The sequence below is a fragment of the Bubalus kerabau genome, chromosome 3 (genome assembly GCF_029407905.1).
Source record: "Bubalus kerabau isolate K-KA32 ecotype Philippines breed swamp buffalo chromosome 3, PCC_UOA_SB_1v2, whole genome shotgun sequence".
NCBI lineage: Eukaryota > Metazoa > Chordata > Mammalia > Artiodactyla > Bovidae > Bubalus > Bubalus kerabau.
In genome coordinates this window covers 34,282,706-34,417,416 of record NC_073626.1, presented here as the reverse complement: position 1 = coordinate 34,417,416, position 134,711 = coordinate 34,282,706, and the positions used below count along the sequence as shown (strand labels likewise).

The 134,711-nt window shown below is 53.7% G+C and overlaps 9 protein-coding genes, 1 long non-coding RNA gene, 1 other non-coding gene and 1 pseudogene across 20 annotated transcripts in view; 6 read left to right on the top strand and 6 right to left on the bottom strand.

Annotated features, from left to right (window-relative positions):
• TMEM63B (transmembrane protein 63B) overlaps positions 1 to 19,199 on the top strand; it is a 24,898-nt gene extending 5,699 nt beyond the window's left edge. For 2 of the 4 annotated variants that reach the window (XM_055571297.1, XM_055571299.1), the window contains exons 2-24: positions 793 to 975; positions 1,245 to 1,324; positions 1,610 to 1,648; positions 2,610 to 2,700; positions 4,360 to 4,397; positions 5,338 to 5,480; positions 5,579 to 5,630; positions 6,341 to 6,449; positions 7,024 to 7,094; positions 10,970 to 11,050; positions 11,516 to 11,639; positions 12,226 to 12,359; positions 12,440 to 12,577; positions 12,718 to 12,871; positions 14,130 to 14,236; positions 14,452 to 14,538; positions 14,711 to 14,776; positions 15,945 to 16,107; positions 16,698 to 16,803; positions 17,780 to 17,947; positions 18,172 to 18,287; positions 18,408 to 18,488; positions 18,794 to 19,199. In XM_055571297.1, coding sequence (XP_055427272.1) covers positions 817 to 975; positions 1,245 to 1,324; positions 1,610 to 1,648; positions 2,610 to 2,700; positions 4,360 to 4,397; positions 5,338 to 5,480; positions 5,579 to 5,630; positions 6,341 to 6,449; positions 7,024 to 7,094; positions 10,970 to 11,050; positions 11,516 to 11,639; positions 12,226 to 12,359; positions 12,440 to 12,577; positions 12,718 to 12,871; positions 14,130 to 14,236; positions 14,452 to 14,538; positions 14,711 to 14,776; positions 15,945 to 16,107; positions 16,698 to 16,803; positions 17,780 to 17,947; positions 18,172 to 18,287; positions 18,408 to 18,488; positions 18,794 to 18,979 — 2,493 coding nt within the window. In that variant the 5' untranslated portion in view covers positions 793 to 816 and the 3' untranslated portion in view covers positions 18,980 to 19,199. Of the gene's footprint in view, positions 1 to 652; positions 976 to 1,244; positions 1,325 to 1,609; positions 1,649 to 2,609; positions 2,701 to 4,359; positions 4,398 to 5,337; positions 5,481 to 5,578; positions 5,631 to 6,340; positions 6,450 to 7,023; positions 7,095 to 10,969; positions 11,051 to 11,515; positions 11,640 to 12,225; positions 12,360 to 12,439; positions 12,578 to 12,717; positions 12,872 to 14,129; positions 14,237 to 14,451; positions 14,539 to 14,710; positions 14,777 to 15,944; positions 16,108 to 16,697; positions 16,804 to 17,779; positions 17,948 to 18,171; positions 18,288 to 18,407; positions 18,489 to 18,793 lie in introns of all 4 variants that reach the window. The other 2 variants (XM_055571296.1, XM_055571298.1) reach the window with 1 other exon arrangement.
• A 9,347-nt stretch (positions 19,200 to 28,546) lies between these two features.
• Positions 28,547 to 28,796, bottom strand: LOC129647222 (cysteine-rich protein 1-like; annotated as a pseudogene).
• Positions 28,797 to 28,841: 45 nt separating this feature from the next.
• CAPN11 (calpain 11) lies at positions 28,842 to 41,756 on the top strand. The gene is made up of 22 exons (XM_055574410.1): positions 28,842 to 28,852; positions 28,889 to 29,120; positions 29,484 to 29,553; positions 30,658 to 30,776; positions 31,574 to 31,707; positions 31,909 to 32,077; positions 35,180 to 35,263; positions 35,357 to 35,442; positions 35,625 to 35,699; positions 35,825 to 35,985; positions 36,184 to 36,353; positions 38,108 to 38,119; positions 38,400 to 38,611; positions 38,930 to 38,969; positions 39,072 to 39,140; positions 39,226 to 39,283; positions 39,404 to 39,468; positions 39,755 to 39,823; positions 40,400 to 40,478; positions 40,574 to 40,690; positions 41,133 to 41,191; positions 41,309 to 41,756. Exons 1-22 carry the CDS (start codon positions 28,842 to 28,844, stop codon positions 41,333 to 41,335), a joined length of 2,118 nt encoding a protein of 705 aa, XP_055430385.1. The 3' UTR covers positions 41,336 to 41,756.
• A 5,349-nt stretch (positions 41,757 to 47,105) lies between these two features.
• TRNAG-CCC (transfer RNA glycine (anticodon CCC)) lies at positions 47,106 to 47,178 on the bottom strand. The gene has a single exon. It is a non-coding gene; the product is annotated as a tRNA-Gly (tRNA).
• A 16,361-nt stretch (positions 47,179 to 63,539) lies between these two features.
• MYMX (myomixer, myoblast fusion factor) lies at positions 63,540 to 64,953 on the top strand. The gene is made up of 2 exons (XM_055571316.1): positions 63,540 to 63,734; positions 64,168 to 64,953. Exon 2 carries the CDS (start codon positions 64,226 to 64,228, stop codon positions 64,478 to 64,480), a length of 255 nt encoding a protein of 84 aa, XP_055427291.1. The 5' UTR covers positions 63,540 to 63,734; positions 64,168 to 64,225; the 3' UTR covers positions 64,481 to 64,953.
• Positions 64,954 to 68,815: 3,862 nt separating this feature from the next.
• On the top strand, positions 68,816 to 78,564 carry SLC29A1 (solute carrier family 29 member 1 (Augustine blood group)). Of its 5 annotated transcripts, none has more exons than XM_055571307.1 (14): positions 68,816 to 68,921; positions 71,151 to 71,260; positions 72,488 to 72,570; positions 74,448 to 74,529; positions 74,644 to 74,846; positions 74,952 to 75,091; positions 75,316 to 75,450; positions 75,542 to 75,639; positions 75,778 to 75,856; positions 76,281 to 76,378; positions 76,603 to 76,711; positions 76,963 to 77,048; positions 77,428 to 77,627; positions 77,947 to 78,564. In XM_055571307.1, the coding sequence occupies exons 3-14, from the start codon at positions 72,542 to 72,544 to the stop codon at positions 78,056 to 78,058; spliced, it is 1,371 nt and encodes a 456-aa protein (XP_055427282.1). In that variant the 5' UTR covers positions 68,816 to 68,921; positions 71,151 to 71,260; positions 72,488 to 72,541; the 3' UTR covers positions 78,059 to 78,564. The 5 variants fall into 5 exon arrangements, with proteins under 5 accessions (XP_055427282.1, XP_055427281.1, XP_055427279.1 ...); XM_055571306.1 differs by having other exon boundaries at positions 72,425 to 72,570; XM_055571304.1 differs by lacking the exon at positions 71,151 to 71,260 and having other exon boundaries at positions 68,850 to 68,921.
• A 9,180-nt stretch (positions 78,565 to 87,744) lies between these two features.
• On the bottom strand, positions 87,745 to 89,573 carry LOC129645851 (uncharacterized). The gene is made up of 3 exons (XR_008711523.1): positions 88,671 to 89,573; positions 88,275 to 88,425; positions 87,745 to 87,966 (listed from the first exon to the last, which is right to left on the bottom strand). It is a non-coding gene; the product is annotated as an uncharacterized LOC129645851 (long non-coding RNA).
• Positions 89,574 to 89,595: 22 nt separating this feature from the next.
• HSP90AB1 (heat shock protein 90 alpha family class B member 1) lies at positions 89,596 to 95,740 on the top strand. 2 transcript variants are annotated; one of them, XM_055571302.1, is made up of 12 exons: positions 89,596 to 89,751; positions 91,520 to 91,666; positions 91,979 to 92,185; positions 92,280 to 92,439; positions 92,584 to 92,717; positions 92,835 to 93,143; positions 93,493 to 93,658; positions 93,872 to 94,062; positions 94,160 to 94,307; positions 94,432 to 94,700; positions 94,943 to 95,276; positions 95,370 to 95,740. In XM_055571302.1, the coding sequence occupies exons 2-12, from the start codon at positions 91,520 to 91,522 to the stop codon at positions 95,477 to 95,479; spliced, it is 2,175 nt and encodes a 724-aa protein (XP_055427277.1). In that variant the 5' UTR covers positions 89,596 to 89,751; the 3' UTR covers positions 95,480 to 95,740. The 2 variants fall into 2 exon arrangements, with proteins under 2 accessions (XP_055427277.1, XP_055427276.1); XM_055571301.1 differs by lacking the exon at positions 89,596 to 89,751 and adding an exon at positions 90,018 to 90,167.
• Positions 95,741 to 97,557: 1,817 nt separating this feature from the next.
• Positions 97,558 to 100,935, bottom strand: SLC35B2 (solute carrier family 35 member B2). Of its 2 annotated transcripts, none has more exons than XM_055571308.1 (4): positions 100,825 to 100,935; positions 100,081 to 100,277; positions 99,754 to 99,908; positions 97,558 to 99,072 (listed from the first exon to the last, which is right to left on the bottom strand). In XM_055571308.1, the coding sequence occupies exons 1-4, from the start codon at positions 100,833 to 100,835 to the stop codon at positions 98,134 to 98,136; spliced, it is 1,302 nt and encodes a 433-aa protein (XP_055427283.1). In that variant the 5' UTR covers positions 100,836 to 100,935; the 3' UTR covers positions 97,558 to 98,133. The 2 variants fall into 2 exon arrangements, with proteins under 2 accessions (XP_055427283.1, XP_055427284.1); XM_055571309.1 differs by lacking the exon at positions 100,825 to 100,935 and adding an exon at positions 100,677 to 100,726.
• Positions 100,936 to 101,794: 859 nt separating this feature from the next.
• NFKBIE (NFKB inhibitor epsilon) lies at positions 101,795 to 109,432 on the bottom strand. The gene is made up of 6 exons (XM_055571295.1): positions 108,823 to 109,432; positions 106,366 to 106,468; positions 105,396 to 105,618; positions 103,869 to 103,957; positions 103,520 to 103,759; positions 101,795 to 102,890 (listed from the first exon to the last, which is right to left on the bottom strand). Exons 1-6 carry the CDS (start codon positions 109,188 to 109,190, stop codon positions 102,825 to 102,827), a joined length of 1,089 nt encoding a protein of 362 aa, XP_055427270.1. The 5' UTR covers positions 109,191 to 109,432; the 3' UTR covers positions 101,795 to 102,824.
• Positions 109,433 to 114,079: 4,647 nt separating this feature from the next.
• On the top strand, positions 114,080 to 118,319 carry TMEM151B (transmembrane protein 151B). The gene is made up of 3 exons (XM_055574673.1): positions 114,080 to 114,205; positions 116,328 to 116,768; positions 117,180 to 118,319. Exons 1-3 carry the CDS (start codon positions 114,080 to 114,082, stop codon positions 118,317 to 118,319), a joined length of 1,707 nt encoding a protein of 568 aa, XP_055430648.1.
• A 3,495-nt stretch (positions 118,320 to 121,814) lies between these two features.
• On the bottom strand, positions 121,815 to 128,429 carry TCTE1 (t-complex-associated-testis-expressed 1). Its single transcript, XM_055574672.1, has 4 exons — positions 128,150 to 128,429; positions 126,002 to 126,570; positions 123,549 to 123,998; positions 121,815 to 122,024 (listed from the first exon to the last, which is right to left on the bottom strand). The coding sequence occupies exons 1-4, from the start codon at positions 128,427 to 128,429 to the stop codon at positions 121,815 to 121,817; spliced, it is 1,509 nt and encodes a 502-aa protein (XP_055430647.1).
• Positions 128,430 to 134,711: the final 6,282 nt, after the last annotated feature.

The following is a 134,711-nucleotide window of genomic DNA, read 5'->3' as shown; positions in this document are numbered from 1 at the left end:
GATGAGGAAACCAGAGGAGAGAAAGGTGTAGCTCCTGCCGTGGCCCAGGAAAAAGAATGAGGGTAAACAGGTGTGGCTGGGCTGAGTGAGACAGGTGGCACAAATGCAGAAGTCCTGCTTTTTAACAGACTTCCCACCGACCCCATCCTCAGACCCGTACTCTGAGGACAGATGGCCAACTTTAAAGTTGAACATCTCACTTTGAAGCCAGCTATACTGGGAAGGTGGTCAACTGAGTTGAAAACTGAGCAGATGAAACCATGCCATTGTTCTAACAGGGGTAGGAAGAGACAGTCAGGGTCAGGTAACTGGCTCCTGACCCATCTTCCCCTGGCCTAGAGACCCTTCCACTTAGTCTTGGATCTTCAGACCTAAGACCCCTCCCCATCTTCCCTCAGATTCAGCTCTGCCCCCTGCCTGAGACAGAGATACAGAGACAGAGAGAGCCAGTTTGTGTTTGGAGAGAACGGGTGTATGTGTGTATATGGAGGTGGTGGGAGGTGAATTGCTAGAGACTCAGAGCATCTTCCAGCTTAGAAAAACCGGTCGCCCCAGTCCGGACCCAGGCTGAGTTCCCCAGACCCAGAGCCCAAGAGCCAGGGAAAGTAAGTCTGTGTGACTCAACCCTCCCTTCCTGGGCCCTTATCTCCAGAGGCCAGAGCTTCCACCCACCCAGGCAGCCCGGTGATCTGTCCTCGCTGTGCCCTCCCCACGCCGACCCTGCCGAAGCCCCAAGCAGGCCCGTGAAGGGGGCAAGGGCCAGGCCTGGCTGACCGCTCCGCCCCTGCCCAGGAGGACCATGCGGCAGTAGCAGTCATGCTGCCCTTCCTGCTGGCCACACTGGGCACCATGGCCCTCAACAGCAGCAGCCCCAAGGACTACTGCTACAGCGCCCGCATCCGCAGCACCGTCCTGCAGGGCCTGCCGTTCGGGGGCGTCCCCACCGTGCTGGCTCTGGACTTCATGTGCTTCCTTGTGAGTGCCCACATGCCCCCCGCCACCCTTGGTACCACACCCTGTATCACAGCTGGCCCACACCCACCACTCTAACCACTCCCCCTGACTCCCCACGTGTGACTGCAGGTGGGAATCCCCATCACCCAGCCCAAGTTCAGCCTCGGACCTTCATCCCACCCAGAGTCATCCTTTTCTCAGACAAAAATCCTGCCCCTCTACCCTGCCCTCCTAGCTAGTCCAGGGGGTGAATGGCCTCCCATCCTGCCAACCACCCCCTCCTTCCTCAGGCACTGCTGTTCTTGTTCTCCATCCTCCGGAAGGTGGCCTGGGACTACGGGCGGCTGGCCTTGGTGACAGATGCAGATAGGTAAGGCTCTGGGACCCTCCCCTACCCTTACACACAGGCTGGTGTGCACACTTGCACGCCCACACACACACATGCACATACACCTTGTCCACGCTTCTCAGGGATAGAAGGAGAGTCAGCCCACTCTCATCCTCTTTGGTGGGGGCGGTGGGGGTGGGGGATGAAGAGGGACCGGTCCCAGAGCGGGCATGGGGGCACAGGGACCCACAGCTGGGCCTTGGTCCCCTGCCAGTCCCTGGAGACCCATCCCGGCCCCCGCTAACCCTGTCTGTTCTCTGTCCCCAGGCGCCGGCGGCAGGAGAGAGACCGAGTGGAACAGGAATAGTATGTGGGGCAGCAGCCCCCTCGCCCCCACTAAACCAGCTTTCCTTTTTCTTCTCTTTCATGCTTCTCTTCCTACCACATTGCCGGTGTCTCTTTTCCGTTTTCTCCTCTGCAGGCTCATGTTCGGATTAACGCAGGTGGTGTGCTTCGCAGAGCAGGGGGCTCCCCAGCTTGTCTCTGCCATACTCCCCCATCTCTCCCTCCGGCTCCCGGCCTGGGAGAAGCGGCTGCCTGTGCGCCCTGCGCGTGCGGGCATCTGCCACCCCAGTTGGCTGGGGTGGAGGAGCCATCTTCCTTGGGAACCCACAGGACAGTAACCCTCTTGGTTGCAGAGACAAGATTGGGCGTCTCCAGTGGCTTCTCACCCCCTAACAGCTAGTTCTTCCTATTCCAGGGTTCCCCGCTCACCTGCTCTGGAGGCCTGGAGGGGGGTGGCCAGAGAAGCTCTGAGCGCAGCCCTCTGTGTCTGTCACCGTCTCTGTCTATAGGCCTGGCATTGGAGTTGCAGTAGCTCTGGGGTCAGGGAAGGGGAGGGTGGGGGACACCTCCCAGCCCCCCAGCCCCCGGCCCTTCTGGGGCTCTCTTGGTCCAGCGTGTCCTTCCCCATCACCACGCGCCCCCCACCATTGCCCTGTGCCCAGCGTTGGCTCTGCTCCCCCAGCCCCCACTGGTCAGCTCCAGAACTGCAGGGCCCTGCTGACTTCCTTCAACAGTCATGGGGTGCTGATGAAGACTCACCCTCCCATCCTTCCCCCATCCCTGCATCAGTGCCCCCCAGGGCCCCTGAGGGGAAGGTGCGGGTTCAAGGGAGGCAGGGAGAGGGCAGTCACTCTTGAACGCTTCTGCCTCTGCGCTTTCTGTGCCTTGTCTGGAGCTTTGGAGTGGGACGCCACCCACTCCACCCGGCTCCCCAGGGACTCAGACTCACCCACTCTCTGATCTCTCATCTCCCCACCCCCAGTGTGGCCTCAGCTATGCACGGGGACAGTCACGACCGGTATGAGCGTCTCACGTCTGTCTCCAGCTCCGTCGACTTTGACCAGAGGGACAATGTGAGTGTCCTCCCCCCAGCTTCTCAGCACCCCCTCCTCCGGGGCATGGGTTCAGCAGCCTTGGCTTCAGGTGATATGGGGTCAGGGGTCTACGCAGTGGGGCCTTCTGCCCAGCAAGGGTGATGCTCGTCCGAGAGCCACAAGGTAGCACCCAGACCCAGAACTCCGGGCTCTGTCCTCCATGGCAGCCTCCAAACCAGCACAGGTTGAACATCTGCGGTTTATAAATGTCATTTTCCGCAGTAGAGTTCTGTGCCCCTCTCCAGTAAGCAATCCTAAGGATCCCTTTTTCCTTAGACATTTTTCTGGAAGTAATCATGAGCCTTCCAGGCCTGCTTAGCAAAACATGCAGAATCCATTGTGCTGCTCAGAGGTTGCAGGCTGGTGGCCCCTGGCAATCTGGGGCCAGCTGACCTGCTTGTAGATTGGAGCTGAGGGGCAGGGCCCCTGTAGACAAGGCATGTACCTGGGGAGGCATAGCAGACCCCAGGCCCCTTTAGATCAGACCCAACACTCTGGCATTACCTGTCTGGCCACCTGTCATTCTGCCAGGGTGAGAACTCTCACCCTGGTCAGAACTCTAATCCTCAGGCTGTAGGGTGGCCCTGGTCAGTCCAGCTTAGGCTGGGGGCCTTGGGAGCAGCAGCTCCTGTAGCCCCTGTAGCAGAAGAAGCCTGTCAGCTTCCTGAGTTGGACTCATACTGGTAAGTGACAAAGCAGGGGTGTCACCCCTCCCAGCCAGAGCTGTCCAGATGGTCCCCAGACTTACGGTCCTGTATCTTGGCTGGAGGGCACCTCTCTCCCCCATCCCATGTTATGCCTAGAAATCTCCCAGTAGGAAGTTGGGTCAGGGTCTCTTTGCCCAGCCCTTCCCCACATAGCCCCACCCTGCCCTGAGCGGGGTCTCTGTCTGAAGACAAGCCTGGGGGCTTGAGACCAGGAGATCGCCGCTCACAGTGACCCTGGGCTGGTCCCTCTGGGGTGTTCTTGGGGCTTCCCAGGTGCTGCTGGGGGTAAAGAACCGCCTGCCAATGCAGGATTCACAAATGATTCAGGTTCCATCTCTGGGTCGGGAAGATCCTCTGGAGAAGGAAATGGCAACCCGCTCCAGTATCCTTGCCAGGAAAATTCCATGGACAGAAGAGCCCAATGGGCTACAGTCCATGGGGTCACAGAGAGTCAGACACGACTGAGCACACAGAAGGTAGGTGGCAGGACCTTGGGCAGCATGGCCCACTCCTCTGCTCTTGGCAGCCACGTTGCAGACTCTCCTTGCAGAAGCTGCAGGTCTGAGGTCCCTTCCCCGGACCCCGGACCCCACCCATCCCCACCCTGGCCCACACTATTGCAGGACTTTTTCTCTGGTTCCGCTGCCCTCGGGTGTTTGCGGGGACCTGCACTCTGAGCCCAGGAGTCCCCTGGTGACCCCATGTGGCCTTGGTCCTTCTTCCTCCCTGAGGGCGGGCACCCCCGTCGCCCCTCTCTGGGATGAGCTGGTTTCCCTGGGGGCTGTGGGAGCTGTGACAAGGTGAGCCACAGCCTGGAGGTGGTCATGAAGTTGGGGTCGGGGGGAAGGGAGGCTAGAGGGGGAAGGGAGGCTCAGGGGCGGCGGAGGGTGGTGGGATGGGGGCACCAGCTGACAGTCCTCTGCCCCCCCAGGGTTTCTGTTCCTGGCTGACAGCCATCTTCAGGATAAAGTAAGTGAACGATCTTCAAGCTCTAAAGAAAAAGAGAAACAGCAGACCTGTCGTCTCCCTACCAAGTCCAGAGGCCGGCATCTCTGAGGGCCTTAGCGCTCCTAGCCAAGCCAGCACCCACCTCCCTGCTCCAGGGGCCCAGGCCCCTGCTGTTCCTCTGAGCTGGTCTCACTTGACCCCCAAACAGTCTCCTGTGCCCCCCAACCCCCGCCTGGGGGGCCTGCTCTGCCCTCAGCTCTCCTTGCCCCTGCCGCCCTGTGCAAGCAGGCGCTGGCGCTGCCACCTCAGAGCCATGTGCAGCCAGCGGGTAGGGGCAACAGGCAGGCTGGAGGCAGCCAGCCAGCTGCAGACAGGAGCCAGTATCCAGCAGGCAGAAGTCAGGAGATGGAGCCAGAGTGCGGCAGGCAGGCAGTGAGCCTTGAGAGAGGCAGGAAGCCGGGACAGGTCAGCACCACCACCGTCCTGGCCCGTGGGCCCCAGGGCTCCCCAAGTCTAAGGGGGAGCACCACTGCTTCCCAGATCTCCCTCTGCCCTCCCACCTCTGTCTCCTCCTGCCACCGTCCTCGTCCGCCCTTCTCGGGTTGTCCTCTCACCTCCGTTTCTCCCCATCCCTTGCTGCTCTTCCTCTTTGCAGTCTGTCTTCTTTTTCTTCTCTCTCTCTGTCTCTCTCCCCATATCCCTCTCCTCCTCTCTTTTCTCTTTCCCTCCCCTTCTCCCTGCATCCTTCCCTTTTCTCCCTCCCCTTCCCTCTCACTTCCTCCTCCCTCCCCTCCCAGGACACGGGGGACCCAGAGCCCCACCTCCCCTCTTTCAACCCCATCCTGCTGCCGGATCAGCCAGGGCTAGGGTGGACGTGGGCTGGGGTGGGCCAGGGCAGACGAGCCGTGGCCCCTCTGGCGCGCTGGTCCTCACCACATCTGCCTGTCCCCGGTGCCCGCAGGGATGACGAGATCCGGGATAAATGTGGAGGCGACGCCGTGCACTACCTGTCCTTCCAGCGGCACATCATCGGGCTGCTGGTGGCCGTGGGTGTCCTCTCTGTAGGCATCGTGCTGCCCGTCAACTTTTCAGGGGACCTGCTGGGTCAGTAAGGGCCAGGACCGGTGTGGTGGGAAGAGGAGGGGACAGAAGGGGACATGCCCTGACCCCTCCATCATCCTCTCCCTCATCCTACCCCCCAGAGAACAATGCCTACAGCTTCGGGAGAACCACCATCGCCAATTTGAAATCAGGGTAAGAGTGGGAAGCTGGTCAAGCAACGCCTGGGTCTGTGGGCAGAGTCTGGGCGGGAATGGGGAGCGGAGGAAAAAGGGGGGTATTGGGGGGAGAGGTACTGAGGCCGCAGAGATGATGGTGGGGCCTTGAGGGCTTGGGATAGAGCCAGAAGGAGAGGACCCCATGGAGGGCTGGCTGGTGGTGGCTGGAGGGCAGTGCACCCAGCAGGGAGGGCGTGAAGAGATGACCTCTGGGGACAGTGCAGTTGGAATGGGATAGTCTTGGGGTCAGGATGTGGGGTGTGGGGCCTGCCTTGGGAGGGTATCAGAAGACCCGAGTCTCTAAAGGGGTGCTGTACCAGGGTGGTTGTTTTTAATACTTATTTATTTTTGACTGCACTGGGTGTTCATCGCTGTGTGCGGGCTTTCTCTAGTGGCGAGCAAGGGCTACTCCAGTTGCGCTGCGCTGGCTTCTCTTGTTGCAGAGCGTGGGCTCTAGAATGTGGGCTCAGTAGGTGTGGCGCACGGGCTCAATTGCCCTGCAGCGCCCACAGCCTGTGAAATCTCCCCAGAGCGGGGATCAAACCGTGTCCCCTGCACTGGCAGGCGGATTCTTCACCACTGGACCACCAGGGAAGTCCACCAGGGTTTCATGAACACTGGCAGGTTTGGGGGTGTTTGCGAGTGTTCCCAGCCCTGGTGGCCCCACTCACCCCTCTGTCCCGCCAGGAACAACCTGCTATGGCTGCACACCTCCTTCGCCTTCCTGTACCTGCTGCTCACCGTCTACAGCATGCGCAGGCACACCTCGAAAATGCGCTACAAGGAGGACGACCTGGTAAGTGCAGCGGAGCCAGGCCCGCCCCCCAGCCCACCCTCCAGGGACTCTCCTGCTGAGTCCTAAGGTGTGGTCAGCCCCCAGGTGAGGCCAGCTGGTTTTGAATCCTGGCTCAGGAGCCCCCATCCTGCCGGTTAAGTCACCTCCCCCAGGCTCAGTCCCCTCCTCTGTAGGAGGTGAGAACGGTCCCTTTCCCAAGGTGGGTGGGGGATGAGGTGAGGCCGTGCATGGAAGGCCCTGGGGCAGGAAATGGCTGTGGGAGTGATTGTCCCTCTTCTCCTATATTTATTCCCCAAACCAGCACTGAACACCCACTCCATGCCACCCACCGTGCTGGGGCCTCAGGGTCTGAGGATCTGCAAGTAGCTCCCACTCCGTGCCCCCATAAGCCCTCAGGGGGCAAGAGGCCAGGGGGCTTTCACTCTGCTCACTGTCTGATTTCTATTAGAAACACCACCCCTGGCTTATCCCGAGGTCTGCTCCCACCCACCTGCCCCTCTCTGCTCCCCCGTTCCCCACCCCCTCTCTGAGGGTCAAGCCTCAGGAAGGCAAACTGGCCCCCTTCACTCTCCAGGTGAAGCGGACGCTCTTCATCAACGGAATCTCCAAATATGCAGAGTCAGAGAAGATCAAGAAGCATTTTGAGTGAGTAGCTCCTCCCCCCGTCCCCAACCCCAGGACCTGTGGACCCTTTACCTTCTTTCAGCTCCAAGAGCATCGTCGGAGGCCCCTCTACCTCTGGGGGGGCTCAGGGGCTGTGGTACAGGGTAAGGGGTTATGCTAAGGAAGAATTCTCTGACTCCAAGGTGGTCTAGCAGTTGGGCTGGACTTCAGGTCCCTCAAAGAGCTGGAGAAATACTTGAAAAATGAGTCCCTGGGCCTTTCCTCCTCCTGGCTTGAACCAGGTCATGGTTTGTTGACCCCAGGTCCACGGGCCCTTGAGGATGTGGCCTTCTCAGAATTGTGCGTGGTGTTCTGGACACTGTGTGCACGCGGACTGGCAGGGAGAAGGTTCTCAGTTTTCAGTGCATCCTCAGGGAGCCCAGGAGAGCTGGGCTGCATGTTCTCTGAGGTGCTTTTCAGCCAGAAGTCTATCTTAGTAAAGTGAAGGAAATTCACCTCCAGTGGCCAGAACAGTCTGTATACAGCATCTGTCCATCTGTCCACTCAGCGGTTGTTCTCAGGTGCTGCTGAGGTCGATGTGGTGGCCTGGGGACTACAGAAATGAGTGCAAGACCATTGAGTTCTCAGGGCTACACAGTGAGGAGGCCAGCTTTAGAGGCCATTCCAGGGTCTGCTTAGAGATTGGTCTGGGGACAGTATTAGGAGTTGGCTGGTGGTCTTGACTAGGGCCATTGGTGGTCTGGATCAGGGCTCGGTCTCTGGTGAGGATCAGGATTTAGTGAGGTCGGTTGACCTGGATGAGCAGTCAGTTGTTGTCCTGGATCAGGATGGGATTGGAGTCGGATCCCAGGCCCCTGTGTTACAGAATGACTGGTTTGTGACCAGGGTTTTCAAGTGAATCCCCTTTTTTATTCAACGTGCATTTATTGGTCACCTTCTGTGTGCCAGGCATAAATCAATTAGAAACAGGTCCTGCCCTCCCACAGTTTACAGAACAAAAGCTATAATTAGCTCATCAATCATTGGTCAGTATGAGAGAACAATTTGGGGTCCCATCTGGAGTTCAAGCTATACTCAGCATTAGGGGGCAGGCTGGGTCAAAATTAAGGACAGCGTGTGCTGAGAATTAAGTGACATCTTAATGTTACCATCCAAATGGAGTCAGCTGTTAACTTGTATAGACAAGTCCTTTAGTAACTTGTCTATACAAGTATCTTTTTTTTTAATTGACCCTTTCTTTTATTTATGTATGTATTCAGTTGCACGGGGTCTTAGTTGTGGTACGTGGAATCTAGTTCCCTGACCAGGGATTGAACCCGAGCCCCATGCGTTGGGAGCGCAGAGTCTTAGCCACTGGACCACCAGGAAAGTCCCAATAACAGGTCTCTTTTGAGCATCTTGTGTCACACTGGAGCAGGAACCTGGGGGTATGGCAGGAAGCCTGCCTGCATCTGCTTATATTCTAATAGAGAGAACCAGATGGCAAAGAAATGACCTTGGCAGGCGTGGGTGGTTGCTTAGAAGAAAACCAGAGCAGGGAGAGGGGTGGAGGGCGGGGTCATGGAGGGAGAGGGGCGGAGGGCGGGGTCATGGAGGGAGAGGAGCAGAGGGCGGGGTCATGGAGGGAGAGGAGCAGAGGGCGGGGTCATGGAGGGAGAGGGGCAGAGGGCGGGGTCATGGAGGGAGAGGGGCAGAGGGCGGGGTCATGGAGGGAGAGGGGCAGAGGGCGGGGTCATGGAGGATTGCTGTTTCCGATGGGGTGGGCACCCGGGGCTCTGACAGGGTGGCCTTAGAGCAGAGCCCTCTGTGCACTGAGGGAATGAACCCTGTGAGTCGAGCATCCATGGATCCAGCACACGTTTGTCGTAAACCTACTATGTGCTTTGTCCCAGGAGGACAAAGAAGAGCCAGACTTGAGTCATGTCCATGAGGAACTCACAGTCCAAGATGTCTGTTTCAGGGGTCAGTCTGTGGTATTCTTTAGGAAACAGCCCGATTGGCCAAAACCATCCCAATATTGTAAAGTTAATTATCCTCCCATTAAAATAAATAAATTTATTTTAAAAAATAAAGTAAAACTAACAGTCAGGGGGACTCCCTGGTGGTCCAGAGGTTAAGAATCTGCCTTCCAGTTCAGGGGACGGAGGTTCAGTCCCTCACTGGGGATTTAAGATTGGACACGCTATGCAGCAACTAAGCCCATGCACCGTAATTGGAGCGCCCTCACACTACACTGCAACAAAGACTCGATGCAGCCAAATAAATAAATTAAATAAAAATAATGTAAAAATAAAAAATGAAAATAATGTAAAAAAATTAGCAATCAGCCTATAAGCAGGGGGTTTGGGGAGACTGCAGTCCTCGCTGGAGTTTTTAGCATCATGGTGAGCATTATTTCATTGACTCATCCATTCAGCACAGCACAGTGACTGTTTATTGAGCACCTACTATGTGAAGGCTGTTGACCCAGCACCTGGGTATATAGTGCTGAGCAGGAGGCAGCCCTCATCCTTGTGGAGGCCCTGCTAGTTGTCAGTATCCGCCAGGGTCTGGGTTCCAGGCCTGGGGTCTATCTGGATTGGAGGACTAACCCAGAAGAATCAGGGGATAACCTGTGTGCAAAATCAGGGAACCTGCGTGGTAGGGATTAGGGAATTAGAGATTAGCTCGGTGAAAATGAGGACTTAGCCTGCCACAGGGCTGACAGCCCTTCCAAAGATGGACCTAAAATGGTTTGAGCAACAGCAGTATCAGGGGGCTTCCCAGGTGGCGCAGCGGTAAAGAATCTGCCTGCCAGTGCAGGAGATGTAAGAGACTTGGCTTCGATCCTTGGGTGGGGAAGATTCCCCTGGAGAAGGGAATGGCAGCTCACTCCAGTATTCTTGCTGGGAAATCCCATGGACAGAGCAGCTTGACACGCTGTAGTCCATGGGGTCACAATGTGTCGGACACAATTGAGCATGCACCCACTATTCTAATCCTATATCCAGTGCCAGGGGAAGAGTCCAGAGCCTCCTAGGAAGCGCCTTTCAAGGACACCATCCCAGATTTAAGTTCCCAAATTCTCATGGGTTTGTGAGATCCATCTTCTTATTTTAGAATCGTGTCTCCACATCTTTAACACTAGGTATTTCCTTCTTTAAATATTAAACAAACCAAAAAAAGGCAGGACCTCTATCTAGATTAGGGATTAGGATCAGGGAACAGTGTGTGATCAGGATGAAAACAGAAGTGTTCCTCCACGCAAGCTGTAAGCCTCCCTCAAGCCCTACTGGGTACCAGCTACTGAGAGTCTGGTCAGTCTCAAGTCAAGGTGGAGTCAACCTGTGCTCATGGTTAGAGGGTCAGTCTTAGGTCTGGGTTATGCGTCAGTTGGGTCAGGATAAAGGAGCAGTCTCTGGTCAGTGTTAAGAGGTCAATCTCAGGTCAGGTTTCAGGATCAACCTCTGGTCATTTTTGCACCAGAGACCATTCTGTAGCCCAGGGCTGTGGGTTGGTTAGGATCAGCTGATGGTCAAGGCTAAGGGTTGAACTGTCACCAGGTCTCCTGGGAACAGGGTTAAGAGGACAACCAAGACTAAAGGCAGTTTCTCTCCGCGTAAAGTCCCCAGCCCCAGACAAGCATCACACCACAGCTGTGGTGTCCCCAGCACCCTGGGAGTACGCACTCTCATCTGGGTCCGTGCCCAGGCTTACCTGTGCACACTCCCCCCATGTGGATGAACAGGAGGAGCAATTTCAAAATTTTATTCTTGGGAGCTGTCATCTTTGCAGACTCAGAAAGAGGGGGTTTGAATTGGGGCTGTGTGTCTTGAAGGTGATGGGGTCATGGAGGAAAGTTGGGGACAAGCAGGGGGCAGGGTCCCTGCCGAGGGTGATGGTGGACTATGTTTCAGGGAGGCCTACCCCAACTGCACGGTTCTGGAAGCCCGCCCATGTTACAACGTGGCTCGTCTGATGTTCCTCGATGCAGAGAGGTAGTGGGGCTGGGGGTGGGAGGGCAACATTGGAGGGCCCCCTGCCCACTGTGGGGGGCATCTTGGCTGCCACTCAGGAGTCTGGCTCCCCTTCCAGCTGTTTCCCAGGGCGTCTGATTTTAATTTACCCCTGGAGCGCTTGTCAGTTCAGCTCTAGAAAGAGCAAGTCCTGGAGATTAGAGGAAGGGGTTCCACTGTCCCCCCCCCCCCAACTCCATTTGAGGATGTACCCTTCCTCTGCTATAGTGTGAGAAATTTAGGCTATGGGAAGAACTTCTGGCCCTCAGGGGATGATGGGGAGACCCTGGGCTGGGGACATATCTGAACCATCACCCTAAGCAAACCCAAGAGCACAGTGGCTCTTGTCCTTGGGGAGTGGACTGCATGACCCCCGAGCTGGGCCACCTACCCATCCTCCAGCAGACCGAGCTGGGTGGTGGGTGACCGGGCGCCTGGGTCCCACAGAAAGAAGGCCGAGCGGGGAAAACTCTACTTCACAAACCTCCAGAGCAAGGACAATGTCCCCACCATGATCAACCCCAAGCCCTGTGGTCATCTGTGCTGCTGCGTGGTGCGCGGCTGCGAGCAGGTATGAGGCGTCCTGGGCTCGGCTCAGGCCTCAGGGCCCCCCGGCCAGGGTGGGTAGGAGGTCCTGGGGAGGCAGGTCACAGCGGAGACGGATGCATCTCCCAGTTAGGCCCGTTCCACAACCTCAGGAACACCCAAACACACAAGCAGGCCTTGCACATAAATACCCCAAGGTCGAGAGGTCCCAGAGGAAGCAGAGCTGGGGTGAGGACCACCAGCAGGGGCAGCCCCTCCCATCTGTTCCTACATCCTGGACACCCTAGTCCCGCTGTTGGGTCTGTTCCCTATACCTACAGCAACCAAGTTTTCAAAACCCAAATCAGAAGAGGTCAACCAAGAGGCCAACTTGCTGAATTTACTAGCTCTGTGGCTTTCGGCAAGTTTCTGGACCGCTCCGTGCCTCAGTTTCCTCATCTGTAATACACGGCTGCTTGTACCCACCTCTCAGGGTGCTTGTGAGGAGAAGCGAGTGAAGGAAGAGCTTAAGGCCGTGCCCAGGCTGCAGTCAGCTCTGGGCGGGGCCTCTGGGTGAAGGGAGGGGACTGGTGGCTTGACCAAGGCCCCACCTCACCCGTCCATCCTGGCAGGTGGAGGCCATCGAGTACTACACGAAGCTGGAGCAGAAGCTGAAGGAGGACTACAAGCGGGAGAAGGAGAAAGTGAACGAGAAGCCCCTCGGCATGGCCTTCGTCACCTTCCACAACGAGACCATCACGGCCATGTGAGCCCTGCCCACCCGCCCCAGCCCCGAGGGGCCGGCTGGGGCTCTGGGTCCCCGGTAACCGTGCCCCCCTCCCCCAGCATCCTGAAGGACTTCAACGTGTGTAAGTGCCAGGGCTGCACCTGCCGCGGGGAGCCCCGCTCCTCGTCCTGCAGCGAGTCCCTACACATCTCCAACTGGACCGTGTCCTACGCCCCCGACCCCCAGAACATCTACTGGTGAGCAGAGGGGGATGGTGCTGGGGTGGTTCCGTGGGGCCAGTAGGGGCCGCAGTGGGGCTGGGAGGAGACGGAGGTCCTAGGTGTCTCTGGGGTCCGGTCAGGTGTCCAGCCCCAGGGTGACGCCTCTGCCCTCCCAGGGAGCACCTCTCCATCCGCGGCTTCATCTGGTGGCTCCGCTGCCTGGTCATCAATGTCGTCCTCTTCATCCTGCTCTTCTTCCTCACCACCCCGGCCATCATCATCACCACCATGGACAAGTTCAACGTCACCAAGCCTGTGGAGTACCTCAACGTAAGGCCCACACCCCAGCCCTCCACACTGTGCGCCAAGACACAGACCCCAGGCCCCCGATCCCCCCAGCCAAGGGCCTGTGAGGGGCGTGGAACCAGTCTTCCTCCTGCCCAGTCGAGCTCTAGTCCTGCTTTTCCAGCCCAGCCCCGCTAAGAAGGTCCCACATGACCGTGGGCTGCAGACCCCTCTGTACTCTGTCCTCAGGCTTCCTGCCACCTTTCGCCAGGAGAGGCCTCCCTCGGTTCACACTCACCTAGAGAGGCTCCCCAGGAAGAGAGAGCCTGGGTCCATCCCTAATTAATCATGTGACCTCAAACCAAGTCCTTCTCCGCTCAATCTCTCCAACCAAAGCGTGAAGGGCCAGACCAGATGCTTGGCCTCCAAACTTGGATTCTGATGCCTTTTATCCAAAGAAATCTTACATGAAACTCAGTGTGGAAAAGCAAGGTCGCTCAGATGGCAGTGGTGGTGGTAGGGGGAGCTTCTGCTACTCGGTCCTCACTCCCCTTCCAAGCCTCCTGGGAACCTCAAAGTTCACGAGAAGGCACTTTGAAAATCACTGGGTGATAAGAGCATAATAGATAAGACCCAGGCTGCCTGGGTTCAAATCCACCCCCCACCCGTACTTCTTACTGTCTCATTTATTGAATCTCATTTTGCCTCCGTTTACTCATTTTTAAAATGGGGTAATACCATTATTGTAAGAATTAATACATGAAAAATACATGATCAAAAAAAAGACCATCATCAGTGCTTGGCACATAGTAGGTGTTCAGAAATGCTAACTACGAACACAGTTCACGCCGGGATTGTACAGATGGCCCTGCCCCAGAGGTTCTGGGCTTATTTATTCATCTGGCTGCGTCGGGTCTTAGCTGTGGCACGCTGGAGCTTCACTGCGTCACGCAGGGTCTTTCGTTGCAGCGCGCAGATTCTCGAGTTGTGGTGCACAAGACTCGGTAGTTGCGGGATGTGGACTCTCTAGTTGTGGCCCTTGCTCTCCAGAGCATGCAGGCTTTTAGTTCCTCTGAGGCATGTGGGATCTTAGTTGGCCAGTCAGGGATTGAACTTGGTACCCCTGCACTGCAAGGCATGGTGGGACTTCCCTGGTGGGAAGTCCCAATGTTCTGGACTTCCCGTGAGGCCCTGGGAGCTGGGGGGTGCCCAGGGCTCAGTGGAGGAGGGGGGCGGCAAGCCACAGCAGCTGGGCCCACTAGGCCGTCCCTGCCTGACACGTCCTCCCCACTGCCCGCTGCAGAACCCCATCATCACCCAGTTCTTCCCCACCCTGCTGCTCTGGTGCTTCTCAGCCCTGCTCCCCACCATCGTCTACTACTCGGCCTTCTTTGAAGCCCACTGGACACGGTGAGACACCCCCACACCACACAGTGACACTCCTGGCTGCACGCCCTCCACCTTCAGACCCAGGGCTGGCAGGGGAGGCATGGTGCCTGGGATCCTCACCTTGGGAAGGCCCCCTCCTTCCCAGGGGACCCTCCTGGGACTGCAGGAGCTTGGGGGAGCAGGCACGGGGCTGGCTCGCCTGACCTCTGCCCCCACCCCGTGCCCCCCAACCCCAGCTCCGGTGAGAACAGGACCACCATGCACAAGTGCTACACCTTCCTCATCTTCATGGTGCTGCTCCTGCCCTCGCTGGGACTGAGCAGGTGGGTTTCGGAGGAAGGGGTGGGAGCTGGGGTGGGGGACGGCAAGAAGGGAAGCAGCCAGGGGCTCCAGGTCTGGGGCGCGTCCTCAGAGCTCGTGGATGGGACTCTCTCCCCTCTGGTGTTCTGGCTACTCCAGCCCCAACACCTCCATCTCCTCTCCTCCCCTCCCCAGCCTGGACCTCTTCTTCCGCTGGCTCTTTGACAAGAAATTCTTGGCTGAGGCAGCTATCCGGTTTGAGTGAGTGACCAGGGTCCCCAGGGAAGGAGACCAGATTGGAGGGGTGGGCATTTCCCCCATGGGAGGGTGCAGCAAAGCCCCCACCCCTGCGGTGGAGAGGAAGAGGGGCTTATATCATGGTCAGGCATCCCAAAGGTCACTGCCCCCCCCCCCCAACAGGCTGTCTTGGGTGCATACATGGGATGTCCAAGGGTCTGTGTAGGGAACCTCTCTGGATTCTGAGGTCACCCTTAGGGTATATTTGGGGCTTTGGGGCCTATACTCAGGGGCATTTCTATGGTGGGCTCTGGGGCTTGTATCCTGGGACTAACCGTGAGAGCTAGAGCTTCACTCAGGGTGTTTGGAAAGGTCTATAGTCAGATCTTGGTTGTGCTGAAAGTCTCAGGTGCCGCCCCTTTGAGTCTCTCTGGAAGGCTCTTGGGCTCACACCTCACTCAGAATGACCATGGAGGACTCTGGGGCTCACACCTTGGGGTGTTTCTGGGGCACAAGCTCTGGGAACACCACTGAGTCTCAGGCTGTCACCCAGAGGCGTGACTGTGCAGTTCTCTATGGGGTCCCTTCCCTGGGAATCCCTGTGAGGGGGTCTTGGGGACACGTGCCATGGCTGTTTATGTGGGAGCAGGCTCTAGGGGTCTTGCTCTAGGCTGTAGTCATCTTGGGCTCACATTTGGGGTATCATGGGTACTGACAAAGGTCCCTGGGCTCCCCGCCTCTGAAGACTTCTGGGGGAGAGTCTCTGGAGCTGAGTTCTGGAGGTGTCGAAGGCTCATACTCTGGGGTTTACTCTGGGTTAAATTAAGATCTAAGGCAGGGAGCCTTCGGGGTGTTCCTGGGGCTCACAGGGAGGGGGTGGCCGTGGAGATCTCCAGAATCATACCCTGAACACTGGTCTCCTTAGGGGTCTCTAGCACTCTCTCCAGGGGTCTTTATGTGGCACAAGTTCTAGGGATGCCTCTGGGCTCACACACACTGAGGTTATCTTCGGCTTACTTTGGAGGCATCTGGGGGTTCACATTCAGGGGGTGCTGAGACATGGGTGCTTTGAGGGCTCAGCTGGAGGATCCACGTGGAAAAAGGCACCTTGGGGGTGCTGGCACGCTGGCAGTGGGCAGGGGGGCCTCTGGGTCCCCCAAGAGTACACAGCTGGAGCACTTGGTGCCCGCAGGTGCGTGTTCCTGCCGGACAACGGCGCCTTCTTCGTGAACTACGTCATTGCCTCCGCCTTTATCGGCAACGCCATGGACCTGCTGCGCATCCCGGGCCTGCTCATGTACATGATCCGGCTCTGCCTGGCGCGCTCGGCCGCCGAGAGGCGCAACGTGAAGCGGGTAGGGCCGCCCGGGGCTGCCGCGGCCCGCACAGCACCCCCTGGTGGCCCAACCGGAAACTGCAGCAGCCGTGCTAGAGTGTGGGGGGCCCCAAGGGGCCGGGACCTGGGGAGCCGAGTTCCATGGCCCTGAGTCTTCCCCTTCCCGTCTGGGGCCTCAGTTTTCCCGTGCGTACAGTGACATAGCGTAGCTTAACCCTGAAGGCCCCTCCAGTTCTGACAGTCTAGTGTTCTGTGATGGGAACTGGGAGAGGTCTGGATCTAGACCCAGGGTCCCTCTGCCCTAATCCCACACAGAGGGCTCTGGGCATCCAATTCCCAGGCCCACCAACCCGCCAGCCCCTCATCCCTCGAAGGCCCCTCCCCAGGCCCCATCACTGTACCCACCCTGACCTCTGTCTCAGCCACAGCCCCTCTCTCTCCATCGGCTTCGCCCTGCCCTGCCCTGGACACCGGGTTCCCTTTCCACCCCCAGCTTCTTTCCTGGCCCCAGAGTTCCTGTCCCTTTCCCTCCTCCCACCTGCCTGAGCCCCTCCAGTCTTCCCCTCCCCTCCCCTCCCTGAGCGACCCTCCTGCCCATCTCCCCCCCAGCATCAGGCCTACGAGTTCCAGTTTGGCGCAGCCTACGCTTGGATGATGTGCGTCTTCACGGTGGTCATGACCTACAGTATCACCTGCCCCATCATCGTGCCCTTCGGTAGGCACCGCCGCGCCGGGACCTGGGCCCTGCTCGGGGGGACCCAGGTTCTCTCCCACTCCACTCTAGCAAGGCAGGCCACCCGAGTGGACAGGGCCCTGGCTGGGAGACCGGCCCCTCGGGCCTCCCGCCTGGTCCCTGGCTCAGTCTGGGGCTCGGCCTGGGGGGGCGGAGGGTAAAGCCATCTCAGCTCAGGCTGGCTTCGGCCAGTGTGCTGGGTCCCTGGGCCACATCTCCCCAACACGGCCATATTCCCTCACACCAGCGCCTTCATGCAAGCGGGTATACTTGGACACAGATCACATGCCCACTAAGGAGTCCACACGCACACACAGTCATACACAGGATGCACAGGCACACTTGTACACAGCCCTGTATACTCAGGAAAGACCTTTGGGTTTCAGGGAGGGTTTGGGTCCTTACCTGCTGTAGCTGCACATGTGACCTCGTCAAGTCCCTCTTCTTTCTGAAAAAATTAAGCAGTTTCTCTTCACCCCCATCATTCCCCCATCTGTCCTTTCCCGTCCTTTCCCCCCACTAACACCCTAATCCGTTCACCACCCTCCCTGGTTATCGAAGGCTCCAGACTCCCAAACTAACCACCTTGTCCCCATTTGAAACGTCCCGTTCCCTCAACCTCCAGGAAGAGAGACCTTACCGCCTGACTTACCCTCCTCTGTTTAGGGTCAGGGATAGGAAAAAAACACGCAGGAGGGTGCTTGCTGACCCAAGCCAGTGGATTCCTAACAGTGAATTCCTGGTGAGGGGCTGCAGAGTGAGGGGGTTGAAGCAGGGGAAGCTGGGGTTCTGTGGTCCTGCGAGGGGCTTGGGGCTCTATTCTCTACTGGGCCTGGGGCAGAAGAAGTGGGGGGCCAACCCTCCAGTGACCTTGAAAGGCCCCAGGACAAGCCGTGACAGACACACGCAGGCCCGACAGCGCTGGTTCCGAGGTCAGGGCCGGTGTGGCTTCCCCCAGGGCTCATGTACATGCTGCTGAAGCACCTGGTAGACAGGTACAATCTCTACTACGCCTACCTGCCGGCCAAGCTGGACAAGAAGATCCACTCGGGCGCCGTCAACCAGGTGGTGGCCGCGCCCATCCTCTGCCTCTTCTGGCTGCTGTTCTTCTCCACCATGCGTACGGGTGAGGGCCGCCCCCCACCCTTGGGGGCCAGGGAGGGGCGGGTGGCAGAGGACACTCCCGCCAGGGTCCAGGCAGAGCAGGCCCCGGGGTGTCGCGGGCTGGGGGCCTGGGAGAAGCCGCAGCATATGGGAGTGTGGGACTGCGTTCAGGAGGAAACCCCTGGGAGGGGGGGCCCGGAGGAGAGATCGCAGCTCTTTCTCTGCCCTTTCCACCCCCCACCCCAGGGTTTCTAGCCCCGACGTCCATGTTCACATTCGTCGTCCTGGTGATCACCATTGTCGTCTGTCTCTGCCACGTCTGCTTCGGACACTTCAAATACCTCAGTGCCCACAACTACAAGGTAGGGGCTAGGGGGCAGGGAGGCGGCCAAGGGCGGAGTCCACGCGCTGGGGGTGGGGGGTGGGGAGCTGAGGGCAAGGGCCTCCCCCCTCACCCACTGACTCATTCCGGGCCCCTCAAGATTGAGCACACGGAGACAGATTCCGTGGACCCCAGAAGCAATGGACGGCCCCCCAATGCTGCCGCTGTCCCCAAATCTGCGGTAAGTGCCCCGCCCCCCCCCCTGTCCCCCCGCCCCCCCCCTCCCCCGGCCCATGGCCAGGCGCGGGGTGGGGGAAGCATGGCTTCCCCATGCAGCTGGGTGTCTTATCAGTCATCCAGGAGAGGGGGAGCCTGTCCCAGAGCCTGGGGATGGGGTGGGGATCTGGTTCCACCAGCTGGGGGCTCTGCTCCATGTACCCCCCGGAAGGAGAGTTGCTGCCCCTTCCCCCACAGGCCGGGAGATTCCCCACCCCCACCCCCTTCCCCACGAGGGAACGCTCACATTGCCCCCTTCTCCCCCTTCAGAAATACATCGCTCAGGTGCTGCAGGACTCAGAAGTTGACGGGGACGGGGGTCCTGGGAGCTCGGGAGACGAGCCCCCGTCGTCCTCCTCCCAAGACGAGGAGCTGCTGATGCAGCCTGACGGCCTCACGGACACAGACTTCCAGTCTTGTGAGGACAGCCTCATAGAGAACGAGATCCGCCAGTAAGGGAAGGGAGGGCCCTGGCGGCCACGCCCTGCCCCCGCCCGCCCGGCCCCCCACGGACACTAAAAACAAAACGCTAATAATTTATTAGATCTAAAGCCCCTTCCTTCCCCATCCCCTGCTTTCATTAAGGTATTTAAACCTGGGGACTTCACCGCTCTCTCCCCCACCACGGAGGGAGGGTGGGTGCGAACTCCCCCCCAACCTCAGTGAGGAGAGCCCCGAGCCGGCCCCGGGGCAAAGAGGGGTGTGGACAGGGTTCCCCCAGATCAGTACCCCCCTGGGCTAGTAGTATGATCAGGAAAGGGTTAATGAGAGCCAAGAGGGATACCTGGTGCCATGGCTGGAGACCTGGGAGGGGCAGACGGACCAGGGGCTGCCCCCCCCAGTTCTTACCTCCCCTCCCCCCAAGTCCCACTGGGATCTAGCACCCCAGGGAATTGGAGCCTCCAGCCCCTAGAGGGTTGCATGAGAAGGGAGAGGGTGCTGAGCGGGAGGAAAGAGTCCAGCTCTGAGCCAGGGGGACTGACCTGGGGGTGGGGGGTGGGCATGGCTGACACTGGAAAATGGGATTTTGCACTGGTTTTTTTGTTTTTTTGTTTTTTTTTTCCTTTAAAATAAAAATGAAAAGCTCCAAGGCGGGTGTCTGATTTGTGTTGCTGCCCTGGACTCGTGGCTGGGGTCCAACCACCTTCTCTTGGTCTGGAGGACCTGCAAGATCAGCATCCCCACATGACCTGGGCAAGAGATTCCTGTGTGTAGTCTCGGCATCTCCATCAGGGAGAGGAGAGGGTAGTGGCAGGGGTATGCTGTGTTCACCATGCCAACCTCCCCAGCACCCTCCCCTTGCACCCATGTCCCCTCACCACCACCCTGCCTCTGCAACCTGCCCTGAGGAGATTGTGGGATCTTTCAGACTGGGGAACAGGGACCCAGGCCCACACTCTGAATCACCAAGACCCACACAAATAGGACAGAAATTCAGGGGAGAAAGGCCAGGGAGAGCCACAGATTCCACGCTGGTCCAGGAAGTCTTCCTGGAGGAGGAAGATTCCAGGACAGCTGCTTCCAAACAGAGATTCTTAGCAGGCTGCTCTGGTGGAGGAAAAGTAAGAAAATAGGGCCACAGGAAGGGACCAGATACTGTCATTCTTACTTGTCATTGTTGATGCCATTTACCAAGTGGTGGTTATGTGCCTGAAATTACACTAAGTGACTTCTATGCTTCTTAAAGCATATATTCAGAGCTTGCTGTGAGGTCAGGCGTGGGTTTGCTGTGAGAGTTGTATGAGATAATATATGTCAGGTGCCCACTTGGCCCAGTGCCTGGCACAAGGTAAACACCCCATAAATGTCAACTGTAATTAATACTATGCTCATTAATAGGACCTACAAAGCAGGTGTGGTTTTCCTTGTTTTATGGGGAAGGACGCAGGCTCAGAGAGGGTGTGGGGTTTGCCCAAGGATACCAGCCTGGGAGGGATCTTGGAAATGTTCTCCTGAGCATCTCAGGGAACTGGTCCCGAGCCCATCCGTCCCTTCCCCAGTAGTGCCCCCAACAGATCCTCCAGTTCAAAGCTGGTCCATCCTCCTTAGAGGATGAATCATTCATTCATTCACCTTAGAGGTGAATTTGAGATCCAGCTCAAATTCACCTTCTCCAGCAAAGTTCCCATGAGCATTCTGCTCCACACCCCCTCCAGAGGCCCACAATGGTCACAGCGTATACAACAGGAGCCAGAGGACCTGGACTCCAGCCCTGGTTCTGTCGCTCACAGGGGACAGGGGACCTGCCTCTCCTCTTTGAATGTTTCCTCATCAGTAAACTCAGGGAGGGTGACCAAGTGACCCCTAAGGCCCTGAAGCATCCTCCTACACACCTGCCACCCACTGCCCACCAGCAGGACCCAGAAAGCAAGAAAGCAAGTCAAAGACCTCCCAGAGGGGAGAGGAGACCTCAGAGGAGGCGGAGAAGGAGGAAGAAATGAGTACCCCAAGGACCTGCAGACTGTCACCAAGAAATGGCCAACAGCGAGGACAGCAGACAGTGGAAAGCCTGATAAAGACTCCCTGTGTGTCCTGATTGTCAGACCTGCAAACCTGGGAAATGTATACCCCAGGGGTATCCCAAAGTCCTGAGGCTGGAGCTGCTGCTGGGCCAAGGGTTTGGGGAAACCAGCCAGCCAGCTGCTGGATGAGCAGAAATTGGCTGAGTTTTCAGCAGGGGCACAGTTTCCAGTGGTCCCCTGAGGCTGCAAAGGGTGTCTCACCCTTGATTCTTCCATCACACCATCCTGAGGACCTACTATGCACTGGTGACAGTGAGGGGCAAGGCTGCCTCCTGGGCATCCACAACCCAGAGGACAAGACAGAGATGGGAGCACTCACTAGGTCTAGCACTGTTCTAGCACTTTCTATGAGTGACTGCAGAGATAACTGGGTTCCGTTCCAGGCCACCACAATAAAGCAAATATCACAGTAAATCAAGTCACAAATTTGGGTTCCCAGTGCACAGGCTGTATATTGTCACCCTGCTTATTTAACTTATATGCAGAGTACATTCTGAGAAATGCTGGGCTAGATGAAGCCCAAGCTGGAATCAAGATTGCCGTGAGAAATATCAATAACCTCAGATACACAGATGACACCACCCTTGTGACAGAAAGCGAAGAGGAACTAAAGAGCCTCTTGATGAAAGTGAAAGAGGAGAGTGAAAAAGCTGGCTTAAAACTCAACATTCAAAAAACTAAGATCACGGCATCCAGTCTCATCACTTCATGGCAAATAGATGGGGAAACAACAGAAACAGTGACAGACTTTTCTTGGGCTCCAAAATCACTGCAGCCATGAAATTAAAAGACACTTGCTCCTTGGAAGAAAAGCTATGACCAATCTAGACAGCATATTAAAAAGCAGAGACATTACTTTGCCAACAAAGGTCCATCTAGTCAAAGCTATGATTTTTCCAGTTGTCATGTACAAATGTGAGAGCTGGACCATAAAGAAAGCTGAGCTCCAAAGAATTGATGCTTTTGAACTGTGGTGTTGGATAAGACTCTTCAGAGTCCCTTGGACTGCAAGGAGATCAGTCAATCCTAAAGGAAATAAGGCTTGAATATTCACTGGAAGGACTGATGCTGAAGCTGAAACTCCAATACTTTGGCCACCTGATGCGAAGAACTGACTCATTGGAAAAGACCCTGATGATGGGAAGGATCAAAGGTAGGAGGAGAAGGGGATGACAGAGGATGAGATGGCTGGATGGCATCACCAACTCAATGGACATGAGTTTGAGTAAGGTCCAGGAGTTGATGATGCACAGGGAAGCCTGGCGTGCTGCAGTCCATGGGGTAGCAAAGAGTCGGACATGACTGAGTGACTGAACTGAGTGCACAGAAAACTTACATTTACATTGTAGTCTATTAAGTGTGCAATAGCAGTATTTCTAAAAAAAAATAATAAATCTACATACCTTAATTTAAAAATACTTTTTTGCTAAAAAATGTTAGGCATCATGTGAGCCTTCAACAAGTCATAATGTTTTTGCTAGTGGAAAGTTCAAAATACCAAAATATGACAGAGTCACAAAAGGAGTAAATGCTGTTGGAAAAATGGCCCCGGTAGACTTCCTTGACCAGAGCAAGGTTGCCACAAACTTTCAATTTGTAAAAAATGTAATATCTTCAAAGTTCAGTGAAATGAGATGGACCTGTCATTGAGTCCTCAGAGGAGCCCTATTCCAATTGATAGATGAGAAGCGTGAGGCCCATGGCCAGGATGTCCCTTGCCCCAGCTAACACAACCTGGACACAGTGGAGCTAAGGCAGGATGAAAAAAACCTTAGGATGCTATGGGAGCTTAAAGACAGGATATCTTGCCTCATTCAAACTTTTTACAGTTAGCTGAGAAAACTGACATGGAAAGGAGAGTAATTAGTCAAGGACCCCAAAATAGGCCAAAATGACTGATGTGGTAGTAGACCCTTTCCCCAGGGGTCATGGAGTTAAGCCAGGAACACCCCCTCGCCTGCTCTGAGGCATGCCAGTGGCCTAACCATGCCAAGAAGAATGTTACGGATTGAATGTCATCCCCCAAAAAGATATATTGAAGTCCTAATCCCCAATACCTCAGTATGTGGCTTTATGTGGAAATAGGGTCATTGCAGAAATAATTAGATAAGATGGGGTCGTGCTGGAAAAGGATGGGTCCGTAATTCAGTACAACTGGTGTCTTTATAAGAACAGGAGAGAGGCACAGTGAAGGCCACGTGAAGTCAGATGCACAGGGTGAATGCCATGTCAGTGGCTTCTGGAATCAAGGAGGCTTTCAAGATAAAAGAGATCCCGTTGGGGTGTCAGGGACAGCCTCTACCTGGCAGTCTTGGACGGAAAAAGAGGGACTCAAACTTATCCTGAGATGATGCAGTGAGGGCAGCCAGCCTGGAGGTGGCCCCCAGGGTGGGAGTGCTGGGTCTCCTGTCCCCGCAGGGAGATGGCCCTTGGACTGGTGGGTGGAGACCAGGCAGATAGAAAGGGGCCATTAGTACCAGCACCAGCCTGTGGGGGACAAGTGGGAAGGAGGCAGCTGTTAAAAATGTGCCACTGACTTAGGAATCCCAGGGGATTCTGGGAGAGTTCTGCGGGGGAGGGGTCCTCTACAAACCCCCCACCCCCAGAACCTTCAACTGTCAAGCACCATGCAAGCTACCAGCATGCTGTACTCTCCAGGTAGGCGCTGATGGGGTCTGTCCCACTCGTGTACCTGGCAGACGAGGGCCTCCCCTGCCCCAGGAAGGGGCTGTGTGTCCTTGGGGGTGACTACTCCATCAGACTGGATGCTCCCCAGGCTCAGGAGTTGCGCCTCTTCCTCAGCCAGTCTGGGAAAGAACAGGCCACGGATGGTCAGACCCTCAGGAGAACAGCTTCCTTGTCTCCGCCGAGTTGGGGAGAAGAGAGGGACCAGCCACACTGCTGTCAGAGCCGCCTGGGGAACGGGCTCGTGTGAGGAGAGCCCCCTTGGCCGTGGCCGTTAGGGAAATAAAAGGCACCCTAGACCCAGTCTCCAGGCTTCTTGGGAAGTGTAGGCCAAGGGGAGACCCAAGCCCAGTTTAGACAACATCTTCATTTACTTAATTTACTCTCTGCTCTGAGAATTAAGGTGGTGTCCCTAAATCTTCAGTCTTTCCCAGCACTGGGGTCCCTTCCCGAAATTGAAGGCAAAGGGAGAAGGGAGCGGCAAAGATGGTTAGACAGCATCACTGACTCAATGGACATGAATCTGAGCAAACTCAGGGAGATAGTGAAGGTCAGAGGAGCCTGGACATGACCTAGCCCCTAAATCTACAAGTCCCCAGTCTGATGGGAGAAACAAGACAAGCACCCAGGACAAAAATCATCCTATCTCTTCACGCCTTGCTTTCACATATTGCTCTGGCCATCTGCCTCTCCTTCCCCCAGCCAACCTTGTCTGTCTGTCTGTCTCTCTGAGCTTGCCCTTGCCTGGGCCTGAGACATTTGGGGTATAACTGTGGTGGAATGTGCATGTGTGTGTGCGTGCGTGCGGGTGTGTGTGTGTGTGTGTGTGTGCGTGTGTGCGTGTGTGAGTCCTCCCTGCCAGCCCAGCTGCTGCGTCAGGCACGCAGACCAGGACAGTGAGCGATGACCTCTCGGCTGGGTGATGAGCCCGAGGGAAGGCTCCAGGGAGATTAAGAAAACTCATCACCTTGGTTTCCTCTCTGATGTTCTCCAGTTTTCTGGGACACCAGCACCTTCTGTGGTCCTCCCAGAACCCCCCCATCCCAAAAGCTCAGCACACCCACTTTTGGGCACCCACTTGCCCCCACTTTAAGGGCAGCCGGGCAGAGGCCTCGGGGCAGCCCCGTTGGAGGAAGGGCGCAGAGGCTTCCCTCACTGCATGGGGCTCTAGGCCTTTCACTTAACCCAGGTTTCTCAGCCTCCACCCTCCTGATGTTTGGGGACAGGATAATGTTTTGTCGTAAGACCTGTCCTGTGCAGTGTGGCATGTTTAGCAGCATCCCTGGCCTTTACCCACTGGACGCCAGCAACCCCTGCCCCTGCTCCCCAGTTAAGGCAGCCGAAGCATCTCCTGACAGTGCCCCCGGGGAGAAGAGCTGAGTTACCTTCTCTGGGGGCCCTGGGTTCCACCCACCCAAGTCAGGAACAGCCTCTCCTCCCAGCGACGGCAACACTGGGTGAGGACCGGCCTGGCGGTGAAACGAGCACAAATTCTGGGTTCGTCCTTCCTCTCAGGACCCTCTTCATCTCTGGGCAAAAGAAAAAACACATCCTCCTCCTACACATATACTCCACAGATACACACATGACTCTTTACACACAGAGACACACACACGACACAGACACACAGACACTGCATAGACACACAGACACACTCGACATAGACATACACACACACATTCTCCATGGAGACAGACACACACACACACACACATGTGCTCCACAGATACACGCATACTCCACATACACAGACACACCACGTAAACACAAACGTACATTTTCCACACACACACACAATACTCCACAGATGCACACACACACACACACACACACACACACACACACACCCCTTTCTTCTCTTTCCCCTAGTCAGAGAGAGGGAGAGGGAGCTTCCCGATCATTCCTAAGAGAAGCCCAGAGGGCTTAGGTTGGAAGAGAAAGGGCTGGAGGGGAAAGGGGTGAAGGGAATAAGTCCCAGATTCTCACCCCCCCCACCTACTCTCTCCCCTGCCCCCTACTCTGGTCTTCCACAACCGGAAACCCCCCAACCTTGGTGTCGGACACTAGGGCAGTCCCAACTTTGCACAGGCCTGTCTGGGGGTGGCCTCACTGAGCGGGTGGCATTGAGCCAGAACTTTTCCCAGTGGACAGATGTGAGCATGGGGTCAGGAATGATTCCAAGCAGAGGCACCGAGGCAGCCTGTGCTCCAAGGTGCTGGGCTGGTCGGGGGCAGCCTGGGTGGTTTTGTCAGGCTACTAAGTGGAGAGAACAGGGGTCATTCTTGGACCCAGGGAAGTCCCAGGAGACACTGATGAGGGACTGAAGAATGGGTTTGCTTGCTTGGGGTGGTAAGTTAGGGGGCATCAGGTAAGTTCAGCCACAAATGGCCTGTGACCTCCCTAGTTGACGAGGATGGGGAGGTGGTGCTGGGTCCCCAGGCCTTCCGGCCGAAGAGACATGCCTCCCTCCAGGGCAGTGTGGCGCGAAGGTCACGAGCCTAGCCTGGTCTCTGCGGTCAGACTGAATCCACCTCAACCCTGAGTCTGTGACCTTGCACCAACCCCCAACCTTGGCGCTGCGGCTTCCTGTTCTGGTAACTGTGGGTAATGCACGGCCCTCTCTTGGGCCTGGTGTGTCCCGCAGAGCAGCCGCTCAGGCCCGTCAGCTCAGCTGCTCTGACTCTTCTTGACCAGCTCGAGGAAGGAAGCACAGCTGAGCCCCCGGCTCCTGCCTCTGAGGAGCGCAGCAGCCCTTCGGGGGCCCAATCCGGTCTCCCCTCTAGACAGCCCAGGACCCTCGCCCCTCTCTGCAGCTGCCCCCTTCTTTTCCTCACTCTGGGTTCCTCCCTCACCCCAGGCCCCACTGGGATCTGTTTAACACAGACCACATCCTTCCAGCCTCCCCGCTAAGTGCTTCCTTATTTCAGAAACAGCTGAGAATATGGGGAGATGGGAGGACCGTCCCTGGGTGCCCGGTGGGTAGGACTGCAGATTCAGAATGGGTCTCGCGCTGTGGTCTCAGGTCCTCTTGCCCCTCCTCCGTGCTCTGCCCTGGGGTTCACTGTTGGTGGCAGAAGGGAGTCCGTCCACGGTTAGGGAAGCCTCAGGAAGCGGGTAAGAGCCTGCAGTCCCTGTGCAGGAGGATGGGTCCTGGGTCTCCCCACTGCCGCTGACCCAGGGTCTGTCAGCTGGCCTGACTTTTCCTCTCAGAGACTCAGCCGTGGGGCCATTCCCTAACTGACTCTCACCCCTGAGATGCTCCTTTCCTTCTGCCCTCCATCCCTTGACTCTCCGTTATTTCCCCTCTCCCCAAAAGGCAGTGTCTGTTTGCACAGTCTGGAGATCATTAAAAAAAAAAAACAGACAGCTCTATTGAACTGTGATTCACACACCGTATAATTTACCCATTTAAAGTGTAGGAGTCAGTGGCTTTCAGTACATTCACAGAGTTTTGCAACCATCGCCACAATCAATTTCAGAACCTTCTCATTCTCCCCCTAAAGAAATCCCATACCCTGTAGCCATCAATTTCCAACCCCACAACCCCCTAAGCCCTAGGCAACCATGATTATATTTCCTGTGTCTATATGAATTGGCCCATTTGGAGCACTTTGCATAATTGGAATCATATCATATGTAGTCCTTTGTGACCGCTCTCTTCACTTAGCCAAGTGTTTTTAAGGTTCATCTCAGTGCTTCATTTCTTTTCATCGTCCACGTATTCCTCATTTTGCTTGTCCATTCATCAGCTGATGGACATTTGGGTTTCCGCCCCCCCCCACACGTTTTGGCTATTGTGACTAATCCTGCTGCTATAAACATTTGTGTACAGGTTTTTGTATGGACAGATGTTTTTAAATTTTATTTACTTATTTATTTTTGGCTGCGCTGAGTATTGCTGCACGCAGGCTTTCCCTAGTTGTGATGAGTGGGGCAGGGCTCTAGTTTCAGCGCACAGGCTTCTCACCGCAGTGGATTCTCTTGTTGCGGAGCGTGGGCTCGCTAGCCGTGCCGCACAGGCTTAGTTGCCCCGACTCACGTGGAGTCTTCCAGAACCAGGGATTGAACTCATGTCCTCTGCGTTGGCAGGTGATTCTCAACCACGGGACCACCAGGGAAGTCCTGGACGTATTTACATACTTTCATCTCCCTTGGGTATATATACCTAGAGGTGAAATTTCTGGATCATGTGGTAACTCTGCGTTTAACTGAGGAGCTGCCAGACTATTTTCCGAAGTGGCTGCACCCTTTCACATCCCCACCAGGAGTGTCTGAGAACGCCAATTTCCCCACATCCTCACCAACACGTCTCATTACCAATCTTTTGGATGAGAGCTGTCCTAGCAGGCTTCCCTGATAGCTGAGATGGTAAAGAATCTGCCTGCAATGTGGGAAACCTGGGTTCGATCCCAGGGTCGGAAAGATCCCCTGGAGAAGGGAATGGGAACCCACTCCAGTATTTTTGCCTATAGAATCCCATGGACAGAGGAGCCTGGCAGTTTATAGTCCATGGAGTTGCAAAGAGTCAGACATGACTGAGCGACTAACACTTAACTTTCAGTGGGTGTGAACCGACCTTGACTTGCATTTGTCTGGTGAATGGTACCGAACATTTTTCATGTGATTATTGGTCATTTGTATATCTTCTTCAGAGAGATTCCGATTCAGATCCTTGGTCCATTTTTTTTTCTCCCAAGGTTTACTGAGGGCATGGGGGTCTACAGGGAAGCCCAGTACTTGTGGGGAAGGCCTGCTGTCGGTCTGGAGGGCAGCGGCCTGGCAGGAAGCTGGAGAGAGGGGTCTCCAAAACCTGGGTTTACTTGAAAGTGTGGCTCTCGGCTCCACCATGCCCAAAACCTTTGGGTCTGAGCATGGCCGCATAGCAGGGCCTGCCTTCATGTTCCACCTGATCCCCGCCCCAAGGTAGGCGTCTTCCCACATCTCTCACGCTTCAGGCAAGGCCAATGCCAGTCCTTCCCCAGGGATGTCACCCGTTTAGCAAAGTACACCTCCTTGTTGCACACAGGGCACCTGGGCACGGTGGCGCCGGATTCGGGGCAGGCGACTGGGCCGGAGCAGGTTGGAGCGCTGGACTCCTTTGTCCATTTTTAATGGGTTATTTGTCCTTTGATTGTTAAGCAGAGACCGTTTTTGACAGAGGGATTGCGGCCCGCATAAGCCAGAACCGACTCAGGGCCAAGGGCGTGGGCCAGCACCACAACGCCCAGAACTACAACAACCAGAGCTTTGAGGAACTGCGAGCACTCTGCCTACGGAGGGGAGAGCTGTTCGAGGACCCCTTTTTCCCTGCAGAACCCACTTCACTAGGCTTCAAGGAACTGGCACCCAACTCCAAACACGTGCAGAACATCAGCTGGCAGCGGCCCAGTGTGGGCACCGGGAGGGGAGGCGTGGACTCCCGGGGGATGGGACGTGTAGTGATGCCCCAGTCGCTTGCATAATTTCCAATCCCTCACCGCCCTCTCTTGGCTCTGCCCTGGATTCCACCTCCATTCGGGTTCAGGATGGTTCTGGAAGTGCTTAAGTAAAACCTCTCAGATGACCCTGGGAAGGTCACTCACTGAGTTTTGCCGTCACAGCTTACACCTACGCCAGCCTCCCCCCTCCACCCCATCTCCCCCATCCACGTTTCCCCTAGAATCCAAGAGGCAGGCAGCATTCCCCGAGGAGGTAGGAGGGAGGTTAAGAGGGGATGGCTTGGGCTCTCTGAAACCTTTCTCCCTTCTCTGCAGCAAATCACAAGCAATCCTCAATTCATCGTGAATGGGGTCAGCCCAACCGACATCTGCCAGGGCGTGCTCGGTGAGTGGGGAGCGGGAAAGCCTGCGGTGTCTTCTGGAGCTGGGGAACTGGGACCCCAAGGCTCAGACAGCTCTTCTGTTTCCCTGCTCCTCCCCTAAGCCAGATGCCACCCCCTCCTGCTGCCATCTGGGTCTGGGAATAAGCAGGGTGCTATATTCGTTATCGGGCTTTCCAGGTGGCTCAGCAGTAAAGAACCTGCCTGCAGAAGACCCAAGTTCAATCCCAGGTTGGGAAAAATCCCCTGGAGAAGGAAATGGCAACCCACTCCAGTTTTCTTGCCTGGGAAATTCCATGGACAGAGGAGCCTGGTAGGCTACAGACCATGGGGTCACAGAGTCCAGCACGACTTAGCGACTGAACAGCAACATATTAGTTATTAATTGCTCCAAGACTCAGTGACTTAAAGCAACAACAAACATCTATCATCTCACAGTTTCTCCGGGGCAGGAATTAGGAAGCAATAGAGCTGGGTGGGTCTGGCTCAGGGTCTCTCATGAGGTTTCACGGGAGCTGGAGGGTCCCCTTCAGAGATGGCACGCTCACGTGGCAGAAGGCCTCGGGTCCTTGCCATGTAGCTTCTCTGTAGGACACTCGAGCGTCCCCACATGGTAGCTGGCATCCCCCAGAGTGAGTGGCCTGAGACAGAACAAGGAGGAGGCTAGACTGACTTCGCCAGCTGGTCTCAGGAGAAACAGGCGGTGACCTCCCCAGGTTCTGCTGTTAAAAGCAAACGAACCTGCAGGGACTTCCCTGGTGGTCCAGTGGTTAAGACTCTGTGCTTCTCCTGCAGAGGGGCATGGGTTCAATCCCTGGTCCAGAAACTAAGATCTCACATGCCACTCAGCCAGGAAAAAAAAAAAGCATGCATGCGTGCAATCCAACTCCCATGGAAGGGAAGGGGAACTAGCCTTCTGCTCTTGGAGGGAGGGCTGTAGAAGGACTTGTGGACACATTTTAAAGTCCCTGCAGGTGCTCCGACTTCCTCAGTCTAAGGTATTAGGTGAAGGAGAGCTGCTCTCACGTGGGCTCCCACCACCGGTTCCCATCCTCCGCTTGGACTCTGGGGCACACACAGGGGAATGCGCAGTCCTGCTGTCTTTCCAGGAGACTGCTGGCTGCTGGCCGCCATTGGCTCCCTCACCGCGTACCCCAAACTGCTGTCCCGTGTGGTGCCCAAGGGGCAGAGCTTCAAGAAGAACTATGCTGGCATCTTCCATTTTCAGGTGAAGGACGATTAGAAAGCCAGAGTTGATTTATGTTTGAGGCGTGTGCATGTGTGTGTGGAGGCTGTGTGAGAGACAATTAGTACATGCTTTGAAGCTTACCTTTCCCCTTTTCTTTTGGAAAAAAAAAAAATGATATCTATCAGGGTAGATTTTTGCCTAATTATTAGAGAAATATCCTCTCACTAAAGAAATTGTGTAAGCTAAGCTTTTAAAGCCCCAAAAGAAAATAGTTGTATTGGTTTGTGATTCTCCCCCTCTATCTCTTTCTCCTGCTTCTCGCTGTGTCGTGTCTCTCCTTCTCTCAGTAGAAACACACATATATGTATCAATATACTCATGTATATGCATGTGTTTGTCTGTCAACATCTATGACATGGGAGTTTCGCATAATTTTTGTAATCTACTCTTTAAATTATGCAACATGTGGACAAATTCCTCGGGTCATAAAAAAATATTTCTGAAAGTCATAAGACTTTTTCCGAATCACAAGACCTCAGAAATAAAAGACCAGCCAAGGTCCAAAGGCAGGTGGATCCCTCTGGAAGCCACGGCAGAACCTGACTAGAGGCTGGAGGGCTTGTCAGATCTTTCAAGCTTTTCTTGAGGTGGGTGGGCTCTCTGTCACTGGTGTGTCATTGAATTGGCCACCAGGGGGCACTCGTGTAACAGTCCTCTTGCACGGAGAGGGGAGTGGGTGTGTGTGTGTGCACACGCGCGCGCGCACTCACGTTTGGAAGGGGGCCTGGGGCAGACAGATGCCCACACCCCGCTGACACCCACCTTGCTACCCCCAGATCTGGCAGTTTGGGGAGTGGATGGACGTAGTGGTGGATGACCGGCTGCCCACAAAGAATGGCAAGCTGGTGTTTGTGCACTCAGCGGAGCGCACTGAGTTCTGGAGTGCCCTGCTGGAGAAGGCATACGCCAAGTGAGTGCCTAGCCAAGCGACTGGCCTGGCCTCCAAGCCTGCCCTGACCGTTGGCAGTGACGGAAGCACCTGGAATCAGGGGAAGAGGCAGGGGGACCGCGGGGCATCCCTCACTTCCCTCCCCGCCCCCTCTGAGGTCCAAGCTTACAACCAGCCCACCTCCCAGACAGAGCCCAAACAGTGCTTTCTCTGTGCCTGCAGGCTGAACGGATCGTATGAAGCTCTGTCGGGGGGCAACACGGTGGAGGGCTTTGAGGACTTCACAGGGGGCGTGACGCAGAGCTTCCAACTCCAGAATCCCCCTAGGAACCTGCAGAGGATTCTTAGGAAGGCTGTGGAGCGATCTTCCCTCATGGGCTGCTCCATCGAGGTAAACCACGCTTGGTCTCGCTTCGGGGCATTTGCACCTGGTGTTGCTTACACCTAGAAAGTTCTTTCTCCAGATACCTGCATAACTAGCCCCTTCTCATTCACATTTCCACTCCAGTGCCCCTCCGTCAGGCTAGTCTTCCCTGTCTTAGCTGTTCCTACTCCTGTTTTCCTCTCTACTTTGTTTTGATTTTTTTCCCCAACATTTATCACAGTCAGAAACTGTCATACTTGTTAATGTGTATATTCATGACGAAACTTCTCCAGACAGTTTCCATATTCCACGAAGGCATGTCCAACTCCTTGCGACCCCATGCACTGTAGCCCGCCAGGCTCCTCTGTCCATGGGATTTCCCAGGCATGAACACTGGAGTGGATACTGGAGTGGGGGATCAAACCCAGGTCTTCTGCCCTGCAGGGAGATTCTTTCCCATCTGAGCCACCAGGGAATCCCTTCCATGAAGGCAGTGACCTTATTTGTCTCTTTGACTGCTGATCCTGGGACTTCAGGTGGTACTTGGCATACAATAGATTCCCAACACGTATTTGTTCAAATAAACAAATAAACCCAGAGTGCCACTGTGAGGCTTCCCTGATGGCTCAGCCTTAAAGAATCTGCCTGCAAGGCAGGAGACGCAAAAGACTTGGTTCAATCCCTGGGTGGGGAAGATCCCCTGGAGGAGGAAATGACAACCCATTCCAGTATCCTTGCCGGGACAGAGGAGCCTGGCAGGCTACACTCCAAAGTGTCACAAAGAGTCAGACATGACTGAGTGACTGAGCACAAGAGTGTCACTATAAGACCCAGCAGTTGCATTCTTGGGCATTTATCCCAGAGAAATGAAAACTTAGGTCAGTCAGTTCAGTCGCTCAGTCGTGTCCGACTCTTTGCGACCCCATGAATCGCAGCACGCCAGGCCTCCCTGTCCATCACCAACTCCCGGAGTTCACCCAGACTCAACGTCCATCGAGTCAGTGATGCCATCCAGCCATCTCATCCTCTGGTGTCCCCTTCTCCCTCTGCCCCCAATCCCTCCCAGCATCAGAGTCTTTTCCAATGAGTCAACTCTTCGCATGAGGTGGCCAAAGTACAGGAGTTTGAGCTTTAGCATCATTCCTTCCAAAGAAATCCCAGGGCTGATCTCCTTTAGAATGGACTGGTTGGATCTCCTTGCAGTCCAAGGGACTCTCAAGAGTCTTCTCCAACACCACAGTTCAAAAGCATCAATTCTTCGGTGCTCAGCCTTCTTTACAGTCCAACTCTCACATCCATACATGACCACAGGAAAAATGAAAACTTAGATCCACACAAAAGCCTGTGCCCAAATGTTTAAAGCAGGTCTATTTGTAATAACCAGAACCTGGAAACGACTTAGATGTCTTTCAACGGGTGAACAGTTGAACAGACTGCAGTGAACGCATTTAGGGGCTGCTGCCGCTAAGTCACTTCAGTTGTGTCCGACTCTGTGCGACCCCGTGCAACCCCATAGACGGCAGCCCACCAGGCTCCCCCGTCCCTGAGATTCTCCAGGCAAGAACACTGGAGTGGGTTGCCATTTCCTTCTCCAATGCATGAAAGTGAAAGTGAAGTCGCTCAGTCGTGTCCAACTCTTAGCGACCCCATGGACTGCAGCCTACCAGGCTCCTCCATCCATGGGATTTTCCAGGCAAGAGTACTGGAGTGGGGTGCCATTGCCTTCTCCATGCTACTCAGCAATAAAAAGACATGAACTGTTGCCAGACACAACAACTTGGATGAGTCTCAAGGAAATTCTGCTGAATGAAAAAAGCCAATCCCCAAAGGTTCCATACTGTACGATTGCTTATATGACAGTGTTGAAATGACAAAATTATTTTTTTTAATCTATTTTTTTTTGGCTGTGCTGGGTCTCCATTGCTGTGCAAGTTACTCTCTAGTTGCAGCAAGCAGGGGCTACTCTCTAGTCCTCACTTCGGCTTTTCCTTGTTGTAGATAGGGCTCCCAGGCTTCAGTAGCTGCAGCTCTAGAGCACAGGTTTCATAGTTGTGGCTGTGGGTTTAGTTCCCCCAAGGCATTTGGGATTTTCCCAGATTGGGGATGGGACCGTGTCTCCTGCATTGGCAGATGGATTCTTTACCACTGAGCCACTTAGGGAAGGCCTTGAAATGACAAAATTCTTGAAAAATGGAGAACAGATTAGGAGTTGTCAGAGTTTAGGGAAGACGGCCATAAGAGGTGATTGTTGGCTATATCAGGGCAACAATGGGATGTTAGCAGTGATGGAAATGTTTGGTTTTGTGACAGTGGTGGAGGATACAGAGCACAATCATATAATAACAATGCATAAAACATACACAAGTGAATACTAGTAAAAGAGGAGGCATCTGTATTAGATCAACAGATTGTGTCAAAATATTCATTCTGGTTTTTATACCGTGCTATAGGGACTTCCACGCTTCCACTGCAGGGGACACAGGTTCAATCCCTGCTGGGGAACTAATATCCTGTATGCTGTATGGCATAGCTAAAAAAATGAAACAGAACAAAAACCCTTGATATCATGCTATAGCTTTTTTTTTTTTTTAGCAGTTTTAAAAAACTAATTACTTATTTTTATTTGGACAGCACTGGGTCTTCACTGCGGTGTGTGGGCTTAGTCGCCCCACAGTATGTGGGGTCTCAGTTCCACAACCAGGGTTTGAACCCTGGTCCCGGGCAGTGGAAGGTGGGTTTTTAACCACCAGACCACCAGGGAAGTCCCTGAGCTATAGTTTTGGAAGATGTTACTGATGTAGATCCTATACACAGGATCTCTCTGTATCATTTCTTAAAATCGCTTGTGAGTCTGCAAGCATTTGAAAAGGCAAAGCTTAATTAAAAAAAAAAAAGTGTACCCAGATCTAAATAAGAAGAAAGTCCTAAAAAGAGGGGATAATATATACACGTCTAGCTGATTCACTTCACCGTACCTCTGAAACGAACACGACATTTATTGTAAAGCAACTCTTCTCCAATAAAAATAAGTTTTAAAACAGGGAGTTCAGAGAGTTGTCACCTGTCTTCAGGTGTCCCCGTCCCCCTGACCAGCTCCTGAGTTCCTCTCAAGCCCTCTGTGTTCTGCAGGTCACCCACGAACATGAGCTGGAGTCCTTGACGCAGGGTATGCTGGTGAGAGGACATGCTTACTCAGTGACCGGCCTCCAGGACGTGAGTCTGACCCCTGCAACCCCACCCAGAGGGGTGCGAGAAGGAGGACTTCTTTGACCCTACGCCCCTGACCTCTGCCCACAACCCACCCAGGTCTCCTACCAAGGCAGGACAGAAACACTGATCCGAGTCCGGAATCCCTGGGGCCGGATTGAGTGGAATGGAGCCTGGAGTGACAAGTAGGTGGCTCGCCAGCACTCTGGGGGCAGAGGGGCAGAGCAACACCGCAGGCCCCACCCCCACGGAGCAAAGCCATGCCACCGAGAGATTCTCCATGTAACCAGGACTCTCAAGTAGCTCAGGGGTGAGGGGAGCCCTGAGGGAGGAACGAGCTCTGCTCCCCGACCTGTCTCTGCTCCAGCGCCAAGGAGTGGGAGGAGGTGACCCCAGATGTCCAGAGGCAGCTGCTGCACAGGAAGGAGGACGGGGAGTTCTGGTCAGTCCCATGCCCACCCCCTTCATCCTCCTGCCGCCCATCGCACCCGAGCCTTGGACGGGGAGGTTCTGGGGGGCCCGTGGTGTGGCTGAGCCAGTGATGGCTGTGTGCACCTCCCACCACAGGATGTCCTACCAAGATTTCCTTGGCAACTTCACCCTCCTGGAAATCTGCAACGTGATGCCCGACACGCTCTCCGGGGACTACAAGAGCTGTTGGCACGCCACCTTCTACGAGGGCAGCTGGCGGAGGGGCAGCACCGCAGGGGGCTGCCGGAGCTACCTGGGTGGGCTGGGCGGGGTGGGGGACGGAACTCGGGGCAGGGAGTGGGTGATAGGCCACTGACTGACTGCACAACCAGGCTCAGGGGCCCAGGGGCAAGCGCCATCAGGTGCCACTGGGCCCTGTGAGGAGGCGGGCGTGTGGCCTGGAAGCCCGTCCACCCCGGGAAGGGCAGGGCCATCCTGACCTGCTTCCTCCACAGACACATTCTGGACCAACCCCCAGTTTAAGATCTGTCTCCCCGAGGAGGATGACGACATAGAGGACGATGAAGCCGTCTGCACCTGCCTGGTGGCCCTGATGCAGAAGAACTGGAGGCGAACGAGGCCGCACGGAGCCCAGCTGGAGACCATCGGCTTCGTCATCTACTCGGTGGGTGCCCAGCTGGTCCCCTGGCCACTATTGCTCCCGCAGTGGCCTCACCCCCCAAACCACTGCCCACCCCACAGCCCCAGGACTAGGACACCCTCCCTTCAACCACCTCCACACCCCTAGCTCGCTCTTTCTTCTCCGCTCCCCACAATGTTGTGTTCGTTTCAGGTGTACAAAAAAGTGGATCAGTCGTATTTAGACATACCTACTCTCTTCCCACATAGGTCATTACATAGTATTGAGTGGAGTTCCCTGTGCTGAACAGGAGATCCTTATTGGTGGTGGTGTTTAGTTGCTAAGTTGTGTCTGACTCTTCAGCGACCCCATGGACTGTCCATGGGGTTTCCCAGGCAAGAGTACTGGCATGGGTTGCCATTTCCTTCTCCAGGGAAACTTCCCTGACCCAGGAATCCAACCTGTTACTCCTGCCTCGTCTCCGGCATTACTGGCAGGTTCTTTACCGCTGAGGCCCTGGGGAAGCCAGGTCCTTATTAGTTAGTTACCTATTGTAGTTACAGTAGTGTGTGTATATCGATCCCAATCTCCCAGTTTATCCCTACCCCCCCAACTCCCTGCCCTGGCTTTTTCTTTAGGGTGTGTTGAGCTTTTAAGGCAGGGCTGACAGTTTTCTTTCCAAATTTTTTACATTGAAAACTCTTAAGGAGGGACTTCCCTAGAGGTCCAGCGCGAGGGGCACCGGTTCTATTCCCAGTTGGGAACAAAGATCCCACATGCCACGAAGTGTAAACAAAAAGGAAAAAAAAAGAAAAGGAAAAAAACACTTAAGGAGCACTTCCTTTGTACCAGGCATTGTTCCAAGGACCTTTCAAATAGTAACGCCTTTAATAAAAAGGAAGGAGACCGGGAGCCAGGGGCAAGGTCATGTCCAAACTCATACCAGTTTCGACACACTCAGAAATTTCCCCACAGCTCCCAAACCTCCAGAGTCACCCCATCAAGAACATGGAGTCTGGCCAGGAAAAACCCCTGACAAGTGTTTCCCAAGCTGTGCCTTGCAAAATCCTAGAAACGCCCATTTGTCCTTTCACTTACATAGTCAACAGTATCCATGGAGCACCTTCTGTATGCTCAGTCATGAACAAAAGCAGACTTGAGCCTTGCCCTCCTCCTAGGCTGTGTGTCTCTCAGGTTAATAGACACACCCCAAGCCATTTCTAAGGTTAGATGCGACCCCTCCCGGAAAGGCTGCCTTCTCTACACCCACCCAGAGCTCCCCTGGGCCATTAGTACATTAAAGGTTCTGCAGGAACCTATATTTCTGCAGGAGAGCAATGTATTTATCTTGGTTTAAGTCACCTTTTTATAGAGCACCTTTTTAATGAGCACCTTTGTGCTCATTCCTGGGTTTCTATGAACTTCCTGGGAAAAATGAGCACTCCATGGAAAATGCTCTCCCCGTGTTTTTCCCCAGTTCTCCAACTGCTTAGCAGCGTAAGACTGGGTGAGTTAGTTCACCACCTCTGGGGGATTTCCTTTCCATCCTTAACCTGAAGTGATCAAATATCCTCTTTGCAAAACTCGGTATAAACCATACTTGGCTGTCCAAAGCAAAAGGAAAGGTTATTAAAGCTGGGACTTAACAGCTCTTAGATCCCATGCACCTCCCCACACTGGTGTCCCAGGGCCCTTATTAGCAGCCCCTCCCCCTGCTGAACACACACAGCCTGACTTCCATAGACCTGAGCCTCTTAGCCATCCTGGGGATCTGACCTCCCTCTTTCTTCCCTTCCCAGATCCCAAAGGAGGTACCGAAGACGAGGGGCTTGACATCCGGCAGACACCCACCCCATTCCCGGCTGCGTGTAGATGGGCCAGGGGTGGAATTCGGTGAAGGGTCTGGGGGCCACTGGGTCAGGATTCCAGCCCCCTTGGGCCCTGGGTGGGAGTCAGGGAAGGAAACCACCACTGGAGTTACCTGCCAGCCACAGCATCCCCCTAACCGTGCCCAGTGGGCCTCACTGTGGGGGTCCCTCTCTCCCTGCCCTCTCCCCGAGGACCCTGGACCCACCTGCAGGGCACGTACAGTTTCAGAACCTCCAGGATGTCCACTTGAAAAAGGACTTCTTCATCAAGTACCAAGACCTGGGTTTCTCGGAGATTTTCACCAACTCACGGGAGGTGAGCAGCCAGTTCCAGCTGCCCCCAGGGGAATACATCATCATCCCCTCCACCTTCGAGCCACACAAGGACGCTGACTTCCTGCTGCGGGTCTTCACCGAGAAGCACAGCGAGTCCTGGTGAGGGGCCCCACCTCACTGCTCCAAGGCCACCTGCCCCCCACCCCGAGCTGTAGGATGTCATGCTCAGGGATCAGTCATCCGGTAGGCCCCCCTCCCCGCCGCCACCGACACTCTGTCCCTAATTTACAGTCAAGGAAACTGAGGCACAAGGCTGGGAAGTCCAAGGTAGTAGCAGAGACAGAATTTGAACCCCAGTCGCATGGCACCCATTCCCTATTGCTTCAGATACACATGACCTCCCCACCTTCCCCCTAGAGTCCCTGTTTCCCTGAACCAACCCCTGCTAACTCCACGCCTTCATCCACTTCTGCCCAGGGAACTGGATGAAGCCAACTACGCTGAGCTTCTCCAAGAGGTGAGGGGAGGCCATGGGGTTGGGGGTTCGGGGCAGTATGTGTGGGTTGGGGTATGAAGGAATGCTCTGGACCGTGTCCCTCTCCCACCCCTTTCCCTCCAGGAGAACATCTCTGAGAGCGACATGGACCAGGACTTTGTACGTTTGTTTCACATAGTGGCCGGTGGAGAGGTGAGAGGCAGAGGTCTGGGGGTGCTGAAAGGAGGTGACTGGGGGCTGAAGGAGCCAGACGGAGAGTTTACGATCCCCTTCCTAGGGCAAGGAGATAGGCATGTATGAGCTACAGAAGCTGCTCAACAAGGTGGTCTCCAGATGTGAGTCTTCCGCCCGCTACAATCCTTCTCTTAATCACCCTTAATCACCCCTGCCCTCCTCCCCATCCCAGCAACACTCAGCCACCCCTCCCCTTCTTTCTGCCCCTCCCTCCCTCACAGTCAAAAACTTCAAAACCAAGGGCTTCAGCCTGGACGTGTGCCGCTGCATGATCAACCTCTTGGATGTATCTTCCCGTCCAGTGGACCGTCCTGCCCAGTGCTATCCTGCCCGAGCCCCCTACCCCTGAGCCTGGCCCCAAGGTGGCCACCTCTCTGGCCAGCCATGCCCTCCTTCTGGATGGGGATTAGGCTCTGGGGTGACAAAAGACGCCAGCTCTTCTGGCTGTCACCACAGATACCTACAGGGCCCTTTGGTCTTGGTCCCCATCTCAGTGAGCTGCTCTGCTTCCTAGTCCCCGGAACGTCCTCCCCACCCTCTCCCCTGATATCCTTGACTGCCTCTCCTCTCAGAAAGATGGCTCTGGCAAACTGGGGCTTCAGGAGTTTCAGGTCCTGTGGAGAAAAATCAAGAAATGGACGGTAAAGGGCATTGAGAGGGCAGTTTATGGGAGTGAGAGAGGTCCTTGGAGGAATGAGGACTAGGAGGTCTAACAAAGATGAAACTGTAACAGGAGCCCCTGACTAGACATGCGTGTGTACACACACACACACACACACATACACACACACACACACACACACACCCTGGGACAGAGTTGTTGACACGCTGCCACATGAAATAGTCAAAATGTTCCCGGGACTTTCCTGACAGTCTCAATGGTTGGGACTTCTTCCAATATGGGGGGTGTGGATTGGATCCCTGGTCAAGAAACTAAGATCCCTGCCCTGCAATGTGGCTAAAAAAAAAAAAATTCAATAACCAGCAGAGTCTAGGTATCAACTAACATAAAGGATACAGGCAGAGAGCCCTGAGCAAGGTGCCAGGAGCCAGCTCTGCGGTCACCAGGCGATAGGAATATGGGAGCTCAGGTGTAGGCCGGCGGGGGACGGGGCACGGGGGCTCCTGGGAACCTGGGTGGTGGTTGTGAAGCATTTCACCCCTTGTGAAGCATTGTGCCCTGCACACGGCCCTACCACAACTGCCTGTCCCTTCAGGACATCTTCCGAGAGTGTGACCAGGACCAGTCAGGCACCTTGAACTCCTATGAGATGCGCTTGGCAGTTGAGAAAGCAGGTGGGCTAGGGGTGGGGCAGGGTCTGGGGGCTTGGATGGGGGAGGCAGCGGCCAAAGGGGTGGACTCTCTTCTTCCACACCCCTCCCTCACCCAGGCATCAAACTGAACAACAAGGTCACGCAGGTGCTGGTGGCCAGGTATGCGAATGACAACTTGATCATGGAGTTTGACAGCTTCATCAGCTGTTTCCTGAGGCTGAAGGCCATGTTCAGTGAGTCAGCTGGGCACCTGCCCACACCCCACCCCGGGCCATTGGACCACCGGCCTTCTCCCGCATACCTTCGAGAGAAGCACTGCTCCAGAACCCTCCCCTCCACAGGGCGCAGACAATCTGGGTTCAAATCCCAGCCCCACCATTGCGGGCTCTGTTGCCTTGACCAAGTCTCTGTATCTCTCTGTGCCTGTAATGTAGATAATAGCGCTGCCTGCATAGGACCATGGTAGAGGTTAAATGAGATAGTATTTAGAGAGCACTCAGAACTGGCCGTGGTTCAGAGCAAGGCTCTAGGAAGGAGTCCTTATCATTAACTCCCTACTGGACTGGGGATGTAGCTGGAGAGAGGGATACCCTTTCTGACCTCTGCCCTAGTTGAGAATGGGTGACCACTGACTTACCTCCCAACCATCCTCCCTTTGCCTCCTCACTGAAACAGCGTACTTTCTAACCATGGACCCTAAGAACACTGGCCAGATTTCCCTGGACCTGAACCAGGTACATGGAAGGGCTCTCAGGCACCCCCACCCATGGCTCCGCTAACCCTTCCCTCTCTATGGACATCATGCCCCACCCCCCCCTCTTCCATCTTCTGATGTTCTTCTCACCCCACAGTGGCTGCAGATAACTATGTGGGGTTAGAGGCACTGCAGGATCCTGACTTCCTTCCACCACCTGCACCACCACCAGCCCCCCAGGGCTTCTGGCCTGGGGTCGGTGTACTCCCTGTGGCACTCAGCTCTGCAGCCTCTGCTGATGGAATGGACCCTGGATGCCAGGCTCACTCCATCAGCGGGCCTCCGGGCCCACCCTCCCGGGCCCACCTTCCCCACTCAAAATGCTTTTCTTTTACCCCAACCAGGCTTCCAGTGGCTGGATTTACTCCACAGTTTCCTCCCTCTCCAAGTATATTTCACTACAAGTGAAGTTACACTTTCCCCAGTGTCCCCAGCTGGGGAGGTGGTCCACGCTTTCCACTCTGCTCAGGCTCCCCTGTTTCACGGCCCCTTCCTCCTCCCCCTCACTGGGTGTGGGGGGCATTAATATAATGACCAACACATGCCACTGGCTTCTGTGTCTCTGTGTTTCTATGTCAGGAAGAGGCTGGCGGGGGTGTAAGTCGTTTCCTCAGCACCAAAAAGGAGGAACCCAGAGCTCTCCATTGGGGTGGTACCACACCCCTGTCCTGGGAGCGTTTCAGTTCAGTTCAGTCGCTCAGTCCTGTCCGACTCTTTGCGACCCCATGAATCGCAGCACGTCAGGCCTCCCTGTCCATCACCAACTCCCGGAGTTCACTGAGACTCACGTCCATCGAGTCAGTGATGCCATCCAGCCATCTCATCCTCTGTCGTCCGCTTCTCCTCCTGCCCCCAATCCCTCCCAGCATCAGAGTCTTTTCCAATGAGTCAACTCTTTGCATAAGGTGGCCAAAGTACCGGAGTTTCAGCTTTAGCATCATTTTGGAAATGCAATATTGTCACAGAGCTAGAGGGCACTGTTGGCATTTACGGGCAGTGCTGGGGATGCTAAAGGCAAGGAATGCCCCATCACAGCGTGGTACCTGGAGCAACATCCTAGGGGAGAGCTGAGCCGCCGGACACTGAGCCTCCCCTCCCATCTCCTCCCTCAGACTGGAATCTCCAAAGATGTCACTGCTGCTGTCTCAGAGTTCAAAAACCCTACAGGAGTCAGCCAGTCATAGAAATGCACTGAGCCTCCTGGATGTGCGGCTGGGGAGGAGTGGGGGACTGTGGCCACAGATTAGTTCATTCCTGCCTTAAAATGTATTCAAATTCAAATCATTCTTATTGTTTAAAAACTGCTGCCTGGCTATTGTCCTCACCCAGAAGGATGGCGGGATCCTTAGTCCACCAGTCCTTGACCTTGGAGTCTCTGCCTCAGACGCCTCCAGCTTCCAGCCCCTAGACCCCAGCCTCCTGCTGCAGTGTGAAGACTGAGACCAGCAGCAGTGCCCGCAGCTACACTTCTCTCAACCTTCCAGATCTCCCTGTGGCTCTCTCCCCCACCCCTGCCCCGGGTAACTGTGCTTGGGAGCTTTGCAACCTCTTGCATAGACACAGCCTCTAAATTCCTTTAGAATAAAGTCTAATGAATCTAAACCCCAATGAATTGTAATCCTTCCCCGCTCTGTGTACTTTGAGCTTCCCAGGGTAGCTGGCTTCGTTTCCTCCTGCACTAAGAACTCAAGAGGCTTCCTTCTATTTGCATTAAACCCACCCATTCCTCTTAGGCTTGGGGGTGGGGGGTGGGGGTGGGATTCCAGTCTTCCTGGATCTGGTGACCAATTCCCAGCACCAGCCCTGCCCCTTGTCACCTTTGTAACAACCACCCACTGCTCCATTGCCTCCCCCATCGCCTTGGAGCAATCATTTCCGGCCCTGCCACCCTCCTTTCCCGTCCTCTGTGGTCTTGTCTGAGAAAGAGGTCACAGTTTGTTAACAAGGGTCTTAAAGACTGATTCCTCCACCCTGTCTTCCACCACCACCTTTTCTTTTCAGAGCAGCTAAGGAGAGAAGGTCCCTAGGTGGGAGCAGGGATCTTTTCGGAGAGGCTGGAAAACTTGAGTTTTTGAGAGGACCAGGCAGTCCCAGTTGGTTCTGGGGAGCCCAGCTAGATGCTGACCCCACCCCTTCCTTGTCCCTTGCCCCAGCTGGAGATGTCACCATCTTTTATCTGGGTGGCCTTGGCAAGTTATTTTATTTCTCTAGCTGTCTCCTTTTTCTCATCTGTCAATTGGGGGTGATAGGGAGTTCCCTGATGTCCTAGAGGTTCGGATCCCAGGCTTTCACTGCCTTGGCTGGGGTTCAATCCCTGCTCTGGGGACCAAGATCCTGCAAGCCATGCAGCATAACGCCCCCCCAAAATGGGGGTGACAGTGCCTGTCTCAGGGGTGCTGTATGGACGACTAAGATTAAGAGGGTGAAGCACTATGCTGCCCACAGATGGTAAAGCTCTCATTGTCACCTGAAAACTGGGTTCCCCTCTTAGTGGATGCTAAGCCAAAAGACACAACCAACTCAAAGAGCAGAAGGAAGGATTTATTACTTGCAGCAAATAAGGAGAACACCGGAGATCTTTCCCAAAGCTGTGTCTCCCCGAACAGCAAAATCGGGCAAGTTTTTTGTTTTGTGTTTAAGTTAAAAAAGAGTAATTTTTAAATTTTTTATTGGAAGTTTTAAACTGAGGGTATATGCATATGCATGAAGGGGCTTGAGAGGAGGAGAATTCTGCCTGGATTACAGCAAAGGTTAACAGAGGACAGGCTTCAGTGGATTGAAGTCAGCAGGGGTCGGAAAAGGTCAACCTTGTCATCCCATACGTTTCTGTTGAGCTGGTGGTTGAGCACTTCTGGCTAATCTTTACCAGTGAAACAGAACTGGAAGTCATAATTTATAACTGATTGGCCATTCTTACTTCTCTTGCCTCATGAATCGTTTGTTCTTCCGTTCCCTTAAGACCATCATTACTGAGACCTACTCAAGTGCAAGCATTGTGGCGGGCCTGGGTCACAAAATAGGTTTAGGCTCAAAATGCTTTCTCTTTTGTTAAAAAACAGTATCTGGTTCTTTTCCTCCGGGGACCCCCTACCCTCTCTGCTTCCGCTGTCACCATGCTGAGCAGAGCCCTATATATAGTCTGTGCTCTGAACAACCCAAGGGGACACCATTCACCCCGATTAGGATGTGAGAGGCACCCTCAGAGTTTGACCACATGACTGTGCTGTACTGGAGAAGTGAGATGAACCAGCATACACTGAATAAATATATCTAATTCACACATGCATTCAACACGTTTGCAAACATGCCTTCATCACATTCCTCCACACCCAAACTCTAAAACACAAGTTGTCCCCCCACCCCCGCCCCCCAGCTACGGCCAGGCCTGGCTGCTCCCTCCTCTTGGTAGTCAAATTTGCTCTCTGCATGCACACCCTGACCACTCTTTCTGACTCAACCCATTCAAATACCCACTCTGCCAATGCCTGGGAGGCCATTCCCATGACATCTCTGCCATCTCCAGAGATGGTCTGTAATCACACTTTCTGCTCTTCTCCTCTGGTCCTCAGCATGGGGCGCTTCCTCTGCTCACAGCAGTGTTTTGCTGGGGAAGGGCATGAGACCATGCTGCCAGCACCCTGCTCAGCATGTGCTGCGTGCCTGTGACTGAGGTCACGTGGCAGAGCTTGCCTCGGGATGACTCACTGCTGCTCTCCACAGCTGCTGCCCCCGCTCCCTTCAGACCCCCTCTTCAGCCTCCATCTGTATTGCAAAGACGAGGTCATGTGGGGGAACATAGGTCCCCCAGAATAGCTCTGGAGTTTTTTCCTCTGCTCTCTGAGAAAGTGGGGTCAAAATAGACCAGAAATCCTGCCATTTGCAATAAAAGGAATGGACCTTGGCACTGTGCTAAATGAGATAACTCAGAGAAAGACAAACACAGGATGATCTCATGTGTGGAATCTAAAAAAATGTTTTAAATAACTTAAAAACAACTCAGAGGACAGATTGGTGGTTGCCAGAGGTGGGGATGAGGACTGAGTGGAGGACGTTAAAGTGGTCAAAAGGAAGAAACTTCAGTGACAAACATGTGCTGGAAGGAATTCCCTGGTGGTCTAGCGGTTAGAATTTCAGTCTTCCACTGCCAGGGGCCGGGGTTCAATCCTTACTCAAAGCACTAAGATCCCGCAAGCTGCATGGGTTGGCCAAAGAAAAAGAACAGAAAGTCATGGGGATGTAACATAGGGCACAGTGACTATGGTTAATAATACTGTGTTGTTTATTTGAAAACAGCCAAGACTATAGATCTTAAAAGTTCTCATCACAAGAAAAGTGAGAAAGGAGAAAAGAATGTCTAAATCTAGGAATAGGGTGGAGGGTGTGACAAGAAATATACAGGATGAGCCCAGAGCATCCTGAGTGGCAAAAAGTACAGAAATGCTTTAAAAAAAAAAAAAAAAAGTAGCAAAAACAAAAAACACAATGATGGGAATATGGGCAGCTCATAGTGACTTCCTTCCAAAGAGGGACAGCATAGAAACTGAGAGAAAAAAGTACCTTCAAGGTAAAGAAACGTGGGACTTCCCTGGCGGTTCAGTGGTTAGGACTCTGTGTTTTCACTGCCGAGGGCCCCTTAGGGGAAGTGGGAATGCACGAGGGGTTCAGTGTGGCCAAAAAAAAAAAAAAAATCTGACAAATAGGACCTTCGACTTCAGGCAGGTGATCAAGGTTAACATCAAGAGAGAAAAACCATGTGGATAGAATATTTCTTCAATATGATGTGATGAGAATGACATTTTATGTCTATGGTTTCATTCCCCCAAACCGCAAACTCCAGGACTTCCCTGGTGGCTCAGTGGTTAGGAATCTACCCGCCAAGGTAGGAGACACAGATTCAATCCCTGGTCAGGGAGGATTCTATACGCCGAGGATGCAGCTGAGCTCGTGGGCCACAACTACGGGGCCCGTGCTCTAGAGCCCACGTTCCACAGCAAGAGAAGCCGCTGCAATGAGAAGCCTACGCGCTGCAACGAAGAGTAGCCCCTGCTGGCCACAACTAGAGACAACCTGCATGCAGGGAAAATCTGCATTCAGTGCAGCCAAAAATGAAGAGTAAATAAATAAATACTAGATATTTAGTTTAAAGATTAGGCTCCAGTCTAATCATAAGAAAAATAGCAGACAAATCCCACTTGCGGGACGTTATGCAAAACTCCTGACCAATACTCCTCCAAACTGTCAACATCATCAAAAACAAGGCAAGTATGAGAAACTGTCACAGTCAAGAGACTATATACATATAACGGAGTATTCAGTTCAGTTCAGTTCAGTCGCTCAGTCGTGTCCGACTCTTTGCGACCCCATAAATCGCAGCACGCCAGGCCTCCCTGTCCGTCACCAGCTCCCGGAGTTCACTCAGACTCACGTCCATCGAGTCAGTGATGCCATCCAGCCATCTCATCCTCTGTCGTCCCCTTCTCCTCCTGCCCCCAATCCCTCCCAGCATCAGAGTCTTTTCCAATGAGTCAGCTCTTCGCGTGAGGTGGCCAAAGTACTGGAGTTTACTTGGCCACAAAAAAAGAGAATGAAATCTGGCCATTTGTGACAACATGGATGGACTTAGTATTATGCCAAATGCAGTAAATCAGACAAAGACAAACACTGCATGAGTTCACTTACATGTGGAATCTAAACAAATAAAACAAATGAACAAACATAACAAAAACAGAAACAGAGTTATAGACACAGAGAAAAAACAGTTGCTCTTGGGGAGAAGGGTAAGGGGAGGAGATCCATATCTTGGAGCTATTTTTCTATCAGTATACAGAGAGCTTCCTTATGATTTTTTTTGTTGTTGACTACGCTGGGTCTTAGTCGTGACATGCAGGATCTAGTTCCTAGACCAGGGATCAAACCTGGGCTCCCTGCATTGGGAGTGCAGAGTCTTAACCACTGGACCACCAGGGAAATCTCTCCTTTTTATTTATTATAGCTGCATAGTATTCCACTGCAGCAAAGTCTCATCATTTATTTATCAGCTATTTATTAAGTTGTTTGCAACCTCTCCCTACTATAAATAAGCTAAAGTTAACACTGTCCATATGTCATGTTATATAGTGGAAATATTTCTATAGGATAAATTTCTAAAAGGGGGTTACTGAGCTCAAGAATATATAGATCCATAACTCAGATACATATTAAATTCTCCTCCATAAAGGTAATACCAATCTGAGTTCCTACCAGCAATACGAGAGTGTCTATTTCCCCACCAGTATTCTTGCCTGGACAATTCCATGGACAGAGGAGCCTGGCAGGCTACAGTCCATAGGGTCACAAAGACTCAGGCATGACTGAGCCACTGAGCACACATTTCCCCGTTCAAGGCAGTATGCGGTCAAACTTTTGCATATTTATAATGTGAGAGAAGAAAAATGATTTCTGACCTTGCAATTTGCATTTCTCTTTTTGCAAACTGAAGCTGAGCAAATATTCACATTTTCCTTGCATTTCATTTTCTATGAGCACTTTCTAGTCTTAGCTCATTTTTATACTGGGCTTTTGTGTTTTTCCTTATAAAATTCTAGGGGCAATTTACATTTTAGGAAGATTTGACCTTTGTCTGCAAATATTTTCCTTTGTCATGTGTCTCTCCACTCTGTTTTTTAAGCTTGCCCCATAGACTCCACCCCTTCACTTCCTCAGAATTTCCCTCTCCAGGCCATGGGGCCCCTCTCACAGACATATCCAGAAGACCCTCTAGTTCCTCACTCTTCCTGGTGGCATTTTTTCTTTTTTTTGATGTATGTATTTATTTGTTTTTGGCTGCTCTGTGTCTTTGTTGCAACACAGACTTCCTCTAGTTATGGTGAACAGGGGCTACTCTTGGTTGTGGTGCCTGAGCTGCACGTTGAGGTGGCTTCCCTTGTTGCAGAGCACAGGATGTAGGGCGCTCAGGCTTCAGTAGTTGCGGTGCACTGGCTTAGTTGCTCAGAGGCACGTGGGGTCTTCTCGGACCAGGGATTGAACACGTGTCTTCCCCATTGGGAGGCAGACTCTTATCCGCTAGACCACAAAGGGAATCCTTCCCGGTGGCCTTTGATCTCTTGGTGACATTGGACTCTAGACTGAGACGCCTCTTGTGAGCAAATAACCTTTATTCTGTCCTTTATCGACTTTAGTGGTTGCACATTCTCATTAGGACACAGAAAACATGGAAAAGTACACAAATGAAAAGCAAAACTCACCTTATATTGCACCTCCCAGGGTAACTGCTTTTAGTCTACCAGTGCCTATGCACATTTTTAATTGTGTGTAGGTTTTTCTATTTACAAAGTAAATTTCTTAAATTTATCCAGTCCCTTTGGGAGTGGTTAGCTGCACTCTCCCACCTCTTGGGTTTCTCTTTGTCCCTATTCTGTCTCACAAGGAGGTGATCCCGAGGTGCTGACCTGGGGTAACGTCTCCCTCCTGCCCACCCCCAAACAGCCTCACTTTCTCTCCTGGACTTGTTTCTTCTGCCCCACTCCCACCTGCTCCAAGTTTAACTGTTGCTCACCCTCCTGCCAGAGACGTCAAACTCTTGGTCTCCTTTGTTCTTCAGAACCACCCAGGTGGAAACCTGAGTTTATCAACTCATCCTCCCAAACAATGCTGGTTTCCCTCCTTCTGGTAGTAAAACCAGCCAGGAGTAACCTCCAAGACTCACTATGCATGGTTTCCGGCCACGTCTTGTCTTGCACGCCAAACATTTCCCTAATTCATCCTGCTCTGGTCTCTGGGCTTTCCTCATGCTCTTCCTCGCCTGGACACGGTCCCCTTCCCGCAGCAGGTCTCCCCAGGACCCTTTGTCACATTCTGCCCATCCTCTGCCCCAGTGCAGCCCTGGCTTCCCTGCCCTCCCAAGCCCCGCTGCCTCATAGTCCCCCCCCACTTCCCTGGCTCTGCTCTCCAGGGGGGCCCCCTGTGGGGAGCCACACTGCACTCATATACCCAGGCCCCCTGCTGGCAGGCTGCCCCATTCTCCCAAGGTGCCAAGCACTTCCCCTGGCAGTACATTTATCTCTCTGTATTGTAATTTCCTATTTACTCCTCTGTCTCCCTACTGACCATACACCGGGGGCAGGACTGTTTTTTCATTGATGTATTTTGAGTGCACATTAAATAAGTTTGTTAACGTGGAGGAAAGAAATGACTCTCCAGCTAACATGACTACTCCCACACTGAACCCTCAAAACTCTCCATCCAGCATGATTCCTGGAGGGCTAACTTGGCCTGGCTGGAGTTGGTACCCTCTTTAGGTCTGCTATGCAAGCCCCTCCACCTGGACTGACTGCCTTCCTCTGTCACCGCGGTCCTCTCGGAACCTCAATTTACTCGTCTGTCTACAGGAAAGAACACTCTGGAAAACTGTGAGGACAAGTGAACGATGTGCCTTGTAGATGGCAATGTGATGAATGAATACCAGGAGTGGGTACATTATTTAAAAAAAAGCACTACTGTTCATCAAACATGTTTTCTATACCAGGCATTGTTCTAACACCCAACTATTGATATTAATGCCTTTCATCCCAACAAACTAGCTCCTTTTCATAGAAAAGTATACCAAGGCACAGAACAGTTCTTGACTGATTTGCCTTGATTCCACCCTGGCGTAGAGGAGCTAGGATTTGAACCCAGGTCATATAGCTCCTCGGGCTTCCCTAGCAACTCAGCTGGTAAAGAATCTGCCTGTAATGCAGGAGACCCCAGTTCGATTCCTGGGTTGGAAAGATCCCCTGGAGAAAGGATAGGCTACCCAGCCCAGTATTCTTGGGCTTCCCTGGTGGCTCAGATGGTAAAGAATCCACAAGAGACCAGGGTTCAATCCCTGTGTTGGGAAGATCCCCTGGAGAAGGGAACAGCTACCCACTCCAGGATTCTTGCCTGGAGAATCCCATGGACAGAGGAGCCTGACAGGCTACAGTCCATGGGGTCACAAAGAGTCGGATACAACTGAGCAACTTTCATTTCGTATAACTCCACTTGCTTAACCACCACCCTGTATTGCCCATCTATTAAATAATACACTTAACATTATTTGGTCTGAAAGCTGCCTTCTTCAACTAATTAATTAACTGGGTTTTGTGACCCAGTCATACAGCTATGTTCTCCTGGCCTGATTCTAATTCCAATGGTAAATATGTAGGTAGATTTTTGTGTAGATAACCACTTACCTCTCAAGGATGGAGACATGTTCAAAATGTAGCTCTTAAAAAAAATTAAAATGCTGAATTTCCCTGGTGGTCCAGTGGTTAAGAATCCATTGTCTATCAATTCAGGGGACACTGGTTCCATCCCTGGCCCAGGAAGATCCCACATACTGTGAGGCCACTAAGCAGCCACTAGGCCTGTACCCCACAACTACTGAGCCCACGCTCTAAAGCCCACGAACTGCAACTACTGAAGTCCACGTGCCCTAGAGTCTGGGCTCTGCAACGAGAAGCCACCGCAACGATGAGCCCGTACTCTGCAACTAGAGAGTAGCCCCCACTCACCACAGCTAGAGAAGGTCCACGCACAGCAACAAAGACCCAGCACAGCCATAAAGAAATAAAAGAACCACGCCCATAGTTTTTCTTCTTCAACATTTGTGTTATCAGATTCAAATAGAATAAATACTCATCAGTTGAATTAAACAGAGACATTTAAAGACATCTGTTTTGTCATACTTGATGCAGACTCACCTTCAATGGTACTTACAGACATCTGTCCCCTAATCCACACTTCTAGGTCCTTCAAGCATTCTGAGGATGAGGTTTCCAATCCCTTCCCTCATTTTCAGAATTTCCTCACCAAGAGAGAGATGGGGGAAGGAGGAAAGTGCTTACTTAGCCTGGGCACAGGAGAAGAGAGATAGAAGAGTTTATGTGGATCCTTCGGTGTCTATAGCTCAGACCATGGAGGGTGACATGGCGACATCACCTCTATGTAAGAAGTTTCCCTAGTCTCCCTCCCTTGTCTGTTCGGTCCCCACCCTCTGATGTTAGCCTTGTCCCTGGCGCAAAGCACTATGGGGACCAGAGAAAGGAGAAGGGGCAGAAAGAGGCCAGCGCTGGACACACAAGGAGAGACTGAGACAGAAAGGAGGAGTCCCCCTCCCCAGGGGACAGCTAGAAGCAAGAGGTCTGCCTCCCAGCACCATGCCCCCTAACTGCTAGGTCTCACTGCCTTTACTTCCGGGAGGCCAGAAATTTGTTGGATGCCAGGAGTAAAAGAGAGGGCAAAAGATGAAGGAGCGTTAGAGAGATCCAGAGAAAAAGGGCAGATGTGAAGGGGACCCACGTTCAGTATTAAATGATCGATATGCAGAATTCAGAAAAGATTCGGAGGACAGCAGTTAACGTAACAGAATATGTCCATGTATTCAGCATCAAGATTAGGCAGTGTCAACATTTTGCCATATTTCCTGTAGTTTTCATTCATTTGAATTTATTTATTTGATTTTTGGCTACGTTGGGTCTTTGTTGCTGCACCGGCTTTTCTCTAGTTGTGGTGAGTGGAGGCTGCTCTCTCGTTGAGCTGCATGAGCTTCTCCTTGTGGCGGCTCCTCTTGTTGAGGAGCACGGCTCTAGGGCACTAACTTCAGTAGCTGCATCACGCGGACTCAGTGGTTGCAGTTCCCAGACGCTAGAGCACAGGCTCAGTAGTTGTGGCCCATGGGCTCAGTTGCTCCATGGCATGTGGGATCTTTCCAATTCAGGAACTGGACCCGTGTCTCCTGCATTGCCAGGTGGATTGCTTACCACTAAGCCACCAGGGAAGCCCTCTTCATTCTTTTATTTTTTTAAGGGATAGTACATTACAGGGGCATTCTTTTATTTTTTTAAGGGATAGTACATTACAGGGGCTTCCCTGGTGGCTCTGCCTGCCAATGCAGGAGATAAGGGTTTGATCTGTGGGTCAGGAAGATCCCCTGGAGAAGTAAATGGCACAACCCACTCCAGTATCTTTGCCTAGAAAATCTCATGGGCAGAGGAGCCTGGCAGGCTAAAGTCCACGGGGTGGAAAAAAAGAGTTGGACATGACTGAGCAACTAGAAAACAACAACAACAACATACATTATAGACACAGCTACTTAGAGCCTTTCTCCCATCTATGTTTCTTAGGTTACTTTTTTTTATTTACACTTTCTGTATAAACCACATGACATGGGGGATCTTAGTTCTGAATAAGGATGGAACCAGTACCCCCTGCATTGAAAGCTCTGAGTCTTAACCACTGGTCAACCAAGGAAGTCCCTCCCATCTATGTTTCAACTTTTACTACATGGGCATATGTGGGTTAGGTATCTATAAAAATATATATACTGTTGCTTATGTGTTCTACATTTTTAAATACTGGGTATTATTTGGCTTATATTCTTTTGCCATTTGGTTTTATCTTATTCAACATCATTCTTTTGAAACTTATCCCTGTTAATATATGAGAGTGCATTCATTTTATCTGCTGTATAGTATTCCATTTTGATTGCATTTATGTTTCTGTTATCTTGTTGGTGGACAGTGAAGTTGTTTCCAGTTGTTGTTATTATAAAAACCATGAATGGACTTCCTCATATATATCTCCCTGTGCACATCTGTGAGAATTCCTCTAGAGTCACACCTAGAAGTAGAATTGCTGAATTCCAAAGAAATGTGTGTTTTCAGCTTTACCAGATGTTGCCAAATTGCCCTGTAAAATGATTGTGTCCAATACTCCATGAATTTCTTTTCAAATACTTTGCATGTCTCCATGAACCAGAGTGGATAAATAACATCTCACATTTATGGACCACTCATCTTTCCTTCTCAAGAAATAACCTGCACCCTCCTCCATTCACTTTTCTGTAATGCTTTTTGTGTGTGTCCTTTTCTTTCTTACTATAAAAGTACTTTATTTATGATTGATACTAAACCTTTTTCAATTATGTGAATTGCAAATTTCTTCTCCCAGTCTGTGAGAGACTTTTACTTTGTAGTGTCTTTTGTTCTTGTGTTTTTGTTTTTTTTTAATTTATTTGGCTGTGTTGGTTCTTAGTTGTGGCACAAGGAAGCTTTCATTGTGGTGCATGAACTCTCTAGTTGTGGTGTGAGGACTCAGTACTTGTGGCATGAGGACTCAGTACTTGTGGCATGAGGGCTCAGTAGTTGCCGTGTATGGGCTTAGTAGTTGCGGCGTGAGGGCTCAGTAGTTGTGGCGTGAGGACTCAGTAGTTGTGGCGTGAAGACTCAGTAGTCATAGCAGGAGGACTCAGTAGTGGCGGTGTGAGGACTCAGTAGTTGTGGCATGTGGGCTCAGTAGTTGAGGCGTGAGGACTCAGTAGTCGTGGTGTGAGGTCTCAGTAGTCGTGGCATGAGGGCTCAATAGTCGTGGCATGTGGGCTTAGTAGTCATGGTGTGAGGTCTCAGTAGTCGTGGTTTGAGGTCTCAGTAGTTGTGGTGTGAGGGCTCAGTAGCTGTGGCGTGAGGGCTCAGTAGTTGTGACATGAGGGCTCAGTAGCTGTGGCGTGAGGGCTTAGTAGTTGAGGGCTACTGAGCCCTCACACTACAACTACCGAGCCCTCATGCCACAACTACTAAGTCCTCATGTCACAACTACTGAGCCCTCACGCCATGACTACTGAGTCCTCACGCCACAACTGCTGGGCCGCAGTCGTGGCATGAGGGCTCAGTAGTTGTGGCGTGAGGGCTCAGTTGCTCTGTGGCATGAGGGATATTAGTTTCCCAACCAGGGATTAAACTTGCATCCCCTGAATTGCCAAGTGTATTCTTAGCCACTGGGCCACCAGGGGAGTTCCTATAGTGTCTTTTGTTAAATGTTTTCGAATAATTATTGAAGTTGGGTGATTGATACATGGGGAATCATTATGCTGCTATCTCTACTTTTATGTAATTTTGAATATTACCCTAACAAAAAGGTTCTTAAAAATCCATAAAGCAATTCTCTATTATCCCAAATTCCTAAAGATCAGTTCCTATATTTTATCATTTTACTTTCCACATTCAGGTCTCTAATGCCACTGGAATTTATTTTTGTAGTTGCTGTGGGACAGGATCAAATATTATATTTCCCTCATAGATGGCCAACTGTGTCCAGTTCTATTTCTGATCCTGTTTATCCCTTCTCCTCTGACCAGAAATTTCCCCTCAGCCCCATATATCCTCAAGTCTGCTTCTAAGCCCTCTATTCTGTTCCTTAGTCACTGTGTATACTCTCATCTTGCCACAGTTTTTTTAAATTAATTAATTTATTTGGCTGCACCTACAAATACAACTAAGCAGAGTCTTAGTTGTGACATGAAGCATTTTTTACTTCAGTTGCAGCATGTGAGATCTAGTTCTCTACAGGCCCCCTGCATTGGGAGAGTGGCGGCTTAGCCACTGGACCACCAGGGAAGTTCCCTCTGCGGCAGTTTTAACCCCCATATTACCAGAGTGGCCACAGTAGTATCTGTCAGGCCAGATTGGTATCCCTTCTTCTTTTTCTTCTTCAGATTGACTTGGCTTTTCTTAGCCTCTTTCCTTCCAAACAAATTTTATGATTAGCTTACGCAATTCCAGAAAGAAAACAAAAAACAAAAAAACCCCCAACAGTCCTGGGTTAATTGGAATCCTGTTGAATTCCAGATTCATTTTTGGGAGAAGCAACATCTTTCTAACACGATATCTTCCTGACCATCACCTTGTCATATCCGTCCATGTACAAGGGCTTCTATTTTGATCCTTATGTAAAAATCTGTGTTTGGAGATTTCTCTGGTAGCCCAGTGGTTAAGGCTCCAAGCTCCCAATGCAGGGGACCTGTGTTCGATTCCTGGTCCAGAAACTAGATCTCACATCCTGCAGTGAAGATCAAAGATCCTATCTGCCGCATCTAAGACTCCGCACAGTCAAATAAGTAAATAAATAAATATGTTTTTAAACGTGGTTGTTTTCTCCATGAGGGTCTTGTTCCATCTTTGTTAGATTGGTTCCCAGGGCCTGTGGGGTTTATGGCTGGCTTTCCCCCATCCCCCAGCCCCACATCACTATGCCAGGTGCCTCCTTCCTTACCCGTTTGGTCCACGCCCTCCCCGCCCAGATCCAGGGAGCAGCTGTCTACTCCAACAGCTGACTGTCTGTGAGACATTGCCGAGTGCACAGGGCTCCCACCTCCCACCTCTGGGCCTGTCAGCTGAGTCTGGGGAGAGGTACAGCTGTTTCGGCAGGGACAATGAGTTGCATTCTATACAGGCTCCTCTCTGAGCTTCCCTCCCCCAGTCTGGAGCAACTGTTCTTGTGGGTAGGGAAGGGCCCCACCTGTCAGCTCTAGCTACTCTTTCGGGCAACATCCAACTCCCTGATCCCTTTTCTTCATGTCTTCCACTCACCCTACCCCACCCCTTTCCACCCCACATGCAGAATCTAGCTCCCTGAATAGGGATCAAAACTGTGCTCCCTACACGGGCAGCAAAGACGCTTAACCTCCAGGGAAAGTCCCTTCTGAATGTCCTATGAGCCTGTCTCTCGTGTGTGTCTTATGGGCTGATTGCCTGTTCATGGCTCTGTCATTGCCTGAAACTGGTGGGCACAGGAAAGGTGGTCTTGGAAACGGATCATCCCTCTCTCACCTTGGAGGATTGGCTGTTCCCACAGCATTCTCTCAGTTGTCACCACGTTCAGGTCTCAAATCCTCACAGTGGCCCCAATTAGGTAGATTAGTGATTACTGTTGCAGGCACAGAGGTGCTGCGATGAGTGATAAGGCTGGGACTCAACCCCTTCCCAGTGACACGTCCTATACTTGGCTGGCCCCCGCACCTGCTCCTGGCACCCGCTCCCCTCGGCACTCGCTGCCCTCGGTGAGGCCTCTCTGGCCTCTTTTCAGCATCCTTGCTTGGGGGTTGACATCGCTGTCAATGGCCCACCGGCTACAGCCCAGTGCTGACTCCCCCCAGGGATGATGACCCTGGAACACGGCAGAACCAGAATCCAGGCCTCCATGGCTTCTTCAAGTGATAACTGAGCCCCAGCACCCACTGTCAGTGGCTGTTCATGGGTGTCAGGGTGTCTCGTACCAGGCCTTCAAGGAGCAACCTGTCGGGCTGGCCGTAGACACAGGATGTCCTGGGAGGGACAACGCAAAATGATGGAAAAAAGGACGTTCTTTTTTTTTTTTTAATTGCAGTATAGTTGATTTACAGTGTGTGTGTTGATTTCTGCTGTACAGCAAAGTGATTCAGTTATACATATATATTTTCTTTTTCCTATTATTTTCCATTAATGTTTATCATAGGATGTTGAATACAGCTCCCTGTGCTATACAGTAGGGCCCTGTTGTTTATTCATCTTATATATAACAGTTTGTGTCTACAAATCCCCAACTCCCAATCAGGCAGGAAAATGTTATTTATTGAACACCTTCTAAAAGACAAGCTCTGGACATCTCCCATCTCTTGATCCTGCCTGAGGCAGATTACATGATGATTACCACTGTAGGGAGGAGGACCGCCACGCAGCACAACGGCAAGAAGTCGCTCACACCCCCAGTTGGCCTCGCGCAGTATGCTTGGTCATCCAGAGCAGCACTGAGAGGGCCCTAGAGCCGGAGGGTAAATCCAGATTGGAGTGACCATCGAAAGCACTCTTCACAGGTCTGTCTGGGTCCTCGCAGAATGACTGGCAGGGTGGTACAAGGCTCTGAAGCCCTAGATGGAGACAGCAGACAGGGGTGGGAGTAGCAGAAGGCCCAGTGCTTCTAGGTCTCGTGAGAACCCATTAGCTCTATTCCCAGCTCTCACCACTGAAATGGTTTGCCCATGTCCTTGTCGGTCATGCTATTGACTCTTGATGTGTGTGTCCTGTGTCCTCAGCACCGCATACATGCTTGCTGTTGACATGAATGGCCCAATTAAATGATGTCTATGTGGGCTTCCCTGGTGGCTCAGTGGTAAAGAATCCGCCTGCTAATGCAGGCGATGTGAGTTTGATCCCTGGTCCAGGAAGATCCCACATGCCTTGGAGCAACTAAGCCCGTGCACCACAACTATGGAGCCTGTGCTCTGCAGCCTGTGCTCTAGAACCCGGGAACCTCAACTGCTGAAGCCCGTGAACCCTAAAGACTGTGCTCAGCAACAAGAGAAGCTACTGAAATGAGAAGACTGCACACTGCAAGGAGAAAGTAGCCTCTGCTCATCATAACGGAGAAAAACCCATGCAGCAACTAAAACCCGGCACAGCCAATAGATAAATACATAAATAAAGAAAATTATATAAAAAAATGATGTCTATGTATGAGGGGAGGGGGTCCCCAGGACATTTCTGAGAAGCCTGTAGATCGGGGAAAACCACTGAAAGAACCTCAGGGGTCATTTATGACTCAGCCTACAGGCCTTACCTTCACAAGTTGGCACCCAAATACATCATTTTTTAAATTGACTGAGAAACAGGAGTTTGGGCCAGTTTCCTCCCCTGCCAGCAGAGGACTTGGGGCAGAGGTCAAGAGCCACACACGCAGGATCCATTACACAAAGCTAAATCAGTAACTAGAAGGAACTGCTCCCTGTCAGCTCTGTTGCCAGAAGAGATGGTTATCTTTCCAGGAAAGGCTGAGGAAATCCTTTTCTGCCTTGAGGAAGACCACTTGGTGGGATTAATCCCAGGTGAAAGTGGGAAGGAGATGAAGTGAGTTAATCCCAAGAGGGGGTGAGGGGTAGAGAATGAACTGAAGCCAGATCCAGGCGCTGGACACAGCTGCGGCCCTTCCCCACTTCCCTTCCCAACCCCCTCTGGGGTTTCCCATTGTTACTGGAGACAACATTCTGTTTCTTTACCTGTCTCACTGTCCCAGGCCCCTGGAGCCCCTGTCTGCTGGGGACAGGGAAAGGACAGAGGTCCAGCCCCAGGCCCAGGATCCAAGGATCTCACTGTTGGATGTTTGGTGACTGTTTTATGTGGGAGAATTAGAGTCTAAACTGTTACTAGTTCCTTAGCCCAACAGCTCTTCTTTGTTCCTACATCTTCACATTTCCCAATCATGAACTCTTGAGTCAACATTTTACTTAAAAAGACAAGGACACGGGGGCTTGTCCATGGTTTCAGAGGATCTCACATCTGTGTACACTGAGTTGGGAGGGATGGATCGTGACTTACCCAAGGTCACAGCAATTGTAGATCTGGATCAGTGCGTGGTGGGACCTCTAAGGTTCCCTGGAGATTACATACTTTGGCAGATCCCAGAGGGAACCTACTTCCCCTCCCCTGGGCTCACCGAGGTCAGTTCCTCCCCTCCGAGTGGCTCTTTCCAGCTGACTGTGGCTCGCAGGGGTTCTGCACACATCCTAGAAATGTGTTCAGATTCACAGAGCTCTGGGGCTCAATAGCACAGGCTCTGCAGCAAGCAGGCCTGGATTTGGAGCCCTTGACAGAATATATACTTATTTATTCTTACAAGAAATATTTTTTGCTGAGCACTGGGAACAGAGCAGCAGACAAAACAGACATAAGTCCCTACTCTCATGGAGTTTACATTCTAGTTTACATTCTAGGACACAGACAGCAAGATAAGAAAGGAGGATATACAGTTTGTCAGAAGGATTTGCTGAGGAGGTCAATAAAGCAAAAGAGAGGATGGCCAGAAGACAGGATGGAGTGGAGTGAATGTCCTGTTAAATAGAGTGGATGCATAACCCTTGAACCAAGATTTAAAAGAGGTGAGGAATGGAACCATATGGATGCCTGAATATAGTGCCTTGTAGGCAGGAGCAATGGTAGGTGCAAAGGCCCTGAGGCAAAAACATGTCTGGCACAGTTAAGGAGCAGCAGGAAGCCAGTACGGCTGCCACAGAGAGAGAGGCAAGGACTAGAACTTGGAAGCCAGGGCCTCGGAGGTCACAGTTAAAGCCTTTGGCTTTAATTCTTAATGAAAAGGGAGTCATTGGACAGTTTAAGCAGAAAAAGGACAGGCTCTAACTCATGTTTTAGAAAGATCACCCTGGTCACTGTATGGAAAAGAGAAACAAGAACACCAGTTAGAAGGCTATTATAATAATTCAAGTGAAAGATAACAAACAGAGCCCTCAGGATTTACTACTGTGGGTGGTGAATTGAGATAAGACAGAAGTCAAGGATAACTTTCAGGATTTTGGTCAGAGTAAACAGAAAGAGGAAGTTGCCTCTTACAGATATGGGAGAGCCTGGAGGAGAGGCAGGTCTTGGTGGGGTGACCAGGCCATTTATCTGCTGTGTGATCTGGGGTAACCCGTCTAAATGTCAGTTTCCTTATCTGTACAAAGATCATAATAGTCATTTCCCTGAAGAGCAATGGTGAAAATTGAGTGAGATCATGAACTCCTTGCCTGCTCCTTGGAAGAAAAGCAATGACAAGCCTAGACAACATATTAAAAAGCAGAGATATTACTTTGCCTACAAGGGCCCGTATAGTCAAAGCTATTGTTTTTCCAGCAGTCGGAAATGAGAGCAGGAAACGAGATGAATGGATATGATCAGATCAGTTGCTCAGTCATGTCCGACTCTTTGTGACCCCATGAATCGCAGCACGCCAGGCCTCCCTGTCCATCACGAACTCCCGGAGTTCACTGGGACTCACGTCCATCGAGTCAGTGATGCCATCCAGCCATCTCATCCTCTGTCGTCCCCTTCTCCTCTTGCCCCCAAACCCTCCCAGCATCAGAGTCTTCTCCAATGAGTCAACTCTTCGCATGCGGTGGCCAAAGTACTGGAGTTTCAGCTTTAGCATCATTCCTTCCAAAGAAATCCCAGGGCTGATCTCCTTCAGAATGGACTGGTTGGATCTCCCTGCAGTCCAAGGCACTCTCAAGAGTCTTTTCCAACACCACAGTTCAAAAGCATCAATTCTTCGGCACTCAGCCTTCTTCACAGTCCAACTCTCACATCCATACATGACCACAGGAAAAACCACAGCCTTGACTAGATGGACCTTTGTTGGCAAAGTAATGTCTCTGCTTTTTAACATGCTATCTAGGTTGGTCATAACTTTCCTTCCAAGGAGTAAGCGTCTTTTAATTTCATGGCTGCAGTCACCATCTGCAGTGATTTTGGAGCCCAGAAAAATAGTCTGACACTGTTTCCACTGTTTCCCCATCTATTTCCCGTGAAGTGATGGGACCAGATGCCATGATCTTCGTTTTCTGAATGTTGAGCTTTAAGCCAACTTTTTCACTCTCCACTTTCACTTTCATCAAGAGGCTTTTTAGTTCCTCTTCACTTTCTGCCATAAGGGTGGTGTCATCTGCATATCTGAGGTTATTGATATTTCTCCTGGCAATCTTGATTCCAACTTGTGTTTCTTCCAGTCCAGCGTTTCTCATGATGTACTCTGCATAGAAGTTAAATAAGCAGGGTGACAATATACAGCCTTGACGTACTCCTTTTCCTATTTGGAACCAGTCTGTTGTTCCATGTCCAGTTTTAACTGTTGCTTCCTGACCTGCATACAAATTTCTCAAGAGGCAGATCAGGTGGTCTGGTATTCCCATCTCTTTCAGAATTGTCCACAGTTTATTGTGATCCACACAGTCAAAGGCTTTGGCATAGTCAATAAAGCAGAAAGAGATGCTTTTCTGGAACTCTCTTGCTTTTTCCATGATCCACCAGATGTTGGCAATTTGATCTCTGGTTCCTCTGCCTTTTCTAAAACCAGCTTGAACATCAGGAAGTTCACGGTTCCATATTGCTGAAGCCTGGCTTGGAGAATTTTGAGCATTACTTTACTAGCGTGTGAGATGAGTGCAATTGTGTGGTAGTTTGAGCATTCTTTGGCATTGCCTTTCTTGGAGATTGGAATGAAAACTGACCTTTTCCAGTCCTGTGGCCACTGCTGAGTTTTCCAAATTTGCTGGCATATTGAGTGCAGCACTTTCACAGCATCATCTTTCAGGATTTGGAATAGCTCAACTGGAATTCTATCACCTCCACTAGCTTTGTTCGTAGTGATGCTTTCTAAGGCCCACTTGACTTTACATTCCAGGATGTCTGGCTCTAGGTCAGTGATCACACCATCGTGATTATCTGGGTCGTGAAGATCTTTTTTGTACAGTTCTTCTGTGTATTCTTGCCATCTCTTCTTAATATCTTCTGCTTCTGTTAGGTCCATACCATTTCTGTCCTTTATCGAGCCCATCTTTGCATGAAATATTCCTTTGGTATCTCTGATTTTCTTGAAGAGATCCCTAGTCTTTCCCATTCTGTTGTTTTCCTCTATTTCTTTGCATTGATCGCTGAAAAAGGCTTTCTTATCTCTTCTTGCTATTCTTTGGAACTCTGCATTCAGATGTTTATATATTTCCTTTTCTCCTTTGCTTTTCGCTTCTCTGCTTTTCACAGCTATTTGTAAGGCCTCCCCAGACAGCTATTTTGCTTTTTTGCATTTCTTTTCCATGGGGATGGTCTTGATCCCTGTCTCCTGTACAATGTCATGAACCTCATTCCATAGTTCATCAGGCACTCTATCTATCAGATCTAGTCCCTTAAATCTATTTCTCACTTCCACTGTATAATCATAAGGGATTTGACTTAGGTCATACCTGAATGGTCTAGTGGTTTTCCCTACTTTCTTCAATTTAAGTCTGAATTTGGCAATAAGGAGTTCATGGTCTGAGCCACAGTCAGCTCCTGGTCTTGTTTTTGCTGACTGTATAGAGCTTCTCCATCTTTGGCTGCAAAGAATATAATCAATCTGATTTCGGTGTTGACCATCTAGTGATGTCCATGTATAGAGTCTTCTCTTGTGTTGTTGGAAGAGGGTGTTTGTTATGACCAGTTCATTTTCTTGGCAAAACATATGAGAGCAGGACAATTAAAAAGGCTGAGCACTGAAGAATTGATGCCTTTGAACTGTGGTGCTGGAGAAGTCTCTTGAGAGTCCCTTGGACAGTAAGATCAAACCAATCAATCCTAAAGGAAATCAATCCTGAATATTCATTGGAAGGACTGATGCTGAAGCTCTAATACCTTGGCCACGTAATGCGAAAAGCCAACTCATTGGAAAAGACCCTGATAATGGGAAAAAGTTGAGGGTGGAGGAGAAAGGGGCAAGAGAAGATGAGATGGTTGGATGGCATCACCAACTCAATGGACATGAGTTTGAGCAAACTCCAGGAGATGATGAAGGACAGGGAAGCCTGGCATGCTGCAGTCCATGGGGTCACAAAGAGTCAGACACAACTGAGTGACTGAAAAACAACAAAATGAACTCACAGGCATGACACACACATGTACTCAATACATGTCCCAACCGTAGTCCAGGGAAGACACTGACCAGCACAACTCCTCTGGAAGGGACAGGAAGGCACAGGAAGGAAAGGAAGACCACATTTATACATCTGTACTCTAGCTGTCCCCCACTCCTTGCTTCCTCTGGGTAGAAGGAGGACAGACCTTATTGACAAAACTGAAAGTTTTCTGTCTTCAAGGTTGTTGATGGTGGAGACGTGGAGATCATGATGATGCTAATGGTGGGTGGTGACAGGTTGATAAACGATCATATTCCCATGTCCTTATTCTACAAAACACTTTCATGGCCATTATCTCATCTGAGTCCATCAAGGCAGAAATTATACCAATTTTAGGAAGTAGAAGAATGAGGTATTTATCTTATGTACTATTTAAAAATTTTTTTATTTTATATTGGAGTATAGTTGATTAAGAATATTGTCTTAGTTTTGGTTGTACAGCAAAGTGTATACCTGAATATATATATACGTATACATATACAAAAAAATTCTTTTTCAATTTTTTTCCCATTTAGGTTATTATGGAGCATTGAGTAGAGTTTCCTGTGCTATACAGCGGATGGTTGTTGGCTATCTATTTCAAATATAGCAATGTGCACGTCAGTATGAGGTATTTAAAAACAAAATAAAACAAATCTGGACCGTCTCTACCTGGCTATCTCATGGAACTCCATTTAACCTTCCAGAGAAAAATGTGGAGAAGGTCCTGACATGGGTATGCCTCTTCCCATCCCTGAGTGGGAGTTCCACCCAGCTGTGTCCAGCTATGATATGGACTCTGACCCCACTTCTCCACTCCCCAGGAGACAGCCCACAATGCCTGCCCCAGTCCTATTCTCTGTCTGGGCCGCCCTGAGCATGCCCGGTGTGTGGGTTGCAGCCTTTTTACTTCTGAGGTTTGGGTCGGTGGGTCTCATACATTGTCCCATTCCAGTTATTCCTCCCAATTATTGAGGTAACAGATAAGGAGCCTGGAACCTAGAAGAATCACTGTGCCTCAGATCACACCATTAGAAAGTGCAGTCTGGGTCTAGACTCTGAGGTCTGCATCCGGTAGTAGGAGAAATTACTGCATCTCTTCTTCCAGCCCAGCTGCCCCCTCCCTTCACCTATCAGATACCAGAACACAGTTGTCTCTCCCTAAGCTGTTCTGGGTGGGGCTGAGCTGGGTGGGGCAGCCCTGTGTAGTGTTCAGTGAAGATGTGGCCCCTACAGGCAAATTCAGCCAGACATTGATGCAGAGCAGCAGTTCTGACTGGTGAGAGCTGCTGCCCATGGGTGGGGGTGGGGAACTGGGAGGGAAGGAAGTGTCAGGTCTGGTTGGATCAAGGTTGAAAAGAGAACTTAGAATTGTCTAGGGAAGAATTCCTGCTGGATTGAGGGAGAGGGGTTAGGGAATGCCAGGTGACTGAGGGTGTGCAGGAGAGGGTGACTGACGGAAGGGAGGATTCCAGGGACAGTAGGAGCCCCAGAGGCTGGGAATGGCAAGCTGGAGGTCCCAGCGCGGGCTTCACTCTTGCCTTGACTCCGTCTCCATCCGCGCTATGATGAGAATCCTCCGGCCCCAGCCACCCTTTCCAGAGAAAGGGCTTCCAGAAAGCTAAAACGACCCATGAACTGAGATCTGGGGGCTGGCGGGTGTAAACTGAAGCAGGAGTCTACTCCTGCCCACCTCCTTGTGTCTTTGCCAGGTGAGAAGGGAGCAGAAAGGAGAGCCTGGAGTCTGGATCGCCTTGCAAGTTGCCAGCCATGCCCACTCCTCTGCTTCCGCTGCTGCTCCGCACGCTGTTGGCCCGCCTGCTGCTGCCCGCTGCCCGCCTGGCCCGCCAGCACCTCCTGCCCCTGCTGCGCCGGCTGGCCCGCCGCCTGGGCTCCCAGGATTTGCGAGAGGCTTTGCTGGGCTGTCTGTTGTTCGTCCTCAGTCAGAGACGCCCGCCGGACGCCGGGGAGGCTTCCAGAGTGGCCCGCCTGGAGAGGAGGGAGAGGCTAGCCTCCCAAAAATGAGCCCATGAATCCTGGTAGCAGCTGTGCCCCCTAAAATGCTTTATTTCGGAATAAGACAGTCCTGGCCCCATCACTGACTGCAGCCTGCCCAGTGGACAGAAGACGTGGTGGGGGACTGAGCATGAGAGGGGTCCAGCTAGGACGTGCCCCCCACCTCCCAGCAGAAAGGATTGGAGGGATCCTCTGTTTCCAGAAAACAGATCACCGTCCCTTCCTCCCAGCATTCTTCCCAAGAACTTGCCTCTGGTGGGAGGGGTACTGATACTCCTCCTCTACCCCCACCCCCAGGCAAATGGAGAGAGGAGGTCCAATGAGGGACAATGCTTAACCCTGGGACAATGGACAATTCGGCTAATCCAGACTGTCTCTGGTTTGAGATTTCCCAAATAATAAGAACTTGGTTCCCTACTAGGGAGTTAGTCCTGCCCCCAAAGCCCAGTATGCAATAGGGGCTCAATAAATATTTGTTACCTTTAATTCTTAGGATGCCTTTGACAGTCCTGTCACACTCCTGCACTGCAGGACGGTCGAAACTGTCCAGAGACGGGTGGGGGAACACCTCAAGCCTTCCTTTTGCTACCTCTGTTATTGTCCCTCTCAGTCCCAATGCCCTGGAAGCTGTTTCTCTTTCTAACTTGAATGTCTCACACTGGGAGTCAGCAGTCTTGGGTCTTGCTGGCAGCTCAGGGTAAGGAGGTTAATGTCCTCCGGCGAGTGTGAACACTCTTCTTAGCTAGTGGTGAGGGAAGAGGGAGATTTGTTTTTGGAGGGACCCTGTGGGCAGCAACCCCCTCCCCCCCAGAAGCGGACTAGAGATGCATACCCCTGAGGGGTACTCTGCCCAGGATGGGATCTAGGGGGCACAGGGTAATCTGAGGAATTCACCTCTTCATTTCTTCTCTCCAGTGGGAGGCCCCTGGAGGGATCTCAAACAAGAATTGTCAGAGGCATTTTGCAAACCTGCCTCCAGATACTTTGCTTACTATTCTCCTGCAACGCTCCCCACTCCTACCCGCCTCCACCCAGCCCTGGGCTTCCGGTTCAAGGCGGTAAAGTGAGGACCACAGGCGACAAGCCCCTTGCAGGACCCTCATCCTGTCTGCACACCCCATCAGAAGGCTGGCCTGGGGGAAAGACTCCAGATCAGAGCTGTGGGCCCCCAATCCGGCCCCGCGGGGCTTTGCGCCAGGCCCTGCTTCCCTACACCCGGACACCATCTGCTTCCTCCAGGGGTCATCAAAAGCCAGTGCACGTGCTCGCACCCCCCACCCCCCGCCGCCCACTCAGAAAGGTGGCCTGGGGGAGGGGCGGGATGAAGGGGATTCGAACCCCTGGTCCCTTCCAAGGCCCCGGGCGCCTTATTTATTCAGCCCGCTCCAGGCTTCTCCTCCCTCTGGCCTCCCGGAGAGCTCCTCTCTTGGGAGTCTGCAACCGTGCGCGGGGCGGACGCCGGGGTAGTGCGTTGCAGCCCCTTCCCCGCCCGGTGGCACAGACGAGTCAGACCCGGAGTGGTCTGCAGTTTCCGGCCATGGCGACGACACCAGTCCCGCATGGAGGAGGCCAAACGGGAACCAGGGGCCAACTGGCCCGGGAACTTCCGTCCCCGATCCCCGACACCGGAGGCCCCCTGGGAAGTCCCAGCAGGTGCGCGGGGCAGCAAAGGCGGGCAGCGGCGGCGCAGCGGGGGGCGGGGCCTGCTGTTTCCCCGGCGGGCGGGGCGGGGCGGGGCGGAGAACGGAGTGGGCAGGGCTATCGTGGATGGGTGGGTGGAAATTAACGGAGTTTGCATCTGCGGTTTCTGGCGGAGGTCATTTCCCCAGACTTTGGAGGCCGTGGTGAGATAACTGCCCTCCCCTAATCACTTGCAGATGTGTCCAGGGTCAGAGAATTCGGAGCAAAGGATGAGGCAGATGTTTGAGATATGAAGCTGGAAAACCAAGTTCAGTCTTCTTGAACCCTGACCCCCTTACACACCCAGTAAGGAAAGTGAGGGACTTGAGGTATCTTACTGAAAGGGCTTGATTCTGTCTTCATCTTAGCTGATATTTTGTTCGTCATGGATTTTTGTTTCTTGCATTCACTTTGATTTAAAAAAAAATATATATATATATATATATATATATAGTATTAAAACATTATCCGGATTCTGGAATATTTGAGCTCCCCTTATATATTGTACCTCAGACAAGTTGCCTCTTTGGCCTCTCTCTGGCCCCAGCCCTGCCACAAGGCCATGGAGATACACTCACAAACACAACTGAGAACATACAGTCATGAGCCACGTTGGCGACAAAGTGCAGAGCCAAGCAAACACAGCAAACACAGATGGAGGCAGGGCTAGGAAGAGATAGGACTGTGTGTGTGTGAGGTGATGAGGCACCCTTGGGGCCTGGAAGGGGGAGGAGGGAGTCACAGGTCACAGCCTCACAGAGGCACGGGATCGGGTGGGGATGGGGGTGCAGCTAGATCAGCGCTTCACACCCTACTCCTGTACCCGGGACCTGAGGGACCCAAAAGATTGGGCAGCGAATGACAAGCACTGGCCTAGTGGGCACAGGCCACTGTGAATTGGGCTCTGAGGCTGTCCAGCAGAGGGCCCTGGCCCTCAGCAACCATCCCTGCATAGAGAGGTGGTGCTGGAGGGGTGTGGGTGCTGGCTGGGGGCCCAGGCAAGGAGAGTGCCAGACAGGCTTCTGTCCAGCAATAACAGCCCTGCCTGTTGACATCTACTAGCAGGCTAGGCTTCAGCGGGGGTGGGGAGGAGAACCAGCCTTCCCCTGTCTGGTCTGGGACCCTCACCACTTCCTCCCAATCTCTTTACGCTTACAGCCCCCTTTGCACACAGCTGCAGCCACTGGCTACCAGCCTGGCTATTGATGCCGGATCCATTTGGCCACTAAAGCCTGCCACCCCCACAGGCTCAGAGACGGGAAATGAGGATGCGGAGAGAGACAGGGGCCAAGAAAAAGGGGAGAGGAGGGCCTGGAGAGGTAGAGAGAGGCTGGACAAACACAGGGTAGGAGTGCAGTGGGGGAGACCCAGACATGAAGCTGCCCTCAAGCTGTGGGGCAGTGCCTAGAAAAACACTACTCATACCCCTCTTCCTGCCCTCTGCTGGTTAAGGCCAGGGGCTGACTGTGTGTCATGTCTCTGTGGGTCCCTGAGCCAGTAGGCTGGCAACAGCTCTTCCGAGTATCTTGGGTTGAATCCACCGATCAGTCCTAAGAAGAAAAATTACCCTTTGCCTCAAAGCCCAGTCTGTTCACTGGAGAGAGGGTGTGACTCTCCCTTATCCCTATGATGTTAGTACTGCTAATTGTTAATTAGTGTCTGTGACTTTCTCCAGGGTAAAGGCCTCTTGGGTAATTGGGTTAAGAGAGTGGGACGGGACTGGATTTTCTGTCCTCAGCATCTCTCTAGCCTTTCGATTGTCCCCCTGTACTGAAGGCTGCTGCAGGAGCAGTGATTCCCCTGTCCCCCCAGATTTACTGACCAACCAAAAAGGAGGGAATCCTTCCTCCTTCCTTGCAGGTACAGGAAGGACCAATCATCCCTCAGCGTGCCCACCCTCTTCCTCCTCAGACTGGGAGGATGTGGGGCTCAGCAAAGCTTCCTGATACTCCCTGAGTATCAGGATTACAGATTCACTCAGGATGTAAGGCTTTTCCTGTTCCCAGAAGTGCCTTAGCTTTTCCAAAGTTCTGGATTTAGAAAGGGTGAATCATGAGAGGGCTACGGTAGGGCTGCCACCCCACCCCCAACATTCTCCTCCACCCCCTACACACATATCTCTCTAAAGTGTGAGCGGATCTGTAAGTGTTAGAGGTGGGAAAACCCTGGTCACACATCATACTGATTCGGTCAGAGGGATGCCCCGGCATGGGAACTGAGAGGATAATTCCAAACGAAGAAAGTGACACTGAAAAGGGAAGGGGGCGCTGGAAGGAAAAATGTGCGGTGTGAGAGCGGTGTATGTAGGAGGCAGCTTCGCGAGCCATAATGGAACATTTGAGACGGTGTTTGGACCGGGCGGTGGTGGGGGTAGGGGGCTCCGGATCTGCCTGAGCAGGATTGTCGCTGGGAGAGTCCCGAGACGGCCGTGTAGGAGTTTGTGTAACCCCAGCGAGGAGACCAGGGATACACTCCGTGATGGGGCAGCGTTTGGCGGGGCAGGGGCCCCAGAAGTCCAGTCTATAGAAATAGTACAAAGTGTGGGCCAGTCAGGTACGGGGTCTCGGGTTTGGGGGTCCCTCGTGGCTCTGGGCTGACGTGCGGGGGGCGGGGCGGGGGCGGGGCCGCGGCGAGCTAGGGGGAGCGGACGTGGGCGGGGGCGCGCCGGGGCGGGGCAAGCGGAGGGCGGGTTTGAATGTGCTCGCGCGGGCGCGGGAAGCTGCCCGGGAGAGCGCGCAGACCTCCACGCGGGAGGACTCCTTCCCAGCAGGTGCTGCCCGGGGGGTGGGAGGGGATCGGGAAACGGCGCGGGGGCCGGGGGTCGCCGGGGCGGAAGGCGCGCCGCTTTTGCCTGCTGCCACTCGGGCAGGGAGGTTGGGCCTGGCAGCTGCGCCGCCGGGACTGGGGGCTGCCGGGTGGGGCCCCCGTGCGGAGCCGCGTGGCACGTGGCGCGCCGGGGCCCGGGCGTAGGGTTACTGTGCGGGGACCTGGACCCCAGCAGGCGGGGACGACCTGGCTACCGGGCCTGGAACCGCCTGTCGCCGAGCTGACCTCCCCAAGAGGCAGGCGAGTTGAAGGTTAATCTCGTCGTTGGTACCGGAGAGTGGCCGCACCGTTAACTGCTCCGGGTGCGGGGAATAGCCAGGAGAGCACGCGGAATAGAGATGGAGGCGCTGCCTCTTTACCCCGCCTCTTATTGGCCGAACCCTTGTACCTGGCCTCCCTCCTTCCTTTCCTGGGCGCGTCCTCGTTTATTCCCAGAGAGAACACCTTTGCTTCACCTAAAAGGACGTCCCAGATTTTCTTCCCAGGGGAGAGCTGTGGTGGATGAAGGCTGCTTCCACCCCTGCCCCTCACCCCTGTTGGGGCCACTCCTTTGCCCGTTCCTCTCGGTCACGGTCACCTCCAGATCCTCTTGCCTTGCCTTCCTGCCTGTGTGAGCTCTCTGCCAGGATGTGTGTGTAATGGGGTGGGGGAGCACCTTACACCCGACACAAGTCACACTGGAGATGACCTGACCCCCACCTTATTTTTTAACCCCTTAGTTGGAGTAGAGTTACTCCACCTCCCAGTATATGAGGCTGGCTGGGAAGCTGCCTTTAAACCTCCCTCCCCTCCCCGGAAGGAGCCTAGAGTAAACTTCACATTGAGTTTTGAATTCCAACTCACTCTTTCGCTAGCTCTGTTGCCTTAGGCAAATGATTCAACCATTCTGAACTTCAGCTGTCCTCATCTGTTCAATGGAGACAATCTATATGAGTTTATGGTGGTTGTGAAGGCAGCCAAGGGCCAGAGAGGGTATCTGCAGGTGGTGGCTGCCCCATATGGGATCCGTGGAAGTGGTGAATTTGATGCTACCACAGAGATGTCTCTAGAAGCTGGCGTGGGTGAGAGGTGTTGGGGGCCAGGGGGCCAGGGAGGTGCCGTTTGGTGGCTGCTATCAGGGCCCCATCTGGGCAGGCCAGGGCATGGCTGGAGGGAAACCAGATGTTCTGAACTGGTATCAAATCCCTGATTGGGCCAAGGCAGACAAAAGCCAAAGGGGTGACTGGTCTTCAGGATGTGGGCAGGAGGAGTGGGCTGCCCCTGGAGTTGAGTTGTGCTCAGGGCTGGGGTTGGAGACAGCAGAGAGTAGGGGTGTAGCTGACGGGGGTAGGGGGGATGGGGGAGGGTGGGGCTGGGGGCGGTGAAGAGGAGGGCCAGAGGGCAGAAAGGAATACTCCTGAGCCTAAAACAGATTTTCCTGAGAAAGAGGAGATACTTGGTCCGCCACCCCAGTCTCCACCTGTGTTGAAACTGTACCTGCTCTTTACTACCTGGAATCTTGCCTGTGGGTAGAGAACAGGGTTGGCCGAAGTGAGAAGCTGGGGTTTCCCTCCTTCTACCTAAGAGAAAACATGAGTCTCTCACCTCCTCTGCCCACCCCCCAGAGTAGAGCCCTCTCACTGCCCGCCCCCCCATCCTTCTAGAAAATGTAAAAACTGTCATTCACCAGTCTCCCAAGTGCCTAGAACATTGCCTGGCTGGCATGCAGGGGTCCTAGGTAAATATCTGTGGAAAGGAAGGAAGAGTGAAAGAAGCTGTCTGCCTCCTTCTGGGGTGTCTGGGTCTGCCTCTCCCCTCCCTGTGCTATCATCGTCCAGATGTGGTTGGGGGAGGAGGGGAGGAAGGCCTTTGGAGAGGCTGGAGTTGACGCAGGGAGGGGTGGAGAGGAATTTTGGGGAGGAGCAGAAAGGCCTGTCCAGGTCCTTTCTCAGAGTCCCCAGGGCTGTCCATCTCAGGCTGGGGCCTGGAGTACTGGCTGTACCTGGGAGTTGACCCACCCCCTCAGCTCCCCTGCTGAGACTGCTAGTGGGAGATAAGGGCTGGGTTTTATCTCCCTGGCTGTGTTAGTTGAGAAGGCTTCTCAGAATGGAGGTGCTACGTCCCTCGGCAGGACCTGGGGGGTTCTCTGCCGATACGCCCGCTGCCGCAATTTTCACTCTGGACCCTTATTCAGAAGGAGCCCATGGACAAGACCTGCCACCTGCCTCTGAGCTAGGACCACCTCCCACAGACCGCCCGGGCCCCCTCTGCCCCGACCCTTCTGCTGGCAAGTCTGGGCATCCAGTGAGTGCTGGTCCAGGTGGGCAAGGAAGCCAGTCCTCACCCAGAACGGCAGAGCTGGTTCCAGAGCTCGCACCAGAGCTCGCACCAGAGCTGGCACGTGGGGGACAGGCCCGCCCACCCCTGCCTGGCTTTCCATGCCATCCAAGGGAAAGCTGGTTCCTCTCCTAGTTCCAGGGGGCCACGCTCCCCCCACCCCCCCACCCCCCACCCCTCCTGAGCAGGGAGCGAGGAAGGGGTACGAAGTGAGGAGGCTGGGGACTGGGCAGGCCCGCGCTCCCATCCCTCCATCTTGCCTCCAACTTTGCTCTCAGAAAGGGGAAGAAGCCAGGGGCCTGGGAATGAGTCAGAGAGAAACCCAGTGGGGGTGGGGAGGGGGAGATGGGATGTCCCCAGGGGTCAAGGAAGCGGCTATGTCCCCAAACGCATCCTAAAGTGTTTTCCTGGAAAATGGGCCAGGAACCAGGAAGCCCCTGAGCATTGGCTGGAAAGGATGGTTAAGGTGCCACCCACAGAGAGGCTGGCATCTGGGGTGCCTGCAGTGGGGACAGGCTCTCCAGAGCCCGCCCTAGCCATGAGCCCAAGGGCTCCTCGGGAAAGCCCAGAGAGATCAGAGGGAGAGCCCCAGGGAAGGAGGCTGCCCTGGGAGGGAGGCAGGCAGGCAGGCCGGCCTCTCTGGCTGGCCTGGTCATCATGCCTGAGGCTGCTGCTGCTGCTGCAGATCTGTTTGTTTTGCGTCCTCCTCCCGCCCTCCCTCTTCCCCCTTATCTCTTTACTGTTTCCCTCCTCTTTCCCCACTTCCATCGTTGTCACTGTCCCTGACCCCTCTTATCCTCTCATGACCCTCCTCATGCCTTTGCCTGTTTTTTTCCCTCCCTCTCAGCCATACTTCCTCCTCCTCCTCCTTGCCTGCTCTCTACCCGCCCCTGTTTTCCTGCTCACAGACAGCCTCGGCTGCTGGATAAAAATAGCGGAGGCAGTGGCCAGGCCAGGCCGGGAGCCAGGTAGCGTCTGAGCAGGCAGGGGGGCTCAGCAGGACCGGCCCAAGGGGGTCAAAAGGAGCAGCCTTGAGAGGCAGGGGCAGGAGCGGGGCCTTCGGGACCCTACAGCCTGCCCGCTCTGTCTGCCCGGCCCTCTTCACCCACCTGCCTGCCCACCCCCACCAAGTGTCTGAAGAGGCCTGTAGGGAAGCAGGGCCACGACCGGGCCTCACACTGCTTCTGCCCCCAGCGAGCACCGGAGGGAAGAAGCTGTCAGCCAGGCATAACCAAGACTGCCATCACCATGACAACCAGTCACCAGCCTCAGGACAGGTACCGGGGAGGGAGACCTGGGCTGCGGATCCAGGGGAGTGGGAATGGGTCTTCATGGGGGACTGGATGCTGTATCCTTTGGGATTTGGGATTGCCACTGACGATGAGCCTTCCAGTCAGGTAGCACGAGTCACATTTGCATCAGGGGGTCCTGCTTGTTGTGGCTGGGTGCTGAGAGCAGTGTCTCCAGGGAGGCCCAGGGTGGTGGTGGCGGCCCCTCCCTGGCCTGTTGGAGTTCCCAGTGTTGCTCTTCGGCAGCTTCCGGCTCCTCCGGCCAGCAGCGTGGGGAGATATTTGGCAGCACCCCTCATTCCCAGGCTGGCCATCGGACAGAGCTGGCCTTGGCCTCAGATGACTTTGGCCCGCCCTGGTCCTCGCTCTGACCTCCCTCTCACTTCCCCACCTCCGGAGCCTAGGACTTCCGTCCAGTTAGACCCACAGCTGTGGCCATGCGTGTGTGTTCTGGGGGAAGAGACCGTAGCTGGATTCAAGTTCTTCCAGGAGTCTAGACCCCAAGAAAGTTGATGAAGCCGTGCCTGGTGCCCAAAACATCTTTCCATCGCAGTCCCACAGCCCCGTCCCCTGCTTATCCCAGCCCTCTGTGCCGAAGACCACTTCTGGCGGTGGGATCTTAGGCACTTAGCTTTCTCTCTCTGGGACTGCCTCCCACTTGTGAAGCAGAGGTGAGGTTTATTTGGATGGGAGGGAATTTAAGGAGACATAGTAAGTACAGGCCCTAGGGGTTGTTTGGTTGGATCCCTCCTGGTGTCCTTCGTTCCCAGGCTGCCTGCCACCCCATCCTAGCACCCCCGTTCCGGTGGCAGCCCTCTGTGAACCCCTCTGCCTTCTCCAGTGGCCCCACACTGGGTCCCTATCCTGTGGGACCGTGGCTGAGAGTTGCTCCTTTCATTTGGGCCTCTGAATCCAGGCCTCACCTCTCTTCCTCAGGGTGGGGACTATAGGAGGGAGGTGGGAGGGGGCTGCAGTTGTCAGGACTCAGACCTGCCCACCTGGGACGCCCACCCAGGCCCCCACCCTGTGGGGCCAGGCCCCGCTGTCTGGCCTGACCAGTCTCCTCATTGCCCTGGGCTTGTCCCTGCCAGCTCTGTGAAGACAGCAGGTGTGGACAGTGGGGAAAGTATGGCAGACACATTTGGGGACCACAGGGCTGCCTGGGAGGAGCTGTCCCATCCCAGACAGGCCCCGAGGTGTAGGGCTTGGGGCAAGTGAATGTCCTGACCCAGGCTGGGAGGCTCTTATTTACAGTCTGGAGCCCAGATGACATCTCGTGGCCCATCCCTCCCGGCCTTCTATGTGGTGCAACCTACAAAGCTGGTTCTGTCTGGGCCAGGAAAAAACAGCTCCCTCGCTTCTTAGCTGTCCCAAGACACCCGCATCCCTGTCCTCCTAGATCCAGAATGGTCTGGGAGTTTCCTGACCTCAGATTCCTCTTTGGGAAGCCACACAGCCCTGCCCAGACAGTGTAATCACTTCCAGCCTGCCCAGCGGGGGTAGAAGACTTGTGTTTTGCTTTCTCACTCACCCGCCCACCCCACCCCCAGCCTTTAGCAAGATTTCCAAAACCACCTGCGGATGTGTGGGTCACATCGGTTCCCAAGCCTGCAGGGTCCCCTGAGTCTTTGGGACTGAGAACCAAGATCCTTCTGGCCATGCCCTTCGGTCCTTTGTCCCTGGTCCCTCTCCCTCTCGGGACTCATCTGTGCCCTTTCCCCATCCCAGGCCACCTCCTCCTCTGTTATGTTCTGCGCCCTGGGACAGCTGGAGAGATGGAAGGGGGTGGGGCTGCCCCAGGTTTGATTTGGGAAGGAAGGTGGGATGGTGGGTCACCTGGCCCCACTTTCCTCTCCCATCCCCAGGTACAAAGCCGTCTGGCTTATCTTCTTCATACTGGGTCTGGGGACGCTGCTGCCCTGGAATTTCTTCATGACAGCCACTAAGGTGAGATGTGGGAATGGGCTCCCAGGGGCTCATCCACGGGGCATTTAGGGCCTGGATACGCGCTTGTAGGCACAGGGCGAAAGGTGCCAACACTCCTCTCTGCAACCCTCACAGTATTTCACAAACCGCCTGGACATGTCCCAGAATATGTCCTTGGGCCCTGCTGAAGTAAGCAAGGACATCCAGGCCTCGGCCAGCCCCCTGGCACCCTCACCAGAACGGACTCATCTCAGCACCATCTTCAACAACGTCATGACCTTATGTGCCATGGTGCCTCTGCTGATCTTCACCTGCCTCAACTCCTTCCTGCATCAGAGGTGAGCCCCCAGGCCCCCACCCTGACCCCTTCGGTGCCTCCTGCCCTTCCTGGGCTGGGCCCCCAGCTTCACCACCCATCTCTGCCACCACCTCCTCTCCGACAGGATCCCCCAGTCTGTGCGGATCCTGGGCGGCCTGATAGCCATCCTGTTGGTGTTCCTGATCACTGCCATCCTGGTGAAGGTGCCCCTACACGCGCTGTCCTTCTTCGTCATCACCATGCTCAAGATCATGCTCATTAACTGTAAGCGGGGCTGGGTGGGGACCTGGGCAGAAGTCCCACGGTTGGTCAGAGAGGAATCTTTTCCTCGCTCTGGGTGGTGAGGATTCAAGAGCCTGAGCAGGAGTAGGAGCGTGAAGAAAAGGGCTGCTCAGCGTCAGGACTTACTGGGAGTCAAGCAGGAATTGCCAAGACCCCACGACCAACCCGGCTACCCTGTCCCTTCTGCTGTCCCCCCTGTTGCACAGCTTTCGGCGCCATCCTGCAGGGCAGTCTGTTTGGCCTGGCTGGCCTCCTGCCCGCCAGCTACACGGCCCCCATCATGAGTGGCCAGGGCTTGGCAGGCTTCTTCGCCTCCGTGGCCATGATCTGCGCCATCGCCAGTAAGTCCTGCCATCTGCCTGCCTGTCGCCCTGGTGGTTGCAGGGAGGGGGGACAGGGCCGGCCTCTGATCGCTGACACCTTCCGCCCCAGGTGGCTCTGAGCTGTCGGAAAGTGCCTTCGGCTATTTTATCACAGCCTGTGGAGTTATCATTTTGACCATCATCTGTTATCTGGGCCTGCCACGGCTGGTGAGCACTCGAACCCCAGGTTTGGAGTTCTTGGCAGGGAGAGAGGGGGTCCAGGGCTCCAGACCAAGGGGACGAAACCTGTGGGAGGGAGAAGCTCTGGAGATTCTGCATCTGAATCCACCTTCCTTCCCTTGATAGGAATTCTACCGCTATTACCGGCAGCTCAAGCTCGAAGGGCCCGGGGAGCAGGAGACCAAGCTGGACCTCATTAGTAAAGGTCCGAAGAACCTGAGGAAGCTGGGGTGGAGGGTGGCTGCTCAGCAGGGGGGCAGCATGAGCTGGGGGCAAGAATGAGCCTCCTGCAGTGATGCCAGAGGGATGGGGGGGTAACACCAGTAATCGAGGGCTGGGCTAGAGAAGCTGGGGGAGATCCTGGGAGGCCTTGAATGCAACTGGGAAGCAATTATGGATTTTTGGGCAGGGCATGACCTGACCTGAGACTCCTGGGAGAGGTCCGGACCCAAAGGACTTGGGCAGCGGGGGTTGGAGGCCATCTGGGCTAAGTCTTGGGTGGAGCTGTGCACTGGTTTAAGGGGGTGTCCACCCCCAGCTGACCCCAGCCCTTTTGGGGATTGTGTCATTTCCTGTTGCTCTGTTTCTCCTACAACTTGAAGACCCTCTCACCACCTGTCACCCCCCAGGAGAGGAATCAAAAGCAGGCCAAGAGGAGACCGGATTCTCGGCCCCCAGCTCTCAGCCCGCCAAGGAAAGCCACTCTGTCCGCACTATCCTCAAAAGTGTATGTGGGGCTGGGGCATCCTGCCTTTTACCCCTCCCTTTCTTCCCTTTTTTCTGATTCTTTCCCACCCCATACTCATCCCCTCCCTTTCTGACTGGAGACTGGCCACTTTCCTGGATTTTCCTGCATGTATGTGTGCGGGCATGTATGTATATTGGGGAATCTTGATTCTTTAATGATGTACAAGCACCATGAAGACACAGACCAGGGTCCCTTTCCTCCAGATCTTAGTCCCGGCTTTCTCCGTCTGCTTCGTCTTCACCATCACCATTGGGATATTTCCTGCCGTGACAGCTGAGGTTGAGTCCACCATCGCGGGCACCAGCGCCTGGAGTGAGGAAACCACGGGTTCCCAGGATGGGGAAGGACAGGGGCTTGGGAGCAAGGCTAGGAGCCTGGGAGAGGGGAGCCTGGGCTGTCGCTTCTGCAGCCAGGCTCTGCTGGCCCACTCACCCTTCCCCGGCCTGGAAGCATCTTCTCCGTTTCACAGCTGGGAAAGCAAAGTCCCAGTGAGAGTCAGGGTTGCTAGATCCTGCCTTTCTTGGACCCACTAACCCTCTCCTGATCTACTCTTTGTCTTCCAGAGGCCTACTTCATTCCCGTGTCCTGCTTCTTGACTTTCAATGTCTTTGACTGGCTGGGCCGGAGCCTAACAGCCATCACTATGTGGGTAAGTGAAGGAGGGTCACCAAGCCCTGCGAGATGGGAGTCCAGACTGAGACACCCAGGGAGGAACCAAGAAAGTACGGTGGAAAGGGGACCGTGCTTTTTTAAAAAACTGAGACATAATCTATGTATAGTAAGGTGTACAAGTTGTAGAGGTACAGTTTAATGACCACACACATAAACATACACACACCCCTGATGACCACCACCCAGGTCACGCTGTAGCACATGGCCAGAAGAAGGCTCTATCTACCATGGCCACTCCCGATCAGTACCCTACAAGGGTAACTAGGCTTGGAGGTTTCAATTCAGATCCTGAGGGCCTCCGAATGGAGCCCCGGGGGCTGGCCCAGCCTGACTGCGGCATGGCCTGGTCCCCGCAGCCTGGGAAGGACAGCTACTGGCTGCCGAGTCTGGTACTGGCCCGATTGGCCTTCGTGCCCCTGCTGCTGCTGTGTAACGTCCAGCCCCGCCGCAATCTGCCAGTGGTCTTTGAGCACGACTCCTGGTTCATCATCTTCATGGCTGCCTTCGCCTTCTCCAATGGCTACCTTGCCAGTCTCTGCATGTGCTTTGGGCCCAAGTGAGTGGGGAGTATGGTGGCCTCGGATGGGGTCTAGTGCTCCAGCTGGGGACCCTCAGCAGAGGGAGAGTGGGCGGAAGGAGACTCCTGATCGAGGAGCTCAGGATTTCCAGGCTAAGAGAGGAGCCCACTGACCCTCGGGGCCCAGGTAATGGGAGGGGAGGAGGGGCTCCCAGGGAAAGGTAGAGACAGCCTCAGTACACACCCCCTCACCAAGAGGGAGAGGAAGACAAGTGGGCCAGCAAAATGAGATGCTCTGGGTTGGGCAGGGGACTGGCGTCAGGGACGTCCTAAGGTCGGCTCGTCCTCCCTCCTTTAGGAAAGTGAAGCCGGCTGAGGCGGAGACAGCTGGAGCCATCATGGCCTTCTTTCTGTCTCTGGGCCTGGCCCTGGGGGCCGTCTTCTCCTTCCTGTTTCGGGCAATCGTGTGACCGCGGATGGATGGCAGGATGGCACCGGCTGCCTGCTCCTGCCTTCCCCTTTGGGGGTGGGCAGGGGTCCTCTGGAGGTTTTCTTGTCTAGCCATCTTCTGCTTGCTCATGGCCTATGCTGGGCCTGGCATCCAGGCCCCGAAGAGACAGCCTCTGTGGATGAACATGGGGACACTGTGGGCTGGAGGGTCAGAGTCAAGGGAGGGGATGCAGTCTCTTGGCCCTGACCAATGCCTGCCCGGGCAGGGGTTCCTAGGCTCAGAGAGTGAGTTGTGTGTCTTGTATGTCTGCCTGTACCAAGGGTGGCCGGGGGCCAGGACTGCTTGTTCTGAAGTCTAATCTGGTATTTCTGCAGCCCCCTTCTCCCCATGTGCCTCTTCCCCCCACCTCTCCATGTTCCTACCCATCATGAACCCTGTACATTTGCCATTTTACTGCCTTTTTTTATACTCAAACCAGGTGCCTTCAAAGCCTGATTAAATAAACTTTTTTTTTTCCTCCCTGGTTCCCTGTGTCCTCCAGCCATGGCTTCACGCCCTGGAGAGGCTAGAGGGATGGCAGCCTGAGTCTGGGGGGATGAGCATGACCCAGATGGGCCTTGGCCAGCACTGGGCCTGGGTCCAAGGCATTAGGGATGGGGTGGATCCTCTTTAGTCTCAGAGGCACTACAGTGCCTCCTGCTGGGGCCACAGAAGAGAGACAGGCCTGGAGCCAGGACACCCAGACTGTTGGCTGAGATGCAGAAAGGCTATTTCCTTTTGCCATTTCATTCCTCCTTTCAGGAGGCCTGGGGGTGGAGACAGTGCGCCATCTTTCTTTTGTCTTCAGAGTCGCCCCCTCCACTCTGTCCTCACCCCACAGCCCGAGGAGGGAGCTGTCTAAAAGCAGCCAGCTCCACCTCCCCACCCCCACCCCACCAGCAGGAAGAGGCTGTAGCCGGAGGGTTCTGCCCTGCCTTGGCACTAGGCCCTGACACCTAAGTCAAGGCAGGCTTCATGGCGAACAAGGGGCCTGTGTGTCCTTGTTGAAGCTGGGCCCCTTTCTCTTCCCAGACTCTGGCCTAGGGAGGTGTTCAGTGGCTCAGGAACGAGAGAGGCCTCGGTGGAGGGGGCCATACCACTGGAGTCCCCCTTCTCAGAAAGAGCTCTTCCTGATAGGAAGTGAAACCAGAGCTCTGGGCGCTGAGCTGACACTGACCCCCCACCACCACCACCGTTCCCCCACACCCCCACTTGTGTCAGGGCTTTATTTCTGACAGTTTAATTTAATTGAAGGCTTCAGGCTTCATTAAGGGCTGTTGGCACATTTTTAAGGGTCTTTGATTAGCTCTGAAGTCCTAACAGGAGAGTTAAGTATTATCATATGGGGAACTGGAGTCCACAGATATACCCCAGAGTACACGTCAAACCAGGACACAATCTGAGGCTGGTAGGAAACAAATTGTTCCTTTCATATCAGTTTCAAAAGCAAGGGGTGCCCTGAGTCTTCACTCATCCCTGCAGAGCCCTTTGGTCACGAGGCTGAGAGAAAACCGCACCCTTTCTCTGCTCCTTCTCCTCGACAGACCCATGGTACCCACACCGGACAGTCCTGCTGGGTTCCCTCCTCAGCACCACAGCCCTTCAGGGACCCTGTGCTTCTTCCCTGGGCCCCTTCCTGCCTCTTGCCTGGCCTTTCAGGACTCCAGCCAGGTCTACTGCGGCCATCACACATGAGGCTGCAGAATAATCTGAAAAGAACATTGAGTCACAGGCTGATCTCTCCTGGAGCACGCCAGGCATTTCCTGATCTTCCTCTACCACCAGCAGCCGCGTTTCCAGTTCCTTCCCCCTCTGCACCTTTTGTAACTGTGGCTTATACTCTTATCTTACTCCAGCTGCCAGTCATGTTTTTCAAGTTCAGGTCCACATCCTACGTTTTCACTCTTAAGCTCCCAGAGATACTCAGAAATGTTTGCTTCCTTGCATCTGCTTGTTCCCCCTCACAGTCTTCACAGGCCAGACTCCAGCTGTATGGTAGGACTCAGTTCAACTCCAGCAGTGACTTGAAGGACAAACATTTTAGATTACAGTCACATCTTTCTGAACTTTGGAAAAAAATTTTATTTATCTGGCTGTGCTTGATTATGTGGGATCTAGTTCCCTGACCAGGAATTGAACCCAGGCCCCCTGCATTGGGAATGTAGTCTTAGCCACTGGAAGTCCCCTGACTGAAACTGATGTTTGAAGAAGATTACTAGAATATCTTTTCCAAAAATTTTTCTAATGCAATTATCAAAAAGTGTGAATCTCACTCATTTTACTCAAGACCTCACTGTCCTCCCCTGAGAGCAGTGGTTAGAAAGCTCTGGCGGTTAGAAAACGGTTCCTGCCGGCCCAACTGCAGTGGCGGTTTCTGACCACAAGAGGGCGCTCTGCAGGCAATGCTGCCTGCGGGAGGCAGGCCTCTGGGGCCTCGCCTTCTTTCCTCCCTGCACTTTACTTCTTATAAGGTGGGCAAAGGCTGGGCTTGTGCTGGTCATCTCCTTCCGTGTGACATTTCTGTCCCAAGCAGTGGTCTGTGCAGAGGCTGCTGTACTCCCTGAGGTGGCCGCCACAGCCCCACAGAAACTTCCCTCTTGTTCGGTGAATTGTTGGGGCTTCAAATATTTGAAAAGTTAAAGAGCCCCAGCAAAATTAGCCATCATCCTTAAAAACAGAAGTGAACCATCAGGTATCACTGATGAATTGGAATATACCTGTTTGTAGTCTTTGGAGGGAAGATGGGAAGAGTAGGGTGAGGGGTAGTATGATGGAGGCAGGTGCTTGACAGGAAACCCTACCCCACCCCCATTATTGGGAAATTTGTTCTCAGGATGTAAAACTCTTGATAGTGAATCAAAATGGATGTGAGCAGAGAAGTGCAGAGTCACCTTAAAGAGATAGCCGGGTTCTGGCCAGCAGGCCCTGCCTGAAACCCGTCTTGACACACACGGAAAGAGTGGCAGTCTGAAGGAGGGACGCCAGGCTTCCAGGGAGGCCCGTCTGGTTTCTGGGGCCAGCCGGTAGGGAGGGTGAAGGTGAGCAGAACCCACTTTACCCCACAACCCACCAGGAGCCTGTGTCCCAGCTGGGTTCCTCTCGCTCGTCTCCACCTGACCCGGCTTCCTGTGTGGGTGCCCTCGGGAGAATCTGCTCATCAGAGCCCCACAGCCTTGGCGGTCCGGGTGATCCCTGCCAGTGAGCCCGCCGGCGTTCTGGCTCCAGACAGCAGGGCAAATGCTAAATGAGTCAGCAGAACCACACAAAAGCAGGGGCTTCTGCTCAGGACAGCTAGCCCCCTCCCAGGAACTTTGTACGGGTTGGGGACATGGTTCAGATTCAGAGACGAGGTCTGTGTCACCCATCCCCTGTGGCCCAGATTCTTGTTATTTAAACGGGGTGACGTGTATGAACTTGCTAAGGGAATTAAGCGAGTCGGCGGGAGAGCCTGGGTGCGGGAGATGCAAGCCCTAGAGATAGAGGTGCCAAGAGTCATTAGGACGACCTTTGTCTGGTGGGCTCCCTGCCCCCATCTAAGCGACCCGCGGCTCCTCCCTCCACGCTGTTCGGGCCCCTCCCCTGCATCTTCAGCCCCGGAAAGCCTCGAAAACCAGACCTCATTTCCTTCACCCCAGCCAAGTGCGAACGAGCACTCGAGTCCCTGCCTCGCGTGCGACAGCCGAGAACCGCCAGGCAGGGACGCGAACGAGGGGAGCCCGCGTCCTTCTCAGCCCCGCCCCGCGGCGGGGGCTGGGGGAGCGACGTCACCGTGCTGCGGGCGCCCCCTCGCGGGAGCGCGGCCTGCATCCGCGCAGCCCTTCTTCGCATCTGGCCCCTGCCAATTGTGGGGGGAGGTGGGGGCGGCAGACTTTACTACCCCTTAAGTCCGGGTGACCTTGAGCCAAGCGCTTTGCATCTCACAGTCGATCATCTGTAAAGCAGGGGTAATATTTGGCTAGCCTACCTCTCCCGGTTGTGAAACTCCACGGAGTTAATGAATAATGCTCATCTGCGGCTGCTTTTACATATATTGACTCCTAAGGAGGGCTGACGATGGCCAATGCCTGTTTTCGTCCATAAAACCGAGGCTGGAAAGATTAACGGATGGGAAAACATTTTGTAAACTTCAAAGCACCAGGTAAGTTTAAGTCTCTGTTTCTCTATCTCTGTGTCTCTCAGCCCTCCTCACACACACACACACACACACACACACACACACACACACACACACTTCTAGGTAGTGAAGGGCGTGGGAAAAGGTCCAGAGCCTCACGTGATAGGGTGGTACCATCACCTGCCTCCCTGCCTCCAGAACATGGCAGAGAGGCATCTTCTGACATCCCAGGGATTCTAAGCCTCCTAGGATCCCGAATTCCCATGGCATCCTTCCTGGGAGAAACCAGCAAGGTCCTTCCCGATGTGTTGCCTCAGCCCCTCCTGTTGGTGAGTTCCTCAACCCGCTACCATGGCCCTACCCATCTCTTACCTGGTGCAGGTGGACCAGGCAAGCCTTGAGTCCTGTGAATGACCCAGAAATCCAGGCAGTTGAGACCTGTGCATTGAGCGGTGACTTGTGCCTGGGGCAGGACAGGTGTCAGGCAGCGCGGTTAAGCAGGTCAGGGTTGTTTGTGATGTCACCTGCCCCCTGCACCTTTCCCTGACTATAACCTGCTCTGAGCTGAGCCGGTTTGGGGTTACGTTTTCCCTTCTTAGTCAGAGGGGACCCAGAACACTGAACAATGCCCAGGACAAAAAAGGCTGCCTGGTGGGTGTAATGGCAGGAGGAGGACAGACACGCTGGGGCTGGGCTGACCACAGCGGGTAGGCAGGACTCAGCCACACACCCCAGGCCACATGTAACTATGTCCTTAGAGAGTCAAGACATTGATATTGAATATTAAAGAGAAAGTTACCAAAGATGTGCCCCATTTACAATTCCTGAATGGCTTAGACCACAGTTTCTGGCTTACGCACCCTACTCTCCTGAGATATTTCATTCTTGCCCCTAACTTCAGCCATCAGCCTTTGCCTCCTGAACGTCTCTCTTTGATGCCCCACAACCCTGAAGTAGAGTTCTAGACCCCTCAAACCCAGAGTGGTCCTCCTCCCCTCAGCCCCCATTTCTTTTTCTTTTTAAAATTTATTTCAATCGGAGGCTAATTACAATATTGTGGTGGTTTTTGCCATACATTCACATGAATCAGCCATGGGTGTACATGTGTTCCCCATCCTGACCCTCCCTCCCATCTCCCTCCCCATCCCCATTTCTTTTTTTGACATTTTTTATTTTTATGCATTTACTCAGCTGTACCAGGTCTTCGTTGCAGCACGCGGGATTGTCTCCATGCAGCGAGCAGGATCTTTAGCTGCAGCGTGTAGGATCTTTCTAGTTGTAGCATGTAGGATCTAGTTCCCCAGCCAGGGATAGAACCCGGGCCCTGCACTGGGAGCACAACGTGCCTCAGCCCCCACTTCTCTCACCCTACCTCAGAAAAGGCATGCACCCTGCCTCTGCCCACCCCTGTGTGAGCTCCCCACCTCAGCCTTTCCCTTCTCCAAGCTATGTCCCAAGGAGTCGCCAAGTGGGGGTTTTGTTTGAAACAACACAATTAACTGGCTTGATTTAGTAGGTTTAATGTATTTAGACTTACCCAACAGCTAGGTGATAGATACTTTTTCTCAAGCACACATGGAGGCTTTATTAATATTAACCACATCCTAGATTACAAAGGAAGTCTCAAATACAAAAGTTCAGCACTGTACACACCATTGTATATTGTTGACATAAATGAAAAGATAATATAAAACTGACCATTTTAAGCACTTTTAAATGGATCATCAAAAGTACCATAAGGGTAATCAAAATCCTTTAAACTGAGTTAAAAATACTATATATTGAAATTTATGGGATATAGCTAAAATAGTACTTGAGAAGAAACTTATAGTCTTAAATCCTTATGTCTGAAAAGGGGAAAGGCTGAAACTTAATATGCTAAGTATTGAAGTTAAGAAAATAGAAATAGAACAACAGACTCGACCTCCTGAAAATAGAAGTCATGAGAAAAAGTTTAGCAGAAATTTAAAAAATAAAGGAATAAAGTAAAAAAAATTAAAGAATTAAGCAGAAAAATTATGTAAATAAAATAGATAAGTCCCTGGATGTGACAGTTGGACTGTGAAGAAAGCTGAGTGCCGAAGAATTGATGCTTTTAAACTGTGGTGTTGGAGAAGACTCTTGAGAGTCCCTTGGACTGCAAGGAGACCCAACCAGTCCATTCTGAAGGAGATCAGTCCTGGGTGTTCTTTGGAAGGAATGATGCTAAAGCTGAAACTCCAGTACTCTGGCCACCTGATGCGAAGAGTTGACTCATTGGAAAAGACTCTGATGCTGGGAGGGATTGGGGGCAGGAGGAGAAGGGGACGACAGAGGATGAGATGGCTGGATGGCATCACTGACTTGATGGACGTTGAGTCTGAGTGAACTCCGGGAGTTGGTGATGGACAGGGAGGGCTGGCGTGCTGCAATTCATGGGGTCACAAAGAGTCGGACACAACTGAGCGACTGAACTGAACTGGTGAAACTGATTATTATAAAAAAGGAAAAGACACAAAAAACAATTGTAGGTGTGGAAAAGGAGACATACTTGAGACAGAACAGAGATTTAAATGTTAGTCAAGGAAATAGAACGCTATAATCTTTAAAGCTTTCAAGAAACATCCAGAAAAATTATTAAATAAAATTCACTCAAGGAGTAAGTAGTAGAAAACTTGAATGCACTTATACCATGAAAAAAAAAAGTTTCTAATTAAAATGTTTTCTTTAAAAAATTTTTATTTATTATTTATTTGGCTGCACCAGATCTTAGTTGCGACACAGCACGTGGGGATCTAGTTCCCTGACTAGTGATCGAACCCAGGGCCCCCTTCATTGGGAGCATAGAGTCTCAGCCACTGGACCTTCAGGGAAGCCCCTAAAATGTTTTCATATTCAAAACAATAGAAACAGCAGGCAGTTTTATAGATGGGTTCTACAAAACTTAAAAGAAAATAATCTCAGCTCAACATTTTAAGTCTATTAATGAATTAAAAATATCAATAGATAAAGGAAATTTTAAAAACAATATTTTCAATAGATGGCAAAAAAATCTGATACTCAGTTTAAGATGTATCGCAAGTGGGGAGCAGAGAAAGTAAATATGCTCAATGACGAAGGGTTCCTTTTCTGATCAGAAAGGAGACAGGGATGCCCAGGACCACTCTTTTCACACATCATTTTTCTGCAGGTCCTAGCTGGTGCAGTGTAACAAGAAATAAACACACACGGATTAGAAAGGCAAAAACCAAAATACCATTGTTTTCAAATGATAGCTAGGGTTGTACTAGAAAACAACAAAATATTGACGGACAAATTAAGAATTAGTAACATAGCTTACCGGAGAGGGCAATAGCACCCCACTCCAGTACTCTTGCCTGGCGAATCCCATGGACGGAGGAGCCTGGTAGGCTGCAGTCCATGGGGTCGCTGGGAGTTGAACACGACTGAGCGACTTCACTTTGACTTTTCACTTTCATGCGTTGGAGAAGGAAATGGCAACCCACTCCAGTGTTCTTGACTGGAGAATCCCAGGGACAGGGGAGCTGCTGTCTCTGGGGTCGCACAGAGTCGGACACGACTGAAGTGACTTAGCAGCAGCAGCAGCAGCAACATAGCTTACCAAGTTGCGGGATCGATATACCACAATCAATTACTTTTCAGACTCTCCAGGAAACAGAAAATGGACACAAATTTCCATTTGCCACTGCATCAAAAAATAACATAATAATCAAATGAGCAAATGCTGTGCAAGACATGTCCCAGCAGAACATGGAAACTGAGGCAAAGAGATGGAACACTGGTTGGCCCTGCAGACCTGCTCAACTGTCCCAACATTAATGTCAGATCCATTGGCCCAGGAGGATGTCAGCTCAGGAATTCAGAGATGTAAACTTGGTGAAACCAGGAAGACCAAAACTGATAGAGCATGCCTGGCAGGCTCTGAACTTGGGGGGCTGCCTGTTCTGGGGGTTAAGGATCCAGAGCTATGTGCCTGCCAAGTCGCTTCAGTCATATCTGACTCTGTGTGACCCTATAGACTGCAGCCCGCCAGGCTCCTCCATCCATGGGATTCTCCAGGGAAGAATACTGGAGTGTGTTGTCTGTGTCCTCCTCCAGGGGATCTTCCCGACCCAGGGATCAAACTATTACGTCTCCGTCCTTATACAGTCTCTGATGTCCTGATGCCCGCAGTTGTTTGATTCATCCATTGCCCTGTATCTAAACTCCCCTCAGTGGTCCCCTGACCCCCATGAACGACCATTTGCATTTCCTAACTAGAAGTCCCGGAATGAGCAGCAGCAGGGAGCCTCTACCCAGGCTGAATCTGTGTGCCCTGCAAGACCCTACTTTGCTTTAGCTAGATAGGGGGTCTGCAGCACTTTTCTGCAAAAGGTGAGAGGGTAAATATTTAGACTTTGCAAGCTATATGGTCGCCGTCTCAACTATCAGCTCCCTCATTGCAGTGTGAAACAAGCTAAAGCCAACATGTAAGCAGAGAAGAAAGCTGTGTTTCAGTAAAACTTTATGGACACAAATTCAAATTTCATCTACTTTAAAAAATATTTATTTTACTTGGCTGCACCAGGTCTTAGGGTGCAGCATGTGGGCTCTTTTAGCTGTGGCATGTGAGATCTAGTTCCCTGACCATCAGTGGAACCCAGGACCCCTGCTTTGGGAGTGCAGAGTTTTAGCCACTGGACCACCAAGAAAGTCCTCACATACTTTTCACATGCCAAAATACTATCTTTCCTTTGATTTTTTCAACCATTAAACAACATAAAAACCATTCTTATTCACAGGCCATACAGAAGCAAGTGATAAGACCACTGGCTGAGGGCCACAGTTTGTCGATCCTTGCTTCATTTGGCGGCCCTCCAGGTAGCAGAAGGTGAGGCTGGGTCTTTGAGGCCTGGTTGGAAATAAAGGGTATCTTGGGAACATCAAGGATTGCAAATGCTGCTGAGAACAGACTTCTGGGGATCGGGGGTGGGGGGCGGTCAAGTCATCTTTAACAGCCTTCAGTGGCTTCCCTGACCCTAAGTTAAGGTCAGAACTACTCAGCATGGCATTGTGACCCTATGTGACCTGATTCCTGCCTGCTGGGCCACTTTCAGTGACCCCTGCCTCCCTGGGCTTCCCTGGTAGTCCTGGGCTCAGATGGTAGAGCGTCTGCCTGCAATGCGGGAGACCCAGGTTCAATCCCTGGGTTGGGAAGATCCCCTGGAGAAGGAAATGGCAACCCACTCCAGTATTCTTGCCTGGAGAATCCCATGGACAGAGGAGCCTGGTGGGCTATGAGTAGCAAAGAATGGGACACGACTGAGCAACTTCACTTTCTTTCACTTTTACTTTGCCTCCCTTGAGGGTTCCTGGTCCTTCTGTCAGGGCTGTGCCTTCCCCATGCTTTCCCTGTGCTGGGGGTAGACCTGTGCCAGCCACCTTCCCCAGGCTGAGCTGGGAACTCAGGTTTCTCCCCTGCTTTTAGCTGCTCTGATTCACAACTGGTCTGCTGCAGCTCCCCCCAGTGGGCTGACGGCTTCTTGTCTTGTTTCCACATCTCCGCGTGGTAAGGCAAGGCTTACAAGTGGGGCTTAGTGAGTTTCGGTGAGCTGGAGAGGTCATCCTGGGAGGCTTCCAAAAGAGAAATCAGAATTTCTGTGCTGGTGTTGAGACTTGAGATTTTCCCATTAGGAACCCCCTGAGGAATTTTGGTCCCGACACTGGTCCACAGGAGTGATCTTTGTTCTGCTTCCGGCTTAAGTCTGGGAAACAGCATCCGCACTACTGGACTTCTGCAGCAGGGGGCACGGGAGTTAGTGGAGCAAAGGCTCTGAGCTGACCCACCCAGGGGTACTCTCTAAAGCCTTCCTCTCCCACTTTCTAGGTGTGCAGACTCACTCCCACCTCTAAACAGGACTGTGAAATACTGTGCATGCTGTTGTGAACCAGGGAGCAGGTGTTTAATTAACCAACCCCTTCTGTACATAGGAAGGGCAGGTGCACTGGTGGGGGTGATGCTCCTGGTTTGAGGTTTCCATCAGGAACAGAGCAGCCGGGGGCCCCTCCTAGCAGCAGCGCCCACGCCCCTTCCCACACTCACTGACTTCTCCCAGCCACAGGCTTCTCCCAGACCGTAATGAAGAGAAGTAGAAGTCTATGGAGAGATGAAATTGAGGTAATGGGGGCGGAGCTGTTGAGGTCTGGAGTGTGGGCCAAGGAGAAGGGAAGGAAGGGTCCTTTGTTCCCTGGAACTCAACATATGAACAAAGAAAATGTGAAAGAATGAGACTGGGTGCCAGGGCTGCTAAGGGAGGTCCGCGGGTGGGTGGTGGGGGAACCTCTCCCCAGGATGCCAGGCACCGACAAAGCAGGCCACGAAGGGAGTTGCTGGACATCCACAAGGTCACAGCGTAGGGAGGGGCCATTCTCTTCTGGAGGGGAATCTGCGTAAAGGAGGCTTCAGATATAAGGCCTTGGAAAAGTAAGGCCAGCTCACCAGCTGGAGGGCACGCAAACGGGGCAGAGACATCAGAGGAGGGCGTCCCTCTGGCACTCCCTGGGCAGGCCCATGGCCTTGAGGCTCCGGCGCCACAGCCGAAGGGGAACGACTTGGTTCTGGCACCTGGAGCGGGCCACACTCTGATCAGCGTCCTCATGCTGCCTCCAAGAACTCCTGCCATCCTGCAGGAGTCCTGGGAGACCCGACTTCCCAGATCTAGGCAGCTGCAGGAGGAGGGAAGAGGGTGGGAAAAAAATAGAAAAAGGAAGCCAAATTGAGAAACAACTCGATATGCAAGTCTCTGCGCTCCCTCACCTGTGGGCGGCTGCAGAAGCTGGGGGTGGGGGGTGGGAGCGGTCCGTCGGATAAGCGACCCCATCCCCAGAGTCTGCTCTCTGAAGGTGGTACCCTCAGAACCGCCCCACCGGCCGGTGTGCTGTGTGATCGAAAGGGGGAGAAGTGGGGTCATCCCGGCTCCACCCTACCCCGGACGCAGTGCCGGGCTAGCTGGGCCTGGCGGGTAGGGTAATGCGCCACCTCTGCAGTTTCCTGGAGGAAATGAGGGTATAGCCCACTTGGCCCCCAGGCTCCCAGCAGTGCGGTTGCGGGGCGGAGCCGCCGCAGAGGCACAGCCCAGGCCGCAGAGGGCGGGGCGGGGCCTCGAGGGAAGGGGCGGGGCAGGGCCGCCCTGGCCGGTCTGGAAGCTGCTGGAAGTGTCGCAGCACCGCCGCCCTGGCTCCTTCCGCCGCGTGTGCAGGCAAAGAGTCCCCTTGCCGGCTGGAGCCAGCGCCCGACCCGCAGCAGGAGCCACGCCTCGCGGCGAAACGCTGGCCCGCCCCCGCGAGGGCCTGTATTCTGGGCATGCCCACGAAGTGGGACCTCTTTAATTCCGCAACGCTCGCGGGAAAGACCCCTTTCCCGTATCAGGCAATTGGAGTATCTGTAGGGCAGCTTCTAATGAGGAGGTCGAGCCGCGGAGCGTAGGGGGGAGAGGGTGACCCCTGTTTAGGCTTGGACCTTAGTCCCGAGGCTGGGACTCTCGGGAGTGGAGACGCCTGCCCTGCAGGTTTTTACAGAGGTTAGTGGGGAATCCTCGCCTTTAGTTCCACCGCTTATGTTATATGAGCACTCCCAACATATGTTTCTGATGGTGTCCTGTTTTAGGAGCGCGGAGACGGGGCTGTGAACAAGAGTAAATACGTGTACTCTCAGGGCCGGCGGCTCCCGCCTTTCACGGTCCCCTCCCCTATTTTGGACCGTGACGTCAAGATGGGCGGGCGGGCGGCGGCAGGTGCGCGGCCGACAGGCATCCTCCTTTAAGGCGGAGGGATCCGGGGGCGGGCAGCTGGGTGGTGCTTCGCCTTATATAAGCCGATTGGGGGCACACAGCCGTTCTCTTGAGTCACCCCCGCGCAGCCTTCTTGCGGTGCGTGAGCCCGAGGCAGCTATTGCCCGCTTGGTGGTCTTTAGTACCTGTGATTCTTATCCTTGAAGGTAAGGCTTCGGTCTCATTTGGGCTTTTCAGGTTAGCTTGTTCTTTCGCGTTGCTTTCGGCCCACTCGTCCTTTCCGAGACCTACATCTCGTGTTGGGGCGGATTCTGGCGTAGCGCTCCCATTTCTTCTCTTGGGGGAGGGCTTGGAGCGAGCTATTGAGTTTACACTCGTTTCTGTGGTTGGCGGCGGGGCTGCTTTTCCGCAGCTATTAAGCGTTGTTTTGTGGGGCCGCAGAATGGGGCGCGGGGTAGGCACTGCACGTGGTGGCCGCGCCGGCCCGGGACGCTGCCATGCTTGCCTCTCCACTTCCGGACGCGGCTACGGGGCGCCGGAGGGTCCCCGAACGGGGTGGGTGGGCGCGCCCGCTGTGACTCAGCAAGGCTGGTCATTACCAGGTTTTGCCACTTGTTCTATCGGACACAATTTTTTTAAAGTCCTTTTGTTCGGGGCTTTTCCGTGAGGGTCTGCGAAGAGCTCCGTTTTCGGTCGCCGGCGGCGTATATCTTGCTTCTTCCATCCTTCTAGATCTTTCCTTCGTCTCGGTGGAGGAGGGGCTGTTGAGCGGAGGGGGCAGGCTCTGGGATTCGTGGGCACGTCCTTTCCCCCGCCCCTCTCCGAGAGCTGAGATTGTTCTGGAAGCTTCTGGAGCCCGGCGCCCCGCCCTGGTGCCCGGATGTTGGGGCGAAGGGAGGCTGCGCGGTGGCGCCCCCTCCTCGCGTGGTCGACGCATGTCCAGCCGTGACGAGAGTCGGCCCCGCAGACTAAGGGCACCATCTTAGTGTTTGGTTTGGTCTTGAGCTTCAGTCACGTGTGCAGAGGGGTCACGATGGAGCCCTTTCTTTATCGGTTCTTTGTCTTTATAGCCCACCTGGATAGGCATCCCGCCAATCTCGAGTTAGCTGTCCCTACTACGGGAAGCAGCAGTACCATATTATCTCCTTGGAGTTACCTAATGGGAGGACAGTTTTAAATCATTGCCCTTTAATGTGAAACCTGTTAACCTTGAAGGTGGAACTAGAGTCAGTAATTTGCGTATTTAAATATGTGTGAATTTACCTGCTTTCGAGATACCTGGGTTGGAATGCCTAACAAACTAGATTGTGCTGATCTATGATTCACTTAACAGGAGTTTGGCTTCAAAATACCTTACAAGAAACATTAATGCAATTTGTTCAATGTGTTAGGCGCGCCCCTTGCCCCATTGTTTCTAAGGGTGCTGCCTGAAATTGATAGAGGGGAAGATTTTCCAGTCTTAGTACCCAGCTCAAAACAGTTTGAATAGAGTCTCTTCATGTGTATCGTGGCTGATGGTGAACTTGAGGAGTCTTAAATTCTTGCCTTTTTATTTTAGATGCCTGAGGAAGTGCACCATGGAGAGGAGGAGGTGGAGACATTTGCCTTCCAGGCAGAAATTGCCCAACTCATGTCTCTTATTATCAACACCTTCTATTCCAACAAGGAAATTTTTCTTCGGGAGTTGATCAGTAATGCTTCTGATGTGAGTGCCCTGAATGTCTTCATTGACGTTGGTTTTTTGTTTCTCAAGTACTCCAAGAGAGGGAAAGTGGGGGTGGTTTGGCATTTTGTGGTGTTACTGATAAAGGTGATACAAACTTAACTGCCGTTCCAAAAAGTATTGCCTTGCTTTCTGTGGATAGATAGGATACTGTAACCCACTGGATGTCATTCTCAACCTACAAGCTAAAGGAGTAATCAGAATTAGGGTATTTGGGGAATTTAAAAAAATTTCTTTTGGGTGAGATGGGTTTTGAGGAAGCAGAATTGTAAAACTGCAATTTTGTACTTTCAGGCCTTGGACAAGATTCGCTATGAGAGCCTGACAGACCCTTCCAAATTGGACAGTGGTAAAGAGCTGAAAATTGACATCATCCCAAACCCCCAGGAGCGTACTCTGACTCTGGTAGACACAGGCATTGGCATGACCAAAGCTGATCTTGTAAATAATTTGGGAACCATTGCCAAGTCTGGCACTAAAGCATTTATGGAGGCTCTTCAGGTACGTGGTTGGTTAGGCACACCCCATTTATGTTATTGGTGTTTGCTTTGCCATTTCTTTGAAACTTGAGTTTGACTTTTTTTAACTTTGGCAGGCTGGTGCAGACATCTCCATGATTGGGCAATTTGGTGTGGGCTTCTACTCTGCCTACCTAGTGGCAGAGAAAGTGGTTGTGATCACAAAGCATAACGATGATGAACAGTATGCTTGGGAGTCTTCTGCTGGAGGTTCCTTCACTGTCCGTGCTGACCATGGTAAGTTGGCTTTCCTGTTAAAGTGTCTGGATTAGAATTCTGGGGAAACAGAAATGAAGATCTTGAGTATTGTATGTGTAAAGCAGTTATAGTTTTGCGTTTATTTATTTAGTTTTTTATATTGTTCTGATTAATTTTTTCTAGGTGAGCCTATTGGCCGCGGTACCAAAGTGATTCTCCACCTGAAGGAAGACCAAACAGAGTACTTGGAAGAGAGGCGGGTCAAAGAAGTGGTGAAGAAGCACTCTCAGTTCATAGGCTATCCCATCACACTTTATGTGAGTATGGACTGGTAACTCAGGTGCAGGTAACTGATGCTTTAGAGAATTGCATGGACTTTGGGGGGTTTTTTTTGCCTTTTTGTACTCTGAAACTGTCATCTTTGATACTTACAGCTGGAGAAAGAACGTGAGAAGGAAATCAGTGATGATGAGGCTGAAGAAGAGAAAGGTGAGAAAGAAGAGGAAGATAAAGATGATGAAGAGAAGCCTAAGATTGAAGATGTGGGCTCAGACGAGGAGGATGATAGTGGCAAAGATAAGAAAAAGAAGACAAAGAAGATAAAGGAGAAGTACATTGATCAGGAAGAACTGAACAAGACCAAGCCCATTTGGACCAGGAACCCTGATGACATCACCCAGGAGGAATATGGAGAGTTCTACAAGAGTCTTACCAATGACTGGGAAGATCACTTGGCAGTGAAGGTAAGAAGTCTGGCTTGTTGGCTCAATAGGAGGTGCTGATATGGACAAATGGAACTTACCCAACTGGTTGCTAGCTGGGAACTGTGAATGCTGAGTTTATTTGCTAATGGATCCTTCCAGGGTGGAGAAATGACATCTTCCCCGTGACCTGTCTCTGGCGGCTTTACCCACCTGGAGTCTTTGACCCAAAGGTTATACAGTGCTGGTAGTTAGATTCACTTAGGGCATTAGGGCTTAAATTTTCTCTACGGGGATAAGAAGGTTTTTGTTTCAAATAACTGGACATTTTGGTATTGGGACCAAAAGCCACTCTTGAGTACATAGTTGGCTTATCTTGGATTTCTTTCAGCACTTCTCTGTAGAAGGTCAACTGGAATTCAGAGCACTGCTGTTCATCCCCCGTCGGGCTCCTTTTGACCTCTTCGAGAACAAAAAGAAAAAGAACAACATCAAACTGTATGTCCGCCGTGTGTTCATCATGGACAGCTGTGATGAGTTGATTCCGGAATATCTCAGTGAGTATCTTTTTGCCCTAATGTAGTTTGTTTCAGCGTTCTCAGGGGGACTGGAGTCTTTACCTTAGATTAAGGATCCTTTGCAGCCCAACAAGTGAAAGTTTGGTGAGAAAATCGGTCCTTCTGTTGAATCCAGACGACCTTATGTACCTTTTATCTTTATCCCCGCCACTCCTGTATCTTTAAAACCCAGCTTCCATATTTTGATTTCAGACTTCATCCGTGGGGTGGTTGACTCTGAAGACCTTCCCCTGAACATCTCCCGAGAAATGCTCCAGCAGAGCAAAATTTTGAAGGTTATTCGTAAGAACATTGTTAAGAAGTGCCTTGAGCTCTTCTCTGAGCTAGCGGAAGACAAGGAGAACTATAAGAAGTTCTACGAGGCATTCTCTAAAAATCTGAAAGTAAGCAGCAAGCACTAGCTTAATAGTTTTTTTTCATTCGGTTAGAGGATAAGAAGTTATTTCCTAACAAAATGATTTTTTTCCGCTACCCATAAAGCTTGGAATCCATGAGGACTCCACTAACCGGCGACGCCTTTCTGAGCTGCTGCGCTATCACACGTCCCAGTCTGGAGACGAGATGACTTCTCTCTCAGAATATGTGTCTCGCATGAAGGAGACCCAGAAGTCCATCTATTACATCACTGGTGAGTTGGAACCTGGGTCTGATCAAAGCCTTTTTTTATAGGTGTGGGGAGAACACTTAAGGGTCCTGGGGAACTGGCAGGATGAGGCATTTTGGCCCTTGAGTCACACTGAGTAATCCTACAGGTGAGAGCAAAGAGCAGGTTGCCAACTCCGCATTTGTGGAGCGCGTGCGGAAGCGGGGCTTTGAGGTGGTGTACATGACGGAGCCCATCGATGAGTACTGTGTACAGCAGCTGAAGGAGTTTGATGGGAAGAGTCTGGTCTCTGTGACCAAGGAGGGCCTGGAGCTGCCCGAGGACGAGGAGGAGAAGAAGAAGATGGAGGAGAGCAAGGCAAAGTTTGAGAACCTCTGCAAACTCATGAAGGAGATCCTGGATAAGAAGGTGGAGAAGGTAAGCCGTTATGAAGCTATCTTGTTAGAGATGCCTTCAGAGTGGTTTCCTTCCATCTTTGGCTGCTAGTTAGTGGTTTAGGCAGCCTAATTTGTTCAGTGCCCTCCTACTTTTTATTCTAAGGTTGGTATTTTTATAGAACTTACCAAAGATAAGGCATCGTTTCCCCAAAAAGTAGACAGAAGCATCTTGGCCTTGAGGTGGTAATTGGAAATGTAACGAGTTTTTCTGACTGCCCTCAGGTGACGATCTCCAACAGGCTCGTGTCGTCACCCTGCTGCATCGTGACCAGCACCTATGGCTGGACCGCCAACATGGAGCGCATCATGAAAGCCCAGGCGCTTCGCGACAACTCGACCATGGGCTACATGATGGCCAAAAAGCACCTGGAGATCAACCCTGACCACCCCATCGTGGAGACCCTGCGGCAGAAGGCAGAGGCGGACAAAAACGACAAGGCCGTCAAGGACCTGGTGGTGCTGCTGTTCGAAACTGCACTGCTCTCCTCTGGCTTCTCGCTTGAGGATCCCCAGACCCACTCCAACCGCATCTACCGCATGATAAAGCTCGGCCTGGGTGAGTGCCCTTGTCCTCTCAAGTAGCAAGGTGTATCGGGCGCATTTGAAGGCTTTTGGGGCGTATCTGAAGTGGTTTCTTTCCTGCTCTTAGGCATCGATGAAGATGAAGTGACGGCAGAGGAGCCCAGCGCTGCTGTTCCTGATGAGATTCCCCCCCTTGAGGGTGACGAGGACGCCTCTCGCATGGAAGAAGTAGATTAGGAGTTTCCACCTGCAGACTGCTCCCTCTGTATAGCGTCCCCATGGCTCCTGCAGCAGCAGCAGCCCCAGTGGCCCTGGCCCATGTGGTTCCCTCTGCCGATGTCTAGTGGTTTTATTTCTGTCCTTCTAAGGCAGGATACATGGACCTCAAGCCCTATCCTTCCACGTTTGACATGGGGTTTGAATGTTGTGTGTTGTGTTTTTTTTTGTTTATTTTGTTCTGAAATTAAAGTATTAAAGAAGATGCAGGTTTTTTACACAGTTCTGCTCTCGTAGATTTAAGTATATACAGTGCTGCCTTTGGAGTTATCCTTTATGTATCCCTTCACAAATCTTAACCTGCCATTATTCTGAGTAGATAACATGGTACATAAAGTGAAAGTCAGTGTTGTTCAGCCATGTCTGCTCACTTTTGTCTGACTCTTGAGACCCCCGGGAATATACACTCCATGGAATTCTCAAGGCCAGAATATTGGAGTGGGTAAGCCGTCCCCTTCTCCAGGGGATCTTCCCAACCCAGGTCTCCTGCATTATATGCAGATACTTTTTATCAGCTGAGCCACCAGGGAAGCCCAATTATGGTACATAGGAAGATATTAAAACCATCACCAGTAAATTCAGAAGTCATAAAAACAAAATGAGACACAAAGTGGGAGAAAATAATTGCAAATGATGCAACAGACATAAGCTGAATTTCTAAAATAGCTCATTGAACTCAATGCAGTCAAAAAACGGGCAAAGAACTAAATAGACATTTCTCTTAAGACATAGGTGGCCAGTAGATGCATGAAAAGATGTTCAAGATGCTAGTTTGAGAAATGTAAAACAAAATTGTACATGTACTATCACAAATGGGTCTGAATGGCCATCATTTAAAAGCTGCAGTAACATGCTGGAGAGAGTGTAGAGAAAAGGGAACCTTCCTATGCTACAGGTGGGACTGGATTCTCTTGGTCCAAAGTTGGTGCAGCCACAGTGGAAAACGTTCCTCAGAAAACTAAAAAAGGCAATCCCACTCGTGGACATAACATCCAGAGAAAACATCAAATAAAAAACCTACACCTCTGCGTTCACAGCAGCTATGGACAGTAGTCAAGAGTGGACGCGTGGTCACTGGTAAGGAAGACGTACACATACAGTGGAATGCTACTCAGCCATTGGGAATGAAGGGACGCCATCTGCAGCAACATGGATGCCACTGGAGGTTATACTAATAGGGAAGACATAGCACTTGATAACCACCTGTGTGGGATATATGTGGAAAATACAACATGAATCTGAATTAAGTCATGAACAACAGACTGGTGGTTGAGGGGGGCATTACCGTCAGCTGGCCAAAGTGTTCCTATGTAGAAGTCCTACAGAGAACTATATTCAGTATCTTATAAACCATATGGGGAAAAATACTGTAAAACAGTCACTGCTGTACAGCAGAAATTAACATTGTGAATTAGCTACAATTTTTTCAAAATAATGATAAACACTGAATTTAAGTGGTATAGTGGTAAAGAACCCACCTGCCAATGCAGGAGACGGTAAGAAACGTGAATCCAATCCCTGGGTTGGGAAGATCCCCTGGAGGAGGGAATGGCCACCCACTCCAGTATTGCTGCTTGGAGAATTACATGGATAGAGGAACCTGGCGGGCTATGGTCCATAGGGTCACAAAGAATTGAACACAACTGAAGCAACTTAGCACAGAAGACTTTACAAGTCCCTTTCCTAAGCTTAGCATATACAGACAATTTTCCACTCAATTTGAGTTTACTATGGTAGTACAAAAGCATACATTCAGTGCTTTCTGAGTTGATCTTTCCCTGGGCTGACAGTATGAAGTAGCTTCACTGGTGGTGCTGGGCACTGAGCTGCAGTTTCCAGTCAGCCACCAGGCCACAAACAAGGACAAAGAAATGGCACATGTTAACAACCACTGTGTTGTTCACTTTCAGTATTTAAACAAGTTAAACATTTGACACTTGTAAAACAGAGACTGTAGGCTGTTCTGAGCTAATGGAAGTTTTAAGTATCTGAAGTTGAATGTTTGTACTTGGTCAGCCAAAACACAGGACCAAACCCACTGCAGCAATTTAATTTAATAAAATAAGAGCAAAAGTTATATTTCCAAAGTACCAAAACCTGCAACTGATTCATAGGGCAGAGCCTAGGGATCCAGGAGCAGGGGGGCTGGTGGTGCTGGGCAGGATTCCCAACCCCTCGCCCAGCACAGCACCATCATTCACTTTCTCTCCTGGGAAAGCAGCATCGGGAGCCTACACTTGTGCTTCTCTCACCAGAGGAAGAAATGCATGTCTCAGAGTCTGAAAGGGTAGTAGTCAAGGTAGGGGACAAGCACAGGTGAGGCACTAGCAGAGCCTCCAGGGCAAGACTTCGCGGAACCAGAGGAGGGAGGGGCTTCGGAAGGCGCCTCCACCTTCTCAGTCCCCCACTGTTCTCTCCACCCTGGGGAGAATCCTGCCCACTGGAGGCTGGGTGACAAGGCAACAGGGAAGGCCGCCTCCTGGGCTCCCTGCCCCCTGCTGCAGCGCTGGTCGAGAAACCTGCATTTTGCCCGGGGGGGCCAGCTGCCTCCAAGGAGAGACAGTAGGAGAGGAAAAACTGGTACAGTAAGCGGGTCCCAGTCATCCCTTGGGCCCTCAAACCTTCTGCACAGATGACTCGACTGGCATGGCCTTCTTTCCCCGCTGCTTTAGACGGCCCCGGGCATAGACCCGGAGCAGGAGGGCAGCAAAGACCACAGCCACTCCCAGGCCCCCCACCACAGTGACAGTGTGGCCATAGAGGAGGCAGGAAAGGAGGATGGCGAAGGCCTGGCGGAGGGTCATGATGATGGTGAAGACGGCAGCCCCAAACTGCCCGATGGTGTAGAAGATGAAGAGCTGGCCACACGCAGAGCAGATGGAGAGCAGCAGGGTGTGCGCTGCAAACTCGCTGTGTCGCCCCATGAAGCGGATGCCCTCCAGGAGGGCCCCCTGCTCCAGCAGGGAGCCCACCGTGAAGAGGCAGGAGAAGAGGTTGACCCCAAACATCATCTGCACCGATGACATCTTATAGGCGAACAGGGCGTCCTGCCAGTTGGAGGTGAAGCTGTCGAAGGCAATGTAGCCTGCCAACAGGATGAGGCCTGAGAGCGTGGTGGCCGGGGAGCTGTGGGGCTCCGGTCCGCTGGACAGCAGGAACATGCTGACCCCAATGGAGATGAGGCCAGCTGTCAGATATTCCCAGTGCTCATAGCTGCGCCGAGACACCAATTTTCCCATCAGCATAACAGGGATCACCTTGGAGGCCTTGGCCAGCACCTGGGTGGGGAAGCTGACGAACTTGAGGGCTTCGTATTGGCACCAGCTGCTGAGCACATTTGACAGGCTGGCAAAGGAGTACCGGTACATGGGTGCCCCATGTCGGGGCTGCTTGCATAAGATGCAGTAGACGCCAGCCACCATCAGGGCCAGGATGCGGTTCATGAGCACCAGGAACTGAGAGTCCGAGAAGCGCTCGCCTGGCGATGTGGCCGTGGCCCCGTAGCTGCGGGTCATCACTCTTTCCTGCAGCACTCCCCACGTCAGATAAGACACCTTGATGGGGCAGGGCAGAGACAGCAGAGAAGATACTCAAGAGAAGGAAACAGCAGGCAGGCCCCAAAGCATCCTGACAACCTCCTCCTTTCTCAGGATGATGTTGAGAATTATTCAAATGGACAGATAGCTCTCTGTAGTAACTACAAGTTACTTGCCTCTTCTCTCCCAAACCTGGACTCACCTTGTTGAGAATCAAGTGTTGTGTGAAACACAATGACTAATGCTTTAAGACTGACCAGACCCTGTTTGTCCCCAGAGTAGGGTATGTCAGAGCTGACTCCATCCAAGTATTTTCTTTTCTATTTCCAACCAATTCTGGGGGTCTAGACTTCTTAACGAAGATCGGACACCCGTGAGTTCAACTTAGCATATTGGAAACAGAAGTGTCCACTCCAACATGCCGTGGGGTTAGTGTCCCTCTCACATGCAGTAGTGGGGGAAGGCTGAAAATTTTATCAGTCCATTTACGGTATATTTACAAGAGGAAGGGAGAAATCACGGAGGGTAGAGAGAGGAGGAAAGAAAAGACAGTGCTTCCTCCAACTACCCCTAAGATGATGGTATGCCTCTGGGAGAACACACAACACAGCCACCAGCGAACTGTTGGGACTGGAGGGGTGAGACCGCTGGCTCCTCGGGGACCCCACCCAGGGAAAGCCGCAGAGCCCACCTACCTACCTGGAGCCCCGAGGCACAGAACAGCAGCTTCAGGGCCTGCCAAGTGGGACTGGTCTCCGCTGGATCTGCCCGGGCAGCCAGGGGAATCTCATCCGGGGCCTTGGGCTCATTGCCAAACACACAAGTTTTCACCAGGGGGAAGCAGAGACCCCTACCTGGAGAAAGTACACAAGGGGAAACCGAAGCTTTTCCCTAGCACTGCAGCTTCCCCACTGCTGCCAGCCCGCCCTGCCTCGCTTGCCAAAGCACATCCCCTTTGCACCGCCGGCCAACTCTCCTAATTTTTAATCTAGAGTAAGCACACTTCCCCACCCTTTCCCCACACACCTGTTTCCAGGTAGTTCTTCCGCCTGAAGTACTGCACCAGCAGGTAGCCAGGCACCATAAAGCTTGCATAGCCAGCCGCGTTCACCAAAAAGCGGAAGAACCAGAGCTGAGTCCACGACTCCGGAGGGGCTTCGGGGTTCTTCTCCCCACCTGCCCCCAGGGAGGGGAGCGCAGCCAGCACCACCACTGCCCACCACCTGCGGGCACGGCGGGCACAAAGATCAGAGTACAGCTCCTCACCCTCTGGGCCCTCCAGGGGGACGACACCGGAGAAGGGCCCGGAGCCTCCTCCCCGCCCCCCTCAGCTGCAGCCCAGCACGGACAAAGAGCCTCTCTCTCTCCTGGGGGCGGGGGTGGGGGGGCGGCGCGGGCCAGGCTGGGCTCCCTCCGTCCCCAAGAGCGGACCCGCCCCTCCGGCCACACAGGTTCCCTCTGTTCCCTCTGTTCCCTCCAGCGCCCGCCGGCCGCTCCGGTTAGAGGCGCGGCGCCCCCCGGCCCCGCCCTCGGGGCTCCCGAAGCTCCAGGGTCCCTCCCGCGACTTCTCTCCCGACCCTCCTGGAGCCCCCGAGGAGCACAAGGCCACGGCGCACCCCCACCCGCGCAGGCTCCGGGCGGCTCTAGGCCGGCCACCGGCCCGGGAGCCAGGACCCCGCCCGGCCCCCCGCGCGCTCGGAGGAGCGGCGGTCACGTGTCGCGGGGCTCGGTCACGTGGGCTCGCCGCTCCCCCCACCCTCTAGTCCCCACCTGGGGTCCATGGTCCCGGCTGCGTGGGGCGGAGGGGGGGCCGGGGACTGCGGGGCCCCGGGCCGCGCGCTCCCTCCGCTCCCACTGTGGCCTCCAGGAGCCGCCGGCCAGCGGAAGTGCAACGCTCTTCCCGCCTCCCTCCCGCGGCCCCCACTCCGCCCCCGGCCGTGACCACGCAGCGCCCTGGGCCGCCGCTGTGCCATAGCGCCCCCTCGCGGCCCGGCGGGAGCCGCGGCTCAGCGCGCGGGAGCCCGGCTGCTGTGTCGCTGGGGAAGCGGGAGCTCCAGCCCGGTGCCGCCTCCGCTTCGTTATCGCCCGCAGCCCTGTCCACCGGTCTGGAGGTGGCGGTGATCACTGCCATCCTAGGGACGCGGATATGGAGGTTCTGCATTCCAAGTATATTCCCGTTATGTTACCGTTTTAACATCCCCCTTATGTTACCGCTTCCCCGTTTTCTGGCAGGAAGATGTCTACTTGGTTTGGGGGCTTGGGCTAGCAGTTTTGTCCCCCCTATCCCCATGACCTTTGAGGATGTGCATGACCTGTCCCCCGTGTACCTCGGCCACTCATCCATTCCCTGCAGATTCCTACTGGCCTGCTCCCGGTTCTACTAAATCACCAAAAAACCTTTCCCCAGGGAAGCTCTCCCTGTCCCCTCCTGAAGCTTCCCAGGTGGCTCAGTGGTAAAGAACCCACATGCCAATGCAAGTCGAGACACAGGAGATGCAGGTTCGATCCCTGGCTCAGGAAGATCCCCTGGAGGAGGAAATGACAACCCACTCCAGCATTCTTGCCTGGAGAATCCCATGGAAAGGAGCCTGGTGGACTACAGTACATGGGGTCACAAAGAGTCGGACATGACCGAGCAACAGAGGACGTGTCCCCTACCCAGGCCTCCCCTGACTACCAAGTATGGCCCTCCACCCAGTCCATCGTTCTCCCTCCCATGAGCTTTTCCTTCCATTGCAACTTGCAATTACATATTTATTTAGATGTTTATGATTTTAAACATAAAAATCTGTCCCACTCACTAGACTATAATCTCTAAATGGTCAGAAACTGTACTGATTTATTCCCCAAATTCTATCACAACACAGACCTGACCTAACAGATGCCTCAAACATATGTGGAATGAGAGGAAAAAACATACAAAGCCACGCTCCCTTGTGTACTCTTCACAGGCTAGCCCTTCTCCCCAGGCTCTTCCAGGGCCGTGATGAGGCCTCCCACTTGCATCTTCTCACTCCTCTTTCTCTTCCTCCATCCTCTGCATTTCCACAGAAAGGGCAAGAGTCTGGTCTGGACAGAGAGGCCTGAGGACCATCAGCCTCCCTACCCTCCCTGGCAAGGCCCTACACTGCTCAAGTACCAATTTCCTTCTCTCTGCCTTCACCACAAGGTCACAGGACAGGTCTGTCTAGAAATCCCCAGTGCACACAGGCACGCACGCAGGCACGCACGCAGGCACACGCAAAACAACTGGGGGTGGGGGTGGGAGTTAAAAGTCTCTGCCGTTTTAGTGTCATGTTATTGAAACTTCCCCTTCCCCAGAAGTTCAGGGCCTTCTATGTGAAGTCTTTAAGCAACAGTGTTTCAGAGTCCTCCTTGGCAGAGGGCTGGAACCCTTCCGGAGCCCTGCTCACTCACAGTTCAGTATCTCTCCTCATTTGGGAGAGTCCATGTTGTCTTAACTGGTTGGCAGCTTCAGCCTGACCCCACGTGGGAAGAGATGAGAACCCCGCCATCTTCGACAGAGGTCAACAGGCTTTGCCCACACTGCCTGGGGCTTTGAGGAATCTTCTATCCACCCCGAAGCTCTTCCTTCCAGACTGGCTCTCTCACTTGGGATGGTTCCTCTCAGCTCAGGACTGCGCTGGCCCCAGGCTCTGGCCTCAGCAGTTCCCAGGACACACGGCCTGGATCCAGACTGCAGCAGCTGTGGCTCCAGCTTCCAGATGGGAAGAGGGGGAGCATCCGGGGCCCGAGGGCCTGTCCCGGCTTCAGTCTGCACACAGCAGTGGCTTCCCGGAGATCTTCAGGTCGTCGAAAGGCAACAGGGCAAAGGGCTGAGGACAGGAATGGAGAGAAGCAAGATTAGGGCCCGTGGACAGAGGCGGGAGCTGGGAGGCCCATTAGGCCCTTTCCTCCCCACCAAGTGATCCCTGAAGGACATCAGGGAGCAAATCTTCCTACTAATCCCCAAAACAGTGGTCCCTCAGGGCAACTGGGGGCTGTTTTTGCTTTCGTTTTGGGAATGGAGGGTGGGAAAGGGCACTCACAAAACATTTTGAATTTCTTTTTACATCACATATTTAAAAATGGGAAAGACTCTACAGAAAATCTAGGTTTCATCTCTCTCAAAAAATCCAAGATCTGGAAATACTGGGTCCGTCTTCCTCCTCTGCAAGAATCGGCTGAAGCTGAGTAGAGCAAGTGACCCTCAGACAAAAAAGTGTTTGGTTTCCCGCAGGCCCCAGCACCTGGCTGTCCACACCCAGCCCGCTTTAGCTGCATGGCTCCTGCAGGAGTCCCAAGTTCGGGCCCCGGGTCCTGAGAACACAGGCTGAGAGAGTAGCAGAGTCGTGGATTACAACCCCAGGCTCCTAACTCCTTGGCCCTTTCAGCTGTGCTAGCTCCTGTCTCCACTAGGGATGTGGGAGGCCCTGGACAGCAGAGCTGAGTGTCCGCCTCTTACATCCTCAGCCAGGTCCTGGGGAGTCTCATCCTCCACGTTTCGCAGCAGGGAGTCGGCACCTGCCTCGCACAGGGTGGACGAGATGCTGCTGAGGCCCCGGCCCGCCGCCAGGTGCAGAGGCGTGCACCCATTGAGCATGCGGGCGTCCACCCGCGCCCCCGCCTGGAGGAGGAATTGCACCAGACCCCGCTCCTGGGTCTCCACGGCCAGGTGCAGCGCTGTCTTCCCACTCGTGCCCTCCTGGGGGAGAGAAGGATGTCAGCCAAGGCCCTCAGAGGAGGCATGCCTCTGAGAAGAGGGGCCCCTGCCTGGGCCCTGGGCCCGGCAGCTCTCTGATGGGCCACCTCACCTGCACATCAATGTCAGCTCCGTTCTGAAGCAGCAGTTCCATGAGTGGCCGGTTCCTCTGCAGGGTGGCGATGTGGAGACAGGCCAGACCTGAAATGGGGTGAGGATGGGGGTTGCATCTACCAGCTCGCTCTCCCTTTCTTCAGGGACCTCCCTTACCTCTCAGCCCCAAGGGACCCCCCCGCCCCGTCCCTGCCTACTCAGTGCCCCTGATCACAAGACTGTTAAAACACAAACCCAAAAACCCCCTCAAAAGTCTGGGGGGAAAGGAACTCAAAGTTTCCACCTTTTCAGTCATGTTATTGAAACTTTCACGCTTCGGGAGTCAGGTTGCTGAGTGACACCCCCCCATACACACACCCTCCCCCACCACATGCTGCCTCCCCTGTCCGCACACATACACAGTCTTTTTGTAAAACTCTACCTGCCTTCAGGCCCCTTCTAAAAGTCACCTTCCTCAGAGCTCTAGGGATCCTCAGGCCCCCAGCCCCTGAATTAATGAATGAATTAATGAACTAATTCATTAGTTCATTTTAAAACAGAGTGGTCAGGGAGACCCTCATGGAGCAGGGACATTTGAGCAGAGACTTGAAAGAGATGAAGGATGTGAATTTGCATCGAGTTTTTTAAGAAGAGGGGCACCCGGGCCAGCAAGGAGCAAGCACAAAGACTAAAAATCCCATCAAGCCCCACCCCCCACTTCAGTCCCCTCACCTAGCTCTCCCGTCCCCACAGCAGTGACTGCCTGTTAACCTGCCAGAGAACTCACTTCTTATGTTCATTGTTTGCTTCAGACATTATCTTGTTTTGCTCACAGACACAAGTCTGGCTCCTACAATAATGTCTGGTACAGAGAAAGTTCTCAGTTCATTTTTGTTAAATGAATTAATGAGTTCATCTAATCTCTGTCGAACTGAATATATTTTTTCTTTTTTTTTATAATTGTATTTATTGATTTGTTTTTGGCTGTGCTGGGGTCTTCGTTGCTGCACGGGCTTTTCTCTAGTTGTGGTGAACAGAGGTTGCTCTCCTAGTTCCAGTGCTACGGCTTCTTATCGTGGTGGCTTCTCTTGTTGCAGAGCACAGGCTCTAGGGCACGCGGACCTCGGTAGCTGTGGCACGTGGGCTCAACAGTTGCAGTTCCCAGGCTCTGAAGCACAGTCTCAGTAGTTGCGCTTGGGCTTAGTTGCTCCACGACATAGGGGATCTTCCTGGATCAGGGATTGAACCCGTGTCTCCTGCACTGGCAGGTGGATTCTTTACCACTGAGCCACTAGGGAAGCCCCCCAAACTGTACATCTTGGAGGCAAAGTTGAGCTCTTCTGCTTAGCATATAATAGGTTCTCCATAAATTCTAACCAGAATCCATGCATTAATTCACTCCTTCATTCAACAAAGGTATTCTGAGTACCTGTGTGCTTAGAACTGGAGCTGCATCAATAGACAAGCTGTGGCCCTCCCTTCCCTGAGAGTGAGGTCCCTGTCTCCTGTCCCCTCCTCCTCCCATGGGCCCTGAGGCCACCTGTACCTTGCCAGTTTTGCAGCTGGAGGTCCAAGGAGTGAGGTGGTCCTCTGCCGGGCTCTGGCTGCCCCTCCAGTAGGCAGCGGGCACAGGCCAGGTGTTGGCGCTGGCAGGCTACATGCAGGGCTGTGTCACCATGTCGGTCCTGCAGCACCCGGCTGGCCCCCTTCAGCACCAGGGCCCGAACTGCACCTGGCTGGTCCAGATGTACAGCCAGATGAAGTGCTGTCTGCAGGCACAGAGAGAGGGTCACAGGGTGGCTGCAACGTGCTGCAACCTCTGGGAACCTGCTGGGGTGGGCACGGGAATTGCCAGCAGCCAGCCCCTTCTTTGAGGACTGCCTATAAAGGCTATGGCCCTGGTCTTCCTTCTGTTGTCCCCTATCAAACTCTCAGGGCCCCAATTCTGGAGGTAGGGTAAGGCAAGTGGCCCTCTGCTATTCTTGAAGTCCCCTTAGCGCCGCCCCTGCCCCCCTACCCTGGAGAAAGGACAGAGCCGGGGCAGGGAGGGACAGGGCGTGATGGTGATGGTGGGAGCAGAATCTAGCTTGTCATCCTCTGGGGAGGCCTGTTATCCTAGGTGAGGGGCTGAGGTCTCAGGGGGAGGCGACAGAGGCATCGGGCAGGCTCTGCCCAGCACACTCCTCCTTGAATGCTCCCTGCAGACATCATGTCCTGTACTAACACCTTCCCTGGCTGCTTCCCACAGACAGTGGTTCCCACAGCAGCCGGTATGTGTCTCTATCACGACTCTCGTCACCTTGCTGTGTCATTAGGTGTTGACACGAGTCCTCTAGCTCAGGCTCGAGCACCTTGTGGGCAGAGTCTGATTCCTACTGTCTCTCTGTCCTCAGCTTCTTGCCCAGTGTCTGGCATATGGTTCCCTGAGGGAGCAGCCAAAGGATGCTGTCTGGTGGCTGGGGATGGCTGCTGGGGCAGACATAGGTATCTGGGCTGAGCCCACCATCTCCACCCACCTGGTAAAGGTTGTTCTGAATGTCCAAGACTTCCTGGGGCAGCAGAGCCAGGCAATATAGCAGCACGGCGGGGGCCTCGTGAATCACTGCCAGGTGGATCAGCCTGGGAGGCAGAGGCAAGGTTTGGGGTCAGGGCTCAGGCCAGACAGAGTGGGCTGGGGTTCTGGGGTTAGAAGGAACACATCAATGTCTAAGTTGCCACCCAGAGGGTAGGTGCAGGAAGTGAGAGTTTGGGCCAGGAAGTGAGGGTTGCTGCGGGAAGCCAGGATCCTGAGGGTGGAAGCTCCAAGTTCCCATCTCTGGCCTTTGGGAGGGCCTTGGCTGAGTGAGAATGTGGGCAGGGTGCTGACGGGACAAGGTCCTTCCTGTCCACCCTGCCTACACCCCGCTCCCCCCTGGCCCCCTGGGGCCCCCACCAGGCAGCTGCAGCTCAAAGCCAAACTGAAAGCTGCTGGGGTAGCACAGAGGTGGTTTCCAGGGCTGGGCTCCCCACCTCTGCCCCCTCAATGGGGAGGGCAGAGAGGGCAGGGGTGGGGTCACCCTCTGTCCCCTCATGAACACCTCCCAAAAGAGAGGAGACAGAAGCTCTTGGAAGAGGAGCAAGGAGACAGGGCAGCACCCCGCCCTGCTGCCCTCCAGGGGACAGCCAGAGGCCATTCTGCAGGGCTGGGCCGGGGCCTGAGCTGGGGCCCCACTCCTGTGTGTGCCTTTGCGGGGAGGACTGTGCAGTGCAGAAAATGTGTGCCTGGGGTGGGGGATAAAGAGCCTTAACCTGGGGCGGCCAGGAGGGGAAGTTCCAGCCCTGGGGTTTCCCCACGTCAGGTGGGGAAAATGAAAGCCAGAGCCAGAGGGTCTAGGCCGGGGCGGGCAGCTGCTGGGGCATTCATCAGGGGGAAGCCTGGCTGAAAGACCCGTCTGGGCTGGGGAGGGGGCTGCTTGGGGCAGGAGGGGGGGCGGGCTTTGGTGGCTGGCGAGGCCCAGGAGAGAGTGACGGAGGGAGGGAGGGAGGGAGGAACCGCACTGGAAATCCCCTCGGCCAGGGCCTGCTCTCTGGTCACATTCCTGCAGCCACCTCCCTCTCTCCCTCAGTCTCCCTCCTCCCACTTCCTCTTCCCATTTCCATATGTCCACAGCCCAAACACCTCCGGAGGGAAGAAAGAGCCCGCTCCTCTCAGGGAACCCCCTGGGGGGTCTTGACACCTCCCTCCCCCCGAGCACCAGGTCTAGATTCCACATCTGTCTCTAACTAGAGGCGATTAAAGCTGGGGCTGAGAGGCTAAGCAAGAGGGGCAGGGCCAAAGCCTCCACTCCCTGGGTCAAAGGTCAACCACAGGTATTCTGCACAGAGCCCGCACAATCTTGGTTGTGGGCCTGAGGGCTGGTGATCTCTAGGCACAGAGGACAAAAAGGCCTAGGGTCACCCAGTGGGTCCAGAGTGTGTCTGTCAGAGGCCACCCAGGACCTCTGCATTTCCAATAAAGCAGATCAAGACAGATAGCTTCTGCCTTCTCCTCCCAGTTCATTCCAGCAGCCCAGATCCAGGACCCCATCCCCCCTCCACTCTGTTTCCCATCCCCAAATCCCAGCCACCCCCTCTCTTGTCCATCTTTTCTTCCTGAGGGGCAAATCCTCACCTGGCCAGCCCCTACCACACAACTGCCTCTTACTTCAACTGCCTCTCTGACCACCCCTCCCCCCGTCCCCGCCCCAGCCCAGTCTCCACCAAGCTCCACCTGGGCCTGGGGAGGAAGGATGAAGTGAAGGGGTCACATAGGACAGTGAGGGGGATTTGCAGGGCTCAGGAGGTGGAGAGTGTCGGTAAGGCTGACTCTAGCCCTCACTTCCCCTTTCTCAACAGAGGAGGAAGTTAGCTGGGGTAACCAGCCGCCTATCTGTCTGCTGGGGCAAGAATGCCCCAGCCTGGCTCACTTACTCCACAGGCCAGCCTCAGCCATGCACCCCTGGCAGCACCTCGGACCCTAGCTTCCTGGGCCCACTGGCAGCCTGTCACTGGCCCCTCTTGTTCTTTGAGACAGGGCATTCTGAGGTCAGAGGCCGGGAATCCCAGATATTAAGCAAACAAGGATGCTCTGTCCTCCAGCGAGAAAAACAAAACAAAACAAAACTGGGCTGGTCAGGGGAATTTTCCCTTCCCCAGGATGGGTTACTGGTAGATTTCCAAGATGCTAGCTGGGGTTCCAGGTGCCTGGTAAGGGCCCTGCCAAAAGGTGGGGCAGACAGACGATGCCAGGTCCTCTGGACTGGGTCTGGCTACAGCTCAAAAGTGGGTTGAGAGTTCAGTTTGAAAGAGAGAGTGGGGACCGCCCCTTCCAGAGCTGGTGCCTTTAGGGATCCCCACATAGGGAATGCCCGGCCTGTTGCGGCTCCTGGGGAAGGCCCCGAGTTGGCATCGGGAGGGAGGAAGGGGTCCTCTCTTAGCCTAGCCCCCATACTCACGTGTCTCCGTCCTCGGAAATGTACGTGAGTGCTTCCAGCTGCTGAGGGCTCAGCGCCCCGGCGGCGGGGAGCGGTGAGTCTGGAACTACGTCCTCGGTCCTGGGGTCTCCCGACAAGGACAGGGGCTCGGTGAGTGATGAGGAGCCGTAGGTGGAGTCAGCCCGCTCCCCGTCCGTGTCTTCCTTCTCCTCTGGCTCCTTGGCGGTTCCCGGAGGATGAATCCAGGGCTGGGGGCCCCCGCCGTCTGAGGGCCCCGAGGCTGGGCGCGGGGTGGACTCGGGCAGGGAGCGCAGGGAGCGCAGAGACTCGATGCCCGAGTCATACTGGCTTTCATCGGTCTCGTCCGGCCCCTTCCGCGCCTCCGACATCCCCGCGGCGCCGGCCCGCCGGGCCCGGTCCCAGCAGGATCCGACTCCTCGCCGCCTTTCCGGGTTGCAGGTCCGCCTCACAGAGCGGGTGCGGGACCCGAATGGCCTCCTTCCCGGGCTGCGGGGGGGCCTGAGGGGCTCGGCGAGAAGCGTGGACGAGGTTCGGAGCGCCGGCGGGGTCCGCGGCAGCCGCTACTCGGGGCAGCTGGGCAGCCCAGTCAGACGCGCTCGCTCGCCCCGCCCTCAGGCCCCGCCCCCGGCAGGCGCCGCGCTTCCGGACGGAGGCCCCGCCCTTCGGAATCCCCCTTACCCCGCCCTCTGCTTTGGCTCCTAGTCAGGGGTTCCCCGGTCCTGACTCACTCTTGCGTTAACTCACCCATTCATTCATTCATCCAACCGTCCATTCATTCACTCTTTCCCCCTCCCTTCATTCCATGTATTAATTCCATGCATTCTTTCTTTCCTTCCTTCACTTCCTCTGTTTTCTTCATTCATTTTCCCATTCATGTATTCTTTCGTTTAAGAGGAACATATGTTAATCATCTGCACAAGCTGGGCGTCTTCTGGGGAGGGCACATGGGAGGTGGGACGGGGAAGCGTTGCTACCTGTCCCCGGCCCACTACTCTCAATTTCTCTTGCTTTTCCCGGAGACAAAGGGGACACCCATGTCTTTAAAGGAGTTCTCCCTTTGGGTTCTGAATACAGAGTCTCCTGTGTCAGTTTTTCAGATCACATAGAATTGGACATGAGGATGTGCTTTTCGCAAGTGGTTTTTCTGTTGAAAAGACTGTGGTCTAAAAAAGCAGAGTGGTCATTCCTCACAGGGATAAAATACTGGTCTCAGACAGTAACAGCATCTGGTTGGGGAAGTGTAGTTCCTCATGGTGGGGCCAGGATGGGGAGGCCCCAGACATTCTGGGCAGCACTCTGCCGAGGTCCCCTTGGCAGCCTCAGCCCTAATACCAACACATCTTTTCCCCTTCCCCATCCCTATTTTCCCTGGGCCTAGCCTCAGGAGGCTGTAGGCAAATCCCACCCACGGGGTGAGCCCCAAATCAGCTGCCCAAGATTTATCCCCTACACCAAGTTCCAGAAATGCTCTTAGAAAAATCACCCCCAAGAAAACATCTCCCTTTCCCAACTCTGGCTTTGAAGGAAGGAAGCTGGGGTGTGAACACGCAGCTACTAACCAGTTTCCCTCCCACCCTCCCCATGAAACCTCATTTTATTCATCCATTTGATAGACACATAAGAAGCTTCTTCTATATGCCTGACATTGTTCTCTCTGTTGGAAGCAAAACGGAGGCTCACAGTAACAGTAATAACCAACAACTACCACCCCCCACCCCCGCTTCAAACAAACAAACAAACAAAAAAACCTGTCCCATGGTTCCAGCCTTCAAAACCCTCTAGCAGTTACAACACAGAGTAATTGTGCTAAGATAGGAGTGAGAACAGGATGCTGGAGGGGTACAACATGGGGCCAACTACCCAATGGGGTGAGCGGTAGAGGGGGTTCCATTTAAACTGGAAATGGGAAGGGAAGAGGGCTGGGAAGAAGTACCTAGTCTCTGGGAAGGCAGTGAGTGGAGGGAGAAGGGAGAGGGGAGGACAGATGGGAGGAGGTGACCCACTGGTCTCCATCCCCCACTGAAGGCTGGAGTGGGGAGGATGTTTTGAGCATGAGAGGGTGAAGAGCCATGAGGGGAAAGCCCAAGGAAAATGAGGCATCTCCTTCCCTTGGGGTCACTGTGACTTCAGACATCCTCAACTTCCTCCCCCAACCTGTTCCTTTCCCAATCTCAAAGGCTGGAGCAAAAATACAAACCTTAACTGCTTCAAAATCATCTCCATTTTAAAGCTGGGAAGCTGAGGCCCAGAAAGGTGAGTTGACTTGCCCAAGGTCAAACAATCTGAAAGTATAGAGCTGTGTTTTCCTGTTCCTGATACAAAACTTTAAAAGTGTTTTCAGTGAGGGACTTCTCTGGTAGTCCAAGGGTTAAGACTTTGAGCTGCCAGTTCAGGGGGCTCAAGTTCGATTCCTTGTCAAGGAACTAGATCCTGCATGCCACAACTAAGCCCCGGTGCAGGTGCAGCCAAATAAAAACAATGTTTTCAGTGACTTTCTTTCCTTCATTAAGGTCTAAGAAGTTGGGGGCATCCGAGCCCTTTCCAAGGACACAAGAACTCAAGGGTGTGCAGTGAGCACCTCTGTTATACCCACAGGCTGATTTTAAGGAAAAACCTACCCCATTAACCTAGCCAGAAACCTACCCGTGTCTGGCTCTAAATCCTAACACGTATGTGGCAGCCCCTTTTCTGGCCACATGAGGTCAGCATTGAGTCACTGACTGCTTCCAGCACCTAGTCTGCACTCCAATAGGAAGCCCTTCTCAGTACAATTTAGGAATGGGGACAGGGATCATGGCAGTGTCATCTGGAAAGATGACCTGGGGACTTTGACTCAAGTCACAGCATGATCCAGGTCCTGACTTCATTCCCTCAGTCCCACCCAGTCTTCTCCAAGGTCCTCTTCTCTCTCTTGTTTTCTGGTTCCCTTTGTCACACTCCCACTCCCCATCTCTGCCCACTCCAGCCAGACTCATCTTCAGGAAACAGGCCCAGTTGCCATGGTGACCAGCTGGTCAGCTGGCTCCTTCCACAGCCCCCTTTTTTCTCTGGGCTTCCAAGGAGGGGTAATGCATGTGTATGGAGAAAGGGGAGGTGGTCTTTTATCTCTTGAAAGCTCTGGGGTTGGCCAAAAGAAGTTGAGCTATCTCTCTTCCAAAGCCCCCTGAAGTGGAGCCAGGAAGGCAGTGGGGCTGGAGGACAGGAGGAAGATTAGAACAACTAAATGGGGAGTGTGAAGATCCTATCTGGGTTAGGAAAGGCCAGGATTTGGACCTCTGCTCTCTATCTGCAGTAAGTACTGAATTAGGTGAAATGAACTGAAACCAGAAGAGGAGTTAGAATTAGTTGTGGGCAGGACTTCTCAAAAATTATGGGTAGGAGAGAGACGTTGAAATGAGCCAGCAAGTGAGATTCCTCCTCTGCCATGGGGATGAAGGAGAACCATGCCTTTTGGGACCATACTCTCCCTTGGTTTGGGCAGGGAGGATGGACTCACTGACCTGGGGAAGATCACACAGGCTGGGTAGTACTGAGGTGACAGGCAGACTGAGAGCCCCCTTCACCTTCCCTGGAAAGAGAAGAGTAGCAACATGGAGACAGGACCAAGAGTAGAGGGGTGGGTGTGTGGGTGAAGGCAGATGCTCTTCTGCCCCAGATGAGGGGCAGGACTGTCGGCAGAGCAGTGGGCTTGTCCTCTATTCCCAAAGATCAGATATCCAGGTTTTGCCTCAAGCTGACCTACGACCCCTGAAGATCCCCATGGACTTTTGAATGGGAAAGGTCTGGATTCTAGGACCACTCTGTGAGTATCAGCAGGTGACCTTGAGTAAGCCCCTCACCTCCTCTCTGCCTTGGTTCCTTGTGGGTAAATGGGGAAAGCCACTATATGTCAAAGACTAATGTAGCATATGACACACAACAGCCTTCCTTGGGGCTGTGCACACAGATGGATCAAGCACAGCCTTCATCTTATTCTTTCATAATGACAGGCTTCCACGTCCTTCTTCCCCGTTAGACTTTGTGCTCCTTGAAGATGGGAAATTGTATTTTGCCTTTCTATACAGGGCACAGTAGGTTCTTGATACTTTTTTATTGAATGGGTGCATTCAGGAATGAATGAATGGCAGCTTTCTTTCTGCCCCTAACTGGGGTGGGAAAGAGCACTGTGGGTGGATGACATGAAGGGACAGGCGACCTGCAATCACTCAGCCTGGCCTGTGACCTATGACTTGGCCTCCTACACCCAAAGTCAGACCTTTAGAGATTGTTCAGTCAACTTTCTCACTGCACAAATGGGGAAACTAAGGCTCGGAGAGGGGAAGGCATTTGCCCAAGGTCACACAGCTAATGACAGAGACAGGATTAAGAATCTCTTTTCAGGTTTCCTGATCTCCGGTCTAGGGCAATGTACACACTTCATTGCTTCTCTGGGGCTTTTCTTCTAGGATAGAGAGCTAGTTCAGTGGAGGCTGGTTTCAATATCCTCTTTTCTGCCCTCTGCTAGTCCTTCCTCACATCCAGCTCCGATCCGTTCCTTTTCAGCCTTTCCCAACCTTGTTCAGCTCGGTCCGGCCTCTAAAGTCTGGCTCATGCCTTAACCCTTTACCATCCAACTGGGAATGAGGATCTTGCCTAGGGTTCCCAAACTCAATTTCCTCTCCCCACCCTCAGCCCTGGGAACTTGCGAGAACCAACGGTGGGGAGGGATGTTAGCTGGCCGCTGGCGCCCCCTCCGTGAATAGACGGAGAGTTTGGGCTTAGTTTCTCCTCCTCGGAAGAAGGATGGCGGGGATGCGGGTAGTGAGCGGGGCTGGGAGAGAGGAAGGGGTGCCGGGAGCCCCTGTTGCTTGTCCCCTTTGGGGTGGCTGTTAGGTAGGCTTGGGGAAGGCGGAGTTTGGGGGGCCGGGGGCGGGGCTCCTGTGCTGGGAGGAAGAGGGGGGGCGCGCTGGCTCCAGCTCCGCTCAGACAAAAGGCGGCGGCGGGAGCGGGCGGGAGGCGGAGCGGCGCCGCGAGGGCCTCAAGGTGACACCCGCCCCCGGCCCCGGCCCCCCCAGCCCGGCCCCCCAGCCCGCCTCCCCATCCCCATCCCCAAGCCCCTTACCCGTGGTGCCCTTTCCAGGCCCCCTCCCCCCGGCGGGGGGTGGGGAGCAGCGAGGGCCCCGCCCCCTCCGCCCCCCTCCCCAGGGCCGGCGCAGGATGCCCCCGGCCCCCGGCAGCCCCCCGGGAGGCCCTGAGCTCGACGCGCCCCCTCTACGCCATGTCCCCCCCTGGCTCGGCCGCGGGAGAGAGCGGCGGCGGTGGCGGCGGCGGCGGTGGCGGCCCCGGGGTCCCGGAGGAGCCCACGGCGGCGGCGGCTACGGACGAGGGCCTCGCCCGAGAGGAGGTGAGAGCCGGTGGCACCCCTTCCCCGGGCGCGGTCGTCCCTTCCCCGGGCGTGGTGCCCCTTCCCCCGCCGGTTCCGCCGCAGCGCGCCCGGCGCCCCGCACCCCGAGCCGGCAGCCGCAGCCGCAGTCCCGCGCCGCTGCCCCCGCCCGGCGGCCGGAGCTGTCCGCGGTGTCGGGGAAGGGGCCGCGCCGGGGGCGGGGCTGGGGGGGGGGGTCCCGGGCAGGGGGAGGGGCCTAGGGGCGGAGCCTCGCGGACCCCGGGTGAGTGGGGGTGGGGACGGTAGCCGGGATCCTATCTCGCGGAGGGAGATGCTCTCTAGAAGGCCAGGAAGGGTGACTTGGAGGTGCTGCGGAAGGCAGGAAGGCAGGAAGGCAGGAGAGTACCCGCCAGGTCCACGGAGGAAACGGTGGTGTTACCTGAGCTGGGGTCCTAAGAAGGTCAAATGTGTGCAGAGGCCATCCCCCCTGAGGTCACTGGGACGGTTTGTGTGGGGGATGTGCGCCTCTCTCATCCAACGTCCGTGTAGCATCCCCCTCCAGAGGACTCCCAGAAATCCTTCCAGGTGTTGGTACCGAGCATACCTACCCCTCGTTGGGGGCATACTCAACCTGGAGACAAAGCGATGAAGGAAAGTACCAGGGGCTCCCCAATCTCCCATGCACGCTCGTGCACACACTGCACACTGCCCTAGGGCAGAAGCACACAGGCAGGACTGCAGGGAGGGCCCCTTTCACACGCACTCTCACTGGGACAAGCACACACTCAAGTGGGCATGCAAAGGGGCACATATGCACTCCCCAGGGATGAGGCTCCCACAAAGGCACATGCACCCTAATCTTGTCTGCATGTGCTGAGTACTATTTCCTAACCCAGCCACCTATCTGTACTTCCAGATCTTTCCTTGGATTTCACACCAGTCCAGGGCCCACTGCCTGTTATTGTGCCTTTCCTCTCTCCACCTTCTCTCCCTTCCCCTGGGGAGCTTCCAAGTCCAGGCAGGGGAATGGAAAGAATAAGTCAGGATCTCAGCAGGAGGGTGTGTGGAGGGTTCCTAAAGCTAGACGGTGGGGGGAGCAGAGGGAAAGCCCAGGCTGCCACCAGACATCTGACTCAGTATACTTGTCCTTGAGTGGCTGTGGGTGCCAGCACCCAGAATGTAAAGAGAATGAGGCCCTGCTTTCTGAAGCACCTGTCTAGTGGAGGAGCCAGACACATAAACAACTCACCAGGACCACCGCAGGGCAGAACATGATTTAGTGCTTTAGTGCCTGGGTACTGAGAACTGTTTTCTCTTGACAAAGGGCTGGGCCGCAAATATCTTCCTCCTTGCCTCCCACTCCCACCCCTGTCTCCCATCCCCTCTCCCCAGCCATATGCCTCTGCCCATCTGGATATTTCCTCCTGGACCACCTGCTGCTCAGGGACACAAACCCACTGCTTTCAATCTTAGAACAGGGGTAGGATGTTAGGGAGACTTGCTAGGGACCTGGGGTCCAGAGTGTGGGGAAGGAGACAGCACTTGGGGTTTCCTGGGAGGTATGAGGGAGGTGGATGGGTCCAAGGAAGTGGCTCCTCCTGGAAGAAGGGAGGGCCCCACCTATAAAGTGGGAAGGGGATGTCAGTGGGCCCCTCCCTCCTTTCCTATAATACCTGGAAGGGGTCTGGGCTGGGGACCTGCCTTCGCTGATGCCTGTCTGTCCTCCTTGTCTTCCCTACCCACACCTTCTCCTGTTTCACTGTCATCTTTTTATGTGTCTTTGGACTATTCCTCTGGGTGCCATCCTATCCATCTGTGTCTTCTTTGCTACCTGTGCCTTCTCCCTCCATCCCTGGCTCTGATCCCTCTGCCTCTCGGGGTATCTCTCTCTGCACTTCCCCAAACTGGCATTCTGTTCCTTTTTCCTGTCCTCATGGCTCACGCTGGGTCACTTCTGTGTTTATCTCTGGTCCTGGCCTCCCATCTTGGTCTGACTCTTCTCTGCACATCCTTGTCTGTCTCTGCCTGTCATTTCGGGTGCTGGCCTCTGGCCCTCCCTTCCCGCATTCATCTCTGTACTGGGTCCTTGCCACTCCGTCTCACTCCCCAATCATCTCGGCCCTTTGCCTGCCCATCTGAGCAGCAGCGTCCCATCCAGCCCTCTTTCACCAAGTCCCTCTGCCGTGAGTCCCACTGGAAGTGCCTGCTGCTCTCGCTGCTCATGTACGGCTGCCTGGGGGCGGTGGCCTGGTGCCACGTCACCACGGTGACCCGCCTCACCTTCAGCAGCGCCTACCAGGGCAACAGCCTCATGTACCACGACAGCCCCTGCTCCAACGGCTATGTCTACATCCCCCTGGCCTTCCTGCTCATGCTGTATGCCGTCTACCTGGTGGAGTGCTGGCATTGCCAAGCCCGCCACGAGCTGCAGCACCGGGTGGACGTGAGCAGCGTGCGAGAGCGCGTGGGCCGCATGCAGCAGGCCACGCCCTGTATCTGGTGGAAGGCCATCAGCTACCACTACGTCCGCCGCACGCGCCAAGTCACCCGATACCGCAATGGAGACGCCTACACCACCACCCAGGTGAGGAGCTGAAGGGGAGCACAGGCTGGTGGTCCAGATGGGAGGGGGGTGGTTGCTGGGACCCTGACCGACTGTCCCCAGGGAGAGCACAGCAGTGAGCTCTTGTGGGCACTGCCACAGGAGAGCAATAACCACCACCATAATAATAACAGCAAACATTAGCAGACAGGTTCTGCTCTAAGTACTTAACCAATATCAAAGTCAAACAGCTAGTATATGGTGGAGCTGGGATTCGAAGCCCGGCAGTGTTGACTCCAGGGTCTGTCTCTGGAGATGATAAGATCCTACCTGGCTCCAACCGGGCGCTAAGCCAGGACAGGCTGAGGGTTCCATCAGGCGCCGAGAGCCGCCATGGGGCGGACGAGGGTGAGCGGACTGAAGCGACCCCTGCCGCCTTCCCTGGCGCCGCAGGTCTACCATGAGCGCGTGAACACGCACGTGGCCGAGGCTGAGTTCGACTACGCGCGCTGTGGCGTCCGCGATGTGTCCAAGGCGCTGGTGGGGCTGGAAGGCGCGCCGGCCACACGACTGCGCTTCACCAAGTGCTTCAGTTTCGCCAGCGTGGAGGCCGAGAACGCGTACCTGTGCCAGCGCGCGCGCTTCTTCGCTGAGAACGAGGGCCTGGACGACTACATGGAGGCGCGCGAGGGCATGCATCTCAAGAACGTAGACTTCCGCGAGTTCATGGTGGCCTTCCCCGACCCGGCCAGGCCGCCCTGGTACGCCTGTTCGTCCGCCTTCTGGGCCGCGGCGCTGCTCACGCTGTCGTGGCCGCTGCGCGTGCTGGCCGAGTACCGCACGGCCTACGCGCACTACCACGTAGAGAAGCTCTTTGGCCTGGAGGGCCCGGGCTCGGCGGGTGGCAGCGCCGGCGGCGGCGGCCTCAGTCCCAGCGACGAGCTGCTGCCGCCGCTCACGCACCGCCTGCCGCGGGTCAACACGGTGGACAGCACGGAGCTCGAGTGGCACATCCGCTCCAACCAGCAGCTGGTGCCCAGCTACTCGGAGGCAGTGCTCATGGACCTGGCGGGGCTGGGCGCGCGCTGCGCTGGGGGCGCAGCCGGGGGCTACGCCCCCACCTGCCGCTACGGCGGGGTGGGTGGACCGGGAGCGGCGGGCCTGGCCCCGTACCGGCGCAGCTGCGAGCACTGCCAGCGCGCCGTCAGTAGCTCGTCCATCTTCTCGCGCAGCGCCCTGAGCATCTGCGCCAGCCCGCGGGCCGCCCCCGGGCCCGGAGGAGTTGGGGCGGGCTGCGGGGGCAGCCGCTTCTCACTCGGCCGCCTCTACGGCTCCCGGCGCAGCTGCCTGTGGCGCAGCCGGAGCGGGAGCGTCAATGAGGCTAGCTGCCCTACCGAGCAGACGCGACTGTCCAGCCAGGCCAGCATGGGGGACGACGAGGAGGACGACGACGAGGAGGAGGCCGGGCCGCCGCCGCCCTACCACGACGCCCTCTACTTCCCGGTGCTCATTGTGCACCGTCAGGAGGGGTGTCTGGGCCACAGCCACCGGCCGCTGCACCGCCACGGCTCCTGCGTAGAGACTTCACTGTGACCCCGGGTCCCGGGACCGGCCCGACGGTCTCCTTCCGGGCCCCTTGCCGGACGGCGCGTCCCGCGGGTGGGGTAGGGGGAGTCACCAGTGTGGCCGAGGCCGTGCTGGGAACGGTGGGGGTGGGGAGGTGGGAGGCGAGGGGGCGTGGGCCAGACTCAGATGGGGCCGATCAGATACCACCCCCCCACACCTTCCTGTACATAAAGAAACAGCTGGGGGGAGGGGAGACAATCCCACCCCGGCAGAGCAGTCTCTTCCAGGCCTGCCCGCCCCTGAGTTCCTAGGGGGTCACCTCCCTTTCCGACACACACACTGGCACATTGGAGATTCCCTGTCCCGCCTTTCAATGGATCCAATGACTGTTATGTGGCAACTGCGCCCTGGGACCCGCCTTGGGCTCGGTCTCCAGGGAGAGGCCCTGGCTGTGCATCTGGGGAGGTTTGGTGGCCAGGGGGGAAGGGCCGCCCGGCTCTCTTTCCTCGCTGCAGCCTGATCCTGCCGGGGCCTCTCTCTACCAAGGGGGCAGTGGTTCGGAGAACAGCAGGGCTGGCTTTCAGCCAAGCTAATGAATTCAGTGGGTCTGAGGCCAGGCCCAGGTGTCAGCCGTGGTACTCCATCTCAAAGCCCTGGAGATGTTGCTTTCCTCTTCTTGGCGCTGGCCCCGACAAGATCCGAAGATCGGGGTTTCCTTTACGCCACTCTCACCGCTGTTGTTTATCTCCCTGGGCCCCCGGGAGGTTGCGTCCTGGGGGGACCGTACTCACCACAGCTCTCCTTCCCCAGCCTGCTCCCTGGCTCTGAAGAGCTGTTGCCAGGGTGAGGGGGAAGGCAAACTGTGGAGGGCAGTGCACCTCAGTCATTTAAACTTCAGCCTCCTTGCCTATGTTCTGGGAGGGCACCTCCTTCGGGTGGCATTCCTTCACGCTGACCAAGGCGTACGACTCAGCGGGGAGACTAGGAACAGGCCTGGGTGACGACAGAGAACTCAGGAAGCAAGTGGGAGTCGAAGAGGAGAGGGTCACGAAAAGACCTTCAAAGGTGGGGGTGTCCATGGGGGCCGCCCCTGGGCTCCCCTGTGTTGGTGGGGAGGAGTGGATAGTGGTCGTCCGCAAGCTGAGGCTCTGAGGGGCTGAGGACCTTGTCTCGAGCCCAGCTGGAAGCTCCGTTCCAGTGGCGGGGTCAGAGGCAGGCATTCTCTAAATCTTGCCCGATCCCTCTGTCCTCCGCTAGCCCGTGAGCTGAAGCCCTGCTGTGTGTCCCAGGGTCTTCAAAGGGACATGCTGTCGCCACCCCAGGGCGCTGGCCCCATGTGCTGTCCCCCACCACTCCTTCCCTGATGTGCTTCCGTGTGCATGTCTGTGTACAAAACCCCTGCCCGCCCAGCTCCCCTGGCTAATGTTTTCCCAGCTGACTTAGTGCCCAGGGAGTGAGCTCACGTTTGCAGCCGGAGAGGATAACCCTCGGCCTTGAGGCTCGCCCCTGATGCTTCTCACTTCATCTGAGCCATCAGAGCCGCTCCTCTCCCCTCTTCCTCCAGCCTGGCCAGGCCCGCACCGCCCGGGGCGTGGCCTCCACCTATGCAACATCTCCTCTGGCTCCCCTGCTCCCCTTCCCTGGGGAGTTGGCGGGGGCACAGATTGTGGGGACACCATGGCCTGTGGCGCATTGGGGTTGAGCTAAACTTTCAGGTGGAGATGGCTGAGTGAGAAGGGGAGGAGGCCGGAGAAGGGGAGGCTTGGGCAGGAGGGGACAGCTGCCCACTAGGTTTCCCTGGGCAGCAGTGCCCACCTACCTGCCAGCACTGTGCTCTTCAGGGGCCTGGGGGTTGGAGTGCCCCTCTTTCCTTTGAATGGATGTCTGCGAGGTACAGGTGGCGAGCTGTGGCCTTGGCACCCAGTTCTTGGCCAGCTGGCACCCGGATGTCACACCCTTGTCTGGGGCATCCTGGCCACCTCATGGCTCTGGGGAAGGGAGGAACTCAGCTCCCTGCCTCAGGCAGATGCCTGAGACAGAGCCTGAGCTGGGAGGAAGGGAGACGGGAGGGGCTGTGATTATTTTTGCCTGTATTGACCATTTCTGCCTAGGTCTTCTCACACTGACAGCCTCACACCTCCCACATATGCACAGACTTAGAGAAACAAAGTCTTTGGTCTATTTTCTTGGTAGCTTTATTGATTGCCAGGGAAAACGAAAACCAGAAAAATTAATCTCTAAAATTAAACTTTACACTGAATGTTCTTGTTTCTCTAATTAGAACCTCTGCTAGCAGCTGTGGCTATGTACACTCTCACACTCACACACACCCTCACACCTATAAGTTTGCACTCCGGAACTGTCAGAGGGTGTCAGGCACAGACAGACTTGAAGTTGCCCAGACAGGTACACACGTGCGGTCACTCCCAAGCCCCCTTTGGTGCTCTGCTCCGTGCCTGCTTGTTGGAAGGAGTCCCTGGAAAGCGCTCCTAGGCTGTGGTTGCAGCCTGTGACCCACCCTTTGCAAACCGGGCTGGGGGTTTGGTCTGCAGAGGATGGGCCCTGGGGCTCAGCCTGAATCCATCAGGAGATCCTCTCATGGCCTCATGGGGAGATGTGATTCCTGTGGGTGTGGCCCCAGGGCGGGCGGTCATAGTGATGGGGACTCCTGGAGGATGCCTGGAGGGTTTCATGTGTCCTGGGACAAGGGCTTGTGGGGTGGGCTGGGCCTGGCTGGGGAGAAGACAGGTCTCTGTCAACTGGGTGCATCACACTGTGGCCTTTCTGTCGTGGATTTCCAAGCGCAAAGATTGTATAAATCAAACTGGTGGATAATAAAGTTGCGGATGACTCACTGACCTCCCTCCCAGGGTCACACCTCTCTCACCATCTCACAGTTGTGTGAGCAGCTCTTTGGGGAGGCTGATGGGTCTGAGCCCCTCCCGTCACCTTTGTTTCCTCCTGCCCAGGTTGGGGGTGGGGTGGACTAGGGGTGGCATGACCTGCAGAACTGGAAGACTTAAGCAGAGTCAAGTAAGAGGGAGGTGGCATCTGCAGGGTGAGGGTGGAAGAGCCAGGCAGAGCTCTGCTGAAGCCTGGGGTGGAGGAGAGAGTGTGTGTTTGAAGGTCAAGAAGTCAAGATCTGTTTGGTAGAGAGAACAATGGTGGGGAGGAGGGTGATTGGGGAGATGGGCAGCCCCTGGAGGAGAGTCGGCCTCACAGTCTTGAAGGGTCAGTTTTCTGTATTCTTGGAAGAAGTCAGTCATTTCAGTGAGTCCGTTCATATCCTCTCCCTAGGTACCAGGGCTAAATCCCACTTTCTACCTCTATCCCAGGCTCCTTCCTCTCCTCACAGATCCCTGCAGAACCTCAATCGCTCACCCCAAGGATAGTCTTGGTCTCCCCTCCCCCGCCCTCGGGACCGGGGTGACCCTCAAGAGCAGGCATGGCAGGGGCATGAAATGAGGGGTGGGGCTGGGGCAGTGACCCAGGTCTGGCCACTGCCCCAGCCCTGTTCCCGTTTTATCCCGCAGGGTTCTCAGGGCCCTTGGCAGTGACTGGGGACATGAAGTGGCTGGGATTCAGGGCCCGCTGGCGGGCTGCTTCGCGGTTGGCACAGAGGGCCTGGCCGATGAGGTACTCGCTCTCCTGGGCGATGTCTGACAGGCGCAAATCAAACTCCAGGAGGGTCTTGTTGTCTGACATGCCTTCCAGGAGCTGCTTCCCGCCATCCTGGGTCAGGAATACAAGGGAAAGTGTCACTTTCCACCATGACTCAGGACCACACACACATGGGCAGATGTGTGCACACGTACACATACTGATACACAGACGTGACGGGAACAACTTCACAACACGATTCCTACTTTGTGTAGCGTTTTCTATCCTGTTCCATCTTATTCTCTGAGAAAAATGGTGCTTGATATTCACTACATTGGCTTTTCAGCCCCAGTGGTTTGAAAAACGTGGTGCTCCATTCTTCTGGTTCAGCCACGAGCACGGGAGACACATCTGGCTCGTGAGATATAAGGAAGAAGTTTGGAGGGAGTGGCATCTGCAAAGCTTTTTCTCGTAAAAGAGAAGAAAAGAGAGGAGTGGTCTCCTTTTTTCCTGCCTCTGAGCGTAGCCCTGTGGGAAGTACAGCCGCCATCTTGGGCCCATGAGAGTCACACAAGAGACAACAGGGCCGTGGGGCTGGGTAGGCGGAGCAGAGGTGGCTCAGAAGCACTGAGCCAAGGAACCCACCAACCCCAGAACCCCCTTCTCCCGGCCTTCTGATTATGGGACACAGTGAACATTCCTCTTGTTTAAGCCATTTCCCATTCAAGCTTTCTGTTACTTGTAGCCAAGAGCACTCTCTCTGGAGTCAGGGTCTGTGAGTCCGACTGTCCTCTGGGGAGGCTTGGTAGAGGGTGCAGGGCCCTAGCTGCAGTGCATGGAGGGCCCTCTTCTCTAGGCCTCACAGTTCCAGCCCCTTCTGGGTTGGGTGGCCCTCGCCCAGTAAGAAAAATTTCCTGTTGGGAGGCAGAATGCTGGTTTTCTATGGTTGTGACAAAACTGTATGTTGCAAAGTCAACTCAACGGGTCACTGAAGCATCTTTTTTAAAGATAGCAGACATTATACAGGAAAACATCAGCATATATCACAAGCAGTGCAAGTTACATTTCAATTACGTTATATCGATGTATGTGTTCACTAGGTGCTCATGCAAATTGCATTTCTTACTCTGAGACTTGGTCAAGATTTGAAAGACACTGTCTGTTGGGAAGGACCCAGGCTTTCAACCTGACTGGATGCTCTTGGGCAACTCACTAACCTCTCTGAGACTATTTTCCATCTATAAAGTGGGGGCTATTTTACTAGATAAGTTGAGGGCTAAAGAAAAACTAACAGATACTGGGTGCCTAGCATAGTATAGAATCCCGAGTAGTAGCAACAACTAGTAAATACTGAGGACCTAGCCAGTATCTGCAATGGTTAACTGCTTTACAGTTATAACTCGTTTAATCCTTCCATTAACCACACTTAGAGGTAGATGCTATTACTATTTGCGTTTTACAGATGGGGAAATGGAGGTCCCAAAGGTTAAGTAAATTCAACCAAGTGCTAAATGGCAGAGCTGGGGTGAGAACTGGATAAAGCCTGTGGTCCTAGCAATTTCCCGGTAAGCACCGGCAGCAGTCAGATTCCAAGCCCTCCGCCCAAGCCCCCAGGGCTTCCCCTTGGCCCTGCGTGCCCCAGAAGCCCTGGCTTACCAGCCCGATATGGTTGCAGGACAGGTTGATGCTGGTGAGCGTGGTGTTGATGGTGAGCACTTGGGACAGGAGGGTCGCAGTGGGCTCGGACAGCTCGTTGCCCCCGAGGTGCAGCGTGGTGAGGCACTTGTTGGTATGCAGGGCGTGGGCGAGCGCCTGGCCGCCCTCATCCTCGATGCAGTTGAGGCGCAGGTTGAGGGAGATGAGGTTGCTGTTGTGCCCCAGGGCGTGAGCCAGCGAATGGGCGCCGGGCGCACGCACCTGGTTGTTGGCGAGGTTGAGCACGCGCAGGCGGCTGTGGCTCAGCAGCTTGGCGGCAGCGCGCGCACCCCGGTCCCCGATGAGGTTGTGCGACAGGTCCAGCTCCTCCAGGGCCGGGTGGTCCAGGAGGCTGCGGATTAGGATGCGTGCCTTGTCGTCATCCACCTTGCTTCGGGTCAGCCTGAAGATCTGTGGGCAGCAGGAAGAATGTGCCTGCCTACATACCTCCCCCAGGTAGAGGAGGGAGCCCCAGAAACAGCGGAGGTTCTGCTCTTTCAAGAACCTGGCTAGGGGGACGTCTTCCCTGGCTGTCCGGTGGCTGGGGTTCCGAGCTCCCAGTGCAGGGGGCTCAGATTAGATCCCTGGTATGGGAGGTGGATCCCACATGCAGCAATAAAGATAGAAGATCCCGAATGCTGCAGCTGTGTGTGTGTGCTCAGTCCCTTCAGTCGTGTCCAACTCTTTGTGACCCTATGACTTGTACTCCACCAGACTTCTCTGTCTGTGGGATTCTCCTGGCAAGAATACTGGCGTGGGTTGCCATGCCTTCCTTCAGGGGATTCTCCCAACCCAGGGATCAAACCCACATCTCCTGTGTCTCCTGCATTGCAGGATTCTTTACTGCTTGAGTCATCAGGGAAGCCCATGCTGCATATGGGACCCACCCTAATAAATAAATAGTAAAAAGAGAGAGAGAAGAACTTGGCTGGGAAGGGGGAGAGAGGTGGAGCAGTAAGGGATAAAGGATTCGACCACCTGGCTGGCTTTTGGACAGGACAGGTCTACCCAGCATGATAGTGGTGCAGATTTGGTGGCGACTGGTAGGGAAAACAATACCACTTATTGAGTAATGACTACGTGCTGGGCATGCTGCTGCAACATTCCATAGCCATGATCTCTAACCCTTGGCATCCTAGTGAGATTGAACAAGTCCTCTGCATTTTACAGGAGAAAATGGAGGCTTTGAGTGGAAACTTCATTTGCCCAGAGTCACACGGTGACTAAGCTGTGGAGGCAGGTTTTGAATCCAGGTCTGTTGGATGAGTCAGCCCTTCGCTGCACCCTCCTAGACTTTTGTGAGGTGATACCCCACTCTAGTTTTGATTTGCATCTCTCTAACAATTAGCTAAGTTGAGCATCTTTTCAAGTGCCTGTTGGCCATCTCTGGAGAAATGTGTAGGTCTTCTGGACATTTTTGGATTGGGTTGTTTTGTTGTTGTTAGTGAGTTGTATGAGCTGCTTGTATGTTATGGAAATTAAGCCTTGTCTGTTGCATTGTTTGCAAATATTTTTCCCAGTCTGAAGGTTGTTTCTTTGTTTTACGGTTTCCTTTGCTGTGCAAAAGCTTATGCATTTGATTAGGATCCATTTGGTTTTGTTTTTATACATTGGTTTTAAACACATGCAAGTTTCTTCTTAAGGAAACCCAAACCCCTCATCTGTTACTGCTCTACCTTTCTCTCTTTCACAGCCAAGTTCTTGAAAAAGCTGATCTGTCTCCTCACCTCTCACTCTTTCCACAAATGCCTCTGATCTGGACTCTGCTCCTGGCACTCCATCGACATAGCTTCCCCTCAGTGACCTCCAAATTTGCTACATCCGGTCCTCAGCTCCATCCCACCCCACTGCTGCTCACCCCTCTTCTTGAAACGCCTCCCTCCCTGGACTCTATGATACAATGTCATGTCCTCCTTTTCCTCCTCTGATTCTTGGCATGCTCTCCTTCTTCCAACCAGAATATTTTGGACATACTTAACCTAAAAAAAAAAAAATTCATTGTGTATCTGAAATTCAGATTTAACTGGACATCCCGTATTTTTATTGGTAAACCCTATTTGAGTTGCAATTTCACTTTTATATGATTGCTGATTAGTGCCTTTTATCCCCACCAGACTGTCAGCTGGAGGGCACAAATGGTCTAATTGCGCTCACTGCGGAATCTTCAGCACCTAGGACAGGGCCCGGGGTGCAGTCGCCTGTTGGATTAATAGCTGGTGAATGGGCCCGGCAGAACCTTCTGAGTTTCTGCATTCCCAGAACCCAGCTTGGTCCAGGGCCACCAAGGACACTTGGTCAACGAGCGAGAAGGAAATAGGAGCAAGAAGGCGGTGATGGAGGAGGAGGGGAAGGGGAGAGGGACTCAGAGAGATGCTGAGAATGGGAGGTAGGGGGAGGCTGGGGGTAGGTGGTACCTTGAGGGTGTGGCAGGCCTTGATGGTGGCCGCCAGGGAGTAGCAGTCGCGGTAGGTGAAGAGGAAGAGGTTCCACTCGAAGTTCATGCCACAGTCCTTCACACCGTATACCAGGTCCAGCTCCTCCAGATGGCTCAGGCCAGCCACCAGGTTGTCTAGTTGGTAGTGGTCCATGGCCGGTTCCTCCATCTCCCCTTCGCTGCCGGAATCGGATTGATCCCCGCCGCGGGGCGGGGCCGGGAGCTGCACGGGCGGAAGGAACTGATCCACCCGGATGGCGCGCACGTAGTTCCTGCAGAGCGGCAGCAGGTTGAGGATCACCGCGGGGTCGGTGGTGTTCGGGATGAAGTGTTTCAGCAGGTTCTCCAGGTGCAGCTCAAAGAACATGCGCTTCCAGCTACCGCCGTGATTGTCCACGTGGCACACGGGCCACCGCTGCGTGCAGCAGCGGCGCCAGTAACTCTCATCATCGATCAGGTTGGCGGTCACAGCCAGCGGCAGGTCAGGAGACAGGTGGTTCAGGACCTTCTTCTGATGCTCTGGGAGCAGCTGCTTCAGGATGGGGTTGTCTTTGGGAGCAAGAATAGGCAAATAGGAGGCACAGTGTTGGGGACACTGCACTGTGGTACCCTGGGCTCAGCCTGTCTGTCTGGGGGCACCCAGGAAAGGGAAAGACCCTCCTCTGCCTTCAGGGAGCCCCAGTCTGTGAGAAGAGATAGCCTTCATTCCCAGGGAGGCCCGATCTGAGGAGGGACACACCATCCCTGATCTGGGGTGGTCCTGGTTGAAGGCGGACATCTTAGCATCTGGTCTCAGGAAGCTCTCTGTCTGAGACAGAATCCCAGGTCCAGCCCTCAGTGTTTTCTTAATCTAGCAGAGGAGGTAACTCCTGACTTCAGAGGCTCCCAATGTGATTTGATTCATTCATTTCAAAACAAAAACTTTTTTTTTTTTGAGCACCTACTATGTACCACAGGCTTCCTAGTTGGTGTTAGTGATAAAGAACTTGCCTGCCAATGCAGGAGACATAAAAGATGCAGAGACATGGGTTTGATTCCCGGGTCAGGAAGATTCCTTGGAGGAGGGCGTGGCAACCCACTCCAGCATTCTTGCCTGGAGAATCCCACGGACAGAGGAGTCTGAAGTGCGACAGTCCATAGGGTCACAAGGAGTCAGACACGACTGAAGTGACTGAGCATACACACACACACTACGTACCGCGTACTATCCTTGCACCCTAAGTGCTGAGGATACAAGAGTGAACAAAACCGAGGGAGGCACTCCATCTTACTAGCGGAGGCAGACTGTAAACAGGTCTAATGAATATATTGTAGGCCTGGTGGTGACAGGTGCCGTAGACAACACGATGGCCCTGTCCTCAGAGAGCTCCCCCTCTGGTAGGAGAGGTTGCCGACTCATCTTTGAAAAGGATAAACATTAACTGAGACTAATGTATGGGACAAACCAAGGATCTATACATGCCCATAGAAGAGAGAGTGGAGGATGGTCAACCAGGGAGGGCTTTCTAGCGGAGGAGGTAGATGTGGTTTGGGCCAGGCTTTGCTGGAGAGAGTGGGAAAAGGAAGGAGAGGGCCTAGATGTATAGGGCACAGAGCGGGATGGGGGAGGGGTCTGGTGGGGCCTGGGAGGGGGGATGGCTGGAGAAACTGACTTGGCCTCAGGGTAGGCGGAAGGGAGGAGGTGAGTGGGGATAAGGACATTTTCCCACAGGAAATCAGTCCTGAATATTCATTGGGAGGACTGATGCTGAAGCTGAAGCTCCAGTACGTTGGCCAGCTGATGCAAAGAGCTGACTCATTAGAAAAGACCCTGATGCTGGCAAAGATTGAAGGCAGGAGAAGGGGATGACAGAGGGTGAGATGGTTGGATGGCATCACCAACTCGATGGACGTGAGTTTGGGCAAGCTCTGGGAGATGGTGAAGGACAGGGAAACCTGGCGTGCTGCAGTCCACGGGTTTGCAAAGATTCGGACATGACCAAGGGACTGAACAAGACAAGAGGACATTGTAGGAGAAGGCAGGGGCTGCCCCCAGACCCAGTTCTGAGGCCTGGCCTCAAGGCAGTCCCCTCCTGCTCTGCCCCACTCCTGGCCTTCTTGCTCCCAAGTGAGGAGGGGACAGACTCACTCTGGAAGTTCTTGACAATGTGCTGAATGCAGAGCTCTGTGAGGAGGGGCACGATGGCCAGCGACCACTCAGCATCCTCAGCGATGATCCTGCGCATCCGCCGGACCCCAGACCCAGAACCTGGGCCCGTGGACTTAGCCAGGGGTGGGATAATCGGGGTGGGCTTTGAGGGCTGTGGGGCTATGCTCGAAGTTTGGCCCACAGTGGAAGACCGGTCCTGGGTGGAGGTTGAGGACCGGCTGGGGATTGACGGTGACTCTGTTGTCTGGGTATCCTGCATGCTGGGGCTTGGCAACACAGGGACAGGTGGCCCCTTGGTGATGGCTCGTGACGGGGAGCTTCTCAGACAGGCAGATCCCGGGTGCTGGCAGGAACCTGGAGAAAGGGGAGCAGGAAGGGTTGTTATTTTGGAGGGTTTCGGTGGGCATTTACCAACAGACATAGCACAGGGTGGTTCTGAAGGGCCAGTCTCCGGACTAGAGCAGGTCCAGGTACACACCCCAGCAGCTGGGTGGCCTTGGGCCGGTTATTGAAGCGTTTTGAGTTTCAGATGCTTCCCCTGTGAAATGAGGATAGCAGTTACCAATAAGATGATTGGGAAGAGAGACTAAAATAATGCATCCGAAGAGGCATAGCTTTCTGTGACACACGAAGCTGTAGGAAGCAGCAGAACCACATTTCAGACAATAATAGCTACGCAGTAATTACAAGCAATTGCTGCATGCTGTCCCTTTTTTTAGTTTTTTATGTATATCAGCTCATTTGATTCTCACAGAAGCCTTTTTGAGATAGGCGCTGATGGACTAATTTTTTTCTGATGTGAAACTGAAGCTCAGAGAGGTTAACTGAGTTGCCTAAAGTTACACAGCTTATATATAACAAAGGTGGATTAAAACTCAGTCTATTGGGACTTCCTTGGTGGTCCTGTGGTTAAGAATCTGCCTGCCAGTGCAGGGGATATGGGTTCTATCCTTGGTTGGGGAAGATCCCACATTCCACAGGGTAGCTAAGCCCGTGTGCCCACTCTCCACAGCTAGAGAAAGCCCCAAAGACCCCGTACAGAAACAAAGACCCCATACAGCCAAAAATTGGTACATAAATACAACAACAACAACTCAGTCTATCAAGTTCAGCCAAAAGGCTGAGGTATGATGAACATTTAGTTCAAAACAGCTCCCTGCCACTAAGCATTTTACAGAAAAACAACTGCCTAACCAGGAGGAGGGGATGAAGAACAGTACTTGCCAATTGAAGTATAGAAATAGAAATAGAATGGCTGCCCAAATGCAAGCCACACAGACTATTTAAAAACTTTTCCTATAGACACTAAGAAAGGAAAGAGAAAACAAGTGAAATTAACTTTATGTTTAACCCAATATGTCCAAAATATTTAAACATGTAATCAATATAAAAATTAATATATATATATATATATATAATTATTAGGTATATGTATTTAAACCTTCAAAATCTGATGGCTAGTGACTACTGTTTTGGGCAGTGCAGGCCAGAAGGGAAGGCTAGGGAAACCAGACCCATACTCTGCCCAGGGCATCAGCACCTTCTCCTCTTCCCTCAGTGGGCTTTAGCTTGCCCCTTCCTCAATCTCCCCATCCCAGTCTTCCTATTTCTCCCAGGCTCTGGGCATTCCAGACAGCAGCAGCGGGAAAGTGTGGGAGGCTACAAGGCAGCTAAATCTGGGGCTGAGGACAGAGGATATATCCGGGCATGCCGTCACCCCATTTGTCCATTCCTGCACCCGTGCTGCAGTGTCCCCTCCCTAGGACCTCGGGAAGAATTGGGTCTGCTCAGCCCAGCACGGAGCTCCCGCTCTGGGTTTGCTCCCCAACTCCATGCACTGGGTAGTGGCAGGTGGACAGGAACACTGTGAACTAACAAAGGTGTCCTTGGCAGATGGAGGGGACCAGATGGTGCTCCCCAGTCCTCCAGGCATCTCAAGGAGGAAGAGCCTGGCTGTGTGAATGTGTGTGTGTGTGTGTGTGTGAGAGAGAGAGAGAGGGGAAGGAAGGGATGGGGGGGAGAGAGAGAGAGAGAGAGGCAGGAGGGGGCAGTGTAAGGAAGATATCTATGTATTTTGGTGACACACTTATGCAAATAAAATGCAAATTGAGAAACAGATTGGGTCCATGCATTGTGGGACAAGCAGCTGGCACTTTTTGACTCATGGTCCCTCCGAGGGTGTGGCTGGGAGGGGATGCTGCTTGGAGGCCCCGGATGACTTTGCATTTCTGGCTCTGCCAGGCACTTGCTGTGTGACCTTGGCCAAGTTACTCGGTCTGAGTGCCAGTTTCCTTATTCATCAAAGGGCACAGTAATATCTTCCTCTGCAGGCTTCGTGGAGATTCCCCTGAGATAATACTTGAATCATATTCATAATATTTGACAGGAGTGGGACTTCCCTGGTGTTCCAGTGGTTAAGAATCCGCCTTGCAATGCAGGGGACACAGGTTTGATTCCTGTTCGGGGAACTAAGATCCCATGTGCTCTGGAGCAACTAAGCCCGCGAAACCACAAAAAAACGGAGTCCGTGTGCCGCAACACAAGATCCTGCAGGAGGCAACAAAGGCACCATGTTCTGAATAAATAAATAAACATTTTTAAAACTATTTGGCAGGAGTACTGGAGTGGGTGTGTGGACGGAGACATTCTGAGGGACAGCGGTTTGGGCTGGGGAGGTAAAGCCCTAGAGACGTGCTTCTGAGTACTAACCTGAGATGGTGTCTTTGAGTGAGGTGCTTCCCTTCATCCAGGGGACACGTGAGGGCAAGGTGGTGGTGGTGTTCAGGTCTGGACAGGACGGGGTGGGGTGGAGGACTGGCAGACTGGGCCAGAGGAGGAGGGTAGGGATGACAGGCCAGCCCTGCTCCCGCCAGCTCTGCGTCTGGATGCCTGGGGCTCCCTCCACAGTTCTGGTCTAACACATTCCGGGATTCCCCTTGGTCCCAGACGCAACCCAGGACAGCCTTTGGGCCATGCCTGTGGGAGCAGAACCTAGCGTGGCTCTCCAGGCCTCTCTCACAGAACTGCCTGGCTTCACCATCCTGCTCAGTGGTCCCTTCTGCTTCCTGGGAAGCCATATATTGGGAGACCCTTCCTGGGGCCTAGCAGGGTGCTCCCAGGAACAGGATGGCCTGTTCCTCACCATCTAATGCCTCACTGTCTTAGGACCTGGCTCCTCAGGTCTGGTCCTAACTGCCTGGCCGCTGTTTGGAGCCCGGAGCCTTCTCCGGTAGGACGCTGCACGACCTGCCTGGGGCTTGGTCCAGGGCCCTGAGCCATCGCCTCAGAAGGAGGGACACGGTGGCCCTGCATGTGCTCCATGTGCTTGGCTGGTATAAACAAGAATCCCTACTGTCCCGCAACATTCACGAGACCTCCATACCCCAAGGTCTGATGTCATTTTAAAGGCAAATGTTGATAATGTTAACCTCATAATAAGGTCAGATTGGTAGTTTTCACTTATCATGTCTTGATTTTTTTAAAAAAACTCAACATCACAGAAATATTTTTGGCAAGCAAATTGTTACCAGACAGAGGATTCTTCTAAGAAGGCTTTTAGTTCCAAATGTTTCTTTTTTTTAATATATATACATACCTAAAAGAATCAATCAAATATAAAACAGAGTATGTTTCGAAGAATAATGAGCACGATGAACTCTTTGCCTGCCAGTTACTAATGTTACAAAGATGGCATTAAGTCACACACCCAAACCTGTTCTTCTCAACCACCGCTGGGCTGCCGCTCTCTCAACTCTTCCCCCCAGCCTCTCGGACATTCTCCAGAGGCTTCCAACACAGGCTCCTTCTGACTCTGTCCACCCCTCAGGGTTGAGCCTTGCCTGCCCTGTTCCTCCTCTTGCTGGGCTGCAGCTCCCCCACCCCCTCTGAGCTCCAGACTCATGGCCGCTGGCCACCTCGAGGCACCTGCAGCCTCAGTCTGCCCGCCAAGAGCACTCAGTACCTCCGCCAAGGCTCTCCTCCTCCTGGCTGCTTACCTTGGCCAGAGGCACCAGGAGCCACCCAGGTGTGTGAACCCGGAAGCTGGGGACTCACCTCTCTCCCTCAGTACCAGCCCCCCCAACCTGGTCACTGCAGTTTCCCCTCAGTTCTGACTCCCTCCCCTGCGGTCCCTCCTCTCCCTTCCTGCTGTGGCCTCAGCTCAGGGCCTCATTGTCCATTGTCCTTGTAGCTGCAGCTGCCCCGCACCTGGGTGTGTCATCCAGCACCCAGCCTTCTCACAGCTGTCCTGGCAGGCCTCTGGGTAAGCCCCTGGGTCCTCAACTCAGTGCAGAAGTCATGGCCGGATGCTCTGTTTGAAATAAACCCCTCTCTGCATCTTGAATACGGCAGACTAATCTGCGCCACCCAGCCTTTGCTCAAGCCACTCTTTCTGCCTGGAAGGCCTTTCCTGCAGTCTCTGCCCAGGGAAGCAGACCAGCACTGGTATTTTGAGCCTGAACTCAAGCACCATTTCCCCTCTGGAGCCTTTGGCTTTTCTTGTCTCCCCCTTCCCTTTGTCAGATCCCTAGTACCTGTGTCGCTTCAGTGGACTAACAACCCTCTCCTCACACCCACACTGGATTGTGGGCTCCTCCAGGTGTGAGGACTATTTCTATTTTTTTTGGACTGCGCCATGCGGCATGTGGGATCTTAGTTCCCCAGCTAGGGATGGAACCCTGCATTGGGAGCGTGAAGTCTTAGCCACTGGACCACCAGGGAAGTCCTCTTTCTTACTAGTTTTTTTCTCTCTAATCCCTAACCCAGTGTCAGGTCTGCCAGGGAGGCAGCTGCCGTTCTGGGCTGCCCCACCTCCCTCTGATCACAGATTCTGGCCAATAGGAGTGCCCTGTATTGGTTCAGGGGTGCACCTGATATCAGCCAATCAGAGTCCTCCCTGGGATTTGTCCAAGTGGAGGTAGACAGAAGGACACATGTCCTTGAAGGATACAGATCCCCTGCTGCTGGAAGCTGTTTCCCTTCACATGGAAAAGACTGGTCTGCGGCAGCAGGAGGAAGTGCCACCTGGCGGAGACCAGCAGGAGAGGGAGGTGGACAGAGGGCACCGGGCACCTCCCGTCCCCAGTCCTCATCGCTGAAGGCCCTCTGACGGCCTCCTTCAGTTCTGAGACCTGACTTGATGGCCTTCTAGCAAGTCTCTCTTGCTGAAGCTAAGAATTGGGTTTCTGCCCCTTTGTGACCAAAAGGTCCTAACCATGTGGGTAGGCTTACTGTTTTGTGAATGAAATTATGGGAACAATCCCAGATCAGTAGATGAACTAGTTCAACAGGATGGCCAGAAGCTGCCTGGCTGTTCCTGATGTCTACCTCTGGTGGCCTGTTCCTCTCCTGACCACCCGAGCCTCCAACCCCACCTCCCATCTCTTTGCTGACAGCATCATCAACGTACAACGGCTCAGCACTTAAAAGTTACAAGTTTCTGGGACTTTCCTGTTGATCCAGTGGTTAAGAATATGTCCTGCAATGCAGGGGACATGGGTTTGATCCCTGGTCAGGGAACTAGGATCCCACATGCTGCGGAGCAGCTAAGCCCATGAGCGCGACTAAGACTGGATGCCGCCAGACAAATAAATATTAAAACAAAAAAAGTTACAAGCGTCTTTCAGAGCGTTTCTCTTGTTACAGTCTGATTCTACACTGGAGTCGGGGCAGGCTTCTCAACCCCATTTTATGGATGAAGAAACTGAAGACCAGACTAGGAAATAACTGGCCCCTGGATATATAGGACGGCTGGGGCCGGATCAGGAGCTTGGCTGCCCTAACCACAATGCCCTGCTCTTCCAGTCACTTTTCCACCTTCCACTAGAAAAGAAAAAAGCCTGTTCTTGTTCCCAGGGAAGCAGGCGTCCTGTCTTCACTGCAGAGAGGATGTGTCGGGGAGGGTCTCCCTAGGCTGGAAGAGCGACTAGGTCCATGGCACCCCAAGACGGGAATTTCAGGCCCCTGACAAAAGACACACAGTAAAATGCATTTCCTCCCTAACGAAACGAAATCTTAACAGTCCGTACATGTGTGTATACATCCCTATGTGAACCCTGCACTGCTATTTAATTTTATTTTGTGGTTGCACAGCGTGGCTTACAGGATCTTAGCTTCCCGACTGAGGGAACCAAGGGGTTGAAGCCAGGCCACAGCTGTGAAAGGGTTGGGTTCTAACCAGTGGACTGCCAGGGAATTCCCGAGTGAGGGCCTCTTGTGCCATCATCAGGTATGCCCCTCGGAGGGCACACCCTGCCCTCAGATGGGGCAAGTGGGGGCAACCAGTGACCCTTCATCTCCTGGACCTACAGGGCCTCACATGCTATGTCGCCAACATCAACCCTGCCACAACCCCTGAGGAAAGGTGACTCCTCCTCCCCCTCCCCCGGTCCCAGCTGTGTCCTCAGGACCAGCATCCAGGTCCTGAAATAACATTCAGTTCTTAACTCACAGGGTTAAGTGTTAGGGTCTGCTCTCTACATGCCCAAACACAGGCAATAGAAAGGGACGAGATGTCCTAGTTTGGGCAGGGTTGTCCTCATTT

What these genes read in the sequence shown, in the direction of transcription:
- SLC35B2 (XM_055571308.1), bottom strand. An exon ending in GAAGAACTACCTGGAAACAG is followed by an intron (nt 99,909 to 100,080) that starts GTGTGTGGGGAA and finishes TACTTTCTCCAG; the next exon opens with GTAGGGGTCTCTGCTTCCCC. An exon ending in TCTGTGCCTCGGGGCTCCAG is followed by an intron (nt 99,073 to 99,753) that starts GTAGGTAGGTGG and finishes TGCCCCATCAAG; the next exon opens with GTGTCTTATCTGACGTGGGG.
- MYMX (XM_055571316.1), top strand. Translation starts at nt 64,226, where the DNA reads ATGCCCACTCCTCTGCTTCCGCTGCTGCTCCGCACGCTGTTGGCCCGC.
- SLC29A1 (XM_055571303.1), top strand. Translation starts at nt 71,063, where the DNA reads ATGGAGGTGCTACGTCCCTCGGCAGGACCTGGGGGGTTCTCTGCCGAT. An exon ending in ATCTGGGCCTGCCACGGCTG is followed by an intron (nt 75,640 to 75,777) that starts GTGAGCACTCGA and finishes TTCCCTTGATAG; the next exon opens with GAATTCTACCGCTATTACCG. An exon ending in TAACAGCCATCACTATGTGG is followed by an intron (nt 77,049 to 77,427) that starts GTAAGTGAAGGA and finishes TGGTCCCCGCAG; the next exon opens with CCTGGGAAGGACAGCTACTG.
- NFKBIE (XM_055571295.1), bottom strand. Translation starts at nt 109,190, where the DNA reads ATGTCGGAGGCGCGGAAGGGGCCGGACGAGACCGATGAAAGCCAGTAT. An exon ending in CCAGCTGCAAAACTGGCAAG is followed by an intron (nt 103,958 to 105,395) that starts GTACAGGTGGCC and finishes ACCCCATTTCAG; the next exon opens with GTCTGGCCTGTCTCCACATC. An exon ending in CCCAGGACCTGGCTGAGGAT is followed by an intron (nt 102,891 to 103,519) that starts GTAAGAGGCGGA and finishes TCCTGTCCTCAG; the next exon opens with CCCTTTGCCCTGTTGCCTTT.
- HSP90AB1 (XM_055571302.1), top strand. Translation starts at nt 91,520, where the DNA reads ATGCCTGAGGAAGTGCACCATGGAGAGGAGGAGGTGGAGACATTTGCC. An exon ending in CATTTATGGAGGCTCTTCAG is followed by an intron (nt 92,186 to 92,279) that starts GTACGTGGTTGG and finishes TAACTTTGGCAG; the next exon opens with GCTGGTGCAGACATCTCCAT. An exon ending in AAGATCACTTGGCAGTGAAG is followed by an intron (nt 93,144 to 93,492) that starts GTAAGAAGTCTG and finishes GATTTCTTTCAG; the next exon opens with CACTTCTCTGTAGAAGGTCA.
- CAPN11 (XM_055574410.1), top strand. An exon ending in CTGGCATCTTCCATTTTCAG is followed by an intron (nt 30,777 to 31,573) that starts GTGAAGGACGAT and finishes TGCTACCCCCAG; the next exon opens with ATCTGGCAGTTTGGGGAGTG. An exon ending in GCATGATCAACCTCTTGGAT is followed by an intron (nt 39,469 to 39,754) that starts GTATCTTCCCGT and finishes CTCTCCTCTCAG; the next exon opens with AAAGATGGCTCTGGCAAACT.
- TCTE1 (XM_055574672.1), bottom strand. Translation starts at nt 128,429, where the DNA reads ATGCAGGATACCCAGACAACAGAGTCACCGTCAATCCCCAGCCGGTCC. An exon ending in CATTGTCAAGAACTTCCAGA is followed by an intron (nt 126,571 to 128,149) that starts GTGAGTCTGTCC and finishes TTGCTCCCAAAG; the next exon opens with ACAACCCCATCCTGAAGCAG. An exon ending in AGGCCTGCCACACCCTCAAG is followed by an intron (nt 123,999 to 126,001) that starts GTACCACCTACC and finishes TGCTGCCCACAG; the next exon opens with ATCTTCAGGCTGACCCGAAG.
- TMEM151B (XM_055574673.1), top strand. Translation starts at nt 114,080, where the DNA reads ATGTCCCCCCCTGGCTCGGCCGCGGGAGAGAGCGGCGGCGGTGGCGGC. An exon ending in AGGGCCTCGCCCGAGAGGAG is followed by an intron (nt 114,206 to 116,327) that starts GTGAGAGCCGGT and finishes CCATCTGAGCAG; the next exon opens with CAGCGTCCCATCCAGCCCTC. An exon ending in ACGCCTACACCACCACCCAG is followed by an intron (nt 116,769 to 117,179) that starts GTGAGGAGCTGA and finishes CTGGCGCCGCAG; the next exon opens with GTCTACCATGAGCGCGTGAA.